General features: G+C 41.0%; 3 protein-coding genes across 17 annotated transcripts in view; 1 reads left to right on the top strand and 2 right to left on the bottom strand.

Moving 5' to 3' along the window:
* elp3 (elongator acetyltransferase complex subunit 3) overlaps nucleotides 1-23,022 on the bottom strand; it is a 49,767-nt gene extending 26,745 nt beyond the window's left edge. For 5 of the 6 annotated variants that reach the window (XR_009785348.1, XR_009785347.1, XR_009785349.1 and 2 more), the window contains exons 1-9: nucleotides 22,641-22,726; nucleotides 22,441-22,540; nucleotides 21,807-21,945; nucleotides 21,604-21,674; nucleotides 21,115-21,178; nucleotides 20,519-20,587; nucleotides 17,739-17,893; nucleotides 12,580-12,741; nucleotides 12,365-12,491 (exon numbers count right to left, since the gene is read on the bottom strand). Coding sequence is in view for 2 of the 6 variants with exons in the window: in XM_061753278.1 (XP_061609262.1) it covers nucleotides 12,365-12,491; nucleotides 12,580-12,741; nucleotides 17,739-17,893; nucleotides 20,519-20,587; nucleotides 21,115-21,178; nucleotides 21,604-21,674; nucleotides 21,807-21,945; nucleotides 22,441-22,540; nucleotides 22,641-22,686 (933 nt within the window). In the remaining 4 variants the exon portion in view is untranslated. Of the gene's footprint in view, nucleotides 1-12,364; nucleotides 12,492-12,579; nucleotides 12,742-17,738; nucleotides 17,894-20,518; nucleotides 20,588-21,114; nucleotides 21,179-21,603; nucleotides 21,675-21,806; nucleotides 21,946-22,440; nucleotides 22,541-22,640; nucleotides 22,727-22,850 lie in introns of those variants that run through there. The other variant, XM_061753280.1, reaches the window with a different exon arrangement.
* Nucleotides 23,023-25,331: 2,309 nt separating this feature from the next.
* LOC133468574 (kinesin-like protein KIF13B) lies at nucleotides 25,332-85,300 on the top strand. 6 transcript variants are annotated; one of them, XR_009785526.1, is made up of 41 exons: nucleotides 25,332-25,523; nucleotides 25,961-26,043; nucleotides 29,639-29,732; nucleotides 43,383-43,395; nucleotides 43,495-43,555; nucleotides 43,946-44,038; nucleotides 49,345-49,525; nucleotides 52,667-52,754; nucleotides 52,884-53,018; nucleotides 53,233-53,345; nucleotides 53,517-53,628; nucleotides 53,841-54,053; nucleotides 54,856-54,966; nucleotides 55,102-55,236; nucleotides 55,341-55,471; nucleotides 57,030-57,116; nucleotides 57,558-57,742; nucleotides 57,990-58,218; nucleotides 58,289-58,451; nucleotides 59,223-59,369; nucleotides 60,554-60,703; nucleotides 60,805-60,918; nucleotides 61,027-61,200; nucleotides 62,649-62,806; nucleotides 63,316-63,448; nucleotides 63,565-63,705; nucleotides 63,839-63,868; nucleotides 63,994-64,093; nucleotides 64,633-64,759; nucleotides 64,871-64,926; nucleotides 65,008-65,126; nucleotides 65,274-65,450; nucleotides 66,258-66,350; nucleotides 68,776-68,928; nucleotides 69,020-69,097; nucleotides 69,231-69,287; nucleotides 73,142-73,235; nucleotides 73,400-73,464; nucleotides 80,693-80,783; nucleotides 81,608-81,670; nucleotides 82,765-82,842. XR_009785526.1 is itself a non-coding variant. In XM_061754645.1 (41 exons), exons 1-41 carry the CDS (start codon nucleotides 25,507-25,509, stop codon nucleotides 84,808-84,810), a joined length of 5,937 nt encoding a protein of 1,978 aa, XP_061610629.1. In that variant the 5' UTR covers nucleotides 25,344-25,506; the 3' UTR covers nucleotides 84,811-85,300. The 6 variants fall into 6 exon arrangements, 4 of the variants coding, with proteins under 4 accessions (XP_061610631.1, XP_061610630.1, XP_061610629.1 ...); XR_009785525.1 differs by having other exon boundaries at nucleotides 73,400-73,482; XM_061754645.1 differs by lacking the exon at nucleotides 80,693-80,783 and adding an exon at nucleotides 84,554-85,300 and having other exon boundaries at nucleotides 25,344-25,523; nucleotides 82,765-83,971.
* Nucleotides 85,301-86,534: 1,234 nt separating this feature from the next.
* hmbox1b (homeobox containing 1 b) lies at nucleotides 86,535-129,546 on the bottom strand. Of its 5 annotated transcripts, XR_009785527.1 has the most exons (12): nucleotides 129,287-129,544; nucleotides 126,495-126,645; nucleotides 125,409-126,064; nucleotides 110,167-110,252; nucleotides 107,305-107,415; nucleotides 100,599-100,752; nucleotides 100,339-100,421; nucleotides 97,475-97,570; nucleotides 95,020-95,114; nucleotides 94,575-94,658; nucleotides 92,829-93,025; nucleotides 86,535-90,639 (listed from the first exon to the last, which is right to left on the bottom strand). XR_009785527.1 is itself a non-coding variant. In XM_061754649.1 (11 exons), exons 2-11 carry the CDS (start codon nucleotides 126,570-126,572, stop codon nucleotides 92,882-92,884), a joined length of 1,587 nt encoding a protein of 528 aa, XP_061610633.1. In that variant the 5' UTR covers nucleotides 126,573-126,645; nucleotides 129,287-129,543; the 3' UTR covers nucleotides 86,535-92,881. The 5 variants fall into 5 exon arrangements, 4 of the variants coding, with proteins under 4 accessions (XP_061610633.1, XP_061610634.1, XP_061610636.1 ...); XM_061754649.1 differs by having other exon boundaries at nucleotides 86,535-93,025; nucleotides 129,287-129,543; XM_061754650.1 differs by having other exon boundaries at nucleotides 86,535-93,025; nucleotides 95,020-95,111; nucleotides 129,287-129,543.
* Between the last annotated feature and the right edge of the window lie 1,037 nt (nucleotides 129,547-130,583).

The following is a 130,583-nucleotide window of genomic DNA, read 5'->3' as shown; positions in this document are numbered from 1 at the left end:
CCGCGACCAGAATGAGGAGAAGCGGCTCAGAAAATGGATGGATGGATGGATGGATGGATGTTTTGGTTCTTTATCCTGTTGGCGGACCGATTACCTGCGGCTGAGACCAAGCTTTTTGACACTGGGCAGGACATTCTGGTCAAGAATGCCTTGATAGTCTTGAGATTTCATTGTACCCTGCACAGATGACAGCTGCATCAAAGCAGCCCCAGAATGTACTGTAACTGAGCCTCCGCCATGTTTCACAGTATATATAGTCTACTTTTCTTTGTATGCTTAATTTTTTGCAGCTGTAAAAATACCTGTATAGATGTGACTTGCCAAAACCTCCAGTTCTGTCTCATATGTCCAAAGGAAATTCTCCCAGATCGTTGTGGCTTATCGATATGCATTTTGGCAAATGCCAGTCTTGTCAGTTATTTCATTGACCAACAATTTTGTCCATGAGTAAGACATCACAATGGGGCGATTTCTTGTGCTATTCTATCCCGTGTACTACTACAGTAAATGCATGATTCCACAAGAATGATTAGAAATACCATTCATCCAAAAGTTGTGCCTATGCCTTACTCATGGAGGCCAGTAACCGTTCCTGTCAAACAACAGCAAAAAATGTCCATCACGCTACAATAGGTTTTAAAATATAGCCATAAAATTTGCACCATTAATCCAAGCTTTCCTGCACTGCCCCACAGAGATAGATTGGGATATAAACTTTTCTGAATGTGAATTACTGTACTTGACAAAAAAAAAAAAAAATAGACCGAGGGCTGTTTGATTATACATTTTAGATTACTCACACATTTCTTGTAAGACATATAGACAACATCAGAGGAAGCGTAGCGAAGAGTTAAAGCATTGTTTATCAACTTCTTGATGTGAAAGTGATCCGCAAAAAGGGATCCAGACCAGCTCACATTTCGGTAAGTACATGTAGATGATGACGTTAGATTTAACAGCTGTTGATTAAGAAGATATGCACACTGAAAATATTACAGAAAGTTTGGACATCTGTATGACATTAGTAACATTTTAACATTCTCAAATAAAACCTGTACATTTGATAAAGGTTTTTGCAACAGTTTGCCATGGTACAGACAATTTAAAAAAATAAATAAAATGGAGTTGGGACAGCATCCCAGAATAGGATATATGCAACCAGGGATTATACATCAACATTTTTCGAGCAGTTACTGTAGTTGTCGAGAAATGATGGGGGGAAAATAAATATATATCAAAAGAATGGTCTCTGTGCAAAGTTCCTGACTCAAACGTGATGAACAGTTTTTATGTAGGAATTTAGAGGCGTTTGAAGTGGATGTCAAAGAGGAGAACACGAAAAGACAGCTCTGAATTATTCAATAAAACCAAACAGATGAAGCAATCTGGATCTGTGCAGTGAATCAATATCATTTCCTGCCATTTTACACTTGCCTCTGCTGACTGTCACAATCGGCACCGAGAACGTTTGAAAAGAGTCTTGAAAATAGGTTGTCGTCACTGCTCCCACATCATTAAATCTAATCGGAGCAGGACGGAAACCTGAACTGCAATAATATTATACTCCTACCTATAAAAAAGATTATTTGTGTGACTTTTTGTTTGGCTTACTTTTTATTTAGTACTCATATCATACTGTAGCTCTTGTTACATGGAGAGGAACCCTGTTGAGGACGTCTCTCCCTGGACAGAGAGCATCTGTAAACGAGAGATGACTGAAAGAGGATCGCAGGCGAGAGGGGAATTGTAATCAAATTTCACTATCAGGACAACCATGGAGACGCAAGGAGGATGGAGAGTTGTGCTACAGATGCTCATTGCCTGCCTGTGGCTGTCATCCGGTCTGACAGCTGCATTTTTATAAGATCACATCATAAAAAAATTGAATACATATGATTGCTATTACGAGACAAAAATAATATCTGGGCTTCCTCTGGCTCAACACTACTGGAGTTGTGCCAATGAGGCTAGAATTCAATTTTCAAGGAGGCTCAATTGATAGAAGATCTTTCCACCGAAATCTCATCTGATGCTTGCATCATATCAAAAGCGTTTGATTTGTTCTTGCCAATTAGATGATAAAAATAAATATGAGATTTCAAGACAGAAGCAGTGTGGCATATTAGTTGGCTCTGCATCCTCGCAACAAGAATAATTCAGGTTGGGTTGACTGTCTGAATCCTGATTTGGACCTTTTCATTATCGTGTTTTCCCTGTGCTTGTGTGGGTTACCCCAGGGTACTCAGGCTGATGTCAGATTATAATCACCTAATTACTTGAAAATCTGCAAATGCTTCCAGAGTCTTTAAATGGTATCCAATTCTGGTTCAGTAGCCTCTAAATTCATTGGGAAAACTGCTGACTCGACTGTTGTCCATACTATAGTCAATAACACCTTCCACAAGAAAGGCAAGCCACATAAGGTTATTGCTCAACAAGCTGGATGCTCTTAAGAGTTCTGGATTTAAACAGATTAACACAAAGGATTCCTAGTGTCAAGCCACTCCTGAACCAGGTACAGCATCAGAAGTGTCGTACCAGGGGTAAGCTGAACAAGTCCTGGACTATCGCTCAGTGGTCCAAGTCAATATTTTTTTCAGAGGAAGTTAATTTCACATTACATTTGGGAATCAAAGACCTAGATGCTGGGGGAAGAGTGGAGAGGCCGAAAACACAAGCTGTTTGAAGTCAAGTGTAAAGTTTCCACAGTCAGTGATGGTTGGGGTGCCTTTCGTCATCCAAAGGTACTGATCCACTACATTTTCTTAAGTCCAAAGTCAGCACAGCGCCATACCAGTAGATTTTAGAGCAACCTTCTGCTGACAAGCTTTATGGACATGCTGATTTAATGCAACAGCACTTGTTGCACAACAGACTTGGCACCTGCACCGAAAGCCAAAACTACCAAACGCTCTCAACTCAAATCAACTTTATTTATATAGCACTTTCACAACAGCCGCAGCTGTCCCAAAGCGCTGTACATAAAACAAATAATACAATCGTAAATAACCAAACAAACAAAATCTCACAACTAGATTGGTGTGATTACGCAGCAATCTAGTTGTGAGATTTTGTGAGAAGCCACTGAGGCAAAATGGAGCGCACTCTTTGGCTCCAACCTGTTGATTCAGTCTCAATAGTCTCAACAGAAAATGACAATGTTCTATCAATATGGCACTGGTGTCAAAACAGGAGTTGTGAACATTCAGAGAAAATGATGACATGTCACAATCACCATCCCACATCAACGCCTTGCATAGGAGGGCTTGAAAGTAAGGCCAGGGTTTCCTGTCGTACCGTGATACTAACAAAAATTTAAAAAAAATACAATTAAAAAATTAATTGCTGTTGTAACACGTGCAGAATTTGGTTTGTCATTGTCTTGCTGAAATAAGGAGGGGCGTCCATAAAAAAGACGTTGCTTGGATGGCAGCATATGTTTCTCCAAAACCTTTATGTACCTTTCAGCATTAATGATGCCTTTACAGATGTGTAAGTTACCCATGCCATTGGCACTAACACAGCCCCATACCATCACAGATGCTGGCTTTTGAACTTTGCGTCCATAACAGTCCGGATGGTTCTTTTCCTCTTTGGCCCGGAAGACACGACGTCCACAATTTCAAAAAACTATTTAAAATGTGGACTCGTCGGACCACAGAACACTTTTCCACTTTTCATCAGCCCATCTTAGATGAGTTCGGGCCCAGAGAAGCCGGCGGCGTTTCTGGGTGTCGTTGATAAATGGCTTTTGCTTTGCATAGTAGAGTATGTAGCGCCGTATTGTATTTACTGCCATTGGTTTTCTGAAGTGTTCCAGAGCCCATGTGGTGATATCCTTTACGCACTGATGTCGGTATTTGATGCAGTGCCGCCTGAGGGATCAAAGGTCACGGGCATTCAATGTTGGTTTTCGGCCTTGCCGCTTACATGCAGTGATTTCTCCAGATTCTCTGAACCTTTTGATGACATTATGGACCGTAGATGATGAAATCCCTAAATTCCTTGCAATTGTACGTTGAGGAACATTGTCCTTAAACTGTTTGACTATTTTCTCACGCACTTGTTCACAATGAGGTGAACCTCGCCCCATCTTTGCTTGTGAATGATTGAGCAATTTAGGGAAGTTCCTTTTATACCCAATCATGGCACCGACCTGTACCCAACTAGCTTGTTCACCTATGGGATGTTCCAAACAGGTGTTTGATGAGCATTCCTCAACTTTCTCAGTCTTTTTTGCCACCTGTCCCAGCTTTTTTGGAACATGTTGCAGCCATAAAATTATAAGTTAATGATTATTTGCAAAAACAATAAAGTTGATCAGTTTGAACATTAAATATCTTGTCTTTGTAGTGTATTCAATTAAATATAGGTTGAACATGATTTGCAAATCATTGTATTCTGTTTTTATTTATGTTTAACACAACGTCCCAACTTCATTGGAATTGGGTTGTAAAAGAGGCGTCCAATAAGCAGTGTTTTGCTGATTTTGAGCCAGCATGTGTTTAACACAACGTCCCAACTTCATTGGAATTTGGGTTGTATTTTCTCAAGAACAGAACAGTGTCCCACAATTTAGAAATCCTGATGAAAAACACTGTAGATACTTCTTTCTTCCATATCATTACTTTCTGCAACTGTCTCATTCATCGGCTGCTTTCAATGGGGTTCCATGTGTGAGTGCGATGGCAGAAAAATGTTCATGGAACTAGGGTTAAAAGATCACGAGATGATTATTTTGAATCCTGGAGCTAAGACATTTAAGGACCTGCATCTCTTAGAAGCACGGGGAATTCATGAGAGCTTAGGCTTGATATGGAGGAGCGACATACTGATTGTGGAATCTGGGAATGTGGGGAAATTAATTCAGAGGAAAGATGAGTCGAGACTACAGAAGAACACAGAAAGAAAGTTGGAATTGAGGGAAGTTAAGACAAAGAAAATGGTGCACTCAGACATTTTGGAAAAAGATAAGATGTCAAGTGGGATCGGATTGAAAGCGACATTTAATGTCCTCCCCATTGCTATCAACTTTATTACCATAGTATTACCATATGATCACGATACACTTTCACACAAGGAAACCAGTCCAAGAACCCCACAGACAGACACAATAGCGACAGACACACACCATGTACATTTTATTTAATTGTGCAATTTTATGTTTTAAAGGTGTTCAACATTTGCTACACAGATAAAGTCAAGAGAGAAATACATCCTAATTTCCATGCTGTCAAGCAAGAGAAGCTTACCAGTTATTGGTCACATAAGCAACGTGACAAGTGGCAGCCATCTTTGTGGAATTTTCATTTAAAAAAAATTAAAATTAAAATTTGGAATAAGCACTTCAAACCCCTCTAAATTCATCCATCCATCCATTTTCTGAGCCGCTTCTCCTCACTAGGGTCGCGGGCGTGCTGGAGCCTATCCCAGCTATCATCGGGCAGGAGGCGGGGTACACCCTGAACTGGTTGCCAGCCAATCGCAGGGCACATACAAACAAACAACCTTTCGCATTCACAGTCACACCTACGGGCAATTTAGAGTCTCCAATTAATGCATGTTTTTGGGATGTGGGAGGAAACCGGAGTGCCCGGAGAAAACCCACGCAGGCACGGGGAGAACATGCAAACTCCAAACAGGCGGGGCCAGGGATTGAACCCGGGTCCTCAGAACTGTGAGGCTGACCCTCTAACCAGTCGTCCACCGTGCCGCCAAACAAGTTAATGAAAACTTAATTGATTGCTGACATACATGACCTATTTTACGGCCCGCACTGCTCTTCTCACCAAAAATATTACATTAGCGCTACTAAAGTCAAAGAGTTTTGAAGGCAAATGACGCCGTTAGAAACATCACGGTAATTTTGAATGTTGACATCTTGGAATTTTGGCCTGTACGAGTGGTTGGTGGATATTTGTAACAGAAACTTGTCACCCAATCGGAGAAGAGGTACCCCAAGTTATGAGATCGACGTGATACGTTGAGAAAGAATTTTATTTTACTCTAATTTGAGGGCTTTTTTGGACGAGCAAAAAATTTAGCAGAAATTTCATTAGATACGTCACAATCTCATGAGACTAAGAGGGAACCTGTGTGTTTACACGCACGCACACACACACACACACACACACACACACACACAGTGGGTACGGAAAGTATTCAGACCCCACGTGGTACCCTTTACGAAACAAAATAGCTTGATTTATAACGTTAAGCGTCAAATCACGCTAAACCGTAAGCAACGCAGGCGTCGCTGCTTCGATGAATCTATCCATCCATTTTCTTCCGCTTATCCGAGGTCAGGTCGTGAGGGCAGTAGCTTTAGCTATCCCGAGCCACTTCATTCAGCTCTTCCGGGGGGATCCTGAAGCGTTCCCAGGCCAGCCGGAAGACAGTCTTTCCAGCATGTCCAGAGTCATCACTAGGGTCTCCTCCCGGTGGGACATGCCTGGAACATCTCACCAGGGAGATCCTAATCAGATGCCCTAGCCACCTCATCTGGCTCCTCTCAATGCGGAGGAGCAGCAGCTCTACTCTGAGCCCCTCCCGGATGACCGAGCTTCTCACCCTCTCTCTAAGGGAGAGCCCGGACACCCTGCGGAGGAAACTCATTTCAGCCGCTTGTATCCGGGATCTTTCGGTCACGACCCACAGCTCGTGACCATAGGTGAGGGTAGGAAAGTAGATCGACCGGTAAATTGAGAGCTTCGCCTTTCGGCTTAGCTCCTTCTTCACCACAACGGAGCGCATTACTGCAGACGCTGCACCGATCTGCCTGTCAATCTCCTCTTCCATTCTTCCCTCACTCGTGAACAAGAGTTTTTGCCTCAGCGACCACCAAAGCTGCATTCCGCTTGGCCAGCCGGTAGCCATCGGCTGCCTCTGGAGTCCCACAGGCCAAAAAGGCCCGATAGGACTCCTTCTTCAGCTTGATGGCATCCCTCACCATGGTGTCCACCAACGGGTTCGGGGATTGCCGCCACGACAGGCACTGACTACCTTACGGCCACAGCTCCGGTCAGCCGCCTTGGCAATAGAAACGCGGAACTTGGTCCACTCAGACTCAATGCCCATGTCTCAATGTAGATAAAGTTCTGCCGCAGGTGGGAGTTGAAACTCCTTCTGACAGGGGATTCTGCCAGACGTTCCCAGCAGACCCTCACAATACGTTTGGGTCTGCCAGGTCAGACCGGCATCTTCCCCCACCATCGGAGCCAACTCACCACCAGGTGGTGATCAGTTGACAGCTCCGCCCCTCTTTTCACCGGAGTGTCCAAGACATGCGGCCGCAAGTGCGATGACACGACCACAAAGTCGAACATCGAACGGCGACTTAGGGTGTCCTGGTGCCGAATGCACATGTGGACACCCTTATGGACGTGGTGAGCACATCAGTCCAATAACAGAACACCACTGGGGTTCTGATCGGGGGGGTGGGGGGTGGGCGTTCCTCCCAATCACACCCTTCCAGGTCTCACTGTCATTGCCCACGTGAGCATTGAAGTCACCCAGCAGAACAATGGAGTCCCCAGCCGGAGCGCTCTCCAGCACCCCCTCCAAGGACTCCAAAAAGGGTGGGTACTCTGAACTGCTGTTTGGTGGATAGGCACAAACAACAGTCAGGACCTATCCCCCCACCCGAAGGCGGAGGGAGGCTACTCTCTCGTCCAACGGGGTGAACCCCAACGTACAGGGGCCGAGCCGGGGGGCAATAAGTATACCCACACCTGCTCGGCGCCTCTCACCATGGGCAACTCCAGAGTGGAAGAGAGTCCAACCCCTCTCAAGAAGACTGGTACCAGAGCCCAAGCCATCCGGGCAAGGGAAACCTAAATCCATTAATTTTACTCTTCATAGGGGTTTTTGGAGCCATGCTTTGTCTGGTCCCTCACCTAGGACCTGTTTGCCATGGGTGACCCTACCAGGGGCGTGAAGCCCCAGACAACTTAGCTCTTAGGATCATTGGGAAACACAAACCCCTCCACCACCTCAAAAATATATATTTGCTGTTCTATCTATGTCAGCAGCATATAGTGACAGGGAGAACAATGCTCTTCTATCGGAGGGCAAAAGGTACAATAAAGGTGTCTCTCCACCTATTGCCATTCATACATTAGAATACGTCATGGCTTTATGCAAATATATCAGCTCTTTGTTCAATTAAACAACTTTCATACTTTTCAATGATGGCTGGCCACCAGTTCAGGGTGTACGCTGCCTCTCGCCCATAGATAGCTGGGATAGGGTCCAGCACGCCCACGACCCTAGTGAGGATCAGTGGTACAGAAAATGGATGGATGGATAGATGTTTGTTTGGTGGTTTACCGTGAGGTTTTACTAATGTATAATAGGTGTCTTGTCCCAACAAAGGTAGGAAAACACTGGTCGAAATCTCTTAAATAAATCTCCTAAATAAAAGCTTGTTATTAAATAAGTCTTATATGATAATAACGGACATAATTCATAAGTCATATCCAATAGGGGTAGAGGAGTGATAATATTATCGGTCGAATGAAAATTATACGTGAATGAACTCAGCTCATGCATAAGGTACCCTCCATAAACTTCTGTCTCTTCATTCATGGGACAAGGACACTATTCTCATCTTTTTTTTTTTTTATCTCTAAACACCACCACAAAGGATTTGAATTAAAACGAATAAGAAGTGCTTTAAGTTCAGACTTTCAGCAATTAATTTGAGGGTACTGCATTTACATCCACATCTGGTAAACAGTGTAGGAATTATAACAGTCCGTGTATATATACCACTTTAATGAGTACTTTTTGGGGTGACTGGCTGCTGCATGCTAGCATTGCGTATCCTTGGTTGCTGAAGTAGGTCTGACGCATCTCTCTCAATACCAAATTCAGAATCACAAAGGTATCATACCGTTGGAGGTTTGTTTCAGCACTATTAATTTTCTAGTAAATGTGACCAAACTTTTTTTGTTCTACCTTACAATGTTGCCTGGGAGCCAAAGAAATGCGAAAAAACAATGGCACAAACTTAAAGGTGTTGGGAAATGTAGTTTTTTATGTAAGATCACAACTCATTGACAGCGCCACAAACCAGCATTGTGACTACATCACCCACAGTTCAACACTAGCTCAGGGCTGCGTTCGGAAATATTGTCCGAGTGCGTTCTCGTACACACAGTGTACACTCTCAAAAGTTGCGTTGGAGGGTCAAATTGAATTTCCGAACGCACCGCCACAACCATAAACGCCACCATCTTGGCTTGGTGTAGCGCTACTGTTTACTGCTTCGCCACATTAGTAAATGAGAAAAAAAAAGTGTGCGTGCCTACAAACCAAACAGGACACACACGGACCGAACGGAAACAGTTTAGCCGAACCGTTTTGACGGTTTTCAATCAGAAGATGCACAAATGACCAGATTCTTTTAATGTCATTATGATACTTTACTATACGTGCAATTTCAGGTTTTATTTTATTAAATGTATTTTTTAGGTAATTTAATTATTAATCATCTTTTCAAAGCCATTCCCGTATTTTTTTCCAACTCTATCTGTATTTATCTGTCGGGGAATTCCAGATTTTGAAATCTTCCAGAAAGCAGTGAGTCAAACCATTGTAGGTAAAACACGTTACACAGAGATTAAAGGAAATTTGAAAAGTTTAAGTGACACTAAAAACTGAGAAAGTGTTCCAAACAGACACTGAAACACTAACTGACACATTTCCATAAGAGCCGCAGCGGCGTGTCACAGTCTCATGCTCACCGATTAGTTATACATCCTTGTTTTGCATCATTGCAGTTCTTAATTTCTTAATTTTTAGTGTAACAAAGCAAAAAGCTTCCAAATAAGCAGAAATTGTTCAAGGGATCAAACTGAGTTGTTGATATCCTACAGTCACGCTCTGTTCTGATTCGTCACGTTCGCATTAAAGCTGCGTTTCCAATCAGAGCAGCAGAGTGAGCCTGCTGTTGAGAGACATCTGACAACCTCTTCTTTTGAGTCACTTCGCAGTCGGGACTGACAGTGTTGCTATTTTGGATTCAACATGAAGGACTACTTTGATACTACACCACTGTGCAGTAAGTAGTAATGACGCATGGTGAGGTGGAGCAAAATGAGACCTGACAATGCCATGAACATCAAAGCTAATAACTGACTTGATGCATCACTTTAATGACTTGATATCAGCCTGAAGAAAATAGTCAATACTAAAAATTTGGGGAAGAACTAAAAACTGCATTAAGAAAATAAGGCATACTAGTGATCTAATTCTTGATTCCCATTATACGAGATGCTTTAGGTTGATTAAGACACAGGAAGTACGTCACACTTTTGACCCTCTTTGTCCCACTGTGTGCGTTAAAGAAAGGTAGGTCTCCCAAATGAGAAGAACTCAGACGAGATGGTGATTGAAGGGCAATCTGAAAGGATCTGAATTTCTAAGGTAAATTCCTATTAAGAGAGATAAAAGACTATTCTCCAAGATTAAAAAGTAATTAGGTGGTAACAAAAAAAAAAAGAAGTTTAAATGTAAAAAAAAATGATGTATTAAATATAACCTGATTTCGTATGATACCACAAAAACTGCAGACAAATGTGCACCTATATTTGACCTACCCAGCCACCATTGTCCACAGTGGGGTTTATCATGTCTTAATATCATTTATCTGCCATAAGAGAAAAGCACGATACAAAAACTCAGTGTAATCCATCCATTTTCCATTCCACCTAGCCTCACTAAGGTCGTGGGCGTGCTGGAACCTATCAGAGCTATCTTTTGGCGAGAGGTGGGGTACAGCTTAAACTGGTTGCCAGCCAATCACAGGACACTTATAAACAAACAACCATTTGCGCTTACATTCACACCTATGTGCAATTTAGACTCTTCAATTAACCTACCATGCATGTTTTTGGGATGTGGGAGGAAACCGGAGTACCCGGAGAAAAGCCACGCAGGCACGGGGAGAACATGCAAACTCCATACAGGCAAGGCCGGATTTTAACCTGGGTCCTCAGAACTGTGAGGCAGATGTGCTAACCAGCCGGTCACCGTGCTGCCCTGATACAAACTAGTTTGAGCATTTTTTGAATACTTGGAACTCTTTATTTTGAATTTTATATTTGCGGTTTACAACATCTGAGTGTCAACAAGTAAGAATCCACACTTAAAATTCATCTGAGAGACAGTTGCTCCTGTTTGGGTTAGCAACTGAAGGCCATATACTCTTGTGTGCGCACTTTTCCGACTACGCGCACTTTTCCGGTCAAGTCAAACCTGTCATAGTAACCACTCTGGGTGGCGCAACTCTGAAATGTGGGCGTTCTCTCTCGTATCTGGAAGGACCTGCAAACTACACACATTTTCCCATGGATTTAAGAACCTTTCCTCTTCCGCACTTCAAGGCTGTTTTAAGTCTGGTGCCCCGTGAAGGATAATGCGCCCCATGATGTTCCGCAAGATGGTTGCAGGGCACGGCTAATAAACAACAGCGGGTTCATCCGCTTTCCTATGGCGGACCTGCAAACACGCGTTCAGTCATAATCTCAGTATTCTGATTATTTTATTTATTGGATTTATTTCATACTGAATGAAAAAAAACATGCTCTCCTACAAAGTGTGTTGGAACGGTGGGCATGTCAGCGGTGTGCACATCTCACAGACGAGGATTAACTTCTGCATCCGTTACGGAAAGCAATTTCAAATTTTTATGGCATTCACATGTCTCAGGAATGTCGACGCAACAGGATTTACAGTGAGTTTCAGAACTCTAAAAGTCACACCTAATTGGTGGTTGCGCACACAAGCCGCTTCCGCACAATGGGTGGGCCAGAAGTTATTATGACAGAAGGCAAGTACCTTGACGGTGCGCAAGCCAGGCACGTAGTAAAAATAAAAATAATAATAAATCATTTTAAAAAAAGACTTCCACATGAATGTGACAATATGGCCCTAAATTATCAATGATCTGCTGGGATCATAAGCGAACACTGAACATGAAATTCAACATTGTCTATAATCTGTGGAGATTGCAGTCACCACTCCTTTTTCCCAAAAGGAAAACAAAAAGTGTCTACTTGGGGAAAGGCAGCATTTGTTTCTAGTAGACGACCCATGCGTCGATGAATTAAGACAAGAACAGAAAATACTTGCAGTATACCACAAGTCATTACTGCATAGTGAACTTAGTATTCTTTTTAAATCAATTTGTTTTAAATATAATGTACTTTTAGTCAGGGAACTGCTACCTCCACAATAAATACTTCCTTCTTGCTTGCTTACTTGGTTGTGCTCTATTTAGATTTTTTATACTACTACTACTACTACTACTACTACTACTACTACTACTACTAATAATAATAATAATAATAATAAAGCTTACAATGAACTGCTCCATATCTCTTTCGATGCCTACATTGGGCAGGTCCGGCATCATGTGGGCCACCACTTTGAAGCCGGCATCTTTTGCCAAGTGGAAAGACTCACACACAGCACGAACTGTGTGGCCCCTGTGGGGACAGATCACAAAACCAAAACATAAATGGTCAGGCCATGTCCTTACTTGGTCTTGCGGACTCTTGCAGTCAGCCTACTGACCTGTTCGTATCTCTGGCCACATCTTCATACACACTCTGGACACCGATCTCCAGTCTCGTACAGCCGTAGCCCAGCATGTCACTCAGGTGTCGCTTCAGACAGTAGTCGGGCCGCGTCTCGATAGTGATTCCTACGCACTTGGTGTTACTGCGCTCAGAGTACCTGTAGATGTTTTTTTTTGTTTTTTTGTATTTATTTTGTGATTTCCTTTGACAGAGGCAACATTACTGGGGTAATTTAGCAACATCAATTTACATCCTGAAAGAGTGCAAGGCTCATTACTCGCAGAGTTAACATTAACCTCGCATTAAGGACATGTAGATGCAATAAAATTAATATGATAGCAAAAAATGTGATTGCAAAGCTAATAATGTTAAATGAGATATTAATGCGTATTTGCTTTGTCAAAAGCAATTTAAATTAATTATATCGAGAAAGTTTTTATTGTAAATGGATACAGACTTTCTTGAAGTAAGAATCAGTACCATCCTTTGGGTTATGATAACAATAAATTGACTACAGTATATGTACTGTGAAAGTTGCTCTTCAAAGTTACAGTAAGCCAAGAAAGCATTATCAGCTAACTTAACATCTTTCAGCACTGTTTTGGTTTAATTGCCCTTGACTTTACGGTTATGATGGCTGTAATTGCGCTCATTCCAGTCCAGTGTAGAAAAAAAGACCTTGAATAAACCCAATACCAATAAAGTACTGCTGGTGTTTTAAGTAAAATGTATTGAATTCGTTATTGAAACATCCATCCATCCATTTTCTGAGCCGCTTCTCCTCACTCGGGTCGCGGGCGTGCTGGAGCCTATCCCAGCTGTCATCGGGCAGGAGGCGGGGTACACCCTGAACTGGTTGCCAGCCAATCGCAGGGCACATACAAACAAACAACCCTTCGCACTCACAGTCATGCCTACGGGCAATTTAGAGTCTCCAATTAATGCATGTTTTTGGGATGTGGGAGGAAACCGGAGTGCCCGGAGAAAACCCACGCTGGCACGGGGAGAACATGCAAACTCCACACAGGCGGGGCCAGGGATTGAACCCGGGTCCTCAGAACTGTGAGGCTGACGCTCTAACCAGTCGGCCACCGTGCCGCCGTTATTGAAACATACACAAGACAATTCTTTTTGTGTACGTGTTTGATATCCAGCCCTCACATATCATACAATGAGATCATCATTGAAAAGAATTCAAAAATACATTTGTCGGACACTTGATAAATATATTGTTACATTAGTACTGCTTTGGGTATTAATAATTGTCTTTGTAAAATATATATTTTTTTAAATAATTAAATGATACAGCTCTTAAATGATACAGCTCTTGTATTGAATATCAAGATTGTGAAAAGGGGAGATAGTGACACCAAACAAAACAAAAAGTTCCAATTCTATTTCTTTCCTGCCAGTGTCTCATCCCGTAATTCGTTTACAATTAAAGTAACACTAACTCTACTTACATTGATGTGTAATCTGTGTTTGAGAGGAGCTAAGTTGCGTACATTGGAGTACGTGTAAACCAATCGAACTTTGCATGATGAATAGCGCAGGTAGAATAACGTATACTGGCTGGCTCATTTTTAGCAGTGCAACTGAATTCTAGAATGGATTTCAATTTTACCCACTACTATGAGTCATCATCTTTCAGCTCTAGTCTACTGAGAGTCCCAGCACAACAGACCAACCTCTAATGGCACATACTGTGCACTACATCATAAGTGCAAGACATTGGTAAACACTAAGTCTACTTTTTGAGTGCATTCAAGCTGATTATTTTAATGTGGCTACATATGCAGTTGCAGCATCATTATTTTTATAGGGCTTGACCACAGGCGGTGCAAAAGCCCTCTAGTATTTGTTATTGTTATTCTTGCATTTTGGGGGGCTTCAACATGACCCAAAACTCTTTTGAAGTAAGCAAGCCCATGCATCTTTTAAAGATTTATGTATTTTAGAGTCCCCAAAAAAATATCCCCCACCAAAGGTCGTACCCCCTTTAAAGTTAAAAACAATTTCGCCACCCACACCAGCTTCACCGCTGGACATTAACTTCAGAGGAAAAAGCAAATTTCACAGCTCATACTTTGACCAACTACAAATACGGAATTCACCCAAACTGGAAGCAGGTATCCTCGACAGATGGGTGACGTGAAGCTTTTATGCCTACATCATCTAATGTGGGTGGAGCATGTTGTCACAGTTTAATGATCATTTTGAGGATTCATCAGGAAAAAGGGAGTGGGAGGGCCTCTTCATCACTGCTTGCAACTTTTTTCATCCATCCATTTTCTAGAACATTTGTTCTCCTGACTTTTGGCGAAATACACACTGTATTGGGACATGACTCTGCTCTGTGGACTCTGCTGTCAAAAACCATGATTTTGAAATTTGCATTCAGAGTATCTGGAGAAAAACCCACGCAACATCCAAACTCCACACAGGAAGGCCGTAGCCGAGATTGGAAACTCCAAACCTCCGAACTGTGAGGCAAACGTGCTTCCCAGAAGATAACCGTGCTGCCTGTGACGAGCTTTAATTATTAATGTATATTATCATCATCATCATTATATTACACAATATAGACAAAATTATTACCATGACTCGGCACATAAAGTTATGGATTTGGTGTCGTAAGGCACATAAACTGAAATGGGAAGTCTCCTTTTTTACAAATCAAACAGCTTCCAATCTTCTGGGAAGGAAATTTTTGTTACGTCAGAGATGTTGGACCTTACAGAATTTGGCTCATAATCTCTAGTGTAGTCGATCCCAAAGCTGTTCGGGATTCCATAAGAAAACTCATTGACCTTGCTCTATTATTGCAGTGCTGGAACAGATCTCCAAACTGTTCCCGCGACATCAGAAGCATAGAATTGTCCAAAGTGTCTCGGAAGGCAGAATAAGTAGGATTCACAAAAGGGGGAAAAAAAAAAAAAAAATGTTAGCAAAAGGTTGTTGTGTTCAGTTTGGAATTATCCAATATGGTAATGATAATAAATAAAATAGCACCCAGAGGGGAAAAAAGGAAAAAAAATAAGATGAGATTTAAAGATTTAAAACGATGACATTTAAAGTCGACAGGGTTGAAAGTCATCGTGATGAAATTAAAGTCATCATGATGAGATGACAAGTCCACAATTGACGAAAGGATCCCGGTTAACAGAGTTTACGCATAATGTCAACAATTGACGACCGGCGGTCACGTAGACTCAGTTGCTACGCTGGGATACGCTCTCGTCAACTGTTGATTTTTATATGTTAACTCTATGTTAACCGGGCTCCTCACATAGATTGTTGATTTTAAATCTCCTCATGATGACTTTAAATTTCATCGTGACAACATTATCTCATCATGACGACTTTATATCTCATATCATGAAGACTTGAAATCCCGTCCTGTCGAATTGAAATGTCGTCATGACGACTTTAAATTACACCTCGGCTTTTTTTTTTTTTTTTCTGTCTCACTAGCTGACCCTAATACACCCTTGTAAATAAAGCCATTTATGAAATTCTAATTTTTCTTTTACCAATTGCAAAAGTAAGGCACTTTCTGTCGTCAAGTTTCTTTTTCCAGAGCTTTGTCTACTCTGTGTAATAACGTTCGACTAGGCCAAAAGAAATGTCTCATCACCACACCAACCCGCTTTCATTTTCCAATGACCATTAGCTTCCCACATGCCAGGTCACATTTCTTCTGATTCTGAAGGTGCTGGCAGTAAATATCCATCTTTTACAGTCTGCAGGCTGATATACACCAATTATAGGAGTTTGTGCTGCTGAGAGGACAATCAGATTGTGTGAAATGAATCAATAAAAAGTCTATTATCTTGGGTGATTATCTCGAGGTATCTCGCTGATGTGAAAAGATTTGGCGCAGCGTGGCCATGGTGAGAGGTGAGTGTCATACGTAGTGCACACATCCTATAAACACATACACCAAGCATGTCCCCCTTGCCACTGAAACTCCATAGCAATTACTGCAATCAACGCATCTTAACAAGGCCTGCTGATAGCTGATAAGCTTTTTCTTACACACACGGCAAACACATACATATGCTGGGAAAATGATGCACAATCAAACTGCCCTCTTTGGTCTTATCAGACTTCAGGGAAGTAAACAAACAAAGTCCTGTGAAAAAGCTATTATTTGGTCCAAATCGTCTGACGTCAAAACCTCCTGAGCAAATGGGTAATTCTACTTTGACTTTGAATCTTCTCCAAGTCATCTTAAAAGTTGTTAGTCATCCATTCCAAGCAGGCGTGGGCCCAATTTCATTCAAAGCTCAGTACCTCGAGTAAACAAGAAGGAAGTAGGCTCCCAAAAACTCCCAGAGATGGCCCTATTTCTCCTGAAATTTAGATCAGACGTTTAAAAGGAGTCTGCTGGCATGAGCATTAAAGCTTCATCTAATGGAATGGTTGATGTTGTGTTGAGCGGAATCAGGGTGTCAGTTTTTGTGTATTGTGGATGGTCGGAGTACAAGTGCTGGAACAATTTGTTTGAGACTAACACTGGCTGGCACGCTTAGTCCCCCCGCAAAAAAAAGCCCCAGAGCTACATTTAGCCTCTGTCTTGAATTGCATGCAATTTTACCCCCCGTCACATCAAGAAGCGCTCAGATAATGCAACAGTTCCCTCTAGTGTACACAGCAATATTACATTCATTTACTAGTGTATTAATATAGATCCCGCATATTGGTCAACAACGTGTTCGTATTTAAAGACAATTCGTGAAGGAAAAAAATAGAACAGGAATGGGATTCATTCTTTCCAGGATCAAAATGGCATCATCGTGAAACCTTTATTAACTAGACAGTCAATCTTTTGAGTAAAATTTAAAGATAAAATACAAATTTAATTTTTTTTTAAAGTTAACAGTTGAATAAGAGCACATGGTACAAATAATCCTTTGGTTGCTCACCGAGTTGACATGAGATTTACTTAGGCCCTCTGAAATTTGTTGCAACTTTGTCTGTCTGTCTGTGTGTTGTGTGCGCTTTTAAATAAAAATTTAACTAGTAAAAGGCCTTCGACTTTAGAGTTTCTACTGTAGTTTAGATTCCCCGCGGCTCTAAACTTTTAAGAAAGTAATTTGAAGATTGTTATGGGGGGAAAAAAACAAAAAAACCTGATAAACTTTAGTTTACCTTACAGCCTCGGCCACATTGTTTGAAGTGTGTCCAGACAAAGCGTCGTGGAGATTCCTAATGAAGTAATCTCTGTACTCTTCGGACAGAGCCATGAAGGTCCCACCCATCACAATGAATTCCACCTTATCCACACTGTGGCCCAGCTGCTTTAGCTGCAGATCACACAAAATAAATACAAGTTGATTATGTGCAGTTTTGTAATATCAAGAGATATTCACAACAGTTGTGGATGATACAGAATAACAAATGGTATAGGGACTGAAGGCGTCCCTTATGCAAAAAGATAAAAAAAAATAAGTATCGTTGGCCCATTTCTATCTTATGCGTAATGCAATAGCGGCCTCTGCTGTCAAGAGAGGTACTTACAGGATGCTGCTGCTTAATATTTTGTTGCCATCTGACATCGGATTGTTTTTACTATACAGAGGTGAATGCTCCTTAATTGAGAACAGAATTTGATATGAGACCAGAAAGATGTGAGGAAACGGCAACTGCAGGTAGCAACCAACAGTGTGAAAGGCCCTGATTTAAATGTAATCATGCTTTAAATCCAAAAAAGTGACTATCCCAGCAACTGGGAGACATCCGGGAAAAATGTTACACCCCGAGGCCAGTAAAATACAGGAGTCGCATGGGGAAAACGGGAATGTTGTAAAAAGCATTACTTTATTGTGCTGAGTAGGAAGAAAAAGCACCATGTGAATGTGAGAAACCAGTTTAACCTTATTTAAAACAAATTTACTAAATACTTTAAGACTTTTTAAGGCCTGAAATCTTAATTTTCAAGTCTTTTTAGGACCCCATGGAAACCTTTTATATTTTATAGAATAATAAAGTTGCGCAAAATTAGTCTGATTCGGTTTGCCAACCATTATTTGAGCCAAGGCACCTATTTTACATTAGAAAAATCTCTCGGCACACCATCATACAAAAATGTCACAAAAACTAAGAATACTGCATTAATGATGATCTTGTTTCAATTTACAAACTCTGTGAAATCTGGGCGTGTTTAACTGAACACAAAATTGTAATACTCGCAGGAAGCCAGGACTACTTCTGGAGTATGAATGGCAAAAGGTCAATACACGACGTCAATACACGTCACTGGCATAGATAGATGACAAAACATCTGGTTTTGATGATCTGTTCAAGGTTACATTTTAGTATCAATGCAAGGTATCATGGTGGGCTCAGTGGAGCAGCAGCTCATGACAGACATTCAATTTCTGCCAGTAGATTCCCACAAGTATAACACATTGTTCTTAAAAGCTATTTAGGACAGATGAGTTATGGCCCTACAACTTTTCTCATTACCTTAAACCATTCATTGGCTGAATCATTAAATGTGTAATATTAATAAACCAAATGAAGCTTCCAGCAGTGTTACAGAGGCTTACATTGCAAAAATAATAGTTCCCATTGACGTTTGTTCACCTTCCTCCTGCCTTTTTTGTAAATCCGTGACTGCATTGTTGGAGTGTAGTTTAGGTGATTTGGAAACCACTCAGTGATCTTAATTCGAAGAAAGGTTGTCAGGAACGTGCATGTAGTTATGTGCTGGTGCTTTGCATACTGGGACAATGAAGGTATGGCAACTAGGATTGGGCATCGAGAATCGAGAACCGATTGGAACCGGGACTAACGTTCCGGTTCTCCAGGAATCGTTCAAGTTTAAAAATGTGGGTTCCCACTTTTGATGCCTAGTCCGCCGACCCCGAAGAGGAAGTGGCAAAAACCAACGAAGACGTGCTTGTGCCCAACGGCGGCGGTGGCGAACAAAAGTGTCTTAACTTTGTTAAAATTAATGACCAGTCGCCTCAGTGCAACACTTGTAATTGTGTAAAGGAGGCTTTCACGATGTATAGCGTCTGCGTCCGTCTGCGCAGAGCTTCAGTCAACTCAGTCAGTTGGGTGCGTGAAATAATAAAATGCGTCTATGCCAACAATGAGACAGCTAACAAGGTAAACGGTTGGTTGCACTTTTGCACTGATGGTTTTTAGCGTTTATTTTAGTCTTCAAACAGACGTAAGAGCCGATGACGGGAAAAAAAGCTTATCATTGAGCTAAAACTTCACCGTAGCAACTTTACATCACAATGAATTAGGACAAAATTCACATAAACGTTGTCTCACAGTAGCACAAACACAAACCTTGTGCCTCATCGGTGGGTAAGGAAAAGAGTCAACGTTTTATACTGTAGCATTTGGTTCAATTGATGAAAAAATCAAAATAAAATAATATCACTGGTGCTCTGTGAAGTTACTTTTCGTGTCAAAATGCTGAGTTACAAGCGCGTACGCTTCAAAGTAAAAGGCTACAAGCTTAAAACAGGAAGTCAAGTTAAAATGTGCACATATAAACCATTTGATGTGATAAAACAGTCCCAAATAACGATTTTAACAATGCTATATTTAACTTTTAGCCGAAAGATGAATTAATAAATATTAAGTCAATGGGGTTAGTTCCACACACATTGCCTTTTAGGTCATAGGTTTGATATTGATACTGGTTATAGAGAACCCCAAGTCAAATGTTCATTTTAGTCTATGCTGCAGGCTGCTAAGAAAATGGCTGAACATCCTTTATTTAAACCATGCAAACTTTTTTTTTTGACACAGCCCCCTAAAATAATCTGAATCGTTTGGAACCGGAATCAAAATAAGGACCCGCAATCGCTCAAATTCAAACGATGCCCAACCCAAATGGCAACAGTGTCTATTTACATGCCCTCGTCGGCCAGCGGAATCAACCACCAGGCTGAGAGCATACGACTGACCTGCTCCACACGATGCCTGGTCTGAAGGTAGGGATCATATCGAGCTCGGATGGCTCTCATTGAGGTTGGCTATGACAAAGAAAAACAACAATTGATCAAACATGTTAAGAGACCAATGAGACCAAGACAAATAATTTCAAAAACTTGTCCTCCAAGAAGTGACCTGTACAACTTAATTTAAGAAAAAAGAGGAGGGTGAATTAAAATAAGCATCAATGACTATGTCATTGCACAAGTCTGCACACCCTCTTACAACTGCAGATAGGGCTGTGTTCGGAGTTAACAAATAACATTCAAACTCACAATAATTGGGAGTCAGCACAAACTTGGTACCGCTCAAAGTGCCTCTGAAATAATCGATTAACCAGCCCTACTTGATAGTAGTCCTAATAATTCATGTTAAAAATATTGAAAAATATTATTTCAATCAAACATCACTATTTTAAATGTTGATTATTAAAATATTTGTCTTCGTTTTACAAGTAAAGGCTTTTCCTTTAATTGACGCCTGGCCTTCAGCAGTTAACTACGTGAAATAAATGGCTCAGGTCCCTACTGTATATGAAGAACTACGGCAGAGTGAAAAACCTTCTAACCTCATAACCAGTGTAAGACTGTGTGGAGTATTCAAAGTCTGAGTCCGGCCCACCCGGGCAGTACCTGCAAACAGCATGACAGAGCATGATGACAAAGATGACTTCCTATCTAAACATGTGAGCCTAGAAATCAATAATGGGTAGAGAAGTCATTGGAGCCGATTCCGTACACAACAGTGTACCTTACAGTGGCGTGAAAAAGTAGATGCCCCCTTGCTGAGGCCTGATTTATTTATGTTACATATTTACCACACTTGAGTGTTTCAGATTATCGCGCATATTTTTACATATTACAAAACAATCCTTGCAAATTTACATGAGTTCTGAAGTTAAACTATCTAATAATGTTCTAATGTTTGGCTTGATATTTCTATTAAGATCCTCCTAACACACAGATCATTAAACAAACTAGCCAATGAATTACTTGAACTTGTTTGTGGATGTAAGAATAAGGCCATTTTAAAAGGGATGAGAAATTATGTCACTTACACACAAATGTTGCCGGTGAAGCTGATGTGTGGACATCTATGTGGTTTGCACATCACAGCGACCACTGCAATCTGTAAAAAGAGACAAAAGAAAAGAACATCTCACCCTTCTACAGATCACGAGGAATAAAATTGTACACCTTAATTAATAGCAATGGGAGAGCAATGTCAACAATTTGAATTATGTTGGAGAGAGCCACATACCCCACTGGCAGTGCGGATTGGTTTGGCCTTTAGTTTGGGCACCAGAGCACGGCGGTATTGTGGAGGAACAGCAGATATAATATCCACCAAACGAGGCTGAGCCTCCAGGCCATATTTAGCGGATGTCTTTGTTTTCACTCTGTTTGAAAATAATTAAGAAGGGCAAATAACTGCAAAAGGGAATAAGTCAGTGGTTATTAGTTTAAAGGTGATTTTAACATTGTGGTAGTTTAAACTGCATGATCATTTTTTCCGATACCAATAAACAGTGACACGCATAAGATTATACTCCCACATTTATTTTAGTCTTTACAAAGATAATGAAGCTTTGACTTTCTCAGAGAGATATAAATATAACAATGGATTTCTTATTCTGGTTGGAGTTTGCAGTGGTGTAGAACTCTACTGCATCATACTAAGAGTCGTTTCTAATGTTTTGGTTACCTCATCTTATCCACCAGAAAATACAATTGGATCTCGTTTATTGTCATCTTAATGATGTGGTCGGTCCCTGTATTATTATTATTATTATTTTTAAATCACAGTGCAACATTTATGTACAGTATACTTTTTTTACAACCTTTTCGCCCAGACATCAAAATATAATCTGAGAAGTATCAAGTGTGTTGCATACTTGTTGAGGTTGATGTCTTTTCCCTCTTCATGAGCTTCAACCAGCTGTTTGATGACATCGGCGATAGTCATCATCATCAGTTCAGCTCGACTGAGGTCACCTGTCATAAAAAAAATAAAAGAAAAATCCATACACGTAAATAAATGGACAGGAGCGACAACACACTGAACGCTAACTGAGCAAATTTAGGATGGCATAACCTAATAAAACAACTGAAAGCGAGGTAATGTTGTGGCCACAAAACATTGACGACTTGCTATTGAAGGTGTACAATAATTAACACTGCCGCACACGTGGTTTTAATCATGTGGGACAAAGGTACATAACGCTTGACGTTAGCATTAGCAATGAGCTACGGTGAGGCAGAGGGATTTGCAATGGATATTTCAAATAGTTTGTTACAAACTCACTCTTTTTCTTTGGCTTCCCCATTTTTACGTATATGCAAGCCGCCGAAATTCAATTGGGGTAAAGAACTTTACAGAAGCATCCTGATCACACGCGTCGGTAGAAAATAGTAAACAACTCCACGTAGCATCAGAACACGGCTTGCCGTTCATCAATCGGGACTGTCGTAAAATGGCGTAAACGTAATATCGCCTGAAAACCATTCATGCGCAAAACACGCAAAACTGGTTTACTACTTGTGAACACAGTACAATTATATAATTGCTGTCCCTTAACTCTTTCATGGGTCTGATGGCTACAGTGTCAGTTATTTTTCATAGTGCATTTATTCAAAAAGATCATTTAAAAAAAACTGCATGTGGATCGTCAGAAGAGCTTCGACATTTAACCACAAATGTATTCATTTGTACTACACTGATATGGTAAATAAATACCAAATTTCACACATACACACACACACATATATATATATATTTGTGTGTGTAAAATATGTTATTTGAGTGGTTGAATTAAAGTAAAAAGATGTGATGCTGTTCATTAGAATTAGAATTATATAATTTTTTTTATGAGTAAGAAGATTACACAATACTGTATACCTATACTGAATACTGTATGTTACACAATACAAAGACCGGAAAGGCATTTCAGCTGAAGAGTGGGAAAATAAACTAAACACACCCACTACATACACTTTGTACTTTGCTCTTACTTCATGTGCCACTCATAGCCTCGATGGGCATATTTGCATGTTTTGTCATAGAGATTGCTGTGAAATGATGTGTTGTCGGCCTGCAAACAGCGTTCGAGAAGATCAACCATCAAGTACAGTGTTAGTTCAAACTATTTTAACACGTCAAAAAATAATTAGCTCTTCAAGTACCACCATCGTGATGCACATTAAAATACAGTAGTGTAGTAGGCTTAAGAGCGCATCAAAAAACAAGGCTTAAAAATGATATGTAATATTATCGTACGCCACTGTAACATTATTCACACTAACAGTTATAGTTAAGTTCTGAAATAATTGCACCGAAAGAAAGGTTTGAAACCACCCAGTTCTAAACGATTCATTGAAACTGTATTTTACTTAAAAGTTAAATACAACTTAACTGTGCTTAAAAAATAAACAATTAAATTAAACTTAATTAAACAAATGTTCAAGTCACTGTAACATTCTGCACAATTTGAACATTTAATTCAGTGATTTATTTATTTTTTATTTTATTTTTTTAGAGTATCACTGGAGAGCGCCCGCGTACCACGAGTGGGACTTGTACCACACTCAGAATCACTCAAGTGAATTTTAAGAGTCATCTCGAGAAAAAAAAAAAAAAAAAAGTTGTTTTATGTTTATGCATTATTGCTTGAGTATTTACGATTCTGTGCAGCCACATAATGCTGATGTAACCATAACAATAGAGAGTATGGCAGAGGTTAATAGGAGTGTAGGATTAAGAAGAGGCTGCTGGTTCGTACAGCTTTAAAACATATATAAATAATAAAATAAATGGTGGACGACTGGTTAACACATCTGCCTCACAGTTCTGAGGACCTGGGTTCAAATCCAGCCTGCCCTGTGTGGAATTTGCAGGTTCCCAAAAACACACCCACATCCCAAAAACATACATGGTAGGTTAATCTCGCTCAAAATGAAATGGGACAGGCTCCAGCATGGCAGTGACCCTAGTCAGGATAAGCGGTATGGAAAATGGAAGGATGGATGGCTAGATGTGGTCGCTACTTTGCAGATTTCACCTACAGCGGGAGTGGTCTGGAACCTATCCCCAATAAACAAGGGATTACTGTATGTCGAAATATGGGAATTTTGATGTGGAAAAATGTGGCATTTGGGAAATCTGAGGATTTGGTGGATGTGGAAAACATTTTGTCGTTGGAGTGATTTGAATTGGTCATGAAATATTGAAGGCGTAATGAAGAATATGTCTTAATGTGGGAAATAGGAAAAAATCAGGAAATATACTATGAAAATTGTGGGGATTTTGGTGAAAAACTGTTGTAGTTGGAATGGTTTGAATTGATCATGAAATGTTGAAGGAGGAAGGAGTAATAAAGTAATGTGGGAGCGGAGGAAATGTGGATTTTGGCAAAAAATGTGGAGTTTGCTCAATGTGGGAATTTTTGAAATGTGGAAATTCTGTTTCTGAAGTTTTTAAGAAATTGTGGATGAGATGAACATTTTGAATTCGGAATGGAAATTATGTGGACCTCTTGGATGTCTCATTAGGAATTAATGGGGAACGTTTGGGTGAAAAACTGTTGCCAATGTGGGACTTTTTGGAATAATGTATGTTGACGTTGGAATGGTTTGAAGCGGTCGAGAAATGTGGAAGTAGCATTCACACAATTATTCGTTCATTTCCATAATAAGTGTCTTCTACGTGAGTGGCTCCGAGTGGCTTGTTTCTCACGGTCCGTGTTGCAATGTGGCTTCGAAGGTAAATAACAGACTTGTATAGCATACGGACCGACCCAGTGGCAGGGAAGTGATCCTCGTGCAGCGGAACAGGTGGTTTGTAGATCAGATGCCGACTGGCTAAATCGCACCGCAGTAAATCCCCCTTGAGCTGCGAGGTGACATGGCTTGACGGATCTCGACGGGAACTTTCAGGAAATACAACAGGTGGACGTGGCCCCGCAATGCCCCGTGGACCGCCGTAAGTTGCTTTTTTATTTATTTTGTATTTTTTTCAAGACGTCCAAATAAAAACAAAGGTTTGCTTGAACAACAGAGTCAGTTTCCTTCAAGTTTACGTAATATATTTAAAAATAGTTACTTATGTTAATGTTAACCAGCTCTCGTTAGCGTCCTTGGCTAACTGAAGGAGACGGGTCTATTGAAACGTGCACTTCCACACGGTTAGTTCTTTAGTCGTATCGCCAAAACTGAAGCCTAGCTTTTGTACACATTTTATTTTTATTTTTATTTGAATAACCAAGAGACAGCGGTTTCGTACAGAGAAGTTCGCAAGCGTTGCCTGCCTGCTTGGTGGCCAAACCATTAGATATTTCCGTTGAACACGGTTGGGGGTTCCTTTTTGATTGTACAGGAACTGTCAAATTAACCTTTTTTCTTTTTTCAATTGTCTCATAGGTCAGACAGCGCCATGGATGACAACAAGCTCAATGACTCAAACGTTAAGGTCGCTGTCCGTGTGCGACCAATGAGCAGGAGAGGTGAGATAATGTCACACTGCCCTTTGACAGCCACCGTGTATTTATGATTTTAAATGCCCCATGAGACAAACGGGGTTTTAAGAATTTTGTCACGCTCCAGTGGGCATTTTAGACTATTTTCCTGTTCTTTTGACAGGTGGCTGTTTGAATGAAAAGAAAAGTAAAATAATGTAGAAGGGGGGGGGGGGGGGGGTTACACCACATCCTGTATGTATGAGTCTGTAGTAAGTTGACAGATGGACATTAAGTTATATATTTCAAGGAGGCTGAAATTACTGCATGGTTCAAGTACTCAATTCAGTTTTTTTTTTTTTTTTGCTCTCAACTGGCACAATTCGGATACCCGCCGTCTGTTATGGTGGCCGAGACAGGTCACAACAATTGCAAATGCAAACAACACAATGCCATTAAACTCACAACACAGCGACATTGAGTACAATGAAAGTGACCACGGGGACTTCCTTGCGATCTACTTAAGTCACTTGTGTCAAATGTCTCTGTTTTACCAATCCAACGTAACAACTAGTTACTCAATTTGACCAAACAAATGCAGCCAGGCCGTCACATGACCACACAGTCTCTCCGCTGCCCCACACAGAAGCAAAGTTTTAAAAGAGACTTATTTACCTAAAACATGGCAGAAATCCATGTTTACCTTACAGTGAGGCTCCAACTCCACTGTGACCCGAGTGAGGATGATCAGTATAGAAAATTGATCTATGGACTATAAAGAGCAACAGCTATGCCATGCTCTGTCTTCTGTGTCTGCCTTTGGCTTTTTGTTTGTTGGCTTTTTAGCCTACAGAAACTAAACTAAAAAAAAAAAAAAAAAAAAAAAAACATACAAGAGACTGTCTCAGTTTTTGTTTTCTGCTCTGTGGACTAAAACCAGTAGGTCAACCACGGCATGTGAATGCAAATTGCAGTTCGTTGTACCCAGTCAGACCTGATGGAGCGCTCTGTAGAAAGGGTTCAAAAGGGACAGGAAGAAAAATCAATCCAGAATGTATGCACAGTACTGAAGATAAAGTTGTAAGTTGGTAGAACTTACTTGTTTTTGAATAATGAACAGGATATCAGGATTGCTGATAAATGTGGGTGAATCCACCTGTCTTGAAGTTCACTTAAGGAAGCTATTTATAATTATATACAGTGGGTACGGAAAGTATTCAGACCCTGGCTTAAATTTTTCACTCTTTGTTATATTGTAGCCATTTGCTAAAATCATTTAAGTTAATTTTTCCCCCTCAATGTACACACAGCACCCCATATTGACAGAAAAAACGGAATTGTTGACATTTTTGCAGATTTATTAAAAAAGAAAAACTGAAATATCACACAGCCATAAGTATTCAGATCCTTTGCTGTGACACTCATGTTTTATGTGGGTGCAGTCCATTTCTTCTGATCATCCTTGAGATGGTTCTACACTTTCATTGGAGTCCAGCTGTGTTTGATTATTCTGATTAGACCTGATTAGTAAAGCCATACACCTGTCTATATCAGACCTTACAACTCACAGTGCATGTCAGAGAAAATGAGAATCCTGGGGTCAAAGGAACTGCCTGAAGAGCTCAGAGACAGAATTGTGGCAAGGCACAGATCTGGGCAAGGTTACAAAAAAAATCTGCTGCACTTAAGGTTCCTAATAGCACAGTGGCTTCCATAATCCTTAAATGGAAGACGTTTGGGATGACCAGAACCCTTCCTAGAGCTGGCTGTCCGGCCAAACTGAGCAGTTGGGGGAGAAGAGCCTTCGTGAGAGAGGTAAAGAAGAACCCAAAGATCACTGTGGCTGAGCTCCAGGGATGGAGATGGGAGAAAGTTATAGAAAGTCAACCATCCTGCAGCCCTCCACCAGTCGGGGCTTTATGGCAGAGTGGCCCGACGGAAGCCTCTTCTCAGTGCAAGACACATGAAAGCCCGCATGGCGTTAGTTAAAAAAGACACCTGAAGGACTCCAAAATCGTGAGAAATAAGATTTTCTGGTGTGATGAGACAGAGAGAGAACTTTTTGGCCTTAATTCCATGTGGTATGTGTGGAGAAAACCAGGCACTGCTCATCACCTGTCCAATACAGTCCCAACTGTGAAGCATGGTGGCGGCAGCATCATGCTGTGGGGGTGTTTTTCAGCTGACGGGACAGGACGACCGGTTGCAATTGAAGGAAAGATGAATGCGGGCTAGTACAGGGATATCCTGGACGTAAACCTTTTCCAGAGTGCTCAGGACCTCAGACTGGGCCGAAGGTTCACCTTCCAACAAGACAATGACCCTAAGCACACAGCTAAAATAACAAAGGAGTGGTTTCAGAACAACTCTGTGACTGTTCTTGAATGGCCCAGCCAGAGCCCTGACTTAAACCCCATTGAGCATCTCTGGAGAGACCTGAAAATGGCTTTCCACCAGCGTTCACCATCACTTGTGACAGAACTGAAGAGGATCTGCAATGTTGGCCATGTTGGGAAGGTCGTCGTTACCATGAAGGCAACGGCACGCTACTCGTCCTGTTTATATTTACAATAGCTTTCATGTATTGTAGTATTGGTCTGTCCCTTTCTGCCCAAACGTTATTTCAGCTCACTTATAACCTGAGAAAACACCGTGCAGTAAATTGCATTTTTTTTGGGTAGTTTTGACTGTGCATACACACACACACGGCATCAGAATTTGCACAAAAAAATGTTTTGCTGTTCATGCTGTGGTAAAAAAGATCTGAAGTTAATCACTATTTATTCAGTACTTGAGTAATAATTTCACTGTGTATGTCTTACTCTTAAGTCATTTTTTGGAGGACTGCTTTTTACTTTTACTTGAGTCACGTTATTGTCAAGTAACAGTACTCTTACTTGTGTACGTTTGGCTACTCTACCCACCTCTGGAGTGGACATCCTCCATTGCTACTCTTACGTTTAAGCAATATTTTTGCTCATCAGATCAGCCGTTGTCGTATTTGTTGCACTGGTCTTTTGTATTTTTGCGTTGAGGCGCTGCGGGTCATTGTTGGGCTGGTTGTGGTCCCAGCGGAACCACAAAGCACGTTACATCGGCGACAAGAGTAGATCCGCTAGTATATCTTTTATTAATTTGGAAACGCGGCTACAATTATCTAATTAGTTTACAGATGTAAATGTTAAATGTATTAAGCGACGGACCAATGTTAGGGATTATGTCACAACAGAATGAACTAACTTCAAATTCAGAAATGGTCAATAAAAACAGAAAAATATTGTACTTAATATTTTTGTGGAGGATGCATTTGGGATTAGCCTTTGAAGTTGGTAATAGTGAAAAATGCAATGAAACACACAATGAATTTAGTCAATTCTTTTCCAGAATAAGAGTGCTTAAAGAGGAGGATGCTATTCATGTGGCAGAGCTTGAAGCAGGCGTCAGGTGTTCACCAAGAGATGAGCCTGGCTCAAGTTGGAGGCCAGAACAAAAAAAGCAAAGAAATTAGGCAAATTTAATTTTAATCTTAAATTTGATCATCAACATGTATTTGAGTGGCGTAAATAAGTATTTTTCTGCGTGAATAATTTTTGTGTGTGCATATTTTGGCACTGTTTTACATTTTCAATATGCTTCCCTACAGAAAAAGACCTCACGGCAAAATGTGTGGTAGAAATGGAAGGAAACCAGACAATATTGAATCCTGCCATTGCAACTTTGAGCAAAGGAGATCCCCGGTAAGTGAACGGTTCAGTTCAAGTCATTCATTTTAATCCTTTGTTTTCGTTGTAGATTTCATTTAGTAGACTTTCATTTTAAGCGCACCTTAGTATTTGAAATTGATAGTTGTACGGCATAGTTTACATGTACAGTATTATGAAAAATTGTACAATATTTGGTGGGATACATTTGCATCGTCAACGATGATGCATTTGTGGTTTGCTTTGACTTTTGAGTTGAAATCTGATTTCTACAGGTAAGTGCCTTCTTTATTAGTAAGCCTAAGTAGTGTGCAATATTTCTTGGTGTTTTTTGGGCACCGGATAACTTTTTTTTCAAAGTTCTTTTTTTGTACTAAATAGATGTTTTCTTGCAATATCATAACTTTTCACCTTGTTTTGGAGCCAACTATGTATGCTTAGTCATTTTCATGAAACTGTGAATAATGACATCATGCTGTGTGTGCGAGTGTCTAATCATGTTCTACCGCCATTCATATAAAAAAAAAAAAAAAAAAAAACTTGGGTTTTGAAATATTTGTGAGACTTATTTTGGGAGTGAAATCAAAATCTGTGCATCTGATGATTTGTTGTGCCCAACTGAAGTGTGCATACATTGTTAAAACTAAAGGAGTTCCTCTTGCTAGTCACACTGTAGTACAGCATACACGGGACAGGCTGTAACCAGCCTGTCTGGTTAGCAGCCAACGTTACATGGAGGAGACTCGTATACCCCACCTTCAAACTCCTTTCTGCATCATGCCACTATTTGCAAAGGGTGTGTCACCGAATGCCCAGTCTTGTTTGAAAAGAACAATGACAACAAAAACATTCTGTGCTCAGAATTTAGCACCCAAAAAAAATTATAGATCTGATCATCCATTTTAATTCGTCTTTATTGGATTTGAAAGTCCACAATGCAAATTGTGCATTGAGAGACCTCATTCACAATAGATCATAGAATGAGAGAATGCAGCTCTTAATAATCATATTGATTAAGGTTTGGCTCTTGCTAATCTCATTGGCACCACCTATGTCTTTGCCCACAGAGTAATGTTAAGTAGCCGTACTCTGTGGAATTCTGTTTGCCCCTCCCATGTATACTTGCACAATACAATTATAATACAAATGCTTTATTAAAAAAGTAAATCTGCATTGACAAGGACAAGAATGCTCAGTTTTCTTGTATGTAGAAATCTATACTGCATCATAGTACGATTCTAACATTTACAAACTGCACATTGGATTAATGGTTAGCATGCCTGCCTCACAGTGAGGAGCTCCAGATTGGAATCTCTGTGTGGCGCTTGCATGTTAGCCCCATGAGGTTCTCTTTAGTTACACTAGTTTCATCCCTCGTCCCCAAAACATGCTTCTTAACATCCCAATTGAGTTTTAGAATGTGAGAGACCCCACACATTACTAGGCCAAACTAGCAAGTGTGTCTTCTTACAGCTCTTCTAGTGTGTGGTGCATTTGAGATGACCAGCACAGGTCACCACACACATAACAATACATCCACAGATAATCGTTGAGTTGCCAGGTACCAAACCAGTTTCCTGTTCTAGTATGAAGACTGCCCTGTGAGAGGCAGCATGGTGCCACAGGACATCCAGACTGCTGGAAAATATGAAGAAGATAAAAAAGTAGTTAGTAGTAGTAGAAAAAGAAATAGAAACCCAAGCTACTGTTATCCTATCTGGTAACTACTGTGGTTGCAAAATTTTTATTGTACTAAATAGTAATTGGCAGTGTTGTACCTGAACGAGTTCGATGAATGAAAGCTCATGAAATCGTTAATATTTTGGGCCAACGTGAACTGAACTCAGTTCATTTCTGCCTGATGAACGTTATTGAGAGCGCGCTCATTCTGGCGTCAAAGAACGGTTTTTGAGCGAAAGTTCATTTTAACTCGAGTGCCACGTTTTGCTAGGGACTTCCAGGACAAAAGCCACCTGGACACACTATCTACAAGCCTTCATATCTCAGGGATGAACCCCGTATTTGACAACCGCCATTCATGTTTACATTCGGCAGGCACCCGTGCGAGGTGCGTTAAGGGACACTGCGTAAATGGGAATGAATGTGTTCTTTGGTTGTTTTGTAATGCAGTATTTCATTGTAAAAACTGATTAGTAGCAACGTTATTTGTATCAGAATGCTTTAGTTAAAACATTGTGCAGTCACACTGTCATATGAAATTTTTGTTTTGTAATATAAGAATGTATGAGAATAAATATGTTGTCAATATAGTCAGCCAGAGCTGCAAGGAATGCGAGGGTATCAATGTCCTTTCACCATCGTTCCTGTCATTCTGTGTTGCTTGTTTTTGTTTTCACATTAAGGACAAAAGTCCTGTTTTTGCTTTAAAAATCACCATTCAAGCAGCATGTTTTTCCTCATGTTTTTGAGATTGTAGGGTGAAAGCTGCAGCTGGCTACTAGTGTGAATTGAATGGCTGGCAACAATGGAGAAATGAAATGCCTGTATTTTGAGAGTAGCAGCCTGTCAGCAACATATTGAAAAGAAAAAAAAGAAATATGAATGACTTCATTTTTGGAATGGTGAACTTGATACAACATTTTGAACTATGAACTGAACTCGTTCATTTTTAGAACGGTGAACTTTGAACTAGTTCCCGTACAAAATGAAGTTTACCAACACTGGTAATGGGGTGACATGTTACACATATTTGCTATTCAGGATCTTACAACTACATGTCTATGCCAGAAAACAAAACCACATACACGCACGTGTTAAATGTTATGATATTTTGGGTGTATTCCAGAAATATTAATGAATTCATGTCATTTGGATGGGTATATTAAATTCCCCCCATGAACGCTTTTGAGCGTCATACAAAGACATTCCAAGCATGTGAACATTCATAATGAAAAAAAAAAAAAAAAAAACATTACATAACATGAGGTGGATTAAAACAAAAATAGCATGATCATTTATTTTAGTTATTTGGATTTAAAAGTATGTCATATATTTCTGTAATTAATCCTGAATAGTAACAACAGTAATTGAATATGTAATGTTATGGAGAGAAACATACACATTTCCGACTTTTTTGATAGAGGACAGACATAAATGTAAACTTAAAAAAGCACCCTATATAAGTTGTAATACAGATGTAAACACGTCTACTTGTACATAATAGAGAAGGATATAAATTATTTCATCATATATATACCTTTTAATCCCACTTGGAAAATTTCTGTCCTCTTATGTAACTTAAAGGGACGTACTTTCATCCATTATATGAATAAAAGTATTGGAACACTTTTACAGATGCAGGAAGTCGGAATGGAGTATAAACATGGTATAACCATTTGCAGTTATGCTCCCATTCTTCTTGGAAGCCTTTGTAAAATATTTTGGAATGTATATTTGGAAATTGTTGTCTATTCATCAAAAACATTTGTGAGATCAGAGGTCAATGATGTTGGAAGAAAGGGCCTGGCTCACAATATCTGTTCTAGTTCAGCCCAAGGTTGTGAGGGCACAGTCATGCTCGAACAGACAATGGCCTTCCCTGAACTGGTCCCCCAAAGTATACAACTGTTCCAAATGTCTTGGAAGTTGAGAATTTGTGATTCAAAATTATGTGCATGATGCAGAGCAAACTATAATTTCCTGTGCAGGTGTATCTAATGCAGTGGCTAGTAAATCTACTGTAGCTGTATTTTCTGTCAAAAGAGTTTCAACTCAATAGCCTGACCCAATAGTCAGCCTGGCAGTGAATCAAGTGGATGTTCCTGCAGGGTTCTGACAGGTGGTCAGTTTATCTTTTTAGACAAATAAGCCTGCCGACGGGACAGTATGAACGCACATTTTGTTAAGAGATGTTCCTTGTTGCTGTAGCCATGCTATGCATTTTGTGTGTGTGTGTCTGTTCTGCCCTGACATGCTTCAGCTGCGTCTTTTCCCCTTTGGGCATGTTGCGAACAGGTTTAACCACCTCTCTTTAACACAGGAAGAGATTTACACAAAGGGTCATACAGAGAGAGAAGAGCAAGATTTTAACCAAAACGCTGAATGGACCTCCCAATTAGCATCTCATTTGTCATTGTATTAGCAAAATGCATGTCTAGCAGACTCTTTGGTTGTAAGGCAAGTCACTGACTAGCCACTTTTCCATGGTTTGTGCTGTGTCAGCTTTCTGCCTGACAGCTTTAGCTGAATTGCTGTGCAAGCCACAGGGCATGTTAATATGTTACAGCACCCTTGGTACCCGCAGCGTGCCACCAATATATCAGGTGCCGTCAGACCCTTAAGTCGAGAGAGATTAATGAATCCTTGTTACTGCTTTCATAACTTAACCACCTAACTCCATCGACTGGGTGTTTGCATTCTTTGGCAAATTGTTATTTAATTTTTTTCTACTGGATGTGCTGGAAGCTGCCCCTGAAGTTTGGTCATAATGTTTATCATCCCTTGAGGAAAAGTGTACTGAAAATGGAACTGTATTTGTTCTGTCTTATCTCTCTTTGCCTTTGATAACAACTCTTGTTTGAATTACTTTTTTAATCTGTTTATTTTATCACAATTCTTTCATATCCCAGTTGAGAAGCTGCCGTGCATTTTAAATATGTTGTCATCATATGGATTGGCCCTGGAACGTCCTGTTAGTGTAATCTGGGTTATCTGATCTGATCATAATGTAGCACTGGCCTGGTCTTGGTTGGTCACCCTTACCTTCCTTCTCCCTCCACTTTCGTGACTCCTTGGAGCTGGGATTCTCCGCCAGTTATCTTAAGAATGTCCTTGCCAGCCCAGGAGAGGACAGGACTTAATGTTGCTCTTTCACGGGCCAGCAAATCTCACACAGAGAGGCCTTGTTCCGGCCACTGTGTGGCCATGACTACTTCAGCAGTCTTTTTTTTTTTCAAACCCCTAAATTGATATGTCTGCTTCTTAAAGACTTTTTTTCTGTTGTGCACTCAGAATATGTCTGATATTCAGACCCTTTCCAAGAAATTTGAATATCATGGAAAAATGTCCAACCGTCTTTCCATAATTCCATTCAAAAAGTATTCAAGTATTTGTTTATTTTTACATAATTTGGGCTTCCAGCGGCGGCACGGTGGCCGACTGGTTAGAGCATCAGCCTCACAGTTCTGAGGTGCGGGGTTCAATCCCCGTCCCCGCCTGTGTGGAGTTTGCATGTTCTCCCCGTGCCTGCGTGGGTTTTCTCCGGGCACTCCGGTTTCCTCCCACATCCCAAAAACATGCATGAATTGGAGACTCTAAATTGCCCGTAGGCATGACTGTGAGTGTGAATGGTTGTTTGTTCCTATGTGCCCTGCGATTGGCTGGCAACCATTTCAGGGTGTACCCCGCCTCCTGCCCGATGACAGCTGGGATAGGCTCCAGCATGCCCGCGACCCTAGTGAGGAGAAGCGGCTCAGAAAATGGATGGATGGATGGGCTTCCAGCTCATAAAACCCACGAAATCAGGAATTCAAAAAATTAGAAGACTGACGAAATCAGCCCAAATTTTGCAGGCCATAAATGTTTTAAACTGAGTGTCACAGACTAATCATGTACTAAACTCAAAGCACCTGCACAGGTTTCCCCAGGTGTCATTCAATTGCTTCAATTTGGTTAAATTGTCTCAATTGGGTTCAGTATGGTGAAGACTGCAGACTTGACAACTGGCCAGAAGACCATCATTGATACCCTCCATATGATGGGTAATAAACAAAAGATCATAGCTAAGGAGGCTAGCTGTTCACAGAGTGCTGTGTCCAAACATAGCAATGGAAGAACAAAATGTGGGAGGAGAAGATGCACCAGCGAAAGAGATGACCGTGGGCTTCAACGGACACTGGGGAACAATTTGGAAAAACAAAACTGTTAGTTATATTTTTATGCTGATTAAATGCAGACCTATGGGGGGCACAAGCCACTGTAGGCCGGTCCCAATCCCGTATAAATGCAGAAGGTTGCGTCAGGAGAGGCATCCGGCTTAACACGTTGCCAAACAAATATGAGCGTTCATCCAAAGAATTCCATACCGGATCGGTCGTGGCACGGGTTAACAACGTCCGCCACCGGCGCCGTCAACCTGCAGGGCGCCGGTGGAAATTCAGCTACTGTGGGTCGAAGAAGAAGAGGAGGTGGAAAGCACCCGCTATCCACCTCTTTGGCAGAAAGAGAAAAGGAAAGCAAAGAGCTGAGAACTGAATGTGGGGACTTTGAATGTTGGGACTATGACAGGAAAATCTCGGGAGTTGGTTTACATGATGATTAGGAGAAAGGTTGATATATTGTGTGTCCAGGAGAGCAGGTGGAAAGGCTGTAAGGCTAGAAGTTTAGGGGCAGTGTTTAAATTATTTCAGCATGGTGTAGATGGGAAGAGAAATGGAGTCGGGGTTATTTTAAAAGAAGAGTTGGCGTAGAATGTCTTGGAGGTGAAAAGAGTATCAGATTGAGTGATGAGGCTGAAACTTGAAATTGAGGGTCTTATGTATAATGTGATTAGTGGCTATGCCCCATAGGTAGGATGTGACCTAGAAGTGAAAGAGAAATTCTGGAAGGAGCTAGACGAAGTAGTTCTAAGCATCCCAGACAGAGAGAGAGTTGTGATTGGTGCAGATTGTAATGGACATGAAAATAGGGGTGATGAAAAAGTGATTGGTATGTACGGCATCCAGGAAAGGAACTTGGAGGGACAGATGGTGGTAGACTTTGCAAAAAGGATGCAAATGGCTGTAGTGAACACTTTTTTCCAGAAGAGGCAGAAACATAGGGTGACCTACAAAGTGGATTACATTTTGTGCAGACGATGTAATCTGAAGGAGGTTACTGACTGCAAAGTAGTGGTAGGGAAGAGTGTGGCTAGACAGCATAGGATAGTGGTGTGTAAGATGACTGACGGTGGGGAGGAAGAATAGGAAAACGGCCAAACAAGAGGCATATGATGACATGTATGCCAGGTTGGACACTAAAGAATGAGAAAAGGATCTATACAGGTTGGCCAGACAGAGGGAAAGAGATGGGAAGGATGTGCAGCAGGTTAGGGTGATTAAGAGATGGAAATATGTTGACTGGTGCCAGTAGTGTGCTAGATAGATGGAAAGAAGGAGTTGATGAATGAGGAAAATGAGAGTGAAGGGAGACTAGAAGAAGCAAGTGTGGTGGACCAGGAAGTGGCAAAGATTAGTAAAGGGGAAGTTAGAAAGGCATTAAAGAGGAGGAAAAATGGAAAGGCAGTTGGTCCTGATGACATTCCTGTGGAGGTATGGAAGCATCTAGGAGAGGTGGCTGTGGAGTTTTTGACCAACTTGTTAAATAAAATTCTAGCGCATGAGAAGATGCCTGAGGAATGGAGGAAAAGTGTGCTGGTGCCCATTTTTAAGAACAAGGGTGATGTGCAGAGCTGTGGGAACTATATAGGAATAAAGTTGATGAGCCACACAATGAAGTTATGAGAGAGTAGTGTAGGGTAGGCTCAGGACAGAAGTGAATATTTGCGAGCAACAGTATGGTTTCATGCCTAGAAAGAGTACCACAGATACATTATTTGCCTTGAGGATGTTGATGGAAAAGTACAGAGAAGGTCAGAAGGAGCTACATTGTGTCTTTGTAGATCTAGAGAAAGCCTATGACAAACTACAGAGAGAGTAACTGTGGTACTGCATGCGGAAGTCTAGAGTGGCAGAGAAGTATGTTAGAATAATACAGGACATGTACGAGGGCAGCAGAACAGTGGTGAGGTGTGCTGTAGGTGTGACAGACGAATTTAAGGTGGAGGTGGGACTGCATCACGGATCAGCCCCAAGCCCCTTCTTGTTTGCAGTGGTGATGGATAGGCTGACAGATGAGGTTAGACTGGAATCCCCGTGGACCATGATGTTTTCAGATGACATTGTGATCTGCAGTGAAAGCAGGGAGCAGGTGGGGGAACAGTTAGAAAGATGGAGGCATGCACTGGAGAGCAGAGGAATGAGAGGGGTGGTGGTCCTTTGTTCCACTTTCTTCTCCCTTTGTTAAAAAACTTGACGTGATAGAGGAAAACTGCAATCAGTTTTGGATTCCGCACCCAAAAATTCGTTAAAAACAGCTGTCAGACCTAACTCAACAAAAATTGTGTTCCCCAGTGATCAGAGTGCATTGAGGCGGGAGTCACAGCTTCAAAAACCACCACACTCAGACGCATTCGGGAGATGGGCTACAACTGTCGGGTCAAGCCACTTCTGAGCCTGAGCCAACGTAGGAAGCGTCTCAACTGGACCAAGGAGAAGAAGGATTGGACTATTGGCCAGTGGTCCATGGTCCTCTTTTCCGATGAAAGTAAAGTGTGCCTTTCATTTTGGGAATCAAGGTTCAAGGGTTTGGAGGAAGACTGGTGAAGAACAGAACCCAAGCTGCTTGAGGTCCAGTGTGAAATATCCACAGTCAGTCATGATTTGGGGTGCAATGTCCAATGCAGGTGTTGGTAAACTCTGCTTTATTAAATTCAAGGTCAGCGCAACAGTCTACCAGAATGTTTTAGAGGACTTCTTGATTCCTTCTGCTGAGGAATCATGAAGAATTCCAGCAGGATCTGGCCCTTGCCCATACCACCAGACGCACCAAAACCTGGTTTGATGCCCATGCCATCACAGTGCTTGACTGGCCAGCCAACTCGCTGGATCTACACCCCATTGAGAATCTATGAGGTATTATCAAGAGGAAAATCAGGGCCACCATGCCCAAAAACAAAGAAGAACTGACAGCAAGCATCAAGGAAATCTGGGGTTCCATAACTCCCAGGCGATGCCACAGTCTGATTGCCTCAATGCCACGGTGCATCGAGGCAGTGATTAAAGCAAAGGGATTCCCAACCAAGTATTGAAGATTAAGATATTGTTTTGAAAGTACCATATTTTGATTTATTTAAAGTGACCCTAATTTATTTCTTTTTTAAATGTTTCAAATTTCTAATACTAGAATGAAAGAGCACATTTATTTATTAAAAAAGAAAAACTGAAATATCACCTAGCCATAAGTATTCAGACCCTTTGCTGAGTATTTAGTAGAAGCCCCCTTTTGAGCTAATACAGCCATGGGTCTTTTTGGGAATGATGCAACAAGTTTTTCACACCTGGATTTGGGGATCCTCTGCCATTCCTCCTTGCAGATCCTCTCCAGTTCTGTCAGGTTGGATGGTGAACATTGGTGGACTGCCATTTTCAGGTCTCTCCATAGATGCTCAGTTGGGTTTAAGTCAGGGCTCTGGCTGGTCCATTCAAGAAGGCACTCCTTCGTTATTTTAGCTCTGTGCTTAGGGTCATTGTCTTGTTGGAAGGTGAACCTTCGGCCCAGTCTGAGGTCCTGAGCACTCTGGAGAAAGTTTTCGTCCAGGATATCCCTGTACTTGGCCGCATTCATCTTTCCTTCAATTGCAACCAGTCTCCCTGTCCCTGTAGCTGGAAAACACCCCCACAGCATGATGCTGCCACCACCATGCTTCACTGTTTGGACTGTATTAGACAGGTGATGAGCAGTGCCTGGTTTTCTCCACACATACCGCTTAGAATTAAGGCCAAAAAGTTTTATCTTGGTCTCATCAGACCAGAGAATCTTATTTCTCACAATCTTGGAGTCCATCAGGTGTTTTTTTTTTTTAGCAAACTCCATGCAGGCTTTCATGTGTCACGCACTGAGGAGAGGCTTCCGTCGGGCCACTCTGCCAGAAAACCCCGACTGGTGGAGGGCTGCAGTGATGGTTGACTTTCTAGAACTTTCTTCCATATCCCGACTGCCTCTGTGGAGCTCAGCCACAGTGACCTTTGGGTTCTTCTTTACCTCTCTCACCAAGGCTCTTCTCCCCCGATTGCTCAGTTTGGCCGGACAGCCAGCTCTAGGATGGGTTCTGGTCGTCCCAAACGTCTTCCATTTAAGGGTTATGGGGCCAGTGTGCTCTTAGGAACCTTAAGTGCAGCAGCAGAATTATTTTTGTATTTTTTGTAACCTTGGCCAGATCTGTGCCTTGCCACAATTCTGTCTCTGATCTCTTCAGGTAGTCCCTTTGACCTAATGATTCTTATATCGACAGGTGTGTGGCTTTCCTAATCAAGTCCAATCAGTATAATCAAACATAGTTGGACTCCAATGAAGGTGTAGAACCATCTCAAGGATGATCTGAAGAAAGGCACAGCACCCACGTTAAATATGCGTGTCACAGCAAGGGGTCTAAATAGTTATGGCTGTGTGAAATTTCAGTTTTTCTTTTTTAATAAATCTGCAAAAATTTCAACAATTCCGTTTTTTCCGTCAATATGGGGTGCTGTGTGTACATTACTGAGAAAATTATTTTTTACTTGAATGATTTGAGCAAACGGCTGCAATATAACAAAGAGTGAAACATTTAAGGGGGTTTGAAAACTTTCCATACCAACTGTATGTACAGTTGTGCTCATAAGTTTACATACCATGGGAGAATTTGTGAAATATTGTTTTTTTTAAATATGACTGACTTAACAACAACCATAATTAAATTATTTGTTTTGTTCAATGATGATGCTTCTCTGAAAAGCTTGACAGTTTGAATCCCATTAAAATTAAATTAAATGTGTTTCGCCTGGCCCGTCGTGTTTTCTTTAAATAATTGTATCTTACAAATTCTACCTGGGTAATCAAACATGAGCACAACTGTGTTTTCTCGTTTACTAAATAAAAGTAAGGCTGTGAATTTCAAAATAAAAGCAAGAAAATAAAGTATTACATCTTCAAATAAAGTGCTTAACTTCAGAATAATTCTTTGAAAAAAATACTTCGTTTTGATCATATGGGTATCAGCAAAATCATGCATTGTAAAAATGCATTATACATAGGTAGAAGGGTTTTCCACAATTTTGAGGTCAACTTTGGGGGTGCGCATTATACATGGGTGGACATTATTCTCGATAAATTACGGTACTTCTGTTTGACCCAGTTCTATATCCGCTTTGTCCATATTTGGCTAAGACCGCCCCCTTTTCTCCGATTTGTTGCCTCCGTGTAGGAGACCCACTTGTGAGAGCACGTGTTTATGTTGACAGCAGTGGCTCGGGCGTGGAGTGGTATGCAGAGACCTTTGCTTGTGATGTGGATAAACTCGAGAAATTTGAATGACCTGCTTTTAGGCCTCTCGGCAGAAAAACGTTTTGCTGTAGCTCAGGAATGTTTGGACGATTTTAATTCATATTTCACGTTTACTGAGGCACCATAGAGCCCAAATATTAGAAACAGTTGGTTTGGTAAAATACAGGACCTTTAAGTACTAAATGTGGAATTTCTCGTGAAGAAAATGAATCAAGTGAAACACATTTTTCTATAGAGAACTTGTGTTTGATATAAAAGAGCAAATGATGAACAACATTATATGGACAGATGAAGCAAAAATAGGGTTTTTTGGTGATGCACAAAAACAGTATGTTTGCGGACGGCGCAATGAAGCCTTTAAGGAAAAGAGCACCCTGCCAATAGTCAAGTATGGTGGAGGAGCCATAATGCTGTGGGGCTGCATTGTTGCTGCATCTAGTAGTGGAGGCCTTGACTGTGTCACAGGTATCATGAAATAAGAAAATAATCAAGAGATTTTAGAGCAAAATGACTTACCCAGTATAAAAAAAACTTAGTTTGAGGCAAAGATCACTAGAATTGGATGATGAAGCTTAAACATGTAACTTGATATAATCAAGATCAAATATTTTTTAAATTTACATTGTGTGGGTCATTTACTGTCCCTTCAAAATAGCTCAACACACAGCCATTAATGTCTAAAACACTGACAACAAAAGTGAGTATACACCAAAGTGAAAATGTCCATAATTGGGGCCAAAGTGTCAATATTTTGTGTGACCACCATTATTTTCTGGCACTGCCTTTAACCCTTTTGGGCATGGCGTTCACCAGAGCGTCACGTTGCCACTGCAATCCTCTTCAACTCCTTTGTGATGACATCACAGAGGTGGTGGATATTCGAGACCTTATGCTCCTCCACCTTTCGTTTGAGGATGTCGCACAGATAGATTACACAACTTCATGAAGACGAGAAATTCTAAACTTGTCCGTCAACAGATCGTGTTACTGTTTCACTTTCCTCCAGAAAGTGTGCCACCTGCCACACACTGCTATCTTTTTTAACACAGCCCCATCTGGTGCGTCACTGCTGCATTTGGCCCCAATGCAAGCAGACCTTAGCAGCAAAAAGTGAAAATTAATTCCTAATTCACAACTTTATCCGTTGCCAAAATGATTGGTTTCTTCAATAGCCCATGTGCTATCTTTTCAAAGTTTTGTCGAAATGACTGTATAGTTCTTTTGTAATCACACATAACAAACCTATAAACAGTTATCAAAAACTTTAATTCAGTCCGAAAAGTAACATTTCTATTCCATACCTACAACTGTTCACCAACTGTTATGGATTTTTTTGTAGCCACATGTTAGCAAGCCATGACTAAATGTTGCAGACTGGGTGGGAAAATAAAGTGTGAAGAACCGGTACCTCGTGAAAGTGACTGTGTTTCTGACCATTGAGCATTTATCTCAATTTACTTTCTATGATAAAAAAAAAAAAAAAACATCTACATTATCCGATCCAATACTGCAGCCTTGAGTTTTGGCCAACATCGGTTCGATCTGATTTCAGCAATAATATTACATTCTTTACTTATTTTGTAGTATGAAATTTTAGAAAAGGCTTGCTCAAGTGATATTACTCAGAGAACAAAAATCAGCCACAATAGGTATGAGAAATACTGACCCATTTTATTATTAACCAGTGGGTTACATAAAGTACCTGCTGTGCACGTCTTGACCTCTTAGGGGCAGTGTGGTGTACGCAATGAGATACACACGCAGTAACAAAGAAAGTAGAAGTCACTATCGAATATTGTTAATAAAACTCGTTTTTCAGAGTTTAAAGAATATATGCCTAAGAGTATTGTTATATTGCCTGTTTGTATGTTTATTCAGCGTTTATGTACCAATATTCATTATTTTGAGAGATATAAGTGACACTAGTTTGATGCTCATCTTCGTTAACTCGTCAATGGGGTTTTTCATTTGTTGTGTGTTAACTTTGAGCTAGCGATTTATTTTAAAAAAAATTTGTGTGAACAAAAACAAAGAAATCAATTCGGTGATGTATTTGAACAGTTAATAGATCTAATTATTTTGTTGTGTGTGTTTAGCTTTACAGTGAACATCAACTGGAGTGTCAGTAAGCGACTTTAGACAAACAACATTCACTCTTACTGCTTGCTACTATGGTAGCACCTTGGCAACTTGTTGTTGTGATCACGTGGGCTCTGCATGCCGTCCGGGTGCTACTGGATAAAAGTGCTAGAGGGGATCATATAATGGACTGCTTGTATAAGAGTGGTAAAATCTGAGAATTTCGATCCAGTCCGATCCAATGCTTGTTTTTTTGCTGACATCGGACCAATTGGCAATCTCAAAGACTGGATCGCGACACCCCTAGAAAGTATAATGAACATAATAAAAGCGTCTGGTGGCATGACATTAGTGTTTTTACTGTGTGAATTTTGTGGTGTGTGAGCTTCATTGTTACCCATGTAATGTATGTGTATAAATAATGTTGGATCTAAATTAAGTTCATTTTCTTTGGTACTAATGTTTTCAATCTCTTCTAACCCCCCCCCCCCCCCCCCCCCCCCCTCTCAGGAATATGCCAAAGGTTAGTATTAAATCAAAATGTCACATCCCCTTTTGTTTACAAAACATTAAGTAGTTTTAGAAATGTTAACCCCTTCGATGTCGGCCTGTTTTTCATCAGGTTTTTGCCTATGATCACTGTTTCTGGTCCATGGATGAATCCCAGAAAGACAAGTTTGCAGGTTTGCCTTTTGTCAAACTCTGTTCTGTTTTTAGCTTGTATGCCTGGTGACTCATTTCTTATACTTATCTCATCACAGAATGTTGGCTGAGCTCTGAACTATTTATGGAGTGAGGCAAAGAAATGGGCTGTTTTACTGCTAGGATGTAGTCACACGTTAACTGCAAAAAAAAAAAAGGGTAGAAAATGTCTATTCTGAGCCATCTTTATATAATCAGATAACAAATAATAACTCAGCCACATTCTTCGGGGAAAAAACAATTGAAAAACAATCTTTGTTGTGCGTGACCTCCTTGTTGTCTTTGAAATTAACTTGAAAATGCAGTTTGTATTATGCAGCAGACAAGTTGCAGGAGTTTTCCATGTTATTTGTTTTCTTATGTGCGTACAGGTCAAGAAGTGGTATTCCAGTCCCTTGGGGAGAGTTTGCTAGACAATGCCTTCATGGGTTACAATGCCTGCATCTTTGCTTACGGGCAAACAGGTTAGTACTGTATAACCCCATGAGCAAATGTTATGATTCATATTATTTTTGTTCTTATGAAATTAGATGAGGAACATGCAATCAAAGCTAAGTTAATACATTTCCTTAAAATGTAAAAGAGTATGTAATTGTACTAAATTTTACGTTGACTAAACCATGTAAAGTTAAGCAAACCGAAGACAGGGGTATCTATTATAATTGAGTGAGGGACAATTATTGTGTTGGCAATGGCTTTACTTGAGTGTAATCTATCTCCTGCAGGTTATTTTTACAGTACTTCTGGCCTTTAATGTGTGGTGTGGAAAGTGTGCAGTCTCACTGGACCAGTTGTCCCTCCCCTTACCCCTGCTGGCTAACACTCATAGGGTCTGATTTACTCAGATCCCAAATAGCGGGTGCTAAATTGTGTGTTCGGTGTTGTAACCGAATGCGCACTGTTGGCAACAGGCACACTAGTGGTTGAGACCGCTGTGTTTAAGAGGGTTTTGTGCTTTAGGTAGCGCTGGTTGGTGTCACCATGGAACATTTGGGAGAGCATCACATGCACAAAATTAAGTTTGACGTGATGCAATTGGAAGTGTTTGTGGAACAGGCAAACAAAGATATTTTTGAATTTCCAGAAAATAAATTGATCGGTCCAATAATTTTGGGAAGGCCAGAAACCAAGTAAAAGTCATGTTTTGTTTAATTCAACTTGTCCAGAGTGTTTGGCAATTACATCTGTGTCCCCATCCTGTTTAACGTTACGTTTTAAACTTGGGACAGCCCAGCACACCCGGAAAACTGTTCTGGGAGACGCCAGTGTGTTGAAGTGACCCAGGCGATTTTTGTCATCGGTGATGAGGCATAACTCCTTCTTGTGGCTGAAACCAATCAGCCCTGAGATCATTCAGAAACTCCAAAATTGCATTGCTGAATAGTCGTATTGTTGCGATAGTTTCTGTGTCTAGGATTTCAAAAATGCTTACAGCAGTAAAGTTCTCCCTGCTGCCGGTATTGAAAGTTGCAAAATCACAATACGTCTCAGGTTTGATAAATCACATTGCACGTGCTAAATTACTCTGTTTGCATATACTCCTCAGGGCTCTACACTAACTTTTTCAGGTCAAATCAATTTAAAAAAACTAACCAAAAAACCAAAGGCTTTACTTTCATTTGATCATTAGTTCAGTTTTTATAGTGAGGGATCCTTACCCTCTTCTCTGAGGAAAACCACTTAATTTTGAGCAATACCACAACCATATGATTGATATACATTTAAAAATGATTGAATCAGTGTACCACCTCAATAAAAATATTATGATTATTCACACTATTTTGCAAATTATTTACCCATTTAAAACCATGGTCCCAAACAGAACATGGATAACTCATTACTACTGCAATAGTTGCACTTAATTTTAATGACAATGAAGATAGATAGATAGATGGATAGTGGGGTTATTTTTGCTAGGTTTATAACAGTTTTTAAAAGCTTTGTACAATACTCTGTGTAATAATGAGTGAAATGAAAACGACAGACAAATTCAGTAGGCAATCTTTGCAGTGTTTCTACCCCCATGCTTCACAGTAGGTATGGTGTTCTTTGAATGCAACTCAGCATTCTTTCTCCTCCAAACACAACGAGTTGAGTTTTTACCAAAGTTCTATTTTGGTTTCTTCTGACCATATGACATTCTCCCAATCCTCTTCTGGATCATCCAAACAAACTTCAGACGGGCCTAGACATGTACTGTCTTAAGCACGGGGACTGGTCTGGTGCTGCAGGATTTGGTTCCTGGCGGCGTAGTGTGTTACTGATGGTAGCCTTTGTTACTTTGGTCCCAGCTCGCTGCAGGTCATTCACTAGGTCCCCCCCGTGTGGTTCTGGGATTTTTGCTCACCGTTCTTGTGATCATTTTGACCCCACGGGATGAGATCTTGCATGGAGCCCCAGATTGGGGGAGATTATCAGTGGTTTTGTATGTCTTCCATTTTCTAATAATTGCTCCCACAGTTGATTTCTTCACACCAAGCTGCTTACCTATTGCAGATTTAGTCTTCCCAGCCTGGTAAAGGTCTACAATTTGGTTTCTGCTATCGTTTGACAGCTCTATGGTCTATGATCTTGGTCATCGTGGAGTTTAGAGTGTGACTCTTTTATACCGATAACGAGTTCAAACAGGTTCCATTAATACAGGTAACGAGTGGAGGACAGAGGAGCCTCTTAATGAAGAAGTGACAGGTCTGTGAGAGCCAGAAATCTTGCTTGTTGTAGGTGACCAAATACTTATTTTCCACCACAATTTGTTAATAAATTGTTTAAAAATCAGACAATGTGATTATCTGGAATGTTTTTTATTTTTCTCATTTTTGTCTCACATAGGTGAGTTATACCTATTTAATACCTATACCTATATAATTACTGGCCTCTCTCATCTTTTTAAGTGGGAGTACTTGTACAGTGGGGCAAAAAAGTATTCAGTCAGTCACCAATTGTGCATCACTTCATGATATGACACACCATTGTTGTAACTCTCTTGACTTTGTGACCTATTTATTGAGCATTCACACTAGCCAACCATTACAGGTGGTAGGTGTCAAGCATGCTTGAGCAGAGTACAGATTGCGTAAGTGCTGAGCCATGTAACTAATCACAGTTAGTATGTATGCATTTGTGAGTGTTTCTATGTACAATGGGTTTGGAAAGTATTCAGACCCCCTTAAATTTTTCACTCTTTGTTATATTGCAGCCATTTGCTAAAGTAAAAATGACAGTTTTGCAGATTTATTAAAAAAGAAAAACTGAAATATCACACAGTATTCAGACCCTTTGCTCAGTACTTAGTAGAAGTACTGATTGCTCAGTTTGGCTGGACCGCTCAGTTTTGGCTGGATGGCCAGCTCTCGGAAGGGTTCCCAAACGTCTTCCATTTAAGGATTATCGAGGCCACTGTGCTCTTAGGAACCTTAAATGCAGCCGAAATAATTTTTGTAGCCTTGGCCAGATCTGTGCCTTGCACAATTCTGTCTCTGAGCTCTTCAGGCAGTTCCTTTGACCTCATGATTCTCATTTGCTCTGACATGCATTGTGAGCTGTAAGGTTTTATATAGACAGGTGTAAGGGACATGCTCCCCCCTGATGGCACCACCCCCACACTCTAGACCAAACGGCATCCCTGTCTCCACTCCCCCGCCGAGGGATACGACTACGGGGATGCCAGATTTCACTTCACACACAGACGCTAAGTGAATTACAAGCCTAAGCATCAAAGCAGTACACAGACATCTGGTTTTGAATGCGGATGCTAAGTGAATTACAAGCCCACGGAGCATCAAAGCTATGACAAAAACAACTGGTTTCGCACCAGAACGCTAAATGAATTAACTTCCACCACCAGCCAGCCTGGAGAGCCTCAACAACAAAGACTTCGCCTTCCTGCTGCGTGCCGTAACACCTGTACATCTGGGCTGGGACAATGGAAGATACAACATCGACCCCCACAGGTGGCGGAAATCCACTGCAAACCCGGAATAACTGATCACAGTCTTCACTGGACTTGAATGCAATATAATATTTTAAGAACCTTACATGAATTCCACTAGTGATTGTATTTCTGCAAATTTGAATGTCTGTCAAATCTGTTTGTCAACTGAACCGGATGAAATGTTTCACCCCACAACACGAATGCCACATTGCAAATATTAGTTTTCCCAATAATCACATACACTTGAAACATTTGTTGTGTGTGACAAGGCTAAGAGGAACAATGGTCTCGTTATCTTAAATCCAATAATTCATATTTTATTCCACTGGTTTTAAACCACAAATTATACTAAGATAAGAAGCTCTAAGCTCTAAGAAGCTCATGCTCTCTCGCACGCTCTCTCGCTCTCTCGATGTTCCACCTGCCGAAGGTCTGGCCCAGCCCGGGGAGCCCCCGAAGCTCTCACCACGAGGTGGCAAAGGCTGGGAGACACCAAACTTCCTGGCCGCCCTGCCAAGCGTGCACCGCAGGGAACACCTGCAAACTACCCAAAGCTACCCTTTTGGGTGTGGGGCAGTTCACGGATGAGGCTGCGTTGGGAAGTAATTGCGGTGCGAGTTTTTCCTCAATGCGTGGACTGAAGCTGTACATCAAGCAAGAATGGGAAATAATTCCACCTACAAAGCTTCAACAATTAGTGTCCTCAGTTCCCAAACGTTTATTGAATGTTGTTAAAAGAAAAGGTGATGTAACACAGTGGTAAACATGACCCTGCCCCAGCTTTTTTGGAACGTGTTGCAGCCATAAAATTCCAAGTTAATGATTATTTGCTAAAAACAATAAAGTTTAGCAGTTTGAACATTAAATATCTTGTCTTTGTAGTGTATTCAATTAAATATAGGTTGAACATGATTTGCAAATCATTGTATTCTGTTTTTATTTATGTTTAACACAACGTCCCAACTTCATTGGAATTGGGGTTGTACATTTTATTCAACTAATATATGCTACACAGTTGTGTGGCTTCCCTAATCAAGTCCAATCGGTATAATCAAACACAGCTGAACTCCAATGAAGGTGTAGAACCATCTCAAGGATGATCAGAAGAAATGGACAGCACCCGAGTTAAATATGAGTGTCACAGCAAGGAGTCTGAGTACTTATGGCTGTGTGATATTTCAGTTTTTCTTTTTTAATAAATCTGCAAAAATGTCACCATTATGTTTATTTTCTGTCAATATGGGGTGTGTACAACGAGGGGGAAAAAAATTACTTCAGCAAATGGCTGCAATATAACAAAGAGTGAAAATTTTAAGGGGGTCTGAATACTTTCCGTACCCACTGTATGTGTGTGTGGGTGTGTGTGTCTGCGTGGTAGTAGGAAGGGCGGATCTTTTCCCATGTGCTGTATTGCTTTGATTTCCTTTATTTTTTGTGAAGCACTTTGTGTGTGTTGCATTTTTATGTAGGAGGTGCTATACAAATAGTTTGATTTGATTTAATCTAACACTTGTTCAGTGGACACACAGAAGTAGCAATTCCTGCTTCTATCTTTATCTGAGAGACGAAAAATGAAATTCCTTTCTCTAGCTCCACCACTTTGCTGTTTTCATACAGTGCATGTTTTCATACATATCAAATGCATGGCTAGAACTGCTGTAAAAATTGCCTGCAGATATTACTTCAGAGGCAACTATAGTGTATAGTGTTTAGTAAATTTCACAAACCAGTATAAAATGGCGAAAATACAAGACAGAATACAGAACCTTTCTTTGATTGTTGGAGTGTCTTACACTCCAAATGTGGTCTGTCTGTGACACTGTAACTGTGCATGTTCAGGCTCTGGGAAATCTTACACCATGATGGGCTCAGCAGAGCACCCTGGTCTGATCCCTCGCCTCTGCAGCTCCCTGTTCTCCAGGACCATGCAGGAGGCTCGAGAGGGAGAGAGCTTCACTGTGGAAGTATCCTACATGGAGATTTACAATGAGAAGGTCCGAGACCTGCTGGACCCTAAAGGGTGAGGAAAACCAACGACTCGTGTACAGCACATCTCCTGTAAAGAGCTGTGTTTAATGATCAAAACACCAATCTTTTCATAAAGACAGATAATTGAATATTATATACAGTATGACCTACAGTCTGTTTCCCAAAAATATCAGTGTGCATGTGTAAAATGGGTTAACGAGAGGCATTATCATCTGCCACATCCATTATGACTGACCCATAACATACCGCAACAACGGGTCATCCATCTCAAGGCGGCATCTATTCTATGTACAGTGGAGCCTCGATTTAACAGACTAATAGGGGGAGGGGGTTGTCCGCTAAATCAGATTTGCCGTTAAAGGGGCTCTGAGCAGGTATCTGTGTTTTGTTTCTAAATACCATATTTTTTGGACTATAAGGCGCACCGGCTTATAAAGTGCACTATCAATGAACAGGTCTATTTTCATACATAAGGCGCACCGGCTTATAAAGCGCACTATCAATGAACAGGTCTATTTTCATATATAAAGCGCACTGGATTATAAGGCGAATTAAGTGAAACAAAACAGAAAAGTCACTTACACACACACACCATATTATGTTGAAGCACAGTATTACTCCGCGAGGCACCTCACTACGGTAGCCATAATGCTCCGACAATCCGGCGTCATAGTTTATCAAAGTCAGACTAAAACATTTTGACAGATTTTTAAACGCCGTGTACCACATAAAATTGGTTTGAGGTCAGTAAGCACAACCAGAGTTCATACGTAAAGCGCACCGGATTAAAAGGTGCACTGTCGGTTTTTGAGAAAATTTGAGGATTTTAAGTGTGCTTTATAGTCCGAAAAATACGATACATTAAATATGTTTGCAGATAAGTGCTGAAAACATATGCAGACTAATAACAATATAGTGCTGAATTGTTGACGTATAGGTTAAGCATTTTTTTTTCACTGTTTGAATTTTCCTGATTTTGTGGGCGGGGCTAAAACACAGTCCTGTGACATCACAGAGCTGGGCGTATATTTTCTAGCGCGAGTTCCCTCCCCCACTATACTAGTACAAAGTGACATTTCATTTGGCTATCTGCTCAGTTGTGAGTTAGATTTGCTTAGCTTCCATAACAAGGCCCATTTACCATTCCAGCGTACATTTACAAAGCGAACGATGGCTACACCGCGAAAATGCGTCATCACTGGATGGCTCAATTTTACAGAACAGCTCGGTGACTTTATTTAAGCTCCCAAAAAATGAGGAAATAAAAAAGCGATGGATTGACTTTTTAAAGACACGCAGATGGCGAGCTGAACATCAACACTACCAGCCAACTCTACAGTGCTCATTTTACGACGGATAGTTTTGTAAACTTTCACGAGAGAAAAAATGGCTTCGTGGGTAACTTGATACTAGTGAATTGGTCAGTCTAACTACCCGGTCTTCCTCCTAACGTCCCGGTGTTGTCAGGTGCCGTGTTGGGCTGTGACATTATGTCACCAACAATGAGGGTAAGTTGACTTGTGTGCTTTTTTAAATTTTTTTATTAGGCTTTACACAATCAGGATTTTTGGGGCCGATCACCAATCAGCGAGTTTAAAAAAAAAAAACGATAACCGATAACCAATCTGATCACAAGATGGAGGAATGTGTCTATTTAAATGACTTGTTCATTTACTGTATATACTTGTGTACTGTATACTGAGTATTCTTGTCCAGTCAGGTCATGTATTCTAATCAGTCAGGTCAAACCAACATTATAACATGACAGAAATAGTGGGTGCTAACTTACTGTAATTGAATTACTTTATTGTAATTGAATTACTTCACGCATATCGAAACTTGCTGTGCGCATGATTCGACACAACGCCGGCATGTTTATGGACAACCGTTAGTGCTAGCACTAGCTTGCTCGTCTACGTAATGTTTTTTTTTTTTTTGGCTGCTTACGAGCTGTATCGTATTAAAAGTATGTGAACACACCTAAAGCAATCCATAGATAAAAGTAATCTCCCGAGCACCAGTGACCACCACGACACGTTCTTATAATACACGCGTCGCGATGTTGTCGCCATGGTAACGAGTGTATCCGGTCGCATTTGAGTTGACAAGATGAAAGCCCCCTGATCATAAAAGACGGGATACGAAGATTTTATTATAGTAGTCTGACATAGCGTAATCGTGAAAGACCAAATTTGTCTTATAGTCTGATACAGGCATTACGTGTTGTCTGTCCCACACCGCCAACGTTTAAAAAAAAAAAAAAAAAAAAAAAAAAAACCTTCTTGGCTGTTGGATATTTACAGCAGTACGTCAAAAGACATGCGGCAAGGGTAAAAATAAACTAGCTTTTGGATTCTAATATACTGTACACGATGGCGACGCGGAATAAATGTCTTTTGCGGTCATTGATTGGATCAGCGAATTATGACATTAAAGCCGATCAGCATAAATTGATAATTATCGTCCGATACCGATCAAGCCGATCAGATCGTTGTAAAGTCTTTTTATGATTATAGTCCACAATAACCATTCAATTTTGAAGTTGAGCCTCATAACGTGATTTTACATTGTATAAGCTATCACCCCCTCGGTGTGTTTGATTCCTTTTGGTGCATCCATTCGACATGCAGACAGAGTCTGAGAGCTGAGAGGTGGCCCTTATTGTTCAAGTTTTGAATTCTGATTTTATTACTTTGTGATTTATTTATTTATTTATTTATTATTTTTTTAATTCATTCAAATTTGGCAGGCTTGTTAACATTACTCTTCCCTGTGGTGGGTCGAATTTAGATGCCATTTTTTTGGGTCTTCTTTGTGCCACTTTAAATTAAATGGACTTTTTTTCGTGGCCTAAAAACACCAGTACACTATGACATTTTAGTTTTGTACTTTTTTTTTTTGTTGGCTAAAAACATCCAGTACAGTACAAAGTTATTGTAAATATGAAAAGGTTTACAATGTGTGAAAATGTTTTGTTTATCCAAACTTAACCTCACTGGTGTATGAAAGGGGTGATTTTAAGTTCCAACTAGTTTCTGTCTGTTAAATCTGAAGTCTGTTAAATTTGGGTCTGTTAAATTTAGGTTCCACTATATATGATTTCTGTGGTAAGGAAAACGAAGGAGTGAGCAGAAAGGAGCATCTTTAATGATACTAAACTGTATGTTTGTAGAAGCCGACAAGCGCTGAGGGTGAGGGAGCACAACGTTTTGGGGCCTTATGTTGATGGGCTGTCTCGTCTGGCTGTTGCTAGCTACAAGGTACAGCAGCAGTTAATACTTGGATGCTTACATATCTGGTTTTCTTTTAAATCATTAGACTCCCATGGGAAGAACGATGTTTCTCTCAAGACATACTAAAAAGTCAATTGTTTCTCTCGATTCTGGCAGGATATAGAGTCTCTGATGTCAGAGGGAAATAAATCTCGGACAGTGGCCGCCACAAACATGAATGAAGAGAGCAGCCGATCTCATGCTGTGTTTAACATCATCTTAACTCACACTCTTATGGACCTGCAGTCAGGAGTAAGACACACACACACACAACAAAAGCCAACAAGTTAGCTTGTCAGCACTTACTCCATTTCAATTTGACCATGAATATAGAGATGCCCGTTTCTGATTATTCAGTATTTTACATAAGCTTGATTTTCTTACTCAAATGTTTGGATAGCCAGGGGTATTTTAACAGTATTCTGTAACTGTTTTGTTTCCCTGTACTGTTGTGTGTTTACTTCAGACAAGCGGAGAGAAGGTGAGCAAGCTTAGTCTGGTGGACCTGGCAGGAAGTGAGCGTGCAGCCAAGACCGGGGCAGCTGGTGAAAGACTGAAAGAAGGCAGCAACATCAACAAGTGAGAGAACGAAATACTACCGCTACGTATAATCATATCGTAAATGGGATGGGATTATGTCATATCAGTTTTCTTTACAATTAAAACTTTCTCACGTTGTGAAGTTTATTTACGCAATATTTTTTTTTAATTAGATTTCTCCCTCCCTCCCCTCTATCTGCCTGCCTCCAGGTCTCTCAGCACATTGGGTTTGGTTATCTCGGCTTTGGCAGACCAGGGTGCAGGGAAGAACAGGAGCAAGTTTGTTCCCTACAGGGACTCGGTGCTCACCTGGCTGCTCAAGGTATCAAGAGAAAAATTACAGAAAAGGAAGATTGTACTCTCTTCTGTACTGTTTTGCCCTGTTTGCATGTTCAATTTTAATTTTTTTTGCGAATTTCCATTCCTTCTGCTCTGTTTGAAAACTGAGTTTTGTGCAGTCTGAGTTCTTAGTGTTACATATTTGATTCCTAAATGTTGTCACAGATGTTGATGAAGAGGTGTCTGTAACTGCAGGACAGTTTAGGGGGGAACAGCCGCACAGCCATGGTGGCCACCATCAGCCCAGCAGCAGACAATTATGACGAGACTCTGTCCACCCTTCGTTACGCCGATCGGGCCAAAAGCATCGTCAACCACGCGGTGGTCAACGAAGACCCCAATGCCAGAATTATCAGAGAGCTGCGAGAGGAAGTCGAGAAACTGAGGGACCAGCTCACAGAGGCTGAGGTTTTATATGCTGTTTGACTTACACACATGGACACAATTCGTGGTACACTTTTGTGCTGCCCATTGTCAGAAACCTTGGTTGTAGTCGCAGGTCATAGTTCTTCAGACAAGGTCATGACCCAAAGCATACAAGTAACAAACATTTGATGATGATGATTCTGAAGTTGACTTCTCTGAGCCCTGACCTACAGAAGGAGCAGTCCATTTTCATTACTTTTTTTTCGCTTTTCTTTGAATAATTCTGTTGGACCACATTTCAAAAGCAAAGCCTGATTTTCATAGTTAATCCATATTTTGTATGCATTTATTATTGTGATTAGGTTATTTGTATCATTAATATTATCCATCCATCTATCTATCCATTTGCTATATGGTTTGTCCCCATTGGGTTCATAGGTGAGCTAGAGCCTATACTTGCTGACTTTGGGCAAAAGATGGCGTATACCCTGGTCTAGCACAAATGGACATTCCTACTCACATTCACACATCTGGGCAATTGAAAGTCTTGAATGAACTTACCTGAATGTATTTGGAAGCCAGAGTGCCAGTAGAATACCCACACAAGCATGGGGAGAACATGCAAATGGAACACGAGGGCCGGAGCTGAGTTTTGAACCCCAAACCTCAGAACTGTGAGGCAGACATGCTAACCACTCACTGTCTTTCATGAGTTTTGAGGGGTTTTTTTCTTTCTAAAATTTACCAACAATTTTGTCCATGTGTGTATAATAAAGCATCTTATTTTCCCCTTGACAGAGTAAACTAAATATAATAAATACAAATTGAATTATGTTGCTTTCAGTCTATGAAGGCCCCTGAGCTGAAGGAGCGGCTGGAGGAGTCAGAGAAACTAATTCAAGAAATGACCGTGACTTGGGAGGAGAAACTCAGGAAGACTGAGTCTATTGCACAAGTAACAAACCCTCACACACGAGTTGCACAGCAAATTTTACCCAGACAAAATTTCAATAAAAGGGGTTGCATTTAATTCGGCTAAATAAAATTATAATTTGTTCTAGTAATAAAAAATAAATATTTTCTTCTGTAGGCGCGTCAGAGGCAGCTGGAGAGTTTGGGTATTTCCCTGCAGTCGTCTGGCATCAGAGTAGTGGACGACAAGTGCTTCCTGGTTAACTTGAATGCTGACCCTGCCCTCAATGAACTGCTCGTCTACTACTTAAAAGTGCTGGACACATGCACAAAAATACAACATATAAGCCTGAATAATCTGTATTGTTGGAGTGACTTGCTCATGTCATCTCTATTTCATGTTTTCTACATATGTAGGAGCATACTCGTGTGGGTTCATCCAAATCACAAGACATCCAGCTTTGTGGGATGGCCATCCAAGCCGAACATTGCATCATTGATATCACACAAAACAATGGTGTGGTGCTCACACCCCACTGCAATGCTCGGTATGTATTCAATAAGTCATTTTTATGGAGTACAGTGGACCCTCCCATACTGGCGGTACAGCAGCTGTGGATTCACCTATTTGCAGATTTTTATTTATTTTTTTGTGGGGGGGGACCAGCCCTTACTGGAGGCTTATCCCCACTTGTTCCTATCCCATGGGAATAGTAGAGGGCCACTCTATTACTTATTGCTGTTGTGTTTCATTTATGCTATTATTCTCTGATTTAACTGCAAAAATATAATTGAGAGAGATCGTTATTGTGTAATACTGTTTTAATGTTGACTAAGAGACACGAAGAGAATTTATTATTGTTTAAAGGGGACAAAGTTAAGAAAACTGACTTTAATTCGGTGTTATAAAACCTACGGCCCATGGGCCAGAACCGGCCCATCAGGGATTCCAATCCGGCTGTAGGAATAGAACTGCAATTCTTATTAAAATTAACTTGCTAATTTTGTCCACCGGAGGGCGTGCTGACAGCCACGTAAATGACCATTTACCACTTAAATGACATTCTAAAATTGGCAGTTACTCAGGATTTTACACTTGCTATTCATGCACTTCTGAAGGCTAAAAAATGCCAAGTTTAAGGAGCAAACTAAGCCTACGTCATATCAAATGTCGTGGTAGAATCGGACATCCACGATTGTGGTGCCAGTGGTGAATACTGCTCATTTGCGTGAGACATCACCTCCCCGTCAGAACAGGCTTATTTCAACAGCGGTCTAAAATGAGGGTGAAAAGTGTGGCTTTTTTCTTGGGCCTTGGGGTATTATGACGAAGCATGTGTCATTCGACACCTGGGAACAGTTTTATACTATGTTGTCATTACATAGAGATCAATTAAAAAAAAAAAAAGAAAGAAAGCTATTTTGCCAAGTTACATGTTCTCATAAGAGCCCCTCTTCGACCTCATCTTAACAACGGTTTCAATGCTAAAAATTCTAGAAATGATGTCTTCAGATAGTTTCCTCCTTTATGCATAATCTCATTTGAGGATGGAAGAATTGCCTCCAAAGGTTTCTGTTCGGAGGTGTACTGCAGTCCACCCTCATAGTTCTTCCTTTTTAAGGATGCTCCACAAGTTCTCGATAGGGTTGAGGCCAGGGGACATCATTATTTTTTTTCCCTGACATACCCATAGCAGCTAATGCTTGAATTGTATCTTTTACACCATTGGATGGTGTGTTGTCTTGCATGAATATTATTTTTCTGCAGAAGGCACAGTTCTTTTTTTAACCGTGGCAGTAAATGATCAGTTTTAGCGCAACATTCATCAGTAAATAAAACGGTTGAAAAATTAGTCTTCATGTATTTTCTGAGCATGTTCCTCTTAGTGAGATTGTTTCGGGGTGGTCAATATAGAACTTTATGCATGACAATCCCCTGCATTAAGAGGTTTGTGAGACTCGAGACACCAGCATCTTAAAATACCTGCTTGTTACTTGCTGCATTTTAACAGCTACTCTGTTATTATGATGCGTTTGCAACATATGGCAATATTAAACTATCGGCACTATTAAAACATGTTATTTGTTAATTTTTACCCCCTGAAGGACGTGGGTGAATGGCACTGTGGTCACCAGTCCAGTGCCCCTTCATCACGGAGACCGGATCTTGTGGGGAAATAATCATTTCTTCAGGTTTGACTGACCAACTCAGTGTGTATATCTTTTTGAAAGTCACGTTTGTTGTATTTTACAAACATTAGCATGACATTTTATGCTTTATCCATCCATCCTGGGCACCAGAGCCTTCCCCATAGCTGCCCCCTCCCTCTGCAACACACTCCCAAAATAGATTTGTGACTTAACCAATATGCGAAACCTTCACCAATATGCATAACGTTTGCAAAACCTTCACCAAAAGTCATCTTTTTAAAATGTTTGATGTTTAAATTCTTTGTATTTTGCACATTTATTTTTCAGTTTTTTTGTTTTTTTATATTCTTTTTTACAACCCCGTACTGTTAAGGGTCTTTGAGTTTCCAGAAAAGCGCTTTATGAATAAAATATTATTCCCATTGTTGTTGTTGTTGTTATTTGTCTTTCTTACCTGCTGACATCCACTTTTGCCTTCAACAGGATCAACCTGCCCAAGCATTTGGTCCATCTAGTGGGTGAGGAGCAGGAGGGCAGAGCTAAAATGAAGACCTGTTTTAGTACAGAGGAGCTGGAGGTGGATGTTGATTCATCCAGTGATGTTTCTAGTGAAGTGGGCTTTGAGTTTGCTCAAGCAGAAGTCATGATGAAAGGAATGGCCAACAATGGTAAGTGAGTCTGCTGGACCAGTTTTTAAATTTGGATCACGAGAAAACACTACCTCATTGTAAATGTTTCCTTTGTATTCATCAAAGAAAGCAAATTTTATACCCTATTTAATACTACAATAAAATTTTTTGAGTCCGGCTACTGAAAGCATTTCATTTAGTGCACTATACTGTGTTCTGCATTTAGCGATTATCTATTTCATTGTCCATATTAATAATCTCCTCAACTTTGGTTCCACCTCTTCAGACCCCTTGCAGTCAGTATTACAGACCCTAGAGAGGCAGCATGAGGAGGAGAAACGCTGCGCCCTCGAGCGCCAGAGGCAAATGTACGAACAGGAGCTGCAGCGGCTTCGTCAGCAGCTCAACCCTGAGAGAGCTCATCTCCTTGATGTGTCAGGCTTACCGACTAGTGCCACTGCTACTGGAACATCACCAGGCTCCCACAAACGCATGCGGCGCTGGAGTGAAGACAGGTAAGTCCTGCTCAGTGTGGACCTTTTTATCCCCTCTGCATACATTGTATTGTATGTGTTTGTCATCAAGAGAGGCTATGATTACACGAAGCCTTCGGCGTCTGAAGGAGCAGATCGTTCGCGCCAACCTGTTAGCTCAGGAGGCCTGCTTCATTGCAGAGGAGCTCAACAAAAGGACAGAGTACCTGGTCACTTTGCAGATACCAGCTGCAAATCTGGATGCTAACAGGAAGGTAAGAGAATAATATGTCTTGTTTCCTCGGAAGAAATAGTCTACTTTCCATACAAAGTAGTCATGTAAGAGGGGCAGTCAAAAAGTAATGAGCCTAATTTAATTTAACCTACGAATATTTTTTTTTTCAGAAATATTCCCAGTTTCTAGTTTAAATACTTGTTAGAATCTTCATTAAAAAAAAATAAAAAATATATATATTTAAGCCTGTCCTCTACCTGTCAGCTAACTTGGAAATTATGTCATTGGCTATGACTGGATTTCTTGCTTTGGAAGGGGAACCACCGCCAGTCATGCCAGTAACGCGTTACAAAGTTCCGCCATTTTGAGTAACGAGCGAAGTAACATGTTACTTTTCCCGGGAAAGTAATGAGACGACATTTACTTCTTCGACCATAGTTACTTTTGAATCATCGTCTCTCACCAAATAGTAGGAGGGGGAGATAGGAGGGCAGCACTTTTCTGATGACGAACATGTTCAGCAAGCTGTAAAAACTGGTAAGAAGTGCAGCCTACTGTTGTGAGACTGGCATACATGCCCTTGTTCATTGATGGACAGTCGGTGTTGAGAAAAAGGGACATTATATTGAAAAGTAGCGATGAAATCACCCACTTTTTGGGCTTTATTTCTGTGCGTATATTGCCTTGCTATTGCAAAAAATATAGCTAGAGGAAAATTGGGCATATTACTTTATGATTGCCTCTGTTAATGTGGTGATGTACATTATTTTTGCACCATCGAGGAATATTTAACCTCTCCCCTTTTTTAAAGCGTGACATGGTGCTGAGCGAGCCAGCTGTTCAGGTTCGCCGGAAAGGGAAAGGGAAGCAGATCTGGGCAATGGAAAAGATGGAGAACAGGCTGGTGGACATGAGGGATCTCTACCAAGAATGGAAAGACTTTGATGAAGACAACCCTGTGAGTCAGAAGAGTGAATCCTCAAGTGGTTGGACAAGATTTGCTAAAGTGACTCACTCTTGTTAAGTCCTTGTAAATTTGACACACTGCAGAGTGTGGTTAACAAGCTTGCCAAATTTGAATAAATAAAATTTAAAAAAATCACCAAAATGAAGCTTCAAAACCACACTGCAGAGTGTGGTTAACAAGCTTGAAAAAAAAAAAAGAAATCACCAAAATGAAGCTTCAAAACTGCAAAAAAATTGACATTTTCTCAGCTGTAAGACGCTGTGGGCGTGTCCGATGAATGTGCTGAAAACATGCCTGCTCAACTTTTCTATATGTTTGAGGCATGAAAATATATCCGTTTAAAGCCACCAGAGGCTGAAATATAGCCCACTGAGTCATCGTGGGGCTTTTCCACGCTGCGACGAGAGGCACTCGTCACCAATTAGCTCGCGTGCTAACAGGCTTCTGGAGGCCGAGGACCTGCGGCGGGCTTGTCCAATATGTCACTGCCCCCCTTGGTATTTTGGAAGTGTGTAGGTCCACATAGCAGAGACACTTCAGGGAAAGTTAACCGTTTATTAAATACGGCGGCACATGTCATTCAGCCTGTAGCTCATACTACATGGCGGACATTTGTGCTAATGCTTCATGCTAGTTATATAACCACAATACGGTTCAAAATATTACGTTAGCCCAGAAAATACAAAATACATAGCACTTGGCAATTTAAATAACGACACCCAGCTGAAATGTAAATTATGGCATCCAGGGAAGATGCATTTTTTTTGGGGTGTAGGTATAGCTAGCTAGCTAACTGTATGCTTTAGTGGGAGAAATGGGACAAGTAATTATAACTGAGTACCTTGCAATTAGGCCGAATAGCCACTCATGGAACAGAGGTGCTCAGTTCTTCTATAGAGGGGGAGAGTCAACTCATGTTGGACGCCCAAGTGCGACACTGGCCGCTGTTTTAGCCACGCCCCCCAAAAATCAGGAAAATGGTGAAAACAGTTTAATGCTATACACTACACTCCTTATGCTACACAGGTTTTAGTCTTGGAATGAGTTAAGCAATCATCTTCAAACATGTAAAACCTATTTAGAAAAAAATCTCAGAATTAACTTTACAGGGTCTTTAAGAGTAATGTAATGATTGCTCTTCTGTTTTTTTTTTTTTTTTTTTTTTTTCAACACAGGTGATGCGGTCTTATTTCAAACGGGCCGACCCATTTTTTGATGAGCAGGAGAACCACAGTCTCATTGGGGTGGCCAATGTTTTCCTGGCATGTTTGTTCTATGATGTAAAACTACAGTACGCAGTTCCCATCATCAACCAAAAGGGAGAGGTAGGACAGTCCTGATTGTGTTCTCTCCAAATTCTTATTGTCCAGGCAGACAGATTAAAAGCTGTTGCCAAAACAATAGCTATGTTACGTTTGTTTGTCAGGTGGCGGGCCGGCTTCATGTGGAAGTGTGGCGAGGAACAGAAGACACCGAGGAAGAAGGTTCACAAGAAAGTAACACAGATGGAGATGCACAGGAGCGTAAACTGAACTGTGTGGTGAGAACTTGAGAACTCTCTCACGTGGTGCGAGATGTGTCTTGATGCATTTTGTTTTGAATGACCAAAGGAATAAGCAGGTAATATGCTTTTCTGTTGTCGCTTCAGGTAAAAATCCTCCAGGCTACCGGTCTTCCTCGTCACCTGTCGAACTTTGTCTTCTGTCAGTATCACTTTTGTGGGGAGATCGAGCCTACGTTCATCCCTCCAGAGATGGCGCGGGCGCCCTCGCCATCTGCCTCCAAAGACCCTCAGTGCACAGTTGTTTTTGACAGCTCCAAGGTATCACATCATGATTTACGACCCCAATTCCAATGAAGTTGGGACATTGTGTCAAACAAAAATTAAAACAGAATACAATGATTTGCAACTCATGTTCAACCTATATTTAATTGAATACACTACAAAGACAAGCTATTTAATGTTCAAACTGATAAACTTTATTGTTTTTAGCAAATAATCATTAACTTAGAGTTTTATGGCTGCAACATGTTCCAAAAAAGCTGGGACAGGTGGCAAAAAAGACTGAGAAAGTTGAGGAATGCTCATCAAACACCTGTTTGGAACATCCCACAGGTGAACAGGCTAATTGGGAACAGGTGGGTGCCATGATTGGGTATAATAGGAGCTTCCCTGAATTGCTCAGTCATTCAAAAGCAAAGATGGGGCGAGGTTCACCTCTTTGTGAACAATTGCGTGAGAAAACAGTCGAACAGTTTAAGGACAATGTTCCTCAACGTACAATTGCAAGGAATTTAGGGATTTCATCATCTACGGTCCATAATGTCATCAAAAGGTTCAGAGAATCTGGAGAAATCGAGCTCATCTAAGATGGACTGATGCAAAGTGGAAAAGTGTTCTGTGTTACGATTTCATATCAAATTGTTTTGGGAAATTGTTTACGTCGTGTCCTCCGGGCCAAAGAGGAAAAGAACAGTCCGTTGCATCCAGAACGGACTGTTCTGGATGCAATGTTCAAAAGCCAGCATCTGTGATGGTATGGGGCTGTGTTAGTGCCAATGGCATGGGTAACTTACACATCTGTGAAGGCACCATTAATGTTGAAAGGTACATACAAGTTTTTGAAAAACCATCCAAGCAACGTCTTTTTCATGGACACTCCTGCTTATTTCAGCAAGACAATGCTAAACCACATTCTGCACGTGTTACAACAGCGTGGCTTTGTAGTAAAAGAGTGCGGGTACTTGACTGGCGTGCCTGGAGTCCAGACCTGTCTCCCATTTGAAAATGTGTGGCGCATTATGAAACGTAAAATACGCCAACAGAGACCCCAGACTGTTGAACAGCTGAAGCTGTACATCAAGCAAGAATGGGAAAGAATTCCACCTACAAAGCTTCAACAATTAGTGTCCTCAGTTCCCAAACATTTATTGAATGTTGTTAAAAGAAAAGGTGATGTAACACAGTGGTAAACATGACCCTGTCCCAGCTTTTTTTGGAATGTGTTGCAGCCATAAAATTCTCAGTTAATGAGTATTTGCTAAAAACAATAAAGTTTATCAGTTTGAACAATAAATATCTTGTCTTTGAAGTGTATTCAATTAAATATAGGTTGAACATGATTTGCAAATCATTGTATTCTGTTTTTATTTGTTTAACGGCCCAACTTCATTAGAATTGGGGTTGTACAATTATTAATGTGAAGTCTTCATTGTAATTGGAATTTATTATGAAATGGTTGATTTGTACTTTATGTGCTGTCTTTTTAGGAGTTGTCAGTGCCGGTGTCGGAGGACTTTCTCGAGTATTTGTCTGAGGGTGCGGTGGCAATCGAAGTGTATGGTCACAAACAGGACAACCATCGGAGGAACCTGGCACTGTGGGACCTTGGTGTAATTCAAGCCAAAACACGCTCACTCAGAGAGAGGTTTACAATCTCACAATTATCCAATTTTATTAAGAAATCACTTGAAGTCCAGAGTCTAGGGGAAAAAATATATATGTAATATATACTTAAGGACCGCTAAATAGGATTTTCTATGTTTTATTTGTTTTTACTCATCTTTACTTGCTCGTATGTGTTTAGCGCATCTGTCTCACAGTCAAGAGCTTCTGGGTTCGACTCTCGGCCAAGGCCTTCCTGTGTGGCGTGCATGTTCTTCCTCTGCTTCCTCCATATTCTAAAAGCATGCATGTTAGGTTAATTGAAGACTTTATTTTTCATAGGTGTTAAGTAGATTTTTGTTTGTCTATAAGTACCATGCAATGACTGGCAATAGGTCCAGATTGTACCCCGCTTCTTGCCCGAAGTCATCTGGCAAAGGCCCAGCTTGCCTGCTACCTTGACTAGTAAACGTAGGAGAAAAAGGATGGATGGATGACTAACCTTGTTAGAAGTATTGCAAATTATTTTGTTCTTTTCCCCCAACTCGGCAGGTGGAGTGAGGTGACTCGGCGGGTGGAGCTGTGGGTGCAGCTCATGGAGCTCAATGATGCAGGGCAATTCACACCCGTAGAAATTCTTTCTGCTAAGGATGTACGCACTGGAGGAATCTTTCAGCTCAGACAGGTGTGTATTTATTTTTAATAAGTTTGCCTGCAGTTATTCAGTGTCACATTGGTCTGGAAAACATATTTTTAATGCTCATTATCCAAAACCTACACTTGTGAAACATTGCCATCCAGGGTCAGTCTCGTCGTGTCCAGGTGGAGTTGCACTCTGTGCCGGACTCTGGCACAATGCCGCTCATCTCCAGCTCCATCCTCTCCGTGTCCATTGGAGACGTCAAGGTCCAAAATACACCAAAACGCAGGGACTCATTGTTGGTAAGGGGAGATGATTATATTATTAGTTCAGTGTTGATCTTCATTTTATATGCCAACCATCTGCCCTTCCTGGTTTAAATACCACAGATGATCATTTCTATCAAAATATTGATCTAAAAATATCAATTTTCAGGCTAGGGATGAAGAAATGGACAGCTACCAAGTAAGTGCTCACACTTTGCTCTAACAGATTGTAATATATTAGCTAACGTATTTGGCTAAACTATGAAAGTGTTTTTCTTGGTGAGCAGAACATCAAAAGGTTATTTTGCATGTGTTTGTGTGAAGGAAGTGGATTTGGAGAGAATGAGGGAACAGTGGCTGGCCACGCTCACTCAGAGACAGGAGTATCTGGATCAGCAGTTGCAGAAAGTAGTGTCCAAACCAGGTACAGATCTCTTCAAAAACTCCACTGTCTTACGGTGTACATTTTAAGGAAACACCTTCCCGCTTCTTCCACCAGTATGCAGCACATAAAGTCTATTAAAAAAGGAGTGATAATAAAAACACAATTAATCCAGAAATGTCACTTTACATATCTAGCACAGCCATATGAATAATACAGAAGCATCAAAAGGGTCAATAACATGGGTCATTGATTTCCCCTGTGTAAAAAAAGGCTCTTTAGCTCAAGGTTGTTGTTATTGAGAGCTGGGCTAGGCTCCACCTCCCTGCAACTTGTGTATTTGTAGGATATAGAATATAAATAAAGGACGGATGTGTCATTGATTGTTTTAAAAGGTTGCAGCAGTATTATTAAAGTGTTTGTAATATTTAGTCACGTGTTTTTATTGTAATTATGGTTGGCAAGACATTTCAAATTGCAGTTGGATACATCCCCCTGCCTCTATCTCAATCATTTTTAAGTAACATTATCTTCTCTCCCTCATTACCAAACAGTGATTTCACCTGTGTATGTGCACACAGATAAGTCAGAGGACGATTTGGAGAGGGAGTCCCAGCTGCTGGAGTGCCGTCTGACACTCACCGAAGAACGCAATGCTGTTTTGGTGCCGTCAGCTGGCAGCGGCATTCCTGGAGCACCGGTTGAAAGGTGTGTGTGCGCGCGCGCGCATTTTAGCATTAAACCTTCGCACTTCGTCTCTATAATTACTAAGTGGTTTACTCACTTAAGCCAAACACTGATGCTGCTGTTCTCTTGCAGAGTTCCTGTGCCTGGGATGGAAACACACATCCCTGTCCTGTTTCTGGATCTCAGTGGTATTTTGTCTGTAATTCTTTCGACACTTTCCTTCACTGACTCTATGGTGAAGTCACTTCCTTAATTTGTTTGGTCTTTAGCTGATGATTTCCAGTCAAACCTTTCAGCCCCTCTAGCTGGGGGTGTGGATGCCTATCTTGGTGGGGAGTATGAAGACGACTTCTTTGACCTTCACATTGTCAAACACTACGATTCAGAAGTAAGGTGACATGCACCAGTTGTGTTCTGCAAACCTAAACTTTGATTTATCCTATTTGGCTAAAGCATAAAAATTTAGGAAGGAGTTAATTAAATATTTGATGAAAACATTTCATTCCCTGTTAATTTACCGTTTTATGTGGTCTAGGTGAAAGTGGAGGCATCCTGGGACTCAACAGTACACGAGTGCCCCGAGCTCAGCCGTGTAACATCTGGTGAGCAGAGGGTCTACCTGACGATCCGTGTCGTGGTTGAGTTGAGCCACCCCGCCCACATGCAATTGGTCCTGAGGAAACGCATCTGTGTTAATGTCAGTGGGAGAAAGGTAAGGTTTTTTTTCCTACCGTTTTCCAACAGATTTACACTAACTAATTTACAGACTTTGTAGTGGGTAGGCCATACGGTATGTGTATGTATGGTGTAAAGAGTACGTGTCGTGATAGTAGAACGTTTGTCGCGATCATGAGAAAAAGAAGGCACAGTTCGGGGAGTGAATTACGAACTTCATGTAAAAAAAAAAAAAAGCCCCTTATGTTCAACACGAGCTATGCTGTAAGTCAGCGTTTCAAAGTTGTATATCTGTAAATAAATTATTTGTTGTTATATAGTTTGAGGTGTTACAAAAGCAAAAAACAAAACCGTCAGTCACTGTTCTGCTTGACATTTTACCACAAAAAAGGTTAGAAACAGGTGTTTTTGATGAAACCAACCTATGTTTTGCTGATTATAAAAGAAAAGATAAAAACAACCTTTTTCTAGTGAAAAAAGGGAGTACTCTTTCTATTAGTAGTTTACATTGTCACAGACAATCATTCACACACAATATTCTGTGGGTCTTGAAAGAACGGTCGAAATCCTCTAAAACAGCTGGCAATGTGGGGAACTCTTCCCTAAAAACGGCTAGTAGTGAATTAGTTCATTGGTAGGCATAGAGATAAACACATGGAGTAGGGATTTTTTATTTTTTTTCCCCCCCTCTTGTTAACGTTTCAAGAGAAGGCATTTGCATGCTTTTTTTGTTTTTTCAATAAGTATTTAGAAATTTGAAAGACAAATCCGGGTATTAACAGGAGGTTAACAGGAGATGCAAAAGGAGCCATTTTAAGAGATTTCGCTTGTTTTGGTGATGTAGGGTTTTGCCCAGAGCCTTCTGAAGAGGATGTCCCAGCGCAGCACCATCCCAGGAAGTGGTGTCACCTTTGAAATTGTTTCAAACATCCCGGGAGTAAGTGTCCGGATTGCACCATTTTATATTGACTCAGAATATACTGTGCCCAAAAGCTACAGAATAGCACAGTGATTAACTGTAAAAACACCTTTTTTTAAATTTGTGACCCAAGTGGGATGCAGTTTTTCAATATAAAGGGAGCAAATCAAAAAGAATATTGTTCTCAAATGTGTGTGATGTATGATGGCGACCCACAACTTTAACAGCATTTGTCAGCATGTCATTCACCACACTGTTGTTATTAAACATATACAAGCAAGTGACTGTATCTCTAAAACCACTGGTGAAATTAGGAAAGTAAAAAAAAATATTTAACATGTATATTTCAAGATAAATTTACTTATACAAATGATGTTTTACTGAATGAATATTCATCAAACAAAAATTTTAAATACACATTTTCTTCCATTCCTGCCTTATGTTTTTAGTCACACAATGGTGGCTTATAGGTTGGACCAATGTGAATCACTCCATGCATAGCTGAAATGAACCCCAAATATTTCTTGTGTAACAAAGTTCAAAAATTAACCTACAGTGGGTACGGAAAGTATTCAGACCCCCTTTTCACTCTTTTTTATATTGCAGCAATTTGCTAAAATCATTTGTTCATTTTTTTCCACACATTAATGTACACACAACACTCCATATTGACAGAAAAAAAACAGAATTGTTGAAATTTTTGCAGATATATTAAAAAAGAAAAACTGACATATCACAGCCATAAGTATTCAGACCCTTTGCTCAGTATTGAGTAGAAGCACCCTTTTGAGCTAATACAGCCATGAGTCTTTTTGGGAATGATGAAACAAGTTTTTCACACCTGGATTAGGGGATCCTCTGCCATTCCTACTTGCAGATCCTCTCCAGTTTGTCAGGTTGGATGGTGAAGGTTGGTGGGCAGCCATTTTCAGGTCTTTCCAGAGATGCTCAATTGGGTTTAACTCAGGGCTCTGGCTGGACCATTCAAGAACAGTCACGGAGTTGTTCTGAAGCCACTCCTTCGGTATTTTAGCTGTGTGACCCGACATTGTCTTGTTTGAAGGTGAACCTTCAGCTCAGTCTGAGGGTCTGAGCACTCTGGAGAAGGTTTTCGTCCAGGATATCCCTGTACTTGGCCGCATTCATCTTTTCTTCGATTGCAACCAGTCTCCCTGCCCCTGCAGCTGAAAAACACCCTCACATTATGATGCTGCCACCACCATGCTTCACTTTTGGGACTGTATTGGACAGGTGATGACCAGTGTCTGGTTTTCTCCACACATGCCACTTAGAGTTAAGGCCAACAATTTCTATCTTCGTCTCATCAGACCAGAGAATCTTATTTCTCACCATCTTGGAGTCCTTCAGGTGTTTTTTTAGCAAGCTCAATGCGGGCTTTCATCTGTCTTGCACTGAGGAGAGGCTTCCGTCGGGCCACTCTGCCATAAAGCCCCTACTGGTGGAGGGCTGCAGTGATTAACTTTCTAGAACTTTCTTCCCATGTCCTGACTGCATTTCTGGAGCTCAGCCACAGAGATCTTTGGGTTCTTCTTTACCTCTCTCACCAAGGCTCTTCTCCCCCAATTGCTCAGTTTGGCCGGACGGCCAGCTCTAGGAAGGGTTCTGGTCGTCCCAAACGTATTCCATTTCAGGATAATGGAGGCAACTGTGTTCTTAGGAACCTTACGTGCAGCAGACATTTTTTTTGTAACCTTGGCCAGATCTGGGCCTTGCCACAATTCTGTCTCAGCTCTTCAGGCAGTTCCTTTGACCTCATGATTCTCATTTGCTCTGACATGCACTGTGAGCTGTAAGGTCTTATATAGACAGGGGTGTGGCTTCACTAATTAAGTCCAATCAGTATAATCAAACACAGCTGGACTCCAATGAAGGTGTAGAACCATCTCAAGGATGATCAGAAGAAAGCACCCAAGTTAAATATGAGTGTCGCAGCAAATGGTCTGAATACTTATGGCTGTGTGATATTTCAGTTTTTCTTTTTTAATAAATCAAAAATTTCAACAATTACATTTTTTTTCTGTTAATATGGGGTGCTGTGTGTACATTAATGAGGAAAAAAAATTTACTTAAATTATTTTAACAAATGGCTGCAATATAACAAAGAGGGAAAATTTTAAGGGGGTCTGAAAACTTTCCATACCCACTGTAAACTTGTGCATTTTACAGCCATCTTGGTTAACTAAGGGCACGAGTATCAGTTAAGGTTGCCGATACCACGATTGTGCAACCGGCACGGTTTTAGTGTAATTCAATACACATTTGTACTGTACCATTGATACGTATTTATTAATGATAGCAGATAATGTAATGTAATGTTTTATTTATCTCACAAGTAAAACTGAAACATGATTTATCAAGAGTAGCTGATAATCCCCTTAAATATTACTTTTCCTTTTGCTGATTTGTACCCTTGTTACCTCAGGATTTTCACGGGCCAGAAGACAGAGAGATGCTGGCGCGATTGGCCGCTAGCACGGATGATGATCAGTCAGGCGACAGTGAGGCAGCGATAGAAAAATACCTGCGCAGTGTCTTGGCTGTGGAGAACATTCTCACTCTCGACAGACTGCGACAGGTTGTGGCATAAAGTAAATATAGAGCATATACATAAATATACTGCCCCCCCCCCCTAACTTTCCTATTCCTAACTTAATATTTGAGTATAGGAGGTAACAGTGAAGGAACAACTAGCAGTCAGAGGGAAAGCTCCTAGACGCTGCCTCAGCACGCCAACCGTCCACCGGGTAAGTTAACAACAGTTTACTGCTAACTCATTCCTGGGTCTTTGTGGCCGTCAAGGTTTTTTTTCTTCACCCCTGGGCTGAACTGCAGTCACTAACTCTCTACTACATGCTCCTTTTGCAATTCCCCACTCAGCTCTCAGCCAGCAATCTGGATGTGTTCTCTTCAACTCATAAACTTGGTGACTTCAAGGTGAGAAGCACAGTACTACAGCTTCGTCTTTTGTTTATTTTTGTTGTTGTTAATAGTCCTGAACCCTGTGATTTTTAATTTTAATTTTTTTTAAATTCCCTCATTGCTATATAGTGTACAAAAAAAAAGTTTTTTGTGTGAAAAAAATACTTTAAGATGATTTTCTTCGAAAGGATCCTGATTAAATTCTCGAGTAGTATTGTGCAAATGCAACCAATGTGGTGTCTGCAGGCTGACCACAGAGAACCTTCTTGTGCAAAAACACACGCCTCCAACCTGGATGTATTGTATAATCAATGTGATTGCTAATGATAACCACCATTTTGCACAATACAAATAAAGGGAAGCGAAGGGAAATTAGCCACAAACCCGGAAGTGACGTGAAGTCACGTAAATTGAAGGTGAATCGAGGAAGAGTGCAGGCAATGAGAGTGTGGGGACAGGGAAGGAATTCATCAGCTGTGGGACATGTTTACACAGTGTAGCATATATTGGTTTTGGATAAAACGTAATTAATTTAGGAGAAAAAAATACGCCGGAAGCGACGCCAGCGTTGCTTGATTTTACGTTTAACGTTATAATCAAACTATTTCTGTCTCGTAAAGGGGCACCACATCTCTTTTTAGACGTGTAATATTTAGGAAAAAGGGATGAAAAACCTTGATCAGTCATCTAGAAGGCGGCTTGATTTATGAAATATAAGTTCTCGATTACAGAGGTTTATGGTTGTAACTCAAAACACACACAAAACACAAGTGGAATTTTATAGAACATTTATATATAAAGGGAAACAATACAGGGAGATCTAACTACAAAAAGGAAACATGAATAATGGCAATAGAAAGAAACTAGGCATACAAAAAGGGAGACAACACAAATTGAGATCAGTTTCCCTTGCCCGGATGCATTTCACCGGGGCCCACCTCTGGAGCCAGGCCTGGAGGTGGGGCTCGAAGGAGAGTGCCAGGTGGCCGGACCTGCACCCATGGGGCCCAGCCGGGCACTTGGCACCAGGACACCCTAGGTCACAGTTTGATGATCGACTTTGTGGTCATGTCATCAGACTTGCGACCGCATGTCTCAGACACTAGGGTAAAGAGAGGGGTGGAGCTGTCAACTGATCACCACCTGGTGGTGAGTTGGCTCCGATGGTGGGGGAAGATGCTGGTCCGACCTGGCAGGCCCAAACGTATTGTGATGGTTTGCTGGGAACGTCTGGCAGAATCAGAAGGCGTTTCAACTCCCACCTCCAGCAGAACTTCACCCACAAAATTCTGGTCAACCATCCAGCGTCTCAGGAAGGGGAAGCAGTGCACCATCAATACTGTGTACAGTGGGGATGAGGCGCTGCTGACCTGGACTCGGGACGTTGTGAGTCGGTGGGTAGAATACTTCGAAGACCTCCTCAATTCCACCAACACACAATCCTATGAGGAACCAGAGTCTGGGTTCTCTCAGGCGGGCTCTCCTATCTCTGGGGCTGAGGTCACCGATGTGGTTAAAAAGCTCCTCGGTGGCAAGGCCCCAGGGGTAGATGAGATTTGCCCAGATTTCCTAAAAGGTCTGGATGTTGTGGGGCTGTCCTGGGTGACACGTCTCTGCAACATAGCAAGGACATCGGGGACAGTGCCTCTGGATTGGCAGACTGGGGTGTTGGGGGACCGGAGGATGTGCTCCAACTACAGGGGGATCACACTCTTCAGCCTTCCTGGTAAGGTCTATTCAGGGGTGAGGATGGTCAGGAAGTTGAATCTCAGGAGGAGCAGTGTGGTTTTCGCCCTGGCCATGGAACAGTGGACCAGCTCTACATCCTCGGCAGGGTTCTCGAGGTTGCATGGGCGTTCGACCAACCGGTCTTCATGTGTTTTGTGGACTTGGAGAAGGTGTTTGACTGTGTCCTGTGGGGGGTGCTTCGGGAGTATGGGGTGCCGAAACCCCTGATATGGGCTGTTCGGTCCCTGTACAACCAGTGTCAGAGTTTGGTCCGCATTGCCGACAGTAAGTCGGACTTGTTTCCGGTGAGGGTTGGACTCGCCAAGGCTGCCCTTTGTCACCGATTCTCTTCATTACTTTTATGGACAGAATTTCTAGGCGCAGCCGAGGCATAGAAGGGGTCCGGTTTGGTGGCCTCAGTGTTGCATCTTTCCTTTTTGCAGATGATATGGTTCTGTTGGCTTCATCAAGCTGTGATCTCCAACTCACACTGGAGCAGTTCTCAGCCGAGTGTTAACCGGCTGGAATGAGAATCAGCACCTCAAAATCTGAGTCCATGGTCCTCAGTCGGAAAAGGGTGTGTGTGCCCTCTCCGGGTCGGGATGAGATCCTGCGCCAAGTGGAGGAGTTCAGATATCTTAGGGTCGAAAGAACAAGATCCCGGATACAAGCGGGCGAAATGAGTTTCCTCCGCAGGATATCCGGGCTCTCCCTTAGAGAGAGGGTGAGAAGATCGGTCATCCAGGAGGGGCTCAGTGTAGAGCCGCTGCTCCTGCATTGAGAGAAGCCAGATGAGGTGGCTCGGGCGTCTGTTTAGGATGCCTCCTGGACGCCTCCCTGGTGATGTGTTCCGGGCACATCCCACCGGGAGGAGACCCCGGGGACGACCCAGGACACGCTGGAGAGATTACGTCTCTTGGCTTCCCTGGGAATGCCTCGGGATCCCCTCAGAGGAGCTGGATGAAGTGGCTGGGGAGAGGGAAGTCTGGGCTTCCCTGCTAAAGCTACTGCCACCGCGACCCAACCTCGGATAAGCGGAAGAAAATGGATGGATGGATGAACTCTGAAGATAAATTGAGCTCTGTGGTCTCTTAAATGTAAAATTATTCTAAAGGTTGGACTTTACATTTTTTTAAATAATCATGCCATTTGTATTTATAACATTTAAGCCACTTAACATGTTACATTAAAAAAAACATTGGACTTCAACTTTTAAAGTCGCCGACTAATCACTGTGATTTTCTGTACAGTACTATAATTTAAAACAAAAATCACAGCAGGAGGGGAGAATGCTTTACAGTGATCTATATTCACCGACAGTTCATACACTGAATTTACATGGGCCTTGGTGAAAAGGTCGCTTAGTGTTGCGTGACGGTATTTCCAGCCAGAGAAATATCCTCTTGCTTGGTGTGCTTGCTGCTTGAACAGTCCCTACTCTCATTCTACTTGGATAGTACAGGCCGAAATGTTTTTCGAAATCCTGTCTGGTTTATTTTTCCCCCTGTAGTGCTTCTCACTTACTGACTAAAGCTGCGTACAGTGGGTACGGTAGTCTTTAGATAGTCCCTTTGACCTCATGATTCTTATATAGACAGGTGTGTGGCTTTCCTAGTCAAGTCCAATCAGTACAATCAAACACAGCTGGACTCCAATGAAGGTGTAGAACCATCTCAAGGATGATAAAAAGAAATGGACAGCACCCGAGTTAAGTATATGTGTCACAGCAAAGGGTCTGAATACTTATGGCTGTGTGATATTTCAGTTTTTCTTTTTCAATAAATCTGCAAAAATGTACACAATTCCATTTTTTTTCTGTCAATACGGGGTGCTGTGTGTACATTGAGGAAAAAAAAATAACATAAATGGTTTTAGCAAATGGCTGCAGAGTGAAAGATTTAAGGGGTCTGAATACTTTCCGTACCCACTGTATGCAGAAATAGAAGATAATATGAATCAATTACACTGACAAACTAATTTCCATCAAAAAGTCAAGTCAAAACCATGTGATTACGACGAGTCGTCACACTGTAAACGTTGACTAGCGTCAACTAGGCCCGACAACCCCTATCTTCAGTAGTGGTTGTTTAAAGCCACAGATGAAATGCTCTTGTGTGTTGTGTGTGCGCGTGTGTGTACAGGGTTGGGAGAGTCATCAGGACCTCTCTGCTGCTGCTACTCAGACCAGGCGCACGATGCCCAGCTCCATATCACACAGCTTGTACCCAGACACAGGTGCGACTTAGTAGATTAGCATTGCCTAATTGCTTCTTGTGATGCCAAAGTTATCCTTCATTCTTTCTTCCATTCATCACCTCTTCTCCACCTACTTTTTGTTCTCTTCTGCAATTCTCTGCAAAACACATTCTGAGGCTCTGCTGTATCTTCTCTTCCTCCAGTGAACGCTGTGCCTCACCTCCTGAAGTCGCTGTTTTCTGCTGGCAAAGAAGATACTGGAGACCAGGTGACTGTCCATCAGCAGGTAGTCGATTCAGCTCAGGATTTATTTTACTCTTGATCAAGGATTTCAAGTTTATCACCAGATTCTGAATTTAAAATGGACATAGTATGGAAAATGTACTTTTAAAAAAAAATAAAATAAAAAAAAATGTATTGCTCGTATACAAATAGTTACTGAAGCGTGTGTGTGTGAAATCGAGAACTTATATTTCATAAATCAATAGCACTGTATTGTTAATGAAACAGAAAATCACTGTCTGATTTTTCAAGAATTAATTTGCAAATTATGGTGGAAAATAAGTATTTGGTCACCTACAAACAAGCAAGATTTCTGGCTTTTACAGACCTGTAACTACTTCGTTACGAGGCTCCTCTGTCCTCCACTCATTACCTGTATTAATGGCACCTGGTTGAACTCGTTATCAACATAAAAGACACCTGTCCACAACCTCAAACAGTCACACTCCCAACTCCACGATGGCCAAGACCAAAGAGCTGTCAAAGGACACCAGAAAAAAAATTGTAGACCTGAACCAGGCTGGGAAGACTGAATCTGCAATAGGTAAGCAGCTTGGTGTGAAGAAATCAACTGTGGGACCAATTATTAGATTATTAAATGGAAGACATGCAAGACCACTGATAATCTCCCTCGATCTGGGGCTCCACAAAAGATCTCACCCCATGGGGTCAAAATTAGAATCAGCTTTATTTGCCAAGTATGTCAAAAACACACAAGGAATTTGTCTCCGGTTGGACCCGCTCTAGTACGACAACAGACAGTCAATTGACAGAGAATACTTTTGAGACATAAAGACATTGAAAAAGCAGTCACTGAGCAATAAAAGGTTGCTAGTAATCTGGTAATGCCGATACAATTATAATTATTTTTTTTTTGACTCCTCTAGCAATTAGAGCAGTTTGAAAGACTAATCGAGCAATAGTCAGGTGCAATGACCATTGTGCAACGGGCGCCGAGACTTCAAGAAATGTATGCAGTTGAAAGTAAATAGTAGTGTGATAATCTGGGACAATGTCGATTGGGCAAATGTTGCAGATACTACTCAGTCGATTGTGCAAATGGTGCAGCTGCTACTCAGGCACATGAGTGGGCCAGTATTGGTCAACAACAGTTATGCAAATAGTGCAGCGTGGCGAGACTATTACAGTGAGTGCATGAGTAATGTATAATTGGCCCGACAGAAATGCTGACAACAAACTCAAGACAGAAAATTGGCAGCATGTTGCAATGGAATTGTAAGTTAACTGTTTAAGCAGTTAATGGCAAGAGGGAAGAAGCTGTTGGAACGTCTGCTAGTTTTAGTTTGCATTGTTCGGTAGCGCCTACCTGAGGGAAGGAGATAGAAGAGCTGGTCACAAGAACGTTGAGCAAAAATCCCAGAACCACACGGTGGGGACCTAGTGAATGACCTGCAGAGAGCTGGGACCAAAGTAACAAAGGCTACCATCAGAAACACACTACGCCACCAGTGACTCAAATCCTGCAGTGACAGACGTGTGTGTCCCTGCTTAAACCAGTAGATGTCCAGGCCCGTCTGAAGTTTGCTAGAGAACATTTGGATTATCCAGAAGAGGATTGGAAGAATGTCATATGCTCAGTTGAAACCAAAATAGAAATGTTTGGTAAAAACTCAACTTGTCCTGTTTGGAGGAGAAACAATGCTGAGTTGCACCATACCTACTGTGAAGCATGGGGTTGGAAACATCATGCTGTCAGGCTGTTTTTCTGCAAAGGACGACTGATTCGTCTAAAGCAGATTTCCCCAACCTTCTTTGCACCGTGGACCGGTTAGGAGTCAGCATTTTTCTCACTGACCGGCCGGCTGTGGTGGCGTGTGTGTGTGTGTGTGTGTGTGTGTGTGTATGTGTGTGTGTGTGTATGTATGAATCAATGAATGAATCAATGGGGACCACTGGTGTAAAGGAAAGAATGAATGTGACCATGTATCGTGAGATTTTGAGTGAAAACCTCCTTCCATCAGCAAGGGCATTGAAGATGAAACGTGGCTGGGTCTTTCAGCATGACAATTATCCCAAAAACACCGCCCGGGCAACGAAGGAGTGGCTTCTTAAGAAGCATTTCAAGGTCCTAGAGTGGCCTAGCCAGTCTCCAGATCTCAACCCCATAGAAAATCTGTGGAGGGGGTTGAAAGTCTGTGTTGCCTATGGACAGCCCCAAAACATCACTGCTCTAGAGATCTGCATGGAGGAATGGGGCAAAATAGCAACAGTGTGTGAAAACCATGTGAAGACTTACAGAAAACGTTTGACCTTTGTCATTGCCAACAAAGGGTATATAGTATAACAAAGTATTGATATGAACTTTTGTTATTGACCAAATACTTATTTTCCACCATAATTTGCTAATAAATTCTTTAAAAATCAGACAGTGATTTTCTCGATTTTTTTTCTCTTTCTCATTTTGTGTCTCATAGTGGGAGATCTTGCACAATTGGTGGCTGACTAAATACTTTTTTGCCCCACTGTATTTATGTACAGGTGGTATGGAAGTATTCAGACCCCCTTAAATGTTTCACTCTTTGTTATATGCAGCAATTTGCTCAAATCATTTAAGTTCATCCCCCCCTCAATGTGCACACAGCACCCCATATTGACAGAAAAAAATTGTTGAAACGTTTGCAGATTTATTAAAAAAGCAAAACTGAAATATCACACAGCCATAAGTATTCAGACCCTTTGCTCAGTGTTTAGTCGAAGCACTCTTTTGAGCTAATACAGCCATGAGTCTTTTTGGGAATGATGCAACAAGTTTTTCACACCTGGATTTGGGGATCCTCTGCCATTACTCTTTGCAGATCCTCTCCGGTTCTGTCAGGTTGGATGGTGAACGTTGGTGGACATTTTCAGGTCTCTTCAGAGATGCACAATTGGGTTTAAGTCAGGGCTCTGGCTGGGCCATTCAAGAACAGTCACAGAGTTGTTCTGAAGCCACTCCATTATTTTAAATGTGTGTGTAGGGTCACTGTCTTGTTGGAAGGTGAACCTTCGGCCCAGTCTGAGGTCCTGAGCACTCTGAAGAAGGTTTTTGTCCAGGATATTCCTGTACTTGGCCACATTCATCTTTCCTTCAATTGCAACCAGTCGCCCTGTCCCTGCAGCTGACGAACACCCACACAGCATGATGCTGTCACCACCATGCCTCACTGTTGGGACTGTATTGAACAGGTGATGAACAGTGCCTGGTTTTCTCCACACATACCACTTAGAACCTTTTGGCCTTAATTCTATCTTGGTCTCATCAGATCAGAGAATCTTATTACTCACCATCTTGGAGTCCTTCAGGTGTTTTTTACCAAATTCCATGCGGGCTTTCATGTGTCTTGCACTGAGGAGAGGCGTCCGTGATGGAGGGCTGCAGTGATGGTTGACATTCTAGAACTTTCTCCCATCTCCTGACTGCATCTCTGGAGCTCAGCCAAAGTGATCTTTGGGTTCTTCTTTACCTCTCTCACCGAGGCTCTTCTCCCCCGATTGCTCAGTTTGGCCGGACGGTCAGATCTAGGCAGGGTTCTGGTCGTCCCAAACATCTTCCATTTAAGGATTATGGAGGCCACTGTGTTCTTATGAACCTTAAGTGCTGCAGCAGAATTTTTATATTTTTATTTTGTTTTTTTGTAGCCTTGCCACAATTCTGTCTCTGAGCTCTTCAGGTAGTCCCTTTGACCTAATGATTCTTATATCGACAGGTGTGTGGCTTTCCTAATCAAGTCCAATCTGTATAATATGATGATCAGAAGAAATGGACAGCACCCGAGTTAAATATGAGTGTCACAGCAAAGGTTCTGAATACTTATGGCTGTGTGATATTTCATCCATCCATCCCATATTTGTCCCGCTTATCCTCACAAGGGCCACGGGCGTGCTGGAGCTTATCCCAGTTATCTCTGGGCACGAGGCGGGGTACACCCTGAACTGGTCGCCAGCCAATCGCAGGGCACATATAAATATTCATATATTCAATATTCACTCGCACATTTACACCTACGGGCAATTTAGAATCTTCAATTAACCTACCACGCATGTTTTTGGGATGTAGGAGGAAACCGGAGTACCCGTAGAAAACGTACGGGAAGAACATGCAAACTCCACACAGGTGGGGGCAGGATTTGAACCCCCACCATCAGAACTGTGAGGCAGATGTGCAAACCAGTTGGTCACTGTGCCGTGTGATATTTCAGTTTTTCTATTTTTTAATAAATCTGCAAAAAATTCAACAATTACATTTTTTTTCTGTCAATATGGGGTCCTGTGTGCACATTGAGCAGGGGGGGGGGGGAGAAGAACTTAAATGATTTTAGCAAATGGTTGCAATATAACAAAGGGTCTGAATACCCACTGTCTGTGTGTGTGTGTAATATATATAATATAATATAAAAATGTGGTCAGATCTGCATAGTAATTGACACCTCATCTTTATGGGGTTTCACTTTTCTCTTCATACTCTGGGCTGCTTGAGAACAAGTAGTGACTCAATTAACTGCAATGCCCTAGCTACTTTCCAGGTCATCATAGTAAAGAAAGCTGTATTGGGCATTGGTCCCGCTGTAGGGGGAGTGGGGTATTCAGTGGCTCATTTGCATGTGTCAGGTCCACCCCCTCAAAACTGCCTAATATCAGAGGAAACGATAGGAGAGGAAAGCTGTGGTGTAATTCTCAATCCCTGGTATTTTGATGAAAGCACATCATAGATATGATAAGACACCTTACCACTGTTTTAAATTGTGAAAACTCTGCATTATGGCTACTTTAAAGACACACTTCTTTCATCAGCTGTCCATTCATTGGATACAAACATCACTTTAAGCAATAATTGTTTTGTATAATTTCGCCAAAACAAATTGTCATCAAGTCATTTGCATGTTCTGCCCGTGCCTGCGTGGGTTTTCTCTGGGCACTCCGGTTTCCTCCCACATCCCAAAAACATGCATGGTAGGTTAATTGACGACTCGAAATTGCCCGTAGGCATGACTGTGAGTGCGAATGGTTGTTTGTTCCTATGTGCCCTGCAATTGGCTGGCAACCAGTTCAGGGTGTACCCCGCCTCCTGCCCGATGATAGCTGGCATAGGTTCCAGCGCTCCCACGACCCTTGTGAGGATAAGAGGCTCAGATAATGGATGGATGGATGGATGGACATTTAAAATGCGACCACTACACTTTTGGTAATAATGAAAGTGACAAAAATTGCTCCGATGAAACACGCAGTCAACCTGACAAATGCAGTCATGTATAACTTTGTTTTGTCAATTAGAGTTAGCTGTTTAGAAATTCAAAGTAGCACCACTTATAGTGCAAATGATTGCTGGGTTTCATAATGTGTTTTTTAATGTGCTGTTTGGGATGAAAGCCGAGATTGTTCCAAATACCCCCCGCTGAGACAGGAACACACTGTGTAAAAGGAGCAGTAATTAGGAGCAGGTGAACCTTGTCATGCTTGTGCTATTGCGACGCGAGAGCTCAAAGCTCTTCACTGCAGTAAATACATGACAGCTCTCCAGTTGTCTGATTAGTGCCTTAAGCCAAAGTCTGTGGCCCACAGATGGAAACTAATCAAGGAAATCATGTGCTGTAGTGCAGTGGAAACTCTTGAGCAGGTTGTTACTGCATCGTTGGAGGCACCCATCGCCAAAATCAGCACCTCGCCTGACCTGACAGATGTTTACAAAAAAAAAAGCCTCACGTATGCATGCATTAAGATAATCATGTCGATTGTATCATGGGGCGGAATATAAATGTAATGTACTTGATTAATACATTGATGTCTAAGACAATACAATGGATAGATACAATTAGTCAATACAGTGCTATCTTGACTTAGAAGTTTAAATTGTTTACTGTATGACCAAGTTCGTAACACAATTTGAAGTAAATTTTCCTCATTGAAATGAATTGAAATGTCATGGACCTGATGCAAAAGAGTTAGACGGTTTAAAATGACTGCAATAGTGATGCTAAGTTGCCTATCTATGGCATTTTCCATTGTTAGCCTTAAGCTAGCAGACTTGTGTTAGGCTAGTGATGGCAGTGATCATATGTTGAAAGTACTTTAATGAACATTTACATTAACTGTCACATTGTACAATTTGTTGTATATGTATTTGCTTTTATTTCTTGTCATGTCCAATGACTGAATTTACTACAGGTGGACTCCAATTAAGCTGCAGAAGCATCTCAAACATGATCAGTCGAAACAGGATGCACCTCAGCTCAATTTTTAGCTTTCTGGCAAACGCTCCTAAATACTTCTAAATTTAAATACTTTTTTTTCAGATTGTCATTGTGTCTTGTGTTTAGATTTTTCAGGGGGGAAATAATACATTTTGGAATAAGGCTGTAACAAAACAAAATGTGGAAAAACTGAAGCTCTGTGAATATTTTCCAGATGCACTTTAATAACTAATCGTAACCCTTTTTAAAATTACTCGGCCTTAGTATGTTGACAGGTATTATTTAGCCGTCATATGTCAAAGACTACAGCAGAACCTCACAATCTTTTAAAAAAGTCCTGTGACCAAAGATTGTTTCACCTTGTATCTGCCTCCAAAGCTAACCCTAACTGCGTCACTCACATCCAAATCGGTGTGCAACTGATGTCCCAAGTTGGCCGCCATGCCGAGCCGCAAACGTGAATGCGCGCAGAAAATGAAAGTGCGTAGTTGTGATGAAATAGTCACAGAAAATGTATATCCAGCTTCAACAAAATAGCAACGCTAGCATTCCTACTGTAAGCAAGCCGACATTAGCCACGGCTGCGACGCTGGTAGCATGACATATTTGTAATGGAGTGTTACGATGACACTAAATAGCTTTGGTTTGAAGTGATTTTTTTCGGGAATGTACAATCAATTAAGAACCAAAAAAGAGGTGATACACTTACCTGTTGATCAGATTTCTGAATCCTCTCAGATGCCTGAAGTCCCTTTGCTTCTGTTTTACAACTGTCTTACTCAGTTGTTAGCAAACGAGGAATGGGCTTTTTTTTCCTTCTCTTTATTCTTTCCCGAGGTAGATATTCCACCATAGCTTCAATAAATCCCCTAAAGCGCAAGGAAACAGGTCAGCACGAGGCAACACGTAAAGTACATTTGGGAAGTTCGAGGGTTGTTTTTCCAGAGAATACTGATTGAACTCCAAATTGTAGAACTTGAGAATCATTTGACTTTGGTTTGACTGTTTGTTCCGCTGTATTTCAAGGTGGCGACTTGCAAGTGTCAACTTTCAGGTTGGCTGTCCTGAGCCCCAGCAGGACAGGATACATTTGTTTCACCTGCTCTCTCCTGTTCATGTAGGTTGTGCTGCTGCTGCGGAAGTGTCCTTTTTTTTTTTTTTTTTAAGTTCTCATTTGCTACATGGAGAATGAAGCACATCGCTCAGCCATGCATGCATATGAATTCTTTTATCATCTTTTTTTCCTGCCTCATTGTGTAAAACTCATTGAGCCTAAAAAAAAAAAAAAAAAAGCAACGCTCCAGATTTGTGATTGAGATTTATCATGTTGTTCAATGACAAAAAACAAAAACAAAATGTTTAAAAGCAAATGGCACAATATTTCATCAGCTAACAGCTCCTGTCGAGCGGCGGCACAAGACTGAATAGGGATAAACGATTGAGTGCAATTATAATTACCCTGCCAAGGCTGCCATTATCCTGATTGTTTCACCGTGATTGTGTCTGAGGAATCTGATAAACAAATATTTGTCTCATATCACCAGCTTCACTGCTAATCACTACATTAAATACATGTTGTTTCTCTTTGTGAAACATGAATATACCGACCTCATGACATGGATGAAAAGTGCTGGCCTATAATATCCTGAAACAGATGGCCCGGTTAGCTCCCGCTGTCATATTCTTTGAGGCAGTTTGGTTTCACGATCTGTCTTAACAGATCTCTCACAAACTTTTCCCCACAGTCTCTTATTTCTGTTTTACTGGCTCAACTGAAGCCTGAGTTCTGTGATTTCTTCACAGCGGTAAATCACACCTGCATGCTCGTTGTAAAATGCACATGGGGAAAACGTGCAGGTCGCGGGAGTTTAAATTCTGATTCTACCGTGAGACCTGTTGGAAAACCCAAGTTGAGACTTGAAAAAAGCTCTTCTGTTTCAGAATGTGCCTCGTATCGTGGTGCAGTCAGCCAGTGTTGAAGAGGGAATGAACACACGCCAGCAAGTAAGTTCTAGTCAAGATGGTCTCATATGATGCATCTATCAAGAATGTCCGTGCGAATTAGTCCCTTTGGGAATACTCAGCCATACGTTGTGTTTATGGATAACTCTGTCTTCACACCTTGCTAGAGTGCTGCACCTCTTGAGCTAGAGGATGTTGGGCTTTGACTCTTGCTTTAGACTAAAAGACACAAACCATGGCCTGCCGGTTCCAAAGCCCAAGCAAGTCCTGACAGATGTGCTGGCGCCACCCATTTCTCACAGTTTCCGCACAATTGCAGCATCATCAAAGACTTAACAATTGAGCCAACAGAGCTGACACAGATAGCACAAAGAGATTGATAGATAGCTGATGACATCCACTCCAGCGTCTGGTGTCATGTATAAAAGAATTTTCAAACAGCGGCAATTGCGTTCGACAGAACAGAGTGGGAGAAGTGAGTCCCGGCTTTCCACTATCCCGTTTGCCACAGCCGCCATCCTGCCTCTGATACGATCTCAGAAAATTTGGGGATCAATTTCCCCTCACTATTCCGTATCAGGGCCTTCCAAATACAACAGTGGAAAAGACAGGAAGACCGCTTTGACGGGTAGAGTGAAACAGGATGTCCAGGACATCCTTAGTATACTGAAAGTCCTGCCATACGACGTTTGAGGTCATGCATGGTGTGCAGTGAACTAGTTTGGAAGAATACGAAGGTACACGGCACAAGAAGGCACGCTCAGTTAAAGGGTTGTTTAAATGATAACTTCTTTTAAAAATGAAAGCAAAAATAGACAATGGTTTCCGGAGAGACATCAGCATTCCGGGACCTTAAAATGGGTCTCGGCTGTACTTGTTTTACAATTACACCGTTAATGTTTCCATGTAGAGGCTGAAAATGGCAGACATGCGGAGTATGTTACGATCAAATCAATACGAATTCTTGCAAATGCTTACTAGCGTTGCATTACCTACATGTGTACTATTCTAAACTCTCTTATACTAGTGTATATGCAGATTGGGAGACCCTACGTTAATGCTTTCCAAGCAACCCATCTTAGATCTCCTTTTGTACTTTCAGCATCCCTAACAAGTTGTCTGTGGTTATTCTGTAGGTTCCTATTCAGGAAATCAGCCCTCCTGACATCCAACAGGAGAGCCCCAGATCAGTGCCTCTCCCTCCACCAATCATCCCAGCGACCGAAGACTCCATCCAGATCTCAATGAGTGAAGCGTCAAGTGGTTACATTACGAGTATCTCCACGGCACCGCTTTCAGAGGTCTACATGCTCAGCTGGGACCTTCCTCCATCGTCCGGCTACAGCGATGAAAGCTGTGCAGCCGTGACAGATGAAGAAGCGAATAAAGTGACACAGATGCTCCCCTTGCAATCTGACATTGGTTCTGGATCTGAACCTCTGGAGACTTTGCAGGCCGCTGCGGCGAACACGGACGTGCTGCAGTCCAAACCAAATGACTATCCCTCTGATTTAAATCAGAGTCACCAGGAACCAGGTCCATCTCTTGTAGTACAGGAAGTAAAAGAGCCTGCTCCATGTGTAGAGTCCAATATTCCAACCAGGCCAGTGTATTTGGAGCGGGACTCGATGGAATCTGAACAATTAGACAGTGTGCTGCCAGTGACAAATTCATTTTTAGCGCAAGAGCAACAACAAACAGACTCAAAACCAAAGACCTCTGTGAAGGATAGTGTTCGAATGGATATAAAAGAATCCACTAAAACGATTCATGAAGAAAAACAAGACCAGACTAAGGAGGACTCTGAAGAGCCTGCTCTTGTCTCAACCCAAATATCCTCTGAGTCGCCTCTAGTCCCATTGAAGGATTCTGATCCACGAGGTTGTTCGCAGGAACAATCCCATTTAAAGAGCTCCAGCTGTTCTGCCATCCCAGCTTCATCCAGTGATGAGGTCCACCTAGAAGCAGCGCCTGATGCCTCTGCTGAGCCCAATGTCCAACGCTCCAAACCTCCTGCAGCAGCAGTCAACCCTTTCAAGATCCAAAAAGTCCAGTCATCAGACCTCAAGTCCTTCCAGCGTATACTCGGTGAACCGATGGGGGAATCTGGTCAGACCGAGACCGGCAGTTTTTCAAAATTGGACACCAATCTCACTGAGCCCTTGGAGCTTATTTTAGACTGTGAGGAAGGAGAGGCAACTGCTGCAGTCACTCTGCCCGACTGGATGAAAGAAGGCGAATTTGTCACTGTAGGGACCAATAAAAGAGGCACCGTGCGCTACTTAGGCCCGACAGACTTTGCAGAGGGCATGTGGGTGGGAGTTGAACTTGAGGTACCCGCAGGTGAGTTTTCTTTGTTTTTGCTTTAAAACCAGGGTTTCCCAACCTGTCTTAACTATGGCCCATGGTACATTAGTGTGTTTTTGGAAATGATTAAATTTAACTTGATTGGTCCAAAAATGATTATTTACTACAAATAATGTATCATCTATCTATGCCAACGACGTATAGTGACAGGCAGAACATTTAAACGCTTGTCCGCTAGATGGCAGAAGATACAATGAACCTGTGCATCCACCAATGTACAAGTCTGGAAAATTATAATTTTCCCCATTTTTGCTATTTAATGACAACATAACTCCCAAATGTTAATAATGTCAAAGCATTTAGTTGCAGAAAATTAAACAAACAAAACACCAAAGAAATGGGCCAGTGTATTTTAGTCTCTTAATTTTCATCCAGAGCTGTATCTATGTTTACATTTCGGTTTGTTGGCGTGTCATGAGATTTTTCTCATGTAAAATATGTCTTGGCTCACAAAGGTTGGTAAACACTGGACAAGTGAGGTGTGATTGTCCAAAATTGTGTACTACATTAAAGGCGCATTGATCTTTCTTTGCAGTCATCATTTCTGTCTTTTACCAGGAAAGAATGACGGCTCTGTTGGCGGGAAGCACTACTTCCACTGCAATCCCGGTTACGGAGTCCTAGTCCGGCCAGACCGGGTGAGCCGCGGCGGTGCCAAACGCCGTCGGCAGCAGCCGAAGCGTCGCAGCGCCAACTTGTCGGGATCCATCCCGAACCTGACGGCCCTCACGGCTCTGGCTAAAGGTGATGGTGCCTGTGCATCATCATCATCATCATCTGCTCGCAATAGTGCAGAGGACAATAAAAATTCTTGACAGGAGAAAGTGAGGACCGTCAGCTGTGCAGATTTGGGTTTGAACCATCTACATCGCATAGTTGCTGCTGTAAATGAGATTTAACAACAAAATGTTTACACATGTGCAGATATTACTAATTTCTCCCAAAGAGTTTTCATTCAATGTGTTGTTCAATTCTATTTAAACTGTTGAAACACCAGCACACTTTGTAATGCTACATGCCAAGTAGTCGTCCCATTTACTAGCTTTAGAATCTTAACATGGCATAAAAATGTTTTTCGAAATTGACATGCATTTTAATGCTTTTTGGTTACTGATGTTTTGTGTGCCTTAAAGTTTGTTGAGAAGTCTTCCACATGAACTGTGCAAAGAGCGTTTTTATCTTCTAAAATGACATTTTAAAAACATTGCAGTCTTCATAATCACCTTTGGGAGATTTATTTTTTACACAATGTTATGATGTGACTGTATGTTAATAAAATCAGTCTTTTTTTTTTTGACAAAACAATCATGGGCCATGGATGTCTGATTGGAGAAGGGGTCTTTTTTGGAGACTATTATTTTTTTAGGGACACTATGACAATAAAAACACACACTAGCAAATAATTTTGGGGGTGCTTGAGAAGTTGTCGAAATAGGCCTAGCAACACCCCTGAACGGATTGATGATGCTTGCCATGTTTGAGACTTTCAAAATAGAAAACTTGTATCTTAATAAAAGAGTACATAATCGTACCAATAAACATGCATGAAGAATACAGTCCGAGTGAACACTAGCAATGTGAGCAACAAATTGCATGCCCTAAGGAATTGCTCATATCCCTCTGTTAAGGAAAAGAAAAACAGCAATGATCATAGAAATAAGTGACAAAAGTAATAATAAAAAAAAAAATAATCTGAAAGTTTGGTAAGCACATCTGTCTCACAGTTCAGAGATCGTGCATTCAAATCAGTCCTCTGGCCTCCTTGTGTGGAGTTTGCATGTTCTCCCCTGGGTACTCTGGTTTCCTCCTACATTCCGAAAACATGCATGCTAGGTTAATTGAACGTCAACATTGTCTATATGTGCCCTGCGATTGGCTGTTGATCAGTCCAGCATGTACCTGGCCTCGCATCCTAAGTTAGCTAGCTAGCTGGGATAGGCCCCAGCACACATGCAACCATGAGGAGGATGAGCGGTACAAGAAATGGATCGATGAAAAGCTGACGTTGCTTTTTGATTTGATTGAAAATCATTTGAACACAGAAACACGTTAAACTAAGGTGTGTCGTGTGTTGAAACCAGTCAGTCTTGTTGACAGTTAAATAAATGGTTTGATTGCAGTGATTGCCTCGCAACGGTGTGCATTAGTCCAGGCCTGTTTCATTTTCAGTAATTAATTTCATTACTTGTGTCTGTTATTTTACAGACTATGGGTTTTCTTTAACAGAAAGTTACCAACAATTTTGCCCATCTCTGTGTGTGTATATATATATATATATATATATATATATACACAAGCCTATCAATCACTCTATCCAACCCCAAAAACTAAATTTAAATGTAAACAATTGCATCACACTTGATCCAAATGTGTGATGTGATAAGCTTGGGGACAACTTCCTTTTTTCTTTTTTAAAGTGCCAATGTCATGTACAATGGTGACTGGTGTGTACCCACTTTTTAAATTTTTTTTTAACTAACATTTGTTTGAGCTAAAGTAAACACAATCTGATTATTTACAATAAGTAGTAAATCCAAAGGAGGTTTCAGTCATATAGCTTTATTCTCTTGTACATTATATATATATCATACTAAAATAAACAAAAGTTAAAAAAATGAACAAAGAAACTGTACAAAAATGTATATATACTACATCTTAATTACAGAACAGTCTACTGTCCAAAAAAGGCACTAAATTCCAAAATGGGCAATACAATAAAATTGAACATAACATAGCTTTTGAAATTGACACAACAGCATTCAGTCCTCTTTTTCGCAGCTATAATCGGATGAGGTGTTTAACGGGGGATACGGAGGAGAAACGTATAACATGGAAACCCTGATGTACCACGAGAGGACATCTCTGGAGAAGAAGCACGACGACTGGAGTACATGTTGATGCTGTCTCGGGTTGTGGCCTATATTTCAGCAAAGTCACTTTACTGGAAATGCAATACATCTGATTCACTACTTTAGCACCTGAACACTCTTTTTGTCCATCCCGCTTGTAGACTCAGGTTAAACACTGCTGGACAGAAATTTCGACTGCTATTTAATCTCTCAAACAACATCGACAATTCATTTGAAAGTAGCTTAAAGTGAGAATGTCTCGACGCACTCGTATGTGCGTGGCAAAGACAAAGTGATCTTTATATTCTTTATGTGGGCCACGATCCTCACACAACAACTGACTCCACGACATTGGACAATTTTCCAAATAAGTCATTTTTATGTCATTGTGCCTCTTGAGTTAAAAAAAAAAAAAAGCTAATGTCTAATGGATTTGGAAAAACATGATGTGACTGGATTAAGTTCATCTTTAAATCGTTCCACAAAAAATATGGCATTTGTTATACTCACAACAACAAAAGGCATCCCATGTTCTGTAATAAAAAAATTTGATGAATGAAACTAAGGTCAACTTGTGTCAGATTTGAAATTTAGTAGAGGCGATGTTACGGAGTGGTTATATATGGCTACTAATGGTGGGGGCTCACTGTTGCTTACTGATGTTGCCACTTGAGAAGGAACCATACGGATTCTTCACCCAAATGCTACTAAATTCATAGTAGTAGTGCAACTACATCAAAGAAAGCAACTGACAACTTTTTGACAGCGCAACAACGAGGCGCTCTAAAGTGGCCACGCCAGCCCTAGTCCAAACGTTAGCTGTCAAGTCGGACAAAATTTCCTTCCTCCACGCTCTTCCTCCTTCTTCACAGTGTTGTGCACGCACTTAAGGCAGACAATGTGGCGCTCTAACGTGGCCATGTCAGTGGCATTTTCCGGGTGGGGGATAGCCAGCTAGCTAGTTAACTGGACATCACAAATGCCATAGTGGGGGAGGGGCAACTCATACTGGATGCACAAGTGTGTCACTGTGCACCGTTATAGCCAAATAATAGAAGAAATTAAATAAAAAAATAAATACATAAATACATTTTTAAAAGTCGGGAAACCTGAAACGGTGAAAAACAGTTTAACGCTATATGTCCACAATTCAGTACCACATAGTTCTGTTTTGGCACGTTTTTCTGCAATTATCTTCAAACGTATTTAGAAACAGATCTCTGAATTCACTTTACACGATGTTTAATTCTAGGCTTCAATCACATCTTGTTTTATTTCAAATCCATTGTTGTGGTGTAGCAAGGCAAAATGATGAAAACCAATGTCAAAATATTTCTGGGCCTAACTGTATTTGCCAAGTAGGGCAATGATTTTTTTTTCCCTATTTTTTTTTCCTGCACCAGTTCTCACAAATTAGGCAAGATCAAATTGCGCCAATTTCACAATGGAGCCTGGCTTAAGGGGAGAGGACAAGATCACATCACGTTTAAGTCAAAAGCAAAACATTTTCCTCCTTTTAAGGTGCATTGTCATTTGTCTTTCACTACATACCTCAGACATAAACAGGAAGACTTGTTCAGTCTAATAATGAATGACAATAGAAAATATAGGTGTAAAAAAAAAAAAGGCAAACTTAAAAAAAGCTTGGTTAATTTAACAATAAGCATGTATCTTTTTCAAAACACTTTGTACATTAGCATAAAAAAATGAGTATAAATACTTGTTTCTCTTTTTTTTTTTTTTTTTTTACCCTAAAATCCTCTTTGAATTGCAGATGCCAGATATGAGTCATCACCTCATACACGCTTAAGATTTTACATTTAAGGGCACCTTTTGATAAACACTTTCAATGTCATTAAAACCACAGTATGTGATGACGTCCAAATCAGACCATTGAAACGCCTTAAAAGGAAAACTAGTATTCCATTATATGTTCATTTCCTGATAAAGTATTCCAATATTTTGTCTTTATAAAGAATAGTTTCACACTTTGGGAAAAATTTATTTAAGCATCAGATTAATGACGACTATTTAAAAATGATTTTTTATTTTTTTATTCCGATATGTTCCTTAAAACAAAAGTAGCAAAAAAAATAAATAAAACAAATTCACAGAGCACTGTTAAATTTCATTAGGACCATAACAGCATTAAGAGCAACTAAGTTCTACTATTTTTATTATTTTGGGAAAGAGGTGAAAATCAATCAATGTTTTCATACCTTATTTAGTAGGTTCTTGACAAAGTTTTGTAGAACCTGATTTTTTTTTTTTTTTTAACTATATTTTTACTTTTTGCTTAAATGGCTTTCCTTTGAATGTTGGGATGTCCTACATTTTAAAAATCAGTTAAGATATTAAAAATCTAAATGCATTTAGGCCGCTAAACTAAAATAAAAAAAACCCCAAACAAACAAAAGAAACAACAAAAAAAAACAAAAAAAAACACCTTGTCCCTTAGTGCAAAAGCGGAAGTTATAAGCAATAGCTGACCATTCAAGACTATGAATGGACATCAGACCAAGTTTTGATTAGGTTGACAGATTCTGTTCATATTCAAGTTAAGCTAGTTACCGTATTTTCATGACCATAAGGCGCAATGAAAAGTCTTCAATTTTCTCCAAAATGGACGTTGTTGTGTGACTTTGATGAGCGCTCCGCTTGACTGACTGGGAGCATTTCCTGCCGACGCTGCTTATAGAGAGGAAAAGGCGGACGTGACTGAGGACAGCACGCGGACGTTAAAGCGAGAAGGGTGCGCGTGAAAGGGGATGCTAAAGGCACGCCCCCAGTAGGTATACATTTGCTAAGGACCCCCGAAAACGGCACCTACGAAGAGACACGCTTAACGAAGCACAGTTTGAACTGCAAGCTATCAGTTACGCGGAGGAACATGGGAATCGAGCAGCCGCGAGAGAATTCAAGATCAACGAATCCATGGTTCGCAAGTGGATGCCTGGGCTAAGGTATCTGCTTTGACTGTTGTCCGAGCTTTCGCGAAAGCCGGCATCATCGCTGAACAGCCCGCCGGCAACGAGACCGACTCCGACAATGGCGAGAGGGAACCCGGCATGTTTGATGGCGAAATCGCCCAGCTGTTCATTTTGGATACAGAAGATGAGGACTTAAATACAATATGTGTTAAATACAGAAATAGACCCCGTAACTGAGCCTGCGCCTTTTAATACCTTAATACCTTAATGCCTTATGGTCGCGAAAATACGGTACTTCCTGAACTTGTTAACTGTTGTGGATACAAGCCTTCTCAAAGATGCATATCAGCAGTTTTCCCAGAATGTAAATCTATTACTTTGGTGAAAAAAGGGCCGAGCTCAGTTTGACTGAAAAGTCGCCGCGTCGTCAGGAGACGACTCTGGCTTTAAGAAATGACACGATTTCGAGAGCCACATTGAGAGGAAAAACTGCATTCAAAAGTGGTACTTTTTACCCATTACTTAATTACATTGCCATAGTCCAAACCAACTCCATGTGTGGTTCAAGCTTGATGTACGTAATTACTTGGGAAAAAAAAATATAATAATAATAATAATAATAATCTGCTCCAATCACATTCTTTTGGCCATTGTAGAGGCAGAGAAGCCACGATTATATGTCCGACCTCTGTTAGCGAGCATTACAACTTGCTGTATTTGGGTCAAACTGGCCCAATAGAAAACATCAAGAACATGTGCCAACTCTATTTGAAGAAATGGCTTCGGGTGTCCATGAAGACCGTGGTCAGACCAGTATGTGGTGCCGAAAGCCGACTTTGAGCCGGCCACATCACAGCATCTTTTCCTTTGGCATGGATGGCGTTAAAACAAAGCACAGATTCCATTAGTAGCTAGCTTACATTTGCTTGATTATCACATTGATCCATAAACTGATTCGTCATTGCCTCAAGCACTTACGTCATCGATGACCTAAATATCACGATTGTGAAGACGTTCTGCTGTTGAATGGAAACTTACCATAAGCATTGTTCCACACTTTTTAAAGTACACTACTAATCATGATTCCTGACATGCAAGCAGTCCTGTAGTGAGATTCAAAAGAGGTGTGTTCATTCAACAGCAGAAAACCTCAATGGTTCTGTCAAGGGCTGAGAACATTCCAAGGGTTGGGAGGTCAGGAAATGGAACTGCCTACCAATCAGATTTGTTCTGACGGAGGAGACGCTCTCCATTTGTCTCTCCAAAAGACATCGTCCAGAGGCTTCTCTTGCTGTTAATTGCACACTGACAAGGGTAAGTCTGGAGAGTAGGTAGGTAGCACACCATTAAGTTGGGGTGAATGAGAACTAGAAGAACCATTTATCTTATATACAGTACACGTTTGCCGAGTTTGTCTCTGAGGTTGAGTGAGACTGAATGAGGATTGGCTCAGACAACCAGGCTGTAGAGGTAAGCAGGAGTCGGGGAGAGGAAAAAGAGAGCAGTGTCTCCTGGGAGGAGCAAGGGGCGCACATTTAGAAGCACAGGTTTTGGTTTTGAGAGAAGGCCAGGGCTTCGACTTCCTTTTTTTCCCTCCATAGACCACTTTCAGGCTGTATCCTTTGTCTTTAGTTGTAAGGATTAGGTAATACATTAGGGAAGTTGAGACAATCAGTCGCGATGGATTGTTTTGGGAAGGCAGGGTGTGAGATCTCATTAGGAACAAGGAACACCCTGGAATAAGGAACTTTCGGCTAAACATTGCACTTTTGGATCATAGGAACTCTCCCCTAAATTCAGTTCCTCGGATTTTTTTTCTGGGATGCAAAGAGGATCATACTTTCGAGAGGCCCAGAAACTTTTTTTCATTGGGACGGGATGTTGAACGTCAAACATCACATATGATTGGGCAACTAATCACCGCATTTTATTTCACCCGGCCTTACAAGCTCAATTTATATAGTTTCTGGATTTTTTTCAGGTTCTGTTTTTTTCCTGGTAATATTGGTGCAAAAGTGCATTGTGTTTTCTGCATCTGTGCATCAATCTTAAGTCCCCAGAACATTTCTGTACAAGGGGACAGCAAAAGAAAAAAGCAATGAGCCCAATTAACCCTAGCACTACTCCCAGGATTAACCACTGAAGATGGTCTGCTGCACCTTGCTTGTCACAGAGATCACTCAAAGCAAGCTCTTGTTCTGCCTTTGATCCTGGACACCCATTTTTTAACAGTGCTGGAGCCTGTTACAGCTTCCCCATACACATTTTGCAACCTTTTCAAAGTGTTTAGTGGTGGTTCCCCTTCCATCCATCCGTCCATTTTCTGAGCCGCTTCTCCTCACTAGGGTCCCGGGCGTGCTGGAGCCTATCCCAGCTATCATCGGGCAGGAGGCGGGGTACACCCTGAACTGGTTGCCAGCCAATCGCAGGGCACATACAAACAAACAACCATTCGCACTCACATTCACACCTACGGGCAATTTAGAGTCTCCAATTCATGCATCTTTTTGGGATGTGGGAGGAAACCGGAGTGCCCAGAGAAAACCCACGCAGGCACGGGGAGAACATGCAAACTCCACACAGGCGGGGCCGGGGATTGAACCCTGGTCCTCAGAACTGTGAGGCTGACGCTCTAACCAGTTGTCCACCGTGCCGCCGGTTCCCCTTCCAATGCAAGAAATTCAATCACAGCTCTTTGCCTTCTGATAGGCATCCCACAATGACACCTAATTTACAAAATGGCTGACGGGAAGAGGACAGGTATAAACAAAAGTTTTAAAAAAAAATGAACCTTCAAACAAGTATTTAAACTACAACACATGAAAGGTTCTAAAGAAATTTTAATTTCTTACCATGTTCAATTAAATTGGACTCATTACTTTTTGACTGCCCCTCGTAAAACCTCTCAAGAGTTATACCCACCAGGTAGGGTGTTTTTCCGACACGGAATTTAACCGCTAACCCCAATTTACATATACTTCCCATGGTTCAAGCAAACAATGGTCCTCCAAAAGTTCCCAGTTCTCAGGTAAGGTTCCTGCTGTTGAAATGCACCTTTTAATTCCTCCTTCCCTTCACCATCTTGTTTCTTCCTCCCCTCTCGCTGTTCAGTCATCCTCCAGGACTTCTGTCTTGATGTCACTGGGGACCCCTCCAGTTCTAGAGAGGGCCAGGATGGTGTGATTGACAGCAGCCATCTCCACAGCCAAGGAGATGGGGTCCTGATGCTCGCTGTGAGTGGCGCTGTCATCCTGAGACAAGGAGGGATTAAAGCAGGATCAGAGGGGGTCACAAGGAGTCCATAAAAATGTAATTTCCGGGTTGCCATACATGACGCAGTATTTCGTGAGCAAGATAAGTTCTCTGATGGGTAGCGTAATGTTTTTTTTAATTGTAACCTGATGGACAATAGCATTTAGGGACAAGATAGGACTAACTTTACTCGAAATGCTTGGTTGTTGAAATCTAAAAAGTATATGATTTCAGTTGTCCATCAAGCCATCCATCCAAATTCTACTCATTAAAGTGAGCTGGAGCCTATATTTTTTGGTAAAAACCCACACAAGCATAGTAGACAACATGCAAACATCACACAAGAGTCTATGCTGCGGGCTACTAAGAAAATGGATCTTCATAATTTGGACACGGTTTATTTAGACCGTGCAAACGTTTTTTGACCCAGCCCCTAAAATAATCGGAATCGAGAATCGTTTGGAACCGGAATCGAAATAACGAACCAGAATTGGAACTGGAATCACTCAAATTGAAACGACGCCCAACCCTACCGCCCATATCCCAAAAACATGCGAGGTAGGTAAATTTAAACTCTATATTGCCTGTAGGTTGTGAATGTGAATGGTTATTTGTTTATATATGCCCTGCGGTTGGCCGGCGACCCGCTCAGGGTGTACCCCGGCTCTAGACCGAAAATAGCTGGTATAGGCTCCAGGACGCCCGCGACCCTGGTGAGGATAAGTGGTACGGATAATGGATGGTGGATTTTCTTTTGATATCTCATCTGAATATTTTGTACATATTGCTGCAGTATATTTTCCATGGGCAAGTTTGAACTGGATAATGATTTTTCTGAACTTTTGACGAGAGGGTTGTGTAATTCGTTAAGTTTATGCCTGGATCAGACTACAAGATTTCAGCCCTGTTATTGGCCTGATTTTTCTATTGTGAACGATTTTCTAGATCGGGCCAAACATATTTTGTCAGGAACCACAAAACTTCTTGTGTGACATAATCCATGATCAACGATAACTCTACGATGCTAAAATGAAAAGTCTGGCATTTTTTATTTTTGGGATATCTTTCGTGTAAGGTGACATATCAACAAGAACCCTCCATCATAGCACCTTGACGTCAACCAATAGGATTGCATCTTGCAATCCTATGCGCACAAACCAATGTTTACCGAAACCTTAGAGAATGAATTGTCAAAACGCTGGGATAATGTTTACATACAAACATTGCCCCAATCAAAACTAGCGCCATAGTAATGGTTGTATTGGTATCAGGGTGTACCCCGCCTCCTGCCTGATGATTGCTGGGATTGGCTCCAGCACTCCCTTGTGAGGATAAGCGGCTCAGAAAATGGATGGATGGACCAAACTCCAGGGGGGAAACAAAGCCTTGGGCAAGTTGTGTTGACCATCCCAACACGAGAGGTTAGCAACGAAGCAAATTTTGTAATGCAGTTACAGTACTGTATATGGGTTGTGTACAATGCAAATAATATTGCCACGGCACAAGGGAATCTGGTTATGACTAATGTAAATAAACGTGAAGAGTTACCTGTGTTGGGGAGGTAGGCTCCAAGCGATAAAGGCCAAATGGTCGGCTGAGAGGTCTCTTGTCAAAATACGGCAGATCACATGCCTACAGGGAAAAGAAATACCAAACTATAATTTGAGAAGTAAAACATTCCAAATCTGTGGTGTAACCACAGTACAGGTTCAAGAATGCAGATCAATACTAATTTCCATCCCCTAGTTTCCAGATGTAAAAACAAACGAACAAATCAATCAATATTTACCAACAATTAAGACTTCAGCAAATATTCAGTCAAACAGTAGATCAGTTCCTACATGGTCTTTCAGTTCATATTTTTGTTTTATTTGTGAGTTGGGCTTAACTGAATTCGATAAATACAATACTGTTTAGTCTAATGACCGTCAATGACTAGCGGGTCCATAAAAAAATGTGCCCTCATTGTCGGAGATAAAGGATGCTGCTGTACCTGGTCTGTAAAATCGCTCCCATCAACGTCGTCGCTGTTGGAGTGTCCCCCTGGACTTTGCACATCTATCCCATGACTCTCCAGGATTGTGGCTTCTTGGAGGAAAAGGACAGAGTGTGACATTTATGATTGATCACTGATCATTCGTGAATCACATTACAAACTGTTGTGCAGTCATGATTCACCACTTGGGAGACTTCTGCAGTGGGTATAAAATGTAGTGGGCAGCAAAACAACTCAAAACAACATATAGGTAGGCTCATGAGCACTTGTTGGATGTTGAAAATCCAGCAACTCAAGTTGAGTCAGAAAATAATCAACTTTATTGGACAGGTACCGTAATTTCTCGTGTATAATCCCCCAAAAATGTCAAAAATCAATGGTGTGCATTATACATAGGTATAGGGGAAAATGAAAAAACTTTCCCATTTTATAAATGTATGCCGCTATCTAGAGGTTATGAAAAAGCGGTACACTTTCATTCTAATATGCCAGCGCCACCTCGAGGCTATGAAAAAGGTGTAGCCTACACTTTCATTCCAATATGACAGGGGTACGTATGACTGCATATATGTACCGTTGTGCTCCTAAGTTTACATACCCTGGCAGAATTTGTGAATTTTTTTTTTTTTTTTTTAATATAAATACGACTGATGACTGAACAACAACCATCATTAATTTCTTTATGGTTGTATTTTGTTTGGTGATAATGCTTATCTGAAATGCTTGACAGTTTAATTTCAATCCTATTAAAATAAAACTAAATGTGTTGTGCCTGGCCGTTCATGTTTTCTTTAAACAATTCTACACATCTTAGAAATTCTGTATTACGTATTCAAATAAAGTGCTATACTTCAGAATAATTATTTGAAAAAAAACTAACAAAATAATACTTCATGTTTTGATTATAGGTAGAAGCAAAATCATGCATTGTAAAAACAAATTACACATGGGTAGAAGGGTTTTCCAGAATTTTGAGGTCGACTTTGGGTGCGCATTATACACGAGAAATTTCGGTATGCTAAAACACAAGGAGCTTGTCTTTGCTAGTTGGAGCCTTTCTATTATCACACCAAAAAAGCCACGATAATGAATATATATTCATATACATTAACACCAATGTTCAAAGTTCGGAGAGTCATTAAGAAATAAGTCTAGCCCATTTGACAGCATGGGTGCCAGTGTGTGTATGCAAGCCTTTTACAGTACCAAAGGTCACACTTTATGCTAATGACTAACTATGGACCATCTGTGCCAACACAAAAACATCCATTCATACATTTTCTATACCACTGGGCCTCATTAGGGTTGAAGGTGAGCTGGAGCCTATCCCAGCTGACTTTGGGCAAGAGGCTGTGTTTACCCTGGACTGGTCCCCAATCAATCACAGGGCACATGACAAACAATCATTCACACCTACGTACAATTTGGAATGTGGGAGGAAGCTGGAGTACCTGCAGAAAACCCACGCAAGCAAAGGGAAAACAAGTGAATGCCACACAAGGAGGCCTCAGCTCTGATTCGAACCCCCAACCTTAGAATTGTGAGGCAGATGTGCTAACATGCTGTCTCAACTCGAAAACAAATGAGCCTACTACTTACTGGAAAAACACACCTATTCACGCTTACCTGCAGATTTGGACACACAAAAATAATTTTTTTTGTCTGTTATTTTCACGCAGCCATTGTTAAGATACATAGAATATAATTTTGTTTTAAAAATGCACCTGAAGGTCGAGGAATTTGTAACCTATAAAAATACCAATTACTATTTTCCTATTTTCCATTTTATTACATTTTGGACTTAGTCATAAATTGATACTCTCATTTCTTAAATACATATCGCAAATGCCTATCTTTAATTTGGGACTTACTGTACCTTGGATTGAGCAACTAGCCGTTATCAATTAATACGCTGTTAACTTCCATCTGTGTCGATAGCATAGATCATCTTGAGAAGTTTAACATCCTGCTTTCATTTGCTTTAACCCCACAAGGATCCTCGCCAGCCTGTCGAATCTTCCATCCCACCGATGTTCATTGTCAAGCGAGCCGGCTATCAACTGGTGGCCAACACTAGCTACTCGTCCACGAGCATGGCTCACCCAACATACTAAACATTTGAATTACCAATTGTTCAAAGTCCCTGGATCCCATGAAAGGCACAAAAAAATTTTTAGGGCAGTGTACTAGTCACATTTTGTTCCCCGCTATTCACGGCATCTTGATACAAAAAATATACAGCTATAATACAAAATTATGGTAATGAGAAAGCAGAATGACAAAAAAGGCTTACATATTCGTATACATATGTGGCCGGCCGGGGGGGATGGGAGTCAGCTAACCATTGACCAACCATTATGTCATGAAACTGGGTTAAAATGAAAAAATGTGACGTAAATGTTTAATGTGCAGTGATTTAAACAAACTTTGTTCTCTCAAAAAGATACATTACCAATGTTAGCTCGTCTCTTTATCTCTTTGCGGCGGTTCGCAAACCAGTTGTAAACTTTGAGGGAGGTGACCCTCTCCAAATCAGATAGCTTCTTCCCTGAAAAAGATCACAGAGGTCTCATTCCATCGACTCAATGCAATGCAAAGTCTACCTTCCCCCTCCTTTCATCAATCAACTAAAAGCTGATAGCATCACAGTCTCTCATCCTAATTTTACTCACTCCCTCATTGATTTTGTTTCATTTGGGCAACTGCATCAAAGTAAAAGTATTCAGACCCCCTTATATTTTTCACTCTTTGTTATACAAGAAGTCCTCGAGTTACGACGTACTCGACCTACGACGTTTCGACTTTACGACGTCCGCCATTTTGTCACCAGCACCATAGTGTTTCTGCTTAGCTCGTGCATAGTGCTTGTCTGTGTTTGTGCACCGGGACTATCTTTGCCTTTTTCGCCCTCCTTTTTTCATACTCTCAGCAGTAATGGTAAGTACAGCATCTTGTTTTTTTTATTTTAATGTATTTTAGTTTCTTTATACAACGTGTTAACCTTTCCTGCTACGGTCACCTGACCGCGGTCGGGAGACACGGGTTAACTCCCTTCTCTCGTTGCACAGCTGAGCTGGGTGGCGGCAACAATAAAGGCACGAAGCACCAATTTGCTGCTTTAATGGCTTTATTAGCTCCTCTGCACATTCAACGTCAACGCGTCCTCCGCTAATCGCTACTCTTCCCCGGTCGCCGTCACTACACTTGCCACTGAACACACTCGCACCTGTGCGCACTCCTTCCTCCTTCGCAGTCCCGTCTCACTCACACATCGACGCACACGCCCACACACACTGAGCTTGCTGTCACAATCACGTGGGACAATACCCGTAACAGAAGTATTTCGACTTTAACAGTGAAATCCGACTTACGCGGAAATTTGGGTTACATCGCCAGCGTAGGAACGGAACTCGTTCGTAAATCGAGGACTTCCTGTATTGCAGCCATTTGCTAAAATAATTTAAATTCATTTTTTTCCTCATTAAATTTACACACAGCACCCCATAGACAGGAAAAAAAGCGGAATTGTTGAAATTTTTGCAAATTTCTTAAAAAAGAAAAACTGAAATATCACACAGCCATAAGTCTTCAGACCCTTTGCTTTGACACTCATTTAACTTGGGTGCTGTCCATTTCTTCTGATCATCCTTGAAATGGTTGTACACCTTCATTTGAGTTCAGCTGTGTTTGATTATACTGATTGGACCCACACACACCTGTCTATATAAGAATTTATATAGGCACAGATCTGGCCAAGATTGCAAAAAATTTCTGCTGCACTTAAGGTTCCTAAGAGCACAGTGGCCTCCATAAATCCTTAAATGGAAAACGTTTGGGACGACCAGAACCCTTCCTAGAGCTGGCCGTCCGGCCAAACTGAGCAATTGGGGGAGAAGAGCCTTGGTGAGAGAGGTAAAGAAGAACCCAAAGATCACTGTGGCTGAGCTCCAGAGATGCAGCCGGGAGATGGGAAAAAGTTATAGAAAGTCAACCATCACTGCAGCCCTCCACCAGGCGGGGCTTTATGGCAGAGTGGCCCGACGGAAGCCTCTCCTCAGTGCAAGACACATGAAAGCCTGCATGGAGTTTGCTAAAAAACACCAGAAGGACTCCAAGATGGTGAGTAATAAGATTCTCTGGTCTGATGAGACGAAGATAGAAATTAAGGCCAAAAGGTTCTAAGTGGCATGTGTGGAGGAAATCAGGCACTGTTCATCACCTGTCCAATACAGTCCCAACAGTGAAGCGTGGTGGTGGTAGCATCATGCTGTGGGGGTGTTTTTCAGCTGCAGGGACAGGGACACTGGTTGCAATCGAAGGAAAGATTAATGCGGCCAAGTACAAGGATATCCTGGATGAAAACCTTCTCCAGAGGGCTCAGGACCTCAGACTGGGCTGAAGGTTCACCTTCCAACAAGACAATGACCTTAAGCACACAGCTAAAATACTGAAGGAGTGGCTTCAGAACAACTCCGTGACTGTTCTTGAATGGCCCAGAGAGCCCTAACTTAAAACCAATTGAGCATCTCTGCAGACCTTAAAATGGCTGTCCACCAACGTTCACCATCCAACCTGACAGAACTGGAGAGAATCTGCAAGGAGGAATGGCAGAGCATCCCCAAATCCAGGTGTGAAAAACTTGTTGCATCATTCCCAAAAAGACTCATGGCTGTATTAGCTCAGAAGGGTGCTTCTACTCAATACTGAGCAAAGGGTCTGAATACTTATGGCTGTGTGATATTTCAGTTTTTCTTTTTTAATAAATCTGCAAAAAAAGAACTTAAATGATTTCAGCAAATGGCTGCAATATAACAAAGAATGAAAAATTGAAGGGGGTCTGAATACTTTCCGTACCCCCACAATGTGCATAGTAAAAAGCTTGGCTTTCTAACTTGAATTAGCTATCATAATACATCGTAAGACAAATGACTGTTTATCTTCGTTCTTTGTGCAGTTCATTGCAAATAAGCTTGCTTTGCACTTTGTAATTATTTGTTTGTATGATTTATACTTTTTATTTGTGAAATATAACTTTGTCACTCCATCCTCTTTTGCTAATTTGATTTAAACTTTCCTTATTTTGTTACATTTGTTTATAAAGTGTATATATTGAAAAGCAAATGTTAAATAGAAAACAAATTACATTTTACTATTGAACAAATTATTTATTACCACATAAACACAAAAGTACTGAAAATTGGCACTGTTGAGTACTGCTATTGATTCCCAGGTACAGGGAATTGGTACTGTACCAGTTCAAATGTGAAAGGTACACATCCCTATGTGGTGCACAAATTTACAGTTCCTGTGGTTTACCTGGTTTCTGAATAACAGCATTGCAGGCGTTGGCGATTTCCTCCCTTTTGGCCTCATCCGGGTACTGGTTGTCATTGAAGTAGCTATAAATCCCACAAGAATCAGGCTGAATTAATCATTTTACACACGGACGAAGACAATCAAGTAGTCTGTTTGTAAGTTCTTAGCCAATGTTCTTTGTGAAGACCAGTGAGTGTTGTGAAACAATTCATTTGTCGTCGATCCACAACTCTTAAAAGTTTTAACTCTCGTCTCCTCACCTCTCCATCACGGCCAGACACTCTTTCCTCCAAGTGAAGCGGCTTCCCCGCCGAAGTCGGAAAGTTCCCGGGGCAGTGGCCAGTGGAGGAGGAGTTTGCCTCCACTCCATCTCCTCCAGAGGCAACGGTGCTGGCCGCATGTTTAGAGTGGCACCTGTGTCGAGAAGAAGCACAGTCACTGAAGAGTCAATGTACAACCACACTACAAGCAACACTGCTCTCAATCGCCAACTGTTTATATACAATTTGTTTTCCTTATTAATGTACACACAGCTACCCATATTGACAGAAGAAAACTGAATTGTTTGAAATTTTTGCAGATTTATTAAAAAAGAAAAACTGAAATATCACACAGCCATAAGTATTCAGACCCTTTGTTGTGACACTCATATTTAACTCTGCTGTCCATTTCTTCTGATCATCCTTGAGATGGTTCTACACCTTCATTGGAGTCCAGCTGTTTGATTATAGTGACTGGACTTGATTAGGAAAGCCACACACCTGTCTATATAAGGCCTTACAGCTCACAGTGCATGTCCACGCAAATGAGAATCATGAGGTCAAAGGAACTGCCTGAAGAGCTCAGAGACAGAATTGTGGCAAGGCACAGATCTGGCCGAGGTCACAAAAAAATTTCTGCTGCACTTAAGGTTCCTAAGAGCACAGTGGCCTCCATAATCCTGAAATGGAAGACGTTTGGGACGACCAGAACCCTTCCTAGAGCTGGCCGTCTGGCCAAACTGACCAATCTGGGGAGAAGAGCCTTGGTGAGAGAGGTAAAGAAGAACCCAAAGATCACTGTGGCTGAGCTCCAGAGATGCAGTCGGGAGATGGGAAAAAGTTATAGAAAGTCAACCATCACTGCAGCCTTCCACCAGTTGGGGCTTTATGGCAGAGTGGCTCAATGGAAGCCTCTCCTTAGTGCAAGACACATGAAAGCCGGCATGGAGTTGGCTCAAAAAAACACCTGAAGGACTCCAAGATGGTGAGAAATAAGATTCTCTGGTCTGATGAGACCAAGATAGAACTTTTTGGCCTTAATTTTAAGCGGTACGTGTGGAGAAAACCAGGCACTGCTCATCACCTGTCCAATACAGTCCCAACAGTGAAGCATGGTGGTGGCAGGATCATCCTGTGGGGGTGTGTTTTTCAGCTGCAGGCACAGGACGACTGGTTGCAATCGAAGGAAAGATGAATGCGGCCAAGTACAGGGATATCCTGGACGAAAATTGATTTGGTCATAAAAAACACTTGTGCCTCAGCCAAAATAAACACATACCACAAGAAAGACTCAAAACAAGATATAACCCGATATAAGAAATGTTATATCCCAATATTATATAGCGCACACATGCAGTGGCTAAAAAGTATTTAACACGCCACCATTTTTCACACTAAATATACTTCCAAAGGTGCTATTGACCTGAAAATTATGCCAGATGTTGGGAACAACCCAAGTAATCCACACATACAAAAGTAGAACAAATAAGTTCAGAAATTGTGGGTAACAATGTGAACTGAAATATTGAACACATGAAGGGAGGTGCAAAAAGGAATGGAAAGCCAAGACAACACCTAAAATCCATCAATAATGAAACAGCAATCCAGCCCTGCTTGTGAGGAGGAATGGGCCCAAATTACACCAGAGCAATGCATGCGACTAGTTTCTCCATATAGGAGGTGTCCTGAAGCTGTCATTGCAAACAAAAGCTTTTGTACAAAGTACCGTATTTTCACGACCATAAAGCGCACTTAAAAGTCTTATATTTTCTCCAAAATGGACGGGGCGCCTTATAATACGGCGCGCCTTATGTGTGCACAGAGTTCCAAAATTTGTAAATGTTGTTGTGTGACTTTGATGAGCGCTCCGCTTGACTGACTGGGAGCATTTCCTGCCGACACGCTGCTGATATAGAGGAAAGGCGGACGTGACTGAGGACAGCATGTGGACGGTAACGGGGGAAGGGTGCGCGTGGAAGAGGACATTAAATAAATCCCAGTTGGCGTGTTCAATACTTTTTCCTTGTGACATTTCACATTATTACACACAACTTAATTTCTGACCTTATTTGTTCTACTTTTTTTGTATGTATGGATTACTTGGGTTGTTCCAAACATCTGGTGAAACTTTGTCAATAGCACCTTTGGAAATATATCTAATGAGGAAAAAAAGGTGACGTGTTAAATACTTATTTCAGCCGCTGTATATGATTTTTCCTTAAAGTTACATTTCCCCATCTACTGTATGACAAATGTAAACAAATATCCAGTGGAAAAAAACAATTCAAACACCTAGGGGTTGTGAAAAAGATTTAATTTCATTCCAATATTATATGTAATGTCTAATGTTACAAATTTATATATTATACTGTAAATTTTCACCGCTCACCCGAGAATCATGACGTTCATATATCTGTGGCTCCCGCATCTGTCTGTTGACGGCATCCGATTTAACGTGTTAGTTTACAAGACGGCAGATTTATTTAATGTGCCCCCACTTCACAAAGCTCATCTCCCAAGTTAAAATAAATGTATATATTAAAAATATATATATTTTTTAAATGTTGCGAAAAAGCTACCGGCCCTGCATGAAAAGTAATCTGCCCCCTTCGTAAATAATGAATTAACTGCGGCTAATCACATTTTTTGGAAAGCTAAGTTCACTTTTACTCAGCACACCCAAGCCTGATTATCTGCAGACCTGTTCCATCAAGAAATAACTTAAATAGAACCTGTCTGACAAAATAAAAGTCGGCGAAAATATCTCAAAAAGTTGCAGCAAAATGGCAAGAAAGGATGAGAAATATAGTAATTGACATCTATCAGTCTGGAAAGGGTTACAAAGCCATTTCTAAAGCTTTAGGACTCCAGCGAACCACAGTGAGAGTCATATCCACAAATGGAGAAAAAAAATGGAACAGTGGTGAACCTTCTCAGGAATGGCTGGCCTATAATAATTATCCCCTAAGAACACAGCACCAACCCTTCCAGGAGGTCACAAAGGAAAACGGGACAACATCTAACGAACTGCTGACCTCCCTTGCTTCAATTAAAGTCGATGTTCATGACTCAACAATAAGGAAGAGACTGAGCAAAACAAAAGAAGAACAGAACCCAAGCTGCTTGAGGTCCAGTGTGATATAGCCACAGTCAGTCATGATCATGGGTGTAATGTCCAGTGCCTGTCTTGGTAAACTCTGCTTTCTTAAATCCAAGGTCACCGCAACAGTCTACCAGAATGTTTTCGAGGACTTCATGATTCCTTCTGTTGAGAATCTGTATGGAGATGCAGATTTCATCTTCCAGCAGGACGTGGCCCCTGCCCATACCGCCAGAAGCACCAAAACCTGGTTTGATGCCCATGCCATTACAATGCTTGACTGGCTAGCCATTGAGAATCTAAGGGGTATTATCAAGACGAAAATGAGGGGCACCAAACCCAAAAACAAAGAACTGACAGCAAGCATCAAGGAAATCTGGGCTTCCATAACTCCCAGGCAATGCCACGGGCTGATTGTCTCAATCCCACAGCACATCGAGGCAGTGATTAAAGCAAAGGGATTCCCAACCAAGTAGTGAAGATTAACATCTCATTTTGAAAGTACCCTATTTTGATTAATTTAATGTGACCCTAATTTCTGTCTCTTTTTTTTCTACAAAAACTGAGAAGTAAATGGTTATTTCTTCATAGTATTCTATTTTTTTGAATTCCTGATTTCGTGGGGTTTTATGAACTGGAAGCCCAAATTATTTAAAAATAAACAAATACTTGAAATTGTTTAAATTGTGGGCCCTGAATCTATAGTCTATGAAAGTTTAACTTTTTTAATGGAATTATGGAAATAAATAAACCTTTCCATGATATTCCATGATATATTTTGGAAAGGGTCTGTATATATGAAAAAGTATTGGCCCCATTCTCACCTTGGGAGTCCATAGCGTTGGATGAATAAAGTCAGTTTAATAGTTGGTGTATAGTCTACTGGGTGTTGTCGCCAGCGTTTTTTTTTTTTTTTTAATTATCAGTACAGAGATGCTAGCAGGCACCTAGAGGAGCTAGCCCCAAGGGCTAGCAGCAGGAGCTAGGTAGCTTGTCTTATCTAAAAATGCAGAGTAGCGACCCAAGAAGGAATGAATTCTGAGTGAAACAACTTAAAGGTAGCCATCTGGAGACCGCGTTGTGGTGGAAAGTAAGCTGTCATTTACCATCTATACAGTATAGGAAAAAAGTCGAGATTCATGTGACATCGCCCTGACGTAGTGTCGTGGCCGTGACCTGGAAGTCCATCGACCAGCTGTCATGATTCTAAGGTGAGCTGTGAATATGTAGCGTATTATATATGTATTTAAAACTTTACATATCATATTGGAATCAAAGTACTGTGGTGACCACGGGTTGACATAATTCCCCTACGGAACTAAGGGCCGTTTAATGTGTTCCACAAGTTAGCTTTTGGTATGCTGGACTACGTCTGACTGACTTTTGTGTTTTCTTTCGAATGCGTTCTTCTACTCAACATTTTTTAGAATATATTCTCGCAATTTATTTTTTTTTACTTGGTAATGTGCTCTGTGAAGTGTCAGTACAAGAAATAAAACTGCAGTCTAGTAAACTACCTATATGACGCTAAATTGGATGCCATCAACAGACGTACGTGGGACCAACATAGATATGAAAGGTGGCACCCGCGTGGACGTCATGATTATTGGCTGAGCTGCGAAAATGTACCGTATTATAGAAAATATATCCATCCATCCATTTTCAACACCGCTTATCCTGGTTAGGGTCGCAGGGCGCTGGAGCCTATCCCAGCTGACTTCGGGCGAAAGGCAGACTACACCCTGAACTGGTCGCCAGTCAGTCGCAGGGCACATATAGACACGGACAACCATTCGCACTCACATTCATACCGTCACTGAGTGGGAACTGAACCCACGCTGCCCGCACCAAAGTCAGGCGGGTGTACCACTACACTATCAGTGACGTATAGAAAATATATATTATATAAAAATGTGTAACATTGGAATGAAAATACACTTTTTTCACAACCCCTAGGTACTGGTATACATTTATACTATGTGAAAGATGTTTTAAATTATCCATGTATAATGCGCTCTCCGACAGTTAAATTTTTGAGAAGGAAAAATGTTCATTATGCAAGAGAAATTACGATGTATGCTATTGCATTTTGTGCATGGACACAGAACACAAATGTGCATAGCAGAGCACAAATCCACTGAGCTACGCACAACAGACTGCAAACCAAACCTTTAATGAAATGGTATTCAAACCACACATTCTTATTAAACCTCAGTCACTGGCAGCCCTCCCAGTTGAAATGCAAATTTGACATAAAATTTAGTTATCAATGGCAGTGAATGAGTTACAATCTGAATAGTGCTGACAGTTGGTATCTAAAATAAAGAACACAGAAAACATGAATGCAAAGCAAAACTATAACTGCAACCACACTATTAGCATCCAGCTAAAAGCTGGGAAACATTTACAGAGTCACAACCCAACACAACTGGCTAACTCTTCAACAATGCATGCAATCAGCATTAAAGGGCATCAGTTTCCACTGCATCAGTGATGAAAGTGCGTGTGGTACTTGGCTGGGCTCAGTGTGGCCATAAATATCACAAGTAAAGAGCAGGTTACAGCGTTGATGGCGTTGGCAGACCTCCACCAAGGGGCATGCCGCAGAGGACAAGGCGTGGGATGCCTGCTGCCTGTCTATCGGTTGATACAGCACATTTACACTGGAGATGCAAAATCATCAGCATGTGGTTTGTTGAAGCATGCACATAAAAGTGTGCTTTGGTTGGGTGTGTACTAATGTCGAGCTGGGTGTTGTCGGCATAGAGTTGAAACATCAGTCCATGTTGGCGGATAATTTGACCCAAGATTGCCCAGGACCACATGGACTAATGCTGCTTTTCCACGGCAAGGTTCCAGCGTACACCATATTCACCTCCTTTTAGGGTGGACAGTTTTCCATTTCAAAATAGTGCAGCAGGAAATCACAACAACAAAGGTCTCCTGGATTTACTTCTCGTCACGTGGTTGTTGGCCAAAGTAAGGAGACATATTTAACGAGAGAGGAAAGCGGTTTAATTTACCTATACGGCATCACCTCGGAACCCTCAATAAAAACATGTAATTTTCTGTTAGCATGCTACCTCCTGGTTCATGAACATTGACAGGCTACTGTTTTACTATGTCAAAATGACTGCTGTGAAAAAATCTAAAAGAGCAAAAGAGCACAGGTGCCTTTTGAAGTTTGAAGTCTTGGGACTGCTGACAAAACAACCAGAGCAATAAATAAAGGTGGTAATGTTAGTTTAGTTCTGGAGACTTAAATCAAGTTCTTGTATTTTGTCATACGCTCTTAAACCACAATAAACCTAAATCGACCTAGCTGTTGCCTTGACACGTTTCAAAATTACAGATGCATCTGCTTTAGAAACGCAGCATTCCACCAATGATTTCAGAATGCTCATTTGAATCTTCAAATGAGCATTCTGAAACACTTGAGTATTTCAATAACTCTTTAAGAAGAAACTGCAGGCAGCATATGTATAATTTTTTATTTTTATTTTTTTTATTTTTTTTTTTTAAGAACAGCTCTGATCTTTACATTCAAAGTAGAAATTCAACGGATTCTCTGCATTTGGTCTGTCAGAGTAAAATGTTTATCTGTACCTGGAGTGGTTTTCTCCAGCGTGTACCAGCGGTAAAAGGCCCTCTTCTTCTGCTCACTCAAGTCAGAGCCATGCTGGAGCAGCCAATGGGAGATTCTGCTCTGGCTGATGCCTGGAAGGCAGCCAGACATCAAATTAGTGATTGTTTTACATCAAGCCTTGACACAGTTTGCAGACAAATCCCTTGAAAAAAGATTTACAGACAAAAGGGCAAACGAGAGAAAAATGCACTCATCGTTGAAATTTAGCTCCTTGCATCACTACTGTACTGTTGGGTTTCATATAACCCACCTCCACTTCAAAGTGCCTGAAGGAGCTACTGTGGTTGATCTCATCATCCCTTTTACTCCTAAGAATAGTGCTTCACTATGGCCACACCTTAATGAACCGATTTTGAATTTCAACTGACAACTTAAACAGCCATTTTGTCACAGTGAAACACACACAAATGTGGTAGCAGCACAGGTACAGTGCCGTGAAAAAGTATTGGCCTCCTCCCCAAATTCTTATATTTTTGCATAGTTTCCCCACTTTGTTTAGGATCATCAAACAAGTGTAAATGGACAAATATAAACCAAGTTAACTTAAAATGTTTTTAAATGGTGATTTCATTTATTAAAGAAACATAACTAAACTTGTTGAAAGAATAAAAAACTCTTTCATACCGAACACTATTATAAAAGGAGTGAATAAGAGCCAGAGGGTGGGGGTGATAAATCAAAATTATTATTGGTCTGGGTTATCTTGATCTTGGAGCAGATAAACACTGGTAACAGGGAAAACTTAAGGCTGCAAATATTAAATTCCCTAGGGAAAATTCTGTTAACGATAAATTGATAAATTGTTTGTTTTACATAATTTTGACATTTCTAAATTTATTTTTATCAAAAACGTTTCATTGTCCCTTAATGAACTAATACATAATTACATTATAATAATTGTGTATTTAAAGATCTTACTAAGGAAAAAACTAAACAAAGGCAGAACATGAAGCCAGATGCTCAGCGGTAAATCTCTTTACATTCCATGCCAAATGTGACCAAATGAAACTACTACAACCTACTGACTCTTGTTGAGAACATGCCAACCTGTGACAGCAGCCCAGTGACAGTCAGTCAAACAGCTGAAAAGAGCAACTCTAAAGGTGAGTGGACGCAGACATAATGGAATGCTTCTCCTCTGTGGGGATCTGCACTACATTCCCTTCCTATCAGTATGTTTATTATGCGAATATGGCAATGCAATTAAGGTGAGCATTTGACAATATTTCCATGGTTGAACATTTGGCAAAATTGATAATTTTTTTCGTAATATGATTTTAAATGGAATGGGATAATGTCCCACCAAAACCAGTATGTTGAAGAGTAGATTAATGCTGACCGGAGAAGTTGTCTCATAGAAGAGGTCTTTGCAGATGTAGCTTAAGGCCCGGTACACAATTGGGCTCTTTTTGTCCCGATTTTGCCCTTCCTGCCCAAGGACATCAAATGCCAGATTATCTAATGTCTTATAAGATTATCCTTAGGACTGAGGTGTGTTATATATTTACGACCAAAAATCTTCACGTGGGGGGGAAGCGGACCGCTCCCCGAGTTACGATGCCGTGAATTGTGATGTGGAACAGAATGTAGCCAATCAAGAAGTGGCCTGACTCAGGAACAAGGAAACCTAAATAAATAAAAACAAATATGTCTCACCCGATGTCGTTTTTTTGGTATAAAAGTGGGTACCCCGGACAGCAAGTATTTTACAATGCAAGTCTTTTTTTGACGACATTGCAATTTTACAAGGCTCTCTGCTCCGGCAACCTTTGGCAAACATTAGTGCATATCCGGAAGGGTTTTTCTTCTTCGGTTTTGTTAGATCACCTATGATCACTCCAGATTTCTCCCTCGGAGGACGTGTTCCAAGATCGGCGGTGGAACAGAATATTTATGCGTGTGGTCTTGTGTGTTCAGGGTATTGAAGCACACAATAAACAATACGACCAAAACTGTTAAAGGAATACATTGGCCATTACACTGAAAATTTAATTTCCATCATTCAATTAAACAGTGTGCATACAAATAATCCAGAAAAAAAATCTATGGCACATGATGACCTGAAAAAAGCCAAATTAGTATCAAAATAATAACGTTACCTCGTATAGCGACATTTTGACAGTCAAATGATCACTGTGACGCCACCCGTGTGTAAACATGACAGCGGTCGTTATTTTTCAATTGCTATTTTGATTCTTAATACAAAATGCGTTGTTGCATTGCCAAGTATTGCCATAATTTGGACAGCAACAATACTAATCATGTCAGGTTTCACCTTCTTCCTTCTTAAACAAAAATAAATAAATAAAATCTACAGCGGCAGTCGAAATGCGGCTGGCCAGAGCCACCAAAAGATAACCAATCCCGCGTGTACAGTGTTTAAGTACCCTGAAGATTTCAGTGAGTGTGATGCTGTACAAAATGGGCTACCTGACGCTCCCGGCCCTAAATAAGGATGCTGTGCCCTCAATCTTCATGTGTGGGGTCTGTAGCAGACAAAAAATATTTTAAGATTTGAAAAATCCTTACGTGTAGCAGGCCTAACTTTCCATGGCTCACGACATGTTGTACCGCGACTTTCATTCATTCCAAGTTGCCTGAAGAAGCGGTTTATCAACAATTAAACACATTTGACAGAATTCTATCAATAAATTACAATATCCATTCCTAGAAGGAGATGGCCCTCTGTTTTTCAGGCATTTTTATAAACACATTCAGTACTGTGAACACTTCCATGTGTATGTCTCTAGATCACAGAGAACATCAAGGAGTAACAATAGCACTGGTTGTAAATCGGCTTTGTCGGTGTGTTTGGTACTCACCGGTGACTTGTGCCACGACTGCCTGAGAGATCCTGCGGTTCCCCAGGAACGCTTTAATCTCCTCTTTCACCATGCTGCTATCCCTCCTGCAAATACCCACAGCATTACTCGGTGCACAAATGCATCATTTAGAACACATTCAGCAACATTAGGCTGGATATGATACTGGTATGTTCCAAAAAATTTTAATAACCATGGAAAGTCCATTTATTTCAATAATTAGTTTCAAAAAGTGAAACTTGTATGTTATATTAGTTCACCAGACACAAAGTGAAATATTTCAAGCCTTTATGTTTCAATTTTGATAATTACAGCAGAAAGAAAAAAATAATACAAATCCAGTATTTCACAAAATTAGAATTATTTCATGTGACCAACAAAAAAAGGATCTTAAAACACAGAAATGTTGGCCTTCTGAAAAGTGTATTAAAGTAATATCCCCTCAGTACTTTGTTGAGCCTCCGTTTTCATTAATTACAGCATCAAGGCGGCGTGGCATGGCGGTGATCAGCCCTTGGCATAGTTCAGGTGTTATTGTAGCCCAAGTTGCTTTAATATTGGCCTTTAAATCGTCTTCATTTCGGGGTTTCTGTTCCCTCAATCTCCTCTTTATAATACCCCATACATTTTCAATGGGGTTGAAGTCAGGAGAATTTGCTGGCCAATCAAGTACTGGTATTCCATGGCAATTAAACCAGGTATTGGTAGTTTTGGCTTTGTCGGCAGGTGTCAAATCCTGCTTGAAGATAAAATCATTGTCTCCAAAAAGCTCGTCGGCAGTGGGAAGCATCAAGTGCTCTACAATTTCCTGGTAGACAGCTGTGTAAACTGTGGACTTGATAAAAGACAACGGACCCACACCAGCAAATGATATGGCTCCCCAAACCATTACTGACTGTGGAATCTTCACATTGGACTTTAAGCAGCTTTACTTTTGTGCTTCACCAGTTTTTCCTCCAGACTCTGGGACCTTGACTTCCTAATGAATTTACTTTAATCTGTAAAGAGGACTTGGGACCACTGGGCAACAGACCACTACTTTTTCTCCTTAGCCCAGCACAGATGCTTCTGACGACGTTTTTGGTTCAGGAGTGGCTTGACACATGGAATTCTAAAGATGAAGCCCATGTCATGCAGATGTCTGTATGTGGTGGTTCTTGATGCACTACACAGGCCATTCCTTATGATGCTCCACCAGATTTCTGAATCGCCGTTGCTTGACAATCCTCTCAAGACTGCGGTCATCCCTGTCACTTGTGCACCATTTTCGGCCACATTTCCCCCTTCCTCTTAACACTCTGTTAATGTACTTTGATAGAGCACTCTGTGAGCATCCAGCTTCTTTTTATTATTATTTTTTTTAATTTTATTTTCTTCTGGATTTTTTTTCTCATTTTGTCTCTCATAGGTGAGGTATACCTATGATGAAAATGACAGGCCTCTCTCATCTGTTTAAGTGGGAGAACTTGCACAATTGTTGGCTGACAATACTTTTTTGCCCCACTGTACAATGAGATTGAGATGAGATGCCATGTATAAATGTACCTGCAAAGGCCTAAAATGTTCAAATAATACACAGATACAAATATTGACTTTTTAAAATGTTGAACCATACAAGGACAGGCGATCATTCATGGCTTTTATTTGAATACATTTGAATTTGTGAATGGGCAAAGGGGAGCAGTGGCAGGGTATAGTGTTGGTACTGAGCAAAGCGCAATGGTGAGTGTAGTAAGGAAGTGAAGAAATCGGTCTAAGCAGATTGGAACGGGTGGAGGAAAGTGTGAGGTGTGTCCTGACAGAAGAGTCTCTGCTAGGATGAAGGGCAAAGTTTATAAGACAGTGGTGAGGCCAGCCATGATGTACGGACTAGAGACAGTGGCACTAAGAGACAACAGGAAGCAGAGCTGGAGGTAGCCGAAATAAAGATGTTGAGGTTCGCTCTTGGGACCAGGTTGGATTGGATTATAAATCGGCTCAGAGGGACAGCCAAGGTTAGATGTTTTAGAGACAAAGTTAGAGAGAGCAGACTTCGATGGTTTGGACACATCCAGAGGAGAGATAGTGAGTATACTGGGAGAAGGATGATGAGGATGGAGCTGCCAGGCAAGAGAGGTAGAGGAAGACCAAAGAGAAGGTTGATAGATGTCATGAGGAAAGACGTGAGGGCAGTTGGTGTTGGAGAGGAGGATCCAGGAGATAGGCTTATATGGAAAAGGATGATGCACTGTGGCGACCCCTAACTGAACAAGCTCAAAGGAAAAGAAGAAGACAAGCTTGTATAGTAAACTGTTTTCACACTGTATTCCCAGTAAATTGGAACATCCGAGGTGTAAGACAATTATTCACCTGTCCCTTTCGGACAGAACTCCCTAAAGAAACACATTTTCGCGTCCAAACACACTTTCACAGAGCTGTTGCAGCTTGCCCCAGATAGGTGTCATGACGTCAGCAGCAATTGCTTTCAACACAAAGGGGTGTGGGCAGAGTCTCTAGTGTTCAATTTAGCACTGGTCACAGCACAGGTGGTGACAATCTGTTATACCTCTCAATACTGTATTTGGGCCTCCATCCAGTATCAGTGCCTGACAGCGAGGTGTATTTATATATATATATATATATATATATATATATATATATATATAAATAAATAAATAAAAGAGGGTATTAAAGACAGCTGAGCCAGTGTGTTAAGCGCTCTAGCTTCCCAGGCAGTTGGGGATGCCTTGCTTAAGGTCACATCAGCAGAGCTAAGGAACCAAACTGCTACAAATCAGGCAGTTTTCATACTCTTGGGTCCACAGCAGGAATTTACTGGCTACCCAAGAATGATATTAAAATATGCAGCGTGTCTAAAATATGACTGCTGAATCTCAAGGCTTCACATTGTTATTGAAAAACCATTTAAAAAAAAAAAAAAAAAGAAAAAAAAAGGGTCTTATTCTAGGTGGCATTCTAACAGTATTGGTGCATGTTTTTATGACTCATACATCAGCATTGTAACTCAGAGAAGCACAAAGGCTTTCCAAATCAACATCCTCTGAGCCATGATCATATGATGCAGATTTCCAAAATGTATTTAGCTGAGAATATCGTGTTAGTATGTCTGTACTCAAAGGAGGAAAATATACATACATACAGAGGTGCAGGAAAAGGAGGGTGGTGATTAAATGTGTATAGTGTACCCACCTAATTTTCTGTACAGTACATTTAAACAGGGGTCACAAACATTTTTGAAAAATAACTACTCTTTCAGTACTGATTAATTAAGGGATACCAGTTTGATGCACACTTCTTAACAAGTTATATTCAGCTATGTGAATACACATTTTAATGATGTCCCACTCACAGTAATTAACAATAATTTAACTAGGTAGGAAACAACTAGCTAGGAAATAAATAATATGCAACACTATGAATCTCTCCCCGAAGGCTACTCCTGTGGTCATCAGACTTTGGGGCTACCTGATGCCTGTGGGCACCATGTTGGTAATCTCTGATCTACAACAACAAACAAGGGCATTAATTCAGTGCATAACTTCTCATAATACTACAGATAGTAAATGAAGACATTGCAAATGATGGAGTTTAACCTGATCGTAATCAACATAAAACGCAGATCGAAGCCCTGAGTAGATTTTTTTTTAGCATACTGTACTTCTCAAATACAAAAATGAGTCAGGACTCTTGACATCCAGCTTCAATATCCTCCACACTGGTGGTGTCTTCCAGCACAGCTAAAATTAGAAATGGAAAAAAGCTGCTTGTATTGAAACCAGAGAATCAATGTAGCACAAGTTGCTGTACAAGACTGAGGAAGAGTGGAAAGCAGAAGACAGAGGGAGGGAGGGCGCTAGGTGATTGACTCAAAAAAGGCCAAATTCCCTACAGAGACAAAAATGTGCACTGATAAGTGAGTAAAATCACAAGGGCAACATTGGACCGTTGACTAGCTTGAATCGGTGTGTCACACCCCCGCAGCCCTGTGGAACATAATGCTGGAGGGCCCCATATGTGGGAATGGACTTGAATGCTACTTAACTTCTTGGGCTTTTCATGGAGGACATGGAACTTAATGCAGAGGCAAGGCCAGGGGCAGTGGTTAATGCGGCGAGGACATGTTCAACTTCTGACTGCTCATATGGGGCAGCATGAAGGCATCAGGTTTACAATGGGACGGAAGGGCTAATGTGTAAAGTGCTTACAGGCTGAGGAAAAGGTGGCTAAGGGGAGAATACTGATGGATTGTAATGGCTCTAAGTAACACCCACGCTGCTACTTTGAGCATGTGATTCCAAGCCCTAATGTTATTTGACGTTTTGAGAATTCAATCTTATAAAATTGTCTGAGGTGGGACAGAACAGCTTTTCTTCTTACAACATAAATATTGTGGTGCGTTTCTTTGTAATAAAGTATTTTGACTGTAGGCACAATAAATAACACCTTTATTTCTGACTGTGCTCTTTTTAAGCAAATAATTTGTAACTTTGCAAGGGAAATGATTTTCAGAAAAACTGAACTGATGACATTAAAATCACATTACTTATTCTTTTTTTATTTCAGATTTTCATCCTCAGCCATTATTCACACTGGTAAGCTTAAAGGCCACAGTAAGGAATAGATTCAGATTGTTCAATCAATCACAAACACTTCCACCATTAAAAACAGATCATATTTAAACATTTGGTTGATCACTATGTAGGAGCAAATAAGCGGCATCTTTGTAAGTAGGAGTGCAGAAAAACAAAATATTTTAATAAAGAATCTCGACTGTAAGCCTTGGTGATTTTGAATCAATTCACGATACTCAAAAATTAAATATGAGTGAAAAGTAACTCCCTATTTTTAAGTACTTGTAATTTATTTCTGAACTATAATTCTTACAAGAAATGAACACGAGAAGAAAGTGTATTGCATGGAGTTTTATTTAAAATTCGATATGGGCGCCAGCATTAGCCAGCAGTTTCTCAAGCCGCCTGGGAACCGCATTAACTGATTTCACAAGGAACTCTTGTGGGATGGAAGACATAACTTCTCGTATTCGCCCTTCAAGTTCTTCCAAAGTCGTTGGTTTGGTAGAATAGACTTGCTCTTTTAATCATGGAACAAACACAAAAACAACTGATAAAAAGATTACATATGAATACATTATAAGCATTTTAAAATAGGGAGTTACTTTTAAATCACCCTGTATATATATCAGAATCAGAATCATCTTTATTTGCCAAGTATGTCCAAAACACACAAGGAATTTGTCTCCGGTAGTTGGAGCCGCTCTAGTACAACAGACAGTCAATTTACAGAACACTTTGGAGACATAAAGACATTGACAAAAAACAATTGTGCAAAAAGATGCAGAGTCCTCTAGCACTTAGAGCAGTTCGAATGGCTAATATCGCAATAGTCCGGTGCAATGACCATTGTGCAAAGGGCGCCTGAGACTTCAAGGAGTGTATGCGGTTTAAAATGACGAGTAGTGCGATAATCTGGGACAATGGTTGTGCAAATGTTACAGATACTCCTCAATCAGTGTGCAAATGGAGCAGATGCTACTCTGGCATGAGTGGCCAGTATATGCAAATAGTGCAGCACGGCGAGACAACTACAGTGAGTGCACGAGTAATACATATGTTTGGCCGTGTCACCTCACTGAGTGCTACGCACGTATGCGGCTTCAACCTGTGGGCTGCCATAGAGGAAGCTAATGAGTTAGCAGTGGAGTCTATTAGCAGCGTGGATCAGCAACTGGAGATTTGGTCCGTCACTAAAATCCAAAGTGTGGGCGCACTTTTGATTTGTACAATATCCCAGGGAAAAGAGAGCTTGACATGACCACGATTGGATGCAAGGAGTGCAAAATGCGAATGAGGTACTTGGGAAACACAACAAACGCGCCGGCTCATTTAGCGTAACATCCCTCCGAGCAGCTAAAACAAACTGAAAAGCAGCCAGTGCTTGCAGCTGACCAGAGGACTTTACAACAATGCAGCAAACTACTAGCTAATTCCGCAAAGGCTTTAAATATGTCCAATTCTAATGCCTGCTTTATCATTAAAAAAAAAAAATTGAGCCATAAAGCATGATTGAGAATAAGGGGTTTAGATTTTTGATGAAAACATATGATCCAAGGTATGTCGTACCATCCCGCTCTTATTTTCATGATGAAGTTGTGCCTCAACTTTAAGATGAGAAAGAAAAAATTGAAAGAAGCAATGGTTAATGCCCAACGAGAAGCACATCAATACATATATACTTATACGATATACTTATGACTCCTGGAATTCACAAGCTACCCAGTCTTCTGTCACGTTTACACTTTATTTCAGATGATGGGCAGCTGAAGTCGTGTGTTATGCAAACTCGGGCTATGTGTGAAAGACACTGCTGCAAACTGGAATGCAATGTTTCACAGTTTAGAAGTCAACATTGTTCTAAAGGTTTACATTGCATGGTTAAGACTGGTTTTACATTTACTTTTTACTCATTTCTTAAAAATAAAAAAAAAAAAAAGATTGACCAAAGCCTGGGAATACAGTGCACATAATTGTATTTTCGTAACATGTACTTGAAGACCACTAATTTCAGTCTGTATTTTGACTCATGCAGCATAATTCTATTTATCCAAATATGGAAAGGCTTGTTAGAGTAACTGAAAAAACCCTTGTCTTGTAGCTCTTTATTCTTTATTTCAGACCCACCGGGATCCATATTATAGAGTGAAGAAAAACAATTTAATAGAGAAACAAGAAAGGAAATTGTAATAATAACCACAACAATACTGATTTAAAAGCAATAAAATAAAAAAAATTTCATGATTCGAGAGGCATTAAAAAAAAAAAAAAAACTATCATTTATCATGATAGTTTTGCTGCAATTGGCTGGCAACCAGTTCAGGGTGTACCCCGCCTCTCGCACAGTCAGCTGGGATAGGCTCAGGCCCACCAGACTAGTGAGGATAAGCGTTACGGAAAATAGATGGATGGGTGATAGTTTGGGGGAAAATATGGTCTTAAATAATCGTCTTTAAAAAAAGGTATCGCGACAGGCCTAGCTGCAACATGCGTTTGTTTGTCACATTCTGAAGAGAGATACAGAAACTGCAGGTGTGTAATCGTTTCCTGTGTCCTCGATCAAACAAACCGTGTGTTGTTTGATGGGTTCAAAATTTTGTGCTAATCTTATTAGCATGTCCAACCAGGTCCCTCTGCTGGAGGACACTGCGGTGACTATTGTACACTCGTACATTGCAATGACAACGCTGAAATGATATATTGTGCAGCCCTAATGAAAATGTTACTAGGAAGTAAGAATAGTAGCAAACCGCACCTGAAACAAAAGCATACAGTGAAATGGGGCCAATGTGCCCCTACGATTTAGTTTGCAGGTCACGTCCCAGTTTCAAAACCACATCTTAAAAATGAGCAAAATCTAGCTGCTTCATTTTCCAGGCAGACAAAACAGAGTTGTACTGTATATGCATTATTCCAGATAAATGCCTACACCTACAACCACAGATATTAGGGGTTGGACGGTACTTAGGGTTGCGAATCTCTGACATGAGGCCGATTCATATCTGGATACACAGGATAAGATTTGATTAAAAAAAAACAAAAAACTATACGATTCGGTTCAATAGTGGAGCGATACGACTCGATTCAATTTGGTGCGGAAACAATGCGATCGTTAAAATTTGTTGATGAAGACGTTAATCATAAAAGAACCTTGATTTGATTTTTTTATGGCACTGTAAAAAAATTAACAAACCATCCATCCATTTTCCGAGCCGCTTATCCTCACAGGGGTCACGGGAGTGCTGGAGCCTTTCCCAGCTATCTTTGAGCAGGGGGCGGGGTACACCCTGAAATGGTCCCCAGCCAATCGCAAATTAACAATATACGTCTATATTGTACACAGTGCCACCACACACATGCAATGCTTGGTTTTGTTGTCTTTTCCCCCCCTTTTTTTTTTTTTTTAACAATTGCACTGACTTTTGAACTCAACCTATAAAAATTCACCTAACCCTAACCTCAACCTTGTTACGGCAGACACAGTTGCAGCCTGAATCAAAGTACCAGTATATTAGATTTCGACATGCCATCATCAAAAATATGTGTCCATGGATTAATTAGCAATTTGCCAATTCTGTTTTTCAACCCTGGTAATTTAAAAAAAAAAAAAAAAAAAAAAAAAAAATCAAGTCTATTAAAGTAGATTAATCAGCTCTCAAATGTCAAAATTAAAACTTGGCACTATTTTGCAAACAAACATAACATTGCTGATAGATTGAATTGGATAGTTTATGTACGGGCAATAGTTTTGGTTTCTATTTTGTGCAATATACTTTTTGCATGTCTTCTCTTGCATGCTATTTATATAAAATTTATATTTTCTATATCCACAATTGCTGATGAAATGATGCAAATGTCCCCATTGTAAGACTACCAAAAGTTATATTACAAATATTTATTTATTTACTCAAAACACGTATTAATTGGCCTGTTATTTTGTTGTTCAAAGTTGGTTACTCTCTGCGAACACACGGTTCCTGCCAGAACTGTGTCAAGTGTACTGTATCACCAAATCACTTATTTCGATGTTTTCCGACTGAATTACACGATAGCTTAGCAATTAGCATCACGCTCTTACGTCTTTTCCTTCCCACTCCTCGTCCTCCCTTTATGACACTTGTTAGAAGCATGGTAAGAAGTGTAGCTTATTCGTTACCATGGAGGCGACTTACAAATGCGTTGAAACCAGATGGAAAGAGAACATTCGCATCCGCGGCTTGGCAGCCGAGGTGCGTAATATAATAGCGTACACCAAGCAATGTGGACGCGACAGTTATGTCAGAAGCAGGATTATTATTATTTTATTTTTTTCCAATCCCCAGAACAATCAGTGTTACGGCCGTAACGAGTCAACGTTTAGTGATTTCCATAACAAAATACGGACGTTCTGTAACACTTGGCTCCTCTGTGAACTTTAAGTCGTGATGACTAGCTTAGCTCAATTGGCGATTGTTGTGTTTGCTTTGGGACATACCTGGCTATATATCCTCCCGGTAGTTTATTTTGCGGGGTTGCAAAGTTCCAACACTCGAACGTATAAGTGGAATGGAAGTGTTTGAGAAGGAGGATCAGTCTGCTGAGGTATTTAGCCATAGGAATTGCCGAGATGTACCCACCTTTGCCATATTTTCTAATGTCTGCATGTTGCGCCGGTGTCGACAGCGGACTTGAGATAAGGTACGTGACGTTGCAGTCAATGTTTACAAGTGCCAGGCGAAATGTAGCGTCAGTGAACACCACTTTGCTATCGCTGTGAACATGAAAGTAGCTTAACTACTGAAAAGCTATTTGATGTTGAAATAGTGATGCTACGGAGAAATGTAGTTAAACAAGTAGTGCCGCTAGTGCCCACCACTGCTGTTTTTGGTTGTAAGCATAACATTACGTCTGTGGCGCACAGCGCGTGAGCTCTCATGCTTGTTTTTAAGTGATGCAAACTGTAAAGCCTCAGGCATAGCCTCATGATATCTGATCCACAGTCCTACAACAGATGTATCCAAGGATTCCTTGTGGAATTTGTATCGCTTATGGAGTCTGCTACCGACCTATCACTCGCCTTTAAGAAGAGATATCAGGGTGCATTGTTTTATTGTTCCCAACACTATACTCAGTAAAACCAAGCAACATTTGATATGCTCTGCAGTGCAAGACGACATTGTGGACTGTGGTTTTTCGGTTTTGAAATGGATTTTTGAGCAGCAAGGTGGGCGACTGGTTAGCACATCTGCCTCACAGTTCTGAGGACCCGAGTTCAAATCCGGCCTTGCCTGTGTGGGTTTTCTCCAGGTACTCCGGTTTCCGCACACATCCCAAAAACATGTATTGTAGGTTAATTGAGGACTCAAAGTTGTCTGGGATAGGCTCCAGCACACCCGCGACCCGAGTGAGGATAAGCGGTACGGAAAATTGGGTGGAAAAAAATAAATATTTTGGAATGTGAGTGCGAATGGTTGTTTGTTTCATGTGGCCTGGCGACCGGTGCAGGGTGTGCCCAGTCTCCCGCCCGAAGATAGCTGGGATAGGCTCCAGCACCCCCGCGACCCTAGTGAGGATAAGCGGTAAAGGAATTGGATGGGTGGATGGATGGATTTGATGGACGTTAAAGCATTTTCCTTATTATAGACTACTGTCCATGTGTCCTTGCTCCAGAGAGTGAGCACTGCTCCATTTCTGGTTGCCAGTTGTGGGAGTAAACATAAAACGCGCTTCCTCGGCTGGCGAAATCTAAACTCTGGGTCCAACTCAGCCGTCGTCACAGAGCACGCCGCGTCCTTGGCGGCCACTCTTCGCCCATGCTCCGGACCGGGGATGGAGGCAGCCGGCCGGTCCACGAGTTTCCATCGCCGGTTGTGCGGTGCCATCTCCAAAGCGACGTGGAGCAATGCTATTAACTTGCTAATGTGCAAGATATGTCGGCGGTCAACACTCCTGTTTATTAATTTGAAAAAAGTACCACCACCACCCAACACATTATGTGGAAAGCATAAATATGTGAGCGCAGTCAGTATAGCCTGTCCCTCACTGCACAGCACACATAGTATTATCAGTTAGCCACTGCTCGCAGTGAGGCCACCAGACCAAAGCAACAGTCAATCGTGTCATCATTATTCAAGTGTGGTAGAATGGTAAAACTAGTTCATCTGTATTATTATTAAAGATGATGCACATTTGAAAGTAGCAATAATAGAATCAACAACAACAACGGCATCATAACTGGAGAAGGATAATGTTTACAATCCAAGGTGTCTTCATTATCCCAGAGGGGACAGTAATTTTGCATCTTCAGGACTTCAAACTAGTGCACTGTTGTTATATTTTACTCCATTCATTGCGTTGTTGACTGAAAATTGTTTAGCCTTATTTGCTTAGTATGCCAATATCATGTTGGGGTTACTGTTTTAAATATTCACTATGAGGAGTGTTGTTAACAAAAGGCGTTAATAAAATGTTGAACTACTCTCTAGCTTCTTTGGTTTTCACTATAGATGCTTTAAAACCGGCTATTTAAAAAAATATATATATTTAAAAAAAAATCGAGATCGGCTGATATGAAAATTTTTTGATTATTATTTTTTATTTTTTTTGCAAGATCGCCCAGCCCTACGATCAGGATCATTTAATCATAGTAGCCAACATCGGGATCACAATTAAAATTCAAATCAAATTGTGCAGCCCTAGACCAATTACAGACTAGACTATATTCTTTTCTTTTGCTGTCGAACTCTCAAATGCATGGCGGGCAGCAGCTACAGCTGCATCCCCACGCAACAAGCACCACACCAACAGCGCATTACTCGTTTTTCCTCAAATTATGTTTTTATTCTTGCGAGAAGCCAAAATTGAAATCGCAATTAAAATTAGATCAATTGCACAGCCCAGTTAAATGTGTAAATGGTTTCGTCGGAATTGTGAGCTGGATTAGGCCTGTGTTTCTTCATTAATAAATTACAAGTGGAAACCTATGTCTGGGTTCCTGTAAGCAATCCATCAACTTTCCATCTCCGTATTTTAAAAACACAAACACACAACTGTATACTGAAGACATTGGGTTTCAGATCAAAAGATATGAGACAAAAGTTCAGAATTCCAGATTTTATTTGATGGTATTGACATTGAAATGTGTTAACTCAGGACAGAGCACCTTTCGTTTGAAGCCACCCCCTTTTCAAGTGAGCAAAAGTATTGGAACAGACATGATTAAATTAACTTAAAGTGAATAACATTTAATATTTGGTGGCATAACCCTTACTTGCAATAACTGCATCAAGCCTGCAACCCATTGACTTCATCAGACTGTTGCAATCTTCATTTGAAATGCAGGCCTTTACTGCAGCCTCTTTCGGTTCTTGTTTGTTTCTGGGGGTTTCTCCTCTTCAGGAGGTAAAATGCATGCTCTATTGGGTTAAGGTCCGGTGATTAATTTGGCCAGTCTAAAATCTTCCCCCCGGTGAAGTCCTTTGTTGTATTGGCAGTGTGTTTTAGGTCATTGTCTTGTTACATGATGAAGCTTCTCCCGATTAATTTTGATGCATTTTTCTGTAAATTGCCAGACAAAATGGTTTTGTAGACTTCAAAATTCATTGTGCTGCTACCTTCATGAGTGACATCAATAAAGAGTAGTGAGCCCATTCCATAACCAGCCATACAAGCCCAAGCCATGACATTACCACCACCATGACATAATCACAGATGACCTTGTGTGTTTTGGATGAGAAGCAGATCCTTTCTTTCTCCATACTTTGGCCTTTCCATCACTTTGGTAGAGGTTAATCTTGGTCTCATCAGTCCATAAAACTTTGTTTCAAAACTTTTGTGGTTCATCTCTGTACTTCTTTGCAAAATCCAATTTGGACTGATGAGTGGTTTGCATCTTGTGGTATGGCCCGTATATTTCTTTTCTCGAAGTCTTCTTCGAACAGTGGATTGTGATACCTTCACCCCTGCCCTGTTGAGGTTAGCAGTGATATCACTGACTGTTGTCTTTGGATGTTGCTTCACAGCTCTCACAATGTTTCTGTCATCAACTGCTGTTGATACCCTTGGCCGACCTGGTCGATCTCAGTTGTGCAGTACGCCAGTAGTTTCTTTCTTTTTCAGAAAATTCCAAATTGTTGTATTGGCTATGCCCAATGTTTGTACAGTAGCTCTGATTGATTTTTCCCTCTTCTCTCAGGGTGGGTTAAAACAGAAGGTGCTCTGTCCTGAGTTGTTTAACACATTTAGATGTAAATACCACAAAATAAAAGCTGGAATTCTGACCTTTTGTCTCATACTCATCTTTTCATCTTAAACCCAAATGTCTTCAGTATACAACAAAAACAAAGGAATTGACCTTGCCTTTCCTATACTTTTGGAGGGGAGTGTATATACTGTTTATCGGCCTATAACAGCAACTTGCAGATGAAATGGTTGTCAACTTCTCTGGAGGCGTCTCCGAGACATCTTTCTGGTCTTCGCCAGTGAGATCGGCCTTTTACTGGCCATACTATTTACATAGCTGGCACCGCTATCATTCCGCCTGAAAACCCCACAGTGGACACGCAAGCCTGCATTATGGCAAATCGAACTTAAGTTGAGCTCTTGGTGGAAAGGTGGGTTAAAATTCAACAACGGAGGAGAGCAAGGGTTTCCTGTATTTAGTATCAATATAAAGAGTCTTCACAGCTCTGTTCAAATGCAAAGGTTTTGTGCGTTTTCCACCACTAATGTGACCTATACCCTGTATAACTCAACAGGAGAATTTTTTTTTGGAAGGGAAGTAAAAGGTTAGTGTAAGGTTGCAAGGGTGTTCACACCTTTTCATCGCTGGTTATGTGGCTGTGTTCAGAATAAACCAATCACATTCAAACTCATGTTAAATGGGTGTCAGCACACACATGCCACCATTTAAAGTGCCTCTGCTTACCCCAAATAAAAGTCAGCTCTTCTCGTCAGCTTTTCCTGATATCTTTGTAGTCAGATCATACAGCACAAGCCATGGTCCGCAGAGAGCTTAGACATCAGAAGGACCTCATTGTTTAAAGGTAACAGTCAGTCAGGTATCAGTCAAATAATTTTTAAGTTAATTAAATATAGTATCTATAGTAACACAGTGAAGACAGTCATCACCAAGTGGAGAAAATATGACACATTAGTGAAATTACCAAGAAATGGACGAGTGGACGTCTGTCCAAAATTTATGAAAAGACTAGAAAAAGAAATGGTCAGGGAGGCTGCAAAGCGGCCGACAGCAACATTGAAGGAGCTGCGGAAATTTCTGGCAAATTCTGGCTCTTTAGTACATATGACAACAATTTCCCGTCTTCTTCCTACATATGTCTGGACTATGGTGGCAAAACAGAAGCCTTATCTTACAAAAAAAAATTTGAAAAAAAAAAAAAAAAAAAACATGCCAGCCTGGCTACATTTGGCAAAAAGATACTTGAACTTGGCCATAATTCCAAAAGGTCGGTTTTAAGCAAACAACACTGCTCATCAACAAAAGAACATCATACCTACAGAGGATCATGCTTTGGGGCTGTTTTTCTTCAGCTGGAATTGGGGCCTTAGTCAAGGTGGATGGAATTATGAACAGTTCCAAATACCAGTCAGTGTGTAAGCACAAAACCTTCAGGCTTCGGCTAGGAAAAAGAAAAAAAATAAAATAAAAAATTCATAAAAAGCATTCCAGAAGAGCTGGAATTTATTTGGTCCTAATCAGAGGCATTTTAAATGGTGGGGGGGGGTGTGCTGACTCCCATTTGACATGAGTTCTGAACACAGCCACATTCCCAGTTATAAGCACATGTGCACACTTGTGCAACCATATTAACTCAGGTATTTTTACTTCCTCACTCTAAAACATGTTTTTTTTTTTCAATTGAGATGTACAGTTAAGACATCACATTAATGGTGGAAAAAGTTTTTAAATGATGTATCTTGTCTCATTTTGTGATATGAAATCCACTAAACTTCTCGGCATGTGACTGTTGGGCAGGCTAAAAAGCCAAATCCTTTTCAAGTGGAGAACAATGTAGTGCTACAGCAAAATGGAGACTGTGGAGTATAACTGCAGACAGGGAGAAGTGTAAGCTTACCAAATTTGAGCAAGTGTCTTCAGTATTAACATGCCCTCAAATGTTACAATGTGGTGTCAATTATCTGTTAACCAATGAGAGAAATATCACTTTATAGTAGTTGATCCCCGCATATTCACCGTTCGCCAATCGTGAATTAACCTATTTGCAATTTTTTTTTGGTCTGGAAAAATATGGAACACGTCCGCCTAGCAGGTTGCCAAGAATATCTGCTTCTGTTTACTGTACTTGACTGCATTGTTAAGGGCACAGAAATGTATAAAGATGATTATAAACGTTTGAAATGTTATTCAATTGTTTTGGGATCATAGTTTGTGGTATATTTTTGATCGAAACAATTAATACTGGCAGTTAAAACGTGTATCCCTTCATCACAAATTATAATCACTTTTAGGGGAGTGTCAATTATCTGCGGAAATTCGCGGTCAGGCTCGGTCCCTATCCCCTGCTATAGGGGGGGGATGAGTGACTAGAGCCAAGTTGAGCTGAGAAGCCACCATGCCGTGGAAAACAGGCACAAGTTTCCAAATATGGTTACATATGACAACAAATATTCAAAAGTTTTAAAAACTCTTCAAGACTTGTTTCTACTGACCTCATCATCTCCTCAACTTTATCGTCAACGTCAAGGTCCTCTTCTATAGCCTCAAACCCAAAGTTTCTTGCTGCTGCGGCGCTGTTCACGGGGTACCGAGGAGGGGACAGCTTTCCATTGGGTGTGGCAGCTAGACTGTCGCGCCCATTCTGTGACAGTGCGACCAATGAGACAGGTGAGGGCAGGATGGTGGAGGATGGAGGCGGCGCTGGAGGTGGGGAGGTGTCATAGGTGTTACTAAGAGAGGGCGAGAGCCCCCCATTGCTGCCAAACTGCGTCTGTGTGGCGGTAGATATCTTGGAGGTCATAGAGGAGGCAGTGGTAGCGGAGTGGTCGCCAACGCTGGCTTCGCCATTGTTGATGGCGCCGTTGCACGTCACGGAAGAGGTGGTAGTTGCCGAGGCAGTGTTGTTGGAGGCAGAGTTGTTGGTGCAGCTGTTTGTCCCGCCTACCATGTAGGAGGAGGAGGAAGAGGAGGAGGATGAGGTGCGACGACCAAACTTGTCGCCGTGCTCCCGGTCCAGCCGGTCCAGAGTTTCGAGTGCATGGAGGATCTCCTGCTTGGTCATGCCGGAGCGACGCAGCCGCTGCAGCAGATCTATCTGCTCTATAGTAAAGCGCGGCTCCTCACTGAAGTCAGACATCCTGATGCTGAACTGGAGACAAATCAGAATGGTTGTAAGACTGAGGACAACGGAGGGGTATACAAATACAAATATTTTGAGGCAACGAACTGCAAGAAGAAATAGACCGATGAAGGGATTGTCAAGGGGGAAATGAGAGGATTAAGTAGTAAAGGGTACAAAAGAACGCAGCTGCAGATGGGCAGAGAAAATGAGAAGGATGAGCCAGAGAGAGGAAGCACTGAGGCAAAATAGAGGGGAAAGTCGAGAGAAACTGGAGGGAAAGTGAGAGAACAAAAACTGCAAGATTAAAATAAAGCTGCAGTAGATAAGAAAATGAAGAGTGAGAGATAGAAGTGTGAAAAGAAAAAGGAAGGGAGGGGCTAGGCATTTAAAAAAAAAAAGAAAAAAAAAAGCTATTTTTGGGAACCAGCAAGCAATACACGCAGAGTGCGAGAGTCACCTTGACAGCTGATTCGATCTTAACATTCTGACTGCCATTCTTTAACAGCTCCTGTATATACGCACCACCCGCGCTCATTGCTTCCCATCAGCAATTTGCTATGCTAAAAATCAATGCGTATAGAATACGACTGCAGTCCATTTGGTGCAACCTATAACGACAGGGATGATAATGTGGTTAGGTTTAGGTTTCGTAGGTTGGATAGATACTTTATTGATCCGATAGGAAATTCTGGAAGAAATTTAGAAGGAAGGGGTGGTCACGTTCAGTTTACTAGATCCATTTCACTTTCAAGTAATGTGGGCATTGTGATTAATACTGGTCTGCTACTTGTCTGCACTAAAACACTCTCAAATGGGGAACTTAAATTAGCTTCAGTATTGCAGCATCATTTTGGGTCAGCATATGTTCTTTGCCTCTATTCCATAGGGTAGTTTGGCATTATAGCTGCACATTGAAACAAGTTTGCTGCATTATCGTTAGGGGTTTATAATGTGCGCTAAAGCTGTAAATGATCAAGCAAAGTTACACAGGAAAGCTGGCACATGGCATTGACATCAGCAACATATAGATTCATAAATACAGTATTAAACATTGAATAGCAATTCGGATTTTGTGCAGGCACTATGTTACACTCAAAACGGCAACTGAGTGATCATTAGCCATCCTGTTCAAGCATTTACAGAGTTAACTATTTACAGACTTCAACACATTTAAATAATTTTATTTAAGATATGCAAGGCAACACAAATGACTGTCCTGCACACAAAACACTGAGAGGCTGAGCAACTTACAGTGGAAATAAAGTCTCCACACTCCTGTTTTGTGATAAACAAACAGATGAAGATGAATCATTCCAGAAATCATTTCCACAATTAATGTAATTAACCTGTAAAACTCGGTTGGGGAAAAAAAACCGTTTTTTTTTTTTCAAGAAGGGAAGTAGATATAAACACCTAAGCTACTGTGGTTGCACAAGTGTGCAAAGCCCTCACAACTGGGGATGTGGCTCATGTTAAATGGGAGTCAGCAGACACCTGGCACCATTTGAAGTGCCGCTGATTAACCAAAAATAAAGTTCCATTGTTCTAATAGTCTTTTTCTGACATTTTTTGTAGTCGCATCTCACAGCACAAGATATGGTCCGCAGAGAGCTTCCAGAGCACCAGAAGGATCTCATTAACCTGTTTCACATGGAGCCTTGTATTCCGATTAAAATCTGGTTAGAAGCCCAAACCAAATCAATATGCTCCAAAATAATTTCCAAGTCATGACTATACAATGGAACACAGTGAAGACACTACTTATCAAGTGGATTAAATATGGCACAACAGTGGAATCACCCAAAACTGGACATGCTCCTCCAAAATATCAGTCAGGGAGGCTGCAGAAATTTCTGGCAAGGACCGGCTGTTTAGGACATGTGACAACAATCTGACCTATGGAGGTAAGGTGGCAACCCGGAAGCCTTATCTTATAAAGGAAAACATACATTTTGTACAAACACAAATTTCCCAGTTGCACATGGGAAAATATATTATGATCTGATCAAACCAAGGTTGTACCTTTTGGCCATAATTCCAAAATGTATGTTTGGCGCAAACACAACAATGCTAATCATCAAAAGAACACTTGAGCCACAGTGAAATGCTTTGGGGCTGTTTTCTTTTCAGTGTTAGCATGCAACATTCAGGCTTCTGCTGGAAGGCTGAAGATGAATATAAACTTCATCTTTCAGCATGAAAAAGACCCATAGGACACATCAAAACCACCAAAAACTTTTAGAACGGCCAAGCCAGAGTCCAGGTCTGAATCTGAGCAAACGTGGGGTGATCTGACGGAGGACTGTGCACAGGTGGTGCCCTCGCAATTTGGAGCATTTTTGTAAAGAAGAGGGCCAAGACCTCCATGATACACCACTGAGCCCCCTAAAAGACTGAGTAAAAGCCAAAAGTGCTACAAGAAAGTATTTGTTTGCAGGTGTGCATATTTATGCAACTGGGTTTTTGTACATTGTTTTTTCTTCTTAAAAGATTTTTTGTTTTTAAATTGAGTTTTAAAGATTATACATCACATTAAGTCTCATGTTTGGAAATCACCAAAATAAAAAACATAAAAAAACTGGCATTCGAACAGGGGCGTGTTGACTTTATATCTACGGTAAGTGGTTTGTCACTTGAGGAACATGTTTTTAAACCGAATTTTGACATTTTATGCAACAAACTCCTTAATGTAAGGGTGCAGACTCAGAGAGACAATGCTTATCATTCTCCCGACAGGTTACGTTCATCCGATGGTTACCTGGTTACATTGCGTTTTTCATAACTGTTGCAGTCCTACAAGTTACTACATTACTATCTAGTTTCTACATGTACCCACGCAGCAAGGGTTTTTAGTTGTCGTTAGGTTAGAACCACAAATGTGTCTTTGGTTTAATCACTTGCGGGCACGACAACTGGTGATGCCAGCTTTCACGCCCTTTGCCCAAACTGCTAATGTTAGCGAATGTCGCTGTGGCAGACGGATAATGTCCGATGTGCCGTTGAACGAGCCACCTTCAAACCATTCCGCACCATATATATTTTTTTTGGAGAGCCGCGTCGTCCCGCAGACGCCACAAACATCAAATAACAGCAAAGTATATGCTGTATGCGCTAGTTAGCATTCCATGCTAACCGTGCCAACGCGATGACTCGCTGACGTTCGACGCGCCGGCTGCTGCGGCTAGCGATGGTTTGATATTAATATAACAACCCTTTCCGGTGTATTGTGTGGCAAACTACAAGACTTACCTCGGTTTAAATCGTCTGCTTCACCATCTACCTTCAACAAACGACCAACAGCACACCTCTCCTTAAACTGAGGCCCGGTGTTAACGCAGTTTTGATGTCAGTGCTCCGTTCGACTTTTTCTTTTTTTTTTTTCCCAAGGATTTCTAATCAGAGGCGAATTATTTGCCTCTCCGCTTTGTCTGTCTGACAACAGCCATATTGACAAGTAGCACTTTCGAGGAGCTCCGAGGGAATTGTAGTTTTCCCTTCAAAAAGCTCTCCAGCATGCGACGGAGTTCTTGGGAGCAAAAACTACAAATCCCCTAAAGGACGAGGAGGAGCGGTGCTGGTGGCTCAGCATTTGCATTCCCTCGTCTCATTATTCCATTCCATTGCATGGTATTACAAACTAAAAAGTAAAAAAGGATGAATACTGATTCCCGTTATATACTTTAAAGCCTAATAATAACGATGAATCGTACATTTTGATTCAAACGAAACCCAAAATCATTCAAGCTTATCTTTATGTGTAATATGCAGTGCTGAGATGACTTTAGAAATGTAGTTGCAACTACAGTTACAAGTTACCGTGTTGAAAATGCAGTAGTAGTGAAACTAATTCAATTACTTTCTCAAAGTAATATAACTAACTACACTTGATTACATTTGGATTACTTTTCTTAATTTGGAATAAATGCATTATAACAGGAGCCTTGGATTTTTCCTCTGAAAAAAAGTGGTTAAAACCGTAATCATTATTTTGGAATTAACCACATATTTGTTCTCTACACACATAATAAACTGATGACAAAATATGGTGAAATGTAAGTACATCAAAAAAAATGTGACTGACTCTCACCCAGTGATTCTCAACCTGTGTGCCCGGGGCACATTAGTGCGCCGTGAGTGCTCTTCAAGTGTGCCATGGGAAACTATAAAATTTCACTGAATTGCTCAAAAATGATTTATTTACAAGAAATAATGTATCTTCATCTATTTATGCCCATGTGGCATAGTGACAGACAGAAGAAATAAATGCTCTTCTATTAGATGGCAGGAAGTACATACAGTAATGTATCCACTTTTTGTGACATTTTTGTTTGTTGGTGTGCTGTAAGATTTTTCAATTGTAAAATATGTGCCTTGGCTCCATAAAGGTTGGAAATCACTGCTCTAACCTTTTCAAAATATCAGGTAATCTATTAACTGCACCACATGATGAGGTCATCTTTGGAAAAATGTCATGTTTGAACTACAGCAGACTAGCACATGACAACAGAGAGCCAATCACTTCGAAAGAAAAAGTGAAATGAAAAAA

This window comes from Phyllopteryx taeniolatus, chromosome 18 (assembly GCF_024500385.1).
Source record: "Phyllopteryx taeniolatus isolate TA_2022b chromosome 18, UOR_Ptae_1.2, whole genome shotgun sequence".
Classification (NCBI taxonomy): Eukaryota; Metazoa; Chordata; class Actinopteri; order Syngnathiformes; family Syngnathidae; genus Phyllopteryx; species Phyllopteryx taeniolatus.
The sequence above is the reverse complement of the archived record's forward strand: the minus strand, read 5'-3'. Positions and strand labels throughout refer to the sequence as shown.

Excerpts from the sequence above, each read along its gene's own strand:
- LOC133468574 (XM_061754644.1), top strand. Across the intron at positions 55,237-55,340 it reads TGCTCGTCTACTACTTAAAA|GAGCATACTCGTGTGGGTTC; the intron begins GTGCTGGACACA and ends CTACATATGTAG. Across the intron at positions 58,452-59,222 it reads ATCTGGATGCTAACAGGAAG|CGTGACATGGTGCTGAGCGA; the intron begins GTAAGAGAATAA and ends CCTTTTTTAAAG.
- hmbox1b (XM_061754649.1), bottom strand. The coding sequence starts at position 126,572 with ATGAGCGCGGGTGGTGCGTATATACAGGAGCTGTTAAAGAATGGCAGT. Across the intron at positions 126,065-126,494 it reads AGATCGAATCAGCTGTCAAG|TTCAGCATCAGGATGTCTGA; the intron begins GTGACTCTCGCA and ends ATTTGTCTCCAG. Across the intron at positions 93,026-94,574 it reads AGCCTACCTCCCCAACACAG|GATGACAGCGCCACTCACAG; the intron begins GTAACTCTTCAC and ends TCCTTGTCTCAG.